Source organism: Phoca vitulina, unplaced genomic scaffold (genome assembly GCF_004348235.1).
Source record: "Phoca vitulina isolate PV1807 unplaced genomic scaffold, GSC_HSeal_1.0 scaffold6, whole genome shotgun sequence".
In the NCBI taxonomy this organism is placed as follows: Eukaryota; Metazoa; Chordata; class Mammalia; order Carnivora; family Phocidae; genus Phoca; species Phoca vitulina.
The window spans coordinates 73,111,328-73,255,506 of NW_022589709.1; the positions used below are offsets into that span (position 1 = coordinate 73,111,328).

General features: G+C 46.4%; 1 protein-coding gene and 1 long non-coding RNA gene across 3 annotated transcripts; one reads left to right on the forward strand and one right to left on the reverse strand.

Annotated features, from left to right (window-relative positions):
- Positions 1-51,826: 51,826 nt before the first annotated feature.
- Positions 51,827-97,568, reverse strand: LOC116632458. The gene is made up of 4 exons (XR_004299417.1): positions 97,402-97,568; positions 76,929-77,012; positions 55,119-55,293; positions 51,827-51,855 (listed from the first exon to the last, which is right to left on the reverse strand). It is a non-coding gene; the product is annotated as an uncharacterized LOC116632458 (long non-coding RNA).
- A 126-nt stretch (positions 97,569-97,694) lies between these two features.
- SPRY4 (sprouty RTK signaling antagonist 4) lies at positions 97,695-108,341 on the forward strand. Of its 2 annotated transcripts, XM_032404474.1 has the most exons (3): positions 97,862-97,919; positions 99,795-99,896; positions 107,028-108,334. In XM_032404474.1, exon 3 carries the CDS (start codon positions 107,075-107,077, stop codon positions 107,972-107,974), a length of 900 nt encoding a protein of 299 aa, XP_032260365.1. In that variant the 5' UTR covers positions 97,862-97,919; positions 99,795-99,896; positions 107,028-107,074; the 3' UTR covers positions 107,975-108,334. The 2 variants fall into 2 exon arrangements, with proteins under 2 accessions (XP_032260364.1, XP_032260365.1); XM_032404473.1 differs by lacking the exon at positions 99,795-99,896 and having other exon boundaries at positions 97,695-97,919; positions 107,028-108,341.
- The last annotated feature ends 35,838 nt before the right edge of the window (positions 108,342-144,179 follow it).

Consider the following 144,179-nt stretch of genomic DNA (forward strand, 5'->3'; position numbering starts at 1 on the left):
ATGTCAGGTGATTTTAATCTGGGACTTTTGCTTCCAGGCCATTTCACCTTAGAAGATAAAAGCCTTCTCGTTTGCACACATCTTGACCTGAGACAGTCAAATACTAGCACTTTCCACCTGCCCCCACCCCATGCTCTATGAATTATAACTCTATTAATAGTGGAGGAGCAAGATGGCAGAGGAGTAGGAAACCTAAATTTTGTCTGGTCCCAGGAATTCAGCTAGATAGGGATCAAACCATTCTGAACACCTACGAACTCAACAGGAGATTGAAGAAAAGAATAACAGCAACTCTCTGAACAGAAAAGCGGCCACTTTCTGGAAGGTAAGACGTGTGGAGAAGTGAATCCGAGGCGATATTCAGGAAGATAGATGGCGGGGAGGGGGCCTCTGTCAGCTGCTACCAGCAAGTGATAGAGCAGTGGAGCACAAAATCAGAACTTTTTAGAAGTCTGCTCCTCTGAGGAACGTCGCTCCAGTGGCTAAGCAGGGGGTGGAACCCTCGCTGGGACAGTGTGGTCTCAGGACCCTCAGGGTCACAGAAAGACCGGGTGTGCCTGAGTGTGGCAGAGCTCCCAGGTATTGGAGCAGGAAAGCCGACTGCGAAGACAGAGCCGGGGAGCGGACTCTCAGCTCAGGGTTGCCATAAACCGTGATCTGCGGCACAGTTGGGCCACTGCTCTTCCAGCAGTGACCCAACAAGCGGCAGATCCAGAGGGACTCCCCTTCCTCCCCCGGGAGAAGCAGCGTGGGAGCGCGCTGCAGGAATCTGCTGGGTTTGGAGACTCCACAAGGGGTCGTGTGCCAGAGATAGAAATGCTGGGTCCCAGGCCGGATGAGGCAGAAGAGAGAATTAGTGATCTAGAACACCAAATGATGGAGAATAAAGAAGCTGAGAAAAAGAGAGATAAACAACTACTGGATCACAAGGGCAGAATTCGAGAGATAAGTGATACCAAAAGATGAAATAATATTAGAATAATTGGGATCCCAGAAGAAGAAGAAAGAGACAGAGGGGCAGAAGGTACATTGGAGCAAATTATAGCAGAAACTTCCCTAATTTGGGGAAGGAAACAGGCATCAAAATCCAGGAGGCACAGAGAACGCCCCTCAAAATCAATAAAAATAGGTCACCACCCTAACATCTAATAGTAAAACTTACAAGTCTCAGAGACAAAGAAAAAATCCTGAAAGCAGCTCGGGAGAAGAGGTCTGCAACCTACAATGGTAGAAGCATTAGACTGGCAACAGACCTATCCACAGAGACCTGGCAGGCCAGAAAGGACTGGCATGATATATTAGAGCACAAAATGAGAAAAATATGCAGCCAAGAATACTATATCCAGCTAGGCTGTCATTGAAAATAGAAGGAGAGATAAAAAGCTTCCAGGACAAACAAAAACTAAAAGAATTTGCAAACACGAAACCAGCCCTATAAGAAATATAGCAAGGGGTCCTCTAAGCGAAGAGAGAGCCTAAAAGTAACATAGACAGAAAGGAACACAGACAATATACATTAACAGTCACCTTATAGGCAATACAATGGCACTAAATTCATATCTTTCAATAGTTACCCTGAATGTAAATGGGCTAAATGCCCCAATCAAAAGACACAGGCTATCAGAATCGATAAAAAAAACAAGACCCATCGATATGCTGTCTGCAAGAGACTCATTTTAGACCAAAAGACACCTCCAGATTGAAAGTGAGGGGGTGGAAAACCATTTACCATGCTAATGGACACCAAAAGAAAGCTGGGGTGGCAATCCTTATATCAGACAAATTAGATTTTAAACCAAAGACTGTAATAAGAGATGAGGAAGGACACTAGATCCTACTTAAAGGGTCTATGCAACAAGAAGATCTAACAATTATAAATATCTATGCCCCTAACATGGGAGCAGCCAAGTATATAAGCCAATTAATAACAAAATCAAAGGAACACATCGACAACGATATAATAATAGTGGGGGACTTTAACACCCCCCTCACTGAAATGGACAGATCATCTAAGCAAAAGATCAACAAGGAAATAAAGACTTTAAATGACACACTGGACCAAATGGACTTCACAGATATATTCAGAACATTCCATCCCAAAGCAACAGAATACACATTCTTCTCTAGTGCCCATGGAACATTCTCCAGAATAGATCACATCCTAGGTCACAAATCAGGTCTCAACCGGTACCAAAAGACTGGGATCATTCCATGTGTATTTTCGGACCACAGTGCTTTGAAACTAGAATTCAATCACAAGTGGAAAGTCGGAAAGAACTCAAATACATGGAGGCTAAAGAGCATCCTACTAAAGAATGAATGGGTCAACCAGGAAATTAAAGAAGAGTTAAAAAAATTCATGGAAACCAATGAAAATGAAAACACAACTGTTCAAAATCTTTGGGATGCAGCGAAGGCGGTCCTAAGAGGAAAGTATATAGCAATACAAGCCTTTCTCAAGAAACAAGAAAGGTCTCAAATACACAACCTAACCCTACACCTAAAGGAGCTGGAGAAAGAACAGCAAATAAAGCCTAAACCCAGCAGGAGAAGAGAAATAATCAAGATCAGAGCAGAAATCAATGAAATAGAAACCAAAAGAACAGGAGAACACATCAACAAAACTAGGAGCTGGTTCTTTGAAAGAATTAACAAGATTGATAAACCCCTGGCCAGACTTATCAAAAAGAAAAGAGAAAGGACCCAAATAAATAAAATCATGAATGAAAGAGGAGAGATCACAACCAACACCAAAGAAATACAAACAATTATAATAACATATTATGAGCAACTATATGCCAGCAAATTAGATAATCTGGAAGAAATGGATGCATTCCTAGAGATGTATCAACTACCAAAACTGAACCAGGAAGAAATAGAAGACCTGAACAGACCTATAACCACTAAGGAAATTAAAACAGTAATCAAAAATCTCCCAACACACAAGAGCCCAGGGCCAGATGGCTTCCCAGGGGAATTCTACCAAACATTTAAAGAAGAATTTATACCTATTCTTCTGAAACTGTTCCAAAAAATAGAAATGGAAGGAAAACTTCCAAACTCATTTTATGAGGCCAGCATTACCTTGATCAGAAAAAGACCCCATCAAAAAGGAGAATTACAGACCAATATCCCTGATGAACATGGATGCAAAAATTCTCACCAAAATACTAGCCAATAGGATCCAACAGTACATTAAAAGGATTATTCACCACGACCAAGTGGGATTTATTCCTGGGCTGCAAGGTTGGCTCAACATTCGCAAATCAATCAATGTGATACAATACATTAATAAAAGAAAGAACAAGAACCATATGATCCTCTCAATAGATGCAGAAAAAGCATTTGACAAAGTACAGCATCCTTTCTTGATTAAAACTCTTCAGAGTGTAGGCATAGAGGGTACATACCTCAATATCATAAAAGCCATCTATGAAAAACCCACAGTGAATATCATTCTCAATGGGGAGAAACTGAAAGCTTTCCCCATAACGTCAGGAACACGGCAGGGATGTCCACTATCACCACTGCTATTCAACACAGTACTAGAAGTCCTAGGCACAGCAGTCAGACAACAAAAAGAAATAAAAGGCATCCGAATCGGCAAAGAAGAAGTCAAACTCTCACTCTTTGCAGATGATATGATACTTTATGTGGAAAACCCATAAGACTCCACCCCAAAACTGCTAGAACTCATACAGGAATTCAGTAAAGTGGCAGGATATAAAATCAATGCACAGAAATCAGTGGCATTTCTATACACCAACAACAAGACAGAAGAAAGAGAAATTAAGGAGTTGATCCCATTTACAATTGCACCCAAAACCATAAGATACCTAGGAATGAATCTAACCAAAGAGGCAAAGAATCTGTACTCAGAAAACTATCGAATACTCATGAAAGAAACTGAGGAAGACACAAAGAAATGGAAAAACGTTCCATGCTCATGGATTGGAAGAACAAATATTGTGAAAATGACTATGCTATCTAGAGCAATCTACACATTTAATGCAATCCCTATCAAAATACCATCCACTTTTTTCAAAGAAATGGAACAAAGAATCCTAAAATTTGTATGGAACCATAAAAGACCCCGAATAGCCAGAAGAATATTGAAAAAGAAAAGCAAAGCTGGTGGCATCACAATTCCGGATTTCAAACTCTATTACAAAGCTGTAATCATCAAGACAGTATGGTACTGGCACAAAAACAGACACATAGATCAATGGAACAGAATGGAGAGCCCAGAAATGGACCCTCAACTCCACGGTCAACTAATCTTTGACAAAGCAGGAAAGAATGTCCAAAGGAAAAAAGTCTCTTCAACAAATGGTGTTGGGAAATTGGACAGCCACATGCAGAAGAATGAAACTGGACCATTTCCTTACACCACACACAAAAATAAACTCAAAATGGATGAAAGACCTAAATGTGAGACAGGAGTCCATCAAAATCCTAAAGGAGAACCAGCAACCTCTTCGACCTCAGCCACAGCAACTTCTTCCTAGAAACATCGCCAAAAGCAAGGGAAGCAAGGGCAAAAATGAACTATTGGGACTTCATCAAGATAAAAAGCTTTTGCACAGCAAAGGAAATAGTTAACAAAACCAAAAGACAACCGACAGAATGGGAGAAGATTTTTGCAAATGACATATCAGATAAAGGGCTAGTATCCAAAATCTATAAAGAACTTATCAAACTCAACACCCAAAGAGCAAATAATCCAATCAAGAAATGGGCAGAAGACATGAACAGACATTTTTCCAAAGAAGACATCCAAATGGCCAACAGACACATGAAAAAGTGCTCAACATCGCTCGGCATCAGGGAAATCCAAATCAAAACCTCAATGAGATACCATTTCACACCAGTCAGAATGGCTAAAATTAATAAGTCAAGAAACAACAGATGTTGGCGAGGATGCGGAGAATGGAGAACCCTCCTACACTGTTGGTAGGAATGCAAGCTGGTGCAGCCACTCTGGAAAACAGTATGGAGCTTCCTCAAAAAGTTGAAAATAGAGCTACCATATGATCCAGCAATTGCACTACTGGGTATTTACCCCAAAGATACAAATGTAGTGATCCAAAGGGGCAGCTGCACCCCAATGTTTATAGCAACAATGTCCACAAGTGCCAAACTATGGAAAGAGCCCAGATGTCCATTGATAGATGAATGGATAAAGAAGATGTGGTATAGATATACACAATGGAATATTATGCAGCCATCAAAAAATGAAATCTTGCCATTTGCAACAACGTGGATGGAACTAGAGGGGATTATGCTAAGCGAAATAAGTCAATCAGAAAAGACATGTATCATATGATCTCACTGATATGAGGAATTCTTAATCTCAGGAAACAAACTGAGGGTTGCTGGAGTGGTGGGGGGTGGGAGGGATGGGCTGGCTGTGTGATAGACATTGGGGAGGGTATGTGCTATGATTAGCGCTGTGAATTGTGTAAGACTGATGAATCACAGACCTGTACCTATGAAACAAATAATACATTATATGTTAAAAAAAAGAAAGACAGTAGGAAGGGAAAAATGAAGGGGGGGAATCAAAGGGGGAGACGAACCATGAGAGACTATGGACTCTGAGAAACAAACTGAGGCTTCTAGAGGGGAGGGGAGTGGGGGGATGGGTTAGCCTGGTGATGGGTATTAAAGAGGGCATGTATTGAATGGAGCACTGTGTGTTATACAGAAACAATGAATCATGGAACACTACATCAAAAACTAATGATGTAATGTATGGTGATTAACATAATAAAATAAAATTTAAAAAAGAAAAAAAGAAAAAAAAATAGTGACCTAGAGAATTGGGGGGAGGGAGAAGGGAGTCTAGCACTAAAGTTTTAATTTTCTATTTCTATTAAAATTCTTAAGCTTAAATTCCATGTTTTTTTTAACCTAGGCATTTGGAGCCTGTGAGTGGTCCAACTCCTATTCATCCTTCAAGTCCCAGCCTAGATGCCTCTTCCTCCAGGAAGCCTTCCCTGACTTTTCCAGGACAGTTTAAGAGCATTTCACCTAGGCTCCCACAACCCCTCTCCATTCTCTAGGAAAAAATTAAAACTCATCACACTAATTTTTATTGCCTGCTTGCTTATCCTATTTCATCACTGGATCATATCCTTCACAAGGGCAGGAGTTGGGATGTCAGTGCTGAGCCTGTGCCCAGCCCATACAGAACACACGAGAATCCACTGAGCTGAACTTTACTACAACAGCTGGTCCAATCCCACCACTGACCAGATCTTAGATGACTTGTGGAGGGCAGGCTGAGGCCGGTTCTCCCAGAATAGCTCTAGTAAAGCTCTCCTTTTGCCTGTTGTTTCAGGTGTCCTGTATCGTACATCCCCTTTGGGACAGGAAGTGTCCTGTGTCACTGTTTTCTCCTCTTGTTCTGATATCAAAGGCTGGACCAGGGAGTTCCTGAGTGAAGATCAGGGGGCTTGGGTCCAGTTACCCACCACCTGCTAGAACAGCAACTTGGCCGCATTGCCAAGTAGGGAACAACACACGCTTTATTAAATAATAACGACACAATACACACCACTCACTCTATCCAGTCATTTCAGCTCACGGGTCATATTTGGAGTCTCACCAGGGTGGGACCAACAGAAGGCTTCATGGGCAGAGGTGGGGGCAGAAGATTTGCAGGATGCAAATTATTTGGATTTCATGGATTTGACTGAGGAGTAGTTTTTCACTTGCCTATCCCTTCACACAAGGACTCCAAACAGAAACTGTCCTCTACTGGTCATCGTACACAGAGTAAGGGCAGATGCTGTGTATCTTTTCCTCATCCCCCTCTTCCCTCCTGGGCCCCAGGTTTTCACAAGCCCAGCAGCTGACAAGGTGACGCTCTTCCCCCAACAGTTCCCACCAGAGTTGAAAAGACTGAATTTCTGTACATCACTGTCATTTTATAAACATACACACAAGCACACATTAGCAACCCAGAATCTAGCCCCCAAATCCATATGTTTCTGTTTAAGGAAATGTTTCCTCACATGGGGATCTCCTGGTCCCTGAACCAAATTCAGAACTCAGGACACATGGGGGAGGGGGGTAGAGTCAATGCCAAGGTTATTGAATAGTACCTTTGTCCCCAGTGTCCCACCATCCCTGAAAGCCCACCTCCCATGGGATCTGTCCCCCATGAGCCTTCTCTCACCCACCCCCTCCTCTCCACACCAACCACTACGGCCCTACTGTTTGCCCTCATTATCTCTCACCTAAATGGAAGCAACAGCCTCCTCCTGACAGTCTTCCTCTCTGTGGCATGCCACTAACCCACCCACCCCAAATCAGACCACCGAACTCCCTTCCTGAGATCCCTCAGTGACCCCATGACCCAGAGGCTCCAGCCCACACTCTCCAGGAAGGCAAACCAGCCCTGTCTCATTCTGCAGCTTCAGCCCCCACACGGTACACTCCTCCCTTGTCTGATCAAACTGCTTGTGGTCCCCCCTCTCGCTCCACACTGGTTCCCCCACTCCAGGCCTTTACTAAGTCTTCCAACCTCCTGGAAAGCCCTTCCCATCCTTGGTTAATTCTTATTATCTTCATGAGTCAGTCAGGCATCACTGCCTCTAGGATGTTCTCGCTGAAGGCCCAGTTTGGGCTAAGGACCCTTCCTCTGGTCCCACAGTCTCCAGTTTAACTCTTTTAAAGTAGAGTTGTGTGTACCTGAGCCTGACTCCCCAACTAGATGGTTCCTTCCCGGGGGGAATGAGGGGGCTGATCCTGTAGAGCTCCCTCACACCTAGCACAGTGCCTGAACTCTAGATGACCAATAAATATGTGCTGAATGAAAATGAACTTCAAAACCCCCAAACAGAACTGCAATGGGCTGTTCAACTGAGAGCCCACTCCATCTGTGGAAAGAAAAAGTTTCCAGGTTGTTGGAGCCCACACTTGGCCCTGGGTTTCCCTGGGCCTAGATGCTCAGAGCACCAGGACGACACCCAAGCATGACCTGAGGACAGAACCAGTGTTAGTCCTGAACCTGTCCCAAGCCTGGTCAGCAGCCCCAGCCACTCCAGTCTCGGGACTATCCCTCTCAAAATGCGATTTGCACAATCAATTTAATATCACTAAAACTTCTTTTAAATAGCTAACGTTTATTGAGTATTTACTATATCCCAGGCTTCTGGGTATGTGCTTAAAATCACTTTATAGAAAAAGAGTATGGAGTTGCATACTTTACACTTTACATAAAAAGTACGGAGGTGTACATTTTGTATGCTTTTTTGAAAATACAAGACTTCAACACTGGAACCTTACTTACCTCTCCAAGCTCATTTCTCCACCTCCCTCTCTACTCCACTCTGGCTTCCTCTCAGTTTCTGGAAAGTGCCAAGCTCATTTCTGCCAAGGAACCCCCACACATACTGACCCCTCTGCTGACAATGTTCTACAGATATTTCTGCCTCTCCACTCAGCTGCTCCTTACCCTTCCCACCTGGGCTTGCTCTTCACCATCTCTGGTGGGCCTGGCCTGGCAACCCTCTCCAGGGCTCCCTTGGCTTCTCCAGCCCAGCAACCCCACCATTCAATCCACGTTAGGATTCTCAGTGGTCGGGCACATGGTTGCTTTCCGCATCTTGACTGTCCATCTCCCTGACGGCACCATAAGCGTCCTAAAGGCAGGAACTGTTCTGTTTTGTTCACCCAGCACTGGGCAATGAAGTGTTCAAGAAATACTTATTAAATAAAGAAACAAGTGGATGAATGAGAGAATAAACTAATTAACCAAAGGAAGGAAGGGCCAAAGGAAGGGAGGAATTGCCACCTTAGGCTTTTCAACTCTGGGAGAGATACATCCACTAAAATGGTGGAATTTTGGTAGAACAATTTAAGACAAAAATTCAGAATTAGGAATCCGTGTTTTTGGAAGAAGTGACATAGGGAAAACTCTAACCAGTTCATCTGTTCTGGTGGTTTGTGCAAACATGAACTTTGCCTTCTTCAGAGACAGTCCTTGGAGAGGACCATGGAGCTGCCCGGGCCTCCAAAGATGACCTTGCGTGGCCTCAGGCAAGGCTCAACAGGCAAGCACCCCACTGCTGCTTGAAACATTTAATTCAACTCCACATGGCTGGAAGGGTCTAGAATCCCTAGAGCAACTCCCATGAGAATGAGTTCACAGAATCACTGTTACCCTCAAACCTAAGAGCCAAACTTCTGGGCATGTACTATCCAAACCCAAGGTTACAGTTCACCGTTCCAAAAAGGAGGTCACCGTGCAGAAATCTGGATGCTGCTGCCCCGGGGAAGGGGGTGGGTAGCTCAAGCCTCAAACACAGCTAACCTTTCCAAGAAATAATGGGCACACCTGAAGCTTTTCCACCCAGCCTTAGGAAAATGTTTATGAAGAGCAGCAGAGGGGAAGAGGGTGGGATGCCGATTGTTATTAAAAAGACAACTAGAGCCACAGGAGAGGAAATGTCTCTGCTATTGCTCGCAGCAGGTCACTATTGTGGAAGAGAAGTAATACCATTTTAAAAGTGCCAAACAGGAAGGAAGAGCCTGGGGGGTGGGGGGACGCAGGGGGTGGAGATAAATGAGATCAGAGCAGGTCAAAAAAAATTAAAGAAACGAACTCCCTCTGGGAGCAAAAATTGTTCTGTAGGGAGACACACCCCTCGGCAAGTTAGTCTCCCTCTGTCTTAGAGAATTTTTCCCCCCTGGTGTACTTATTTTGTCTGTATTTGTAATTTTTTTTTTCTTTTTTTTTGCAGGGAAGGATGGGTCTTCCTCTGCCTTTCTCCCCGTTTCTTTTTCCTCTTTTCTTTTTGGCTCCCTGAGCAGGCCTCCTACACCTTCTGGGTTCCAAGAGCATCCTGAGGATATTTACTAACAGGAAGTCAGACAAGAAGGGAACTGACACAGTCATTAGGTGACATAAGCCTGCTGACAAGCTGCCAACTCAGCCCATTGAAGATAGAACTGAAAAGCCAGCATTTCATTCAAACTAGGTCACCTCCAAGTGCTGTGAATGTCAGCTGGGAATTCGCACAGACCAAGAACCGAGAGGCCAAGAGGTTAGTGGTTTCCCCTGGGGACAAGCGGAGGTCAAGGGGACAAGGGGAAGATGAAGACTAAGAAGGGAATTTGTGACAACGGATAAAGTGGAAGAATGGGAGGGAGACGTTCACTGGCAAGTGGATTTCCAAAAGCAAGCTCTAGAGATTCAGCTGTCAGGGTCTGAGCAGGCCACTGGTGTGGCATCTGGCATTCTATTTTCATGCATTCACTCCTATTTGCCTATTCTGTTCATTAAACTACAAAACCGGGGCGCCTGGGTGGCTCAGTTGGTTAAGCGGCTGCCTTCAGCTCAAGTCCTGATCCCAGGTCTTGGGATAGAGCCCTGCATCAGCCTCCCTGCTCAGCGGGGAGCCTGCTTCTCCCTCTCCCTCTGCCTCTTCCTCGTGCCCTCTCTCTCTCTGTCTCAAATAAATAAATAAAATCTTTGAAAAAAATTTTTTAAAAAATAAACTACAAAACCTCCCCCAAATAAAGTGCCGGTCCCTTAAGGGAATGGTCTGTGTCTTCAATTTCACCAAATACCATGTCATAACAAAGTCAACATTTAATCGACTACATGATTATGAAAAAACAATATAGTGAATGGTTGAGCACATGGGCTCTCTGAGGCCAGTCAAACGTGGGTTTGATGGCCATCTGCATCTCTCGTTTGTTGTCTCCACTTGAGTAACGCTTCCAGGCTCTTGATGTTTTAGACCCCTCATTCATAAAATAAGGACAACAGTATTGCCCAACTCATACATGGTTCCCATGAGGGAAAAGTGAGGTATTACATAAGAAGCAGTCAGCTTTGTGTGTTATTATTACTATTCTTTTCAGTCACTATTATTGTGAATGACGACAGGCTACCTTCCCCCTGACTTTGGGTTTCCCTGAGTACCTCCAAGTACATCTGGATTCTGCTTTTACCAAAACCGAAATACCCATCCAAGGCACCCAGGCTTCACCTGGCAGATTTAGGATGAGAACAGCCCCAGGGAAACAGTGTTCAGTTGCGAAAAGCCTCCCTTCTGAATGGGTGATAGACTGGCAAGATCAACTGGTTTTCAGCAAGGCATTTACAGCGTCTCTCATTTTACCCTTATGGTCAACAATGGAAGAAGCTGGGCCAGATGATAAAACAAATAACTGGTCATTGGAACATCTACCTGAACATTTGTCAGACTAGGCTCTCTAGAATATATGTTGACGGATTATTACTAGGAGTTACATAGCAAAGCAGGGGAGGAGAATTTCTTGGTCATGTACAGTTGGAAAACTATTTCTAACAATTTTTTTTCATCAGAACTTTTAATATACTCCTAAGCATTGTGGGTCTTTGAGAAAGGGTTATGGTATATAGCATATCCAAATACGTTTGATTATTATAGGGGTACATTTTTGAGGACCATATTATGGACTAGCATCCTCCAGAATGCACTCTGAGATATGTCATCCACGTTCAAAGGTATGTAGCATCAACCCTGGCAGGAGTATCTTGGGGGCATGCTGTGGCTCTGGCCTTGACCTTGTCTGGTTCATCATCACTAATTTGGTGGCACACTGATGAGATTTGAAGATGACCCTAAGCTGGCCTGGGAGACTGAGGGAGGGATGGGACAATTAGGACTACGATCTTTTTTTTTTTTTTTTAAGATTGATTATTTATTTATTTATTTGACAGAGAGAAAGAAGAGAGAGAGCACAAGCAGGGGGAGTGGCAGAGGGAGAGGGAGAAGCAGGCTCCCCACGGCGGAGGGAGCCTGATGCAGGGCTCCATCCCAGGACCCCGGGACCATGACCTGAGCCAAAGGCAGACGCTTAACCAACTGAGCCACCCAGGTGCCCCTCAGGACTATGGTCTAACAAGATACTTCATAGGAATAAATCTCAGGTCCTGCATACACAATCCAAAAGCCAATACAAAGACTTCAGGATGGTGGAAGATGGGGCTCACTGTGGTACATGTGAAAAAGACTTGGGACTCCTGACTATGCAAAGAGAATGAGAAGTTGGGTCCTTTGTCAAAGTGTCTGAGCCTCTGGATCAAGCCTCACCCGTAGGCAGTACCACCCCCAGGCCTGGGCCTTGTTACATATGCCAACAAATTCCCTTTCAATGTTAATGTTTCTTCTTTTTTCTTAATCCGCAACATAACATTCCAAAATGATAGTACTGTCAAGAACACTATGGTTTCTAAAGAAGACACTGCACTTTTAGGAAGAACTGAAAGAAGTCTCAAGTCAAATCAAGGAGAGATGTCCCACACTTCCTGGTTTGATGACTCCTGGAGTTCAGCTTATACATGGTTTGGGGTGGGAGGGCAATCTTAGAGGGACCCTGACAAACTAGGAAAAATTGGCAGGACAAACAGGGTGCCTGAAACCATGCTACACAAAGAATTAAGTAAAACAAATTTAAAAGAGACAAAAGATACAAAGGTTAAGGAGGGGGTGCCTGGGTGGCTCAGTCATTAATGTCTGCCTTCGGCTCAGGTCATGATCCCGTGGGTCCTGGGATCAAGCACGGCATCGCAATCCCTGCTCAGCAGGGGAGCCTGCTTCTCCCTCTCCCTCTGCTGCTCCCCCTACTTGTGCTCTCTCTCTCTCTCTCTCACTGTCAAACAAACAAATAAAATCTTAAAAAAAAAAAAGACTAAGGAGGGTCTAGCCTTCCAAATAGATCTATGAGGGATACAACATTCTATGAAAAAGAATCCAATGATTCTTAATCTTTTAAAGAGAACAGATACTCTTGAAAAACTACTGAAAGCTATAGAAACTCTACCCAGGAAAATGTACATGCAAACAAAATTCTACAGACATTTTCAAGGGGTTGTTGCCCTGGTCTCCCATCATAACCATGGGAGCTCATCCATGGATGTCCCCCACAGAAGATCAAAACCAGGTTAAAAGCCTCCTCAGAATTAGGCATTATCTGTGTCATGTCCCCACCCCCACTGCTGTCAAAGTAATGAACTAGGATCAATGGATAGCTCTATCAGCTCAGTAAAAGACACACATTCTCATCACGCCTGCCATCTGGTTACAGAAAGAGCTTGTCATCTTTAGAAGTATTCAAGCAAGAATTGGATGAGCATTCTCACCAAAATGCTGTAGAGGTTTCAACTATGCTACAGGACCCAAGGACTCAGGCCTTTGTAACTTAAAATGTGGTCTGAGGATCAGCAGCATCATCTGGGAGCTTATTAGAAATGCAGAATCTCAGGTGACTCATATGCATGTCAGTGTTTAAGAAACATTGCTCTAAGATTTCTAATATTCTCCAAGGGGCAAGAAATAAAATATTCTGGTCCCTCAGCAGCCGTTTCCACCCATGCCTTCAGAGAGTTGACATTTGATAGTTTTAAGTAAGTTTGGGTTTTGAGGGCATAAAAGCCAGGGCCTTTCTCTAAATCCTCATCCTACCCCCTACGAGTTGCATGAGTCATTTATCTTCTCAAAGACAAAGATGGAGGGGCACCTGGGTGGCTCAGTCATTAAGCGTCTGCCTTCGGCTCAGGTCATGATCCCAGGGTCCTGGGATCGAGCCCCGCATTGGGCTCCCTGCTCAGTGGGAAGCCTGCTTCTCCCTCACCCACTCCCCCTGCTTGTGTTCCTGCTCTCACTATCTCTCTCTCTGTGTCAAATAAATAAATAAAATCTTTAAAAAAAAAAAAAAAAAAAAAAGGACGGAGATGGAGAACTAAGGGAGAAGAATGGAATAATTCCCACTTTGTCTCTAATCCAGGTCCGGAACTTAGAGAAGGAAAAAGCCATTTAAAATATTTATCTTCATGATCCTCTCCTTTAATAATATAAGATTTGATTTATTGTGCACTCACATGTGCCATATACACTAAGTGGTTTCTTATTCTCTATCTTAGTCTTCACAATAACCCTATAGGTACTATCATCATTCTTCTTCCCATTTTATGGCTGATTTCTGAGGCTCAGAAAGGGTGAGTGACTTGCTCAAGGCCACACAGCTAGTCGGTGGGGGAGCCAGGTCTTGACACCGAAGTTCAAGTCCTCAACCACTAAAGCCACACACCTATCTCCTTCAGAGAAGATCTCTTGCCTTCTACTCTTTTCAGGAAGCTGTAAAGGTGGCCTGAAGGCTGTCAGGTTCCCACAGAGCTTATTCAAGTTATGCAAAGATGCAGCCAGGCTGGGGAGCCACAGACACAGGTGTGCCCAGGTCTCAGATCTCAGCCCTCCATTATACTCTGTTCATTACACAGGAAGACTGAGAGGTCACGCTTTCAAACCCTGGCCCTTCCTCATTATCGGTTCCAGCATCAGAGTTCTCCCGGTCCTGTATTGACTTGCTCTATCTCCTGGCTGCTGTCCCATCTCCATTAGATCCCAGGCATTCGAGCCAAGTACACAGCTATCCAGTTCTGGCTGAACGGAACTAACTTGCCATTCCTTCTCTATAATTTTGGGCATAGTCTGAGAGGATTTAGAAGGTGTCATTGACTTGGAATTACAGTTCTTTGTTACAGAATGAATTTCCGGACCTCGCTGAAGAGACGAGCACTCCCCCTCGCGCTTACACAAGCAGCTTTGTTCCCCCTCCAAGTGACCCTCTAACTGCACGGCACACACTGCTTGTGGGCTCTGCCACTGCTCAAGGAGGGACCTTACCAGAGAGAACTCAGACCTCCAGCACTCTGCGCCGACAGCCTTCCTTCAGAAATGAATCATGGCTGCATGCTCTCTCTTCTACTTACCATTACTACCTTTTATTTTACTTTCTGGGGCTGTCATACGTTTTTTTTTTTTTTTTTAAGATTTTATTTATTTGTTTGACAGAGAGAGACACAGCAAGAGAGGGAACACAAGCAGGGGGGAGTGGGAGAGGGAGAAGCAGGCTTCCCACCAAGCAGGGAGCCCGATGCGGGGCTCGATCCCAGGACTCTGGGATCATGACCTGAGCCGAAGGCAGATGCCCAACTGACTGAGCCACCCAGGCGCCCCAAGGCTGTCCTACTTTTTGTATGCTTTTGTCTGACCTATCCAGCCAGGTCCCCCAAGGTAGGACCACATTTTGATTACCTTTCTTTCTGCTGCAAACTCTCGCACAATGCCTGGCCTGTATGAGATGCTCAATGACCATATAACTGATTGATAACCAACCGATTGCATTTTACATATTATCACGCACATCTGTTGCTACATCCAAAGTGAATTCACTCTTCCAGATACTGGACTTATTTGGAGAGAGGGACTCGGGGGTGGCGCGGGGGGACTCTAAGTAAGCATGTTGAGATCCTGAAGCAGATGGTGCTGTGTAAAAAACCATGGCATTATGGTTTCAGCCTTAGAAGAGGTAACAATAAAACTTGCTCCCATGAGGTGGGACTAAGCCACTAATCCCCAGGTACAGCTGGAAACACAAAAGCTTCTTAAAGTTCAAGGAGCTCAGCCCACCTGGTTAGACAATAACCAGGCCAAAACCTCATTTCTCAGCTGTGCTTGCTATCACTAGGCTCCAAATCTCAAACCACTTAAAGAGAATTCTGGGAACTTTAAAATAAACTTTCTTGAGAAATGGGCCAGGATTTTTGTTGTTGTTGTTTTTGTTTTTGTTTTTATTGTTTCATTTTCTTACCAAAAAAAATTCCTCGGTGATACCTGGCTAGAAAAAGGCCATTTTGTCCAATAATAAAGGGGGGGGGGGGGAAGGTTCAGTAAATTAAAAAATTTTAAACATATACTAGATGCCAATTCATTTTTTGAAACGTTCTCAGATTTCTCTCTTCAAGAATAACTCTTTCTGGGGCACCGGGCTGGCTCAGTCAGTACAGCACGGGACTGCTGATCTTGGGGTTTTGAGTTCAAGCCCCACTCTGGGCATACAGCTTACTTCAAACAAACAAACAAACAAACTTTCTGATCTACTCTCCACTCAACAAATAGGTCCAGAGAAATGATTATGTTCTGTAGCTGTTTACTCTGTGTACAGACAAAAACAGACATGGGCTGTTAGGCTGACTTTTTCATACTTAGTTCTTCTGCAATTTCTTCTGCTCTAATTATCAACTTTACCACAGAATCTCTAACAAGGTGGGACCCTAAGGGGAGGAGGAATACAGTCACCAAAGCACAGACCCCGGGCGAGGCAAAGCTCAAACCCTGTCTGCATTACTTCACCTGAGTATTCGCCCTCTCCACGCCGCAAAGACCTCACACAGAAAATGGCGATGAAAACAGTCCCTACCTCGGAGGGAAAGAGCCTGACATTTTTATAAATACCCCTATCTGTGACTCTATACGACCTTAAGCTGGGGGTTGAAAATGAAAGTGTCTGCAGGTACAAATAAGTATGGGAGCTGGGCCAAGAGAATAGGACTCAGAGTTGGGCCTGAGATGGGTGGGTGGGGATAGGGGTAATGTAGACAATTGTTACTGGTCACCAGTCAATTGTTACCACAAGGGGACACAGCCCCGTGTCCTCAGTTCTTCTGATATGTCAACAGAAGCCAGCCCTCCAGATTTTCCCAGTTTTGAAATACGGGTTCAAACAAATTGAGATGCAATAGAGTATTAACAGGAGCTTGGGGTCTGGAACCAGAGCAGCTGTGTTTTGAGTCCCAGTTCTGCCGTTTACCTGCATATGACCTTGGACAACTTACTAAACCACTTCATGCCTCATGTTCCCCATCTGAAAAACCGCTACCATAAGAGGTAATACTAGTGCCGATTTCATAGGGCTACTGTGAGGAATAAAAGATATATATAAATTTTAACATACAATTTGTTATGTAATATATATTTATATAGCAATTCTATGTATAAATATGTAAAATATATATGCAATTGTAACAGTGCCCGGTAAACATTATGTAAATTTTAGCTATTACCGTCATCACTTTTGCAAACATGACATAGAACAAACGAAACACTTCTCTTAAGAGGGGTCTATATTAGCCAACACTTTGCTGGCCCCTCCCACATTCATGGAGCCACACATCTCAGCCTCACACAGTTATGAAGGTTGGGGGAGAAGGCCCTCTACCTGCACCTGCCAGCCATCCCAAGAGACCCAGGGATACCAGGCAGCAAGACCCAAGGAGCACTGGGGGCACCGCCACATGAATGGCATGTCAACTGCCTCTCCTTATTCATCTCCTCTGTCCCCAAGGTGACAGCAGGCTGGGATGGCTCTGCCAGGCAGACAGAGCAGCTCAGGACCATTTCTCAGAAGCACTTTGAGTCACAGAGATGTTCTAGGTACCGGGAGCCCACTGGAAAGCTTGACTGTGCCTGGGAATTCACGGAGCTTTTAGCCCCAGGGCTAGTGCACTGGTCCCACCACTACATTTGGCTAACCAGTCGCCCCACTGGGTGCACAGGAGCGGGCCTGGCTTCCTGGGTCACTGCAGCACTGCAGAGACGGCTTCCAAGCCTCTTGGCCTATATGCTTTTCACCAGTCCACGCAATTCTCTCCACCTTGCTCACACTGCAAAGTATTTGCTCCGGGCCTTCCTACAATTCCTACTGAGCTAGCAGTGATGCATCTGCTGGCACTCAGCAAAGGCTTAATTTTTACTTAGTTTTTTTTTTTTTTTTTTTACTATTGTTTATTTATTTGAGAGAGAGTGAGAGAGAACACAGAGGGAGAGGGAGAAGCTGACTCCCCACTGGGCAGAGAGCCTGATGTGGGGCCTCATCCCAGGACCCCGAGATCATGACCTAAACGGAGGCAAATGCTTAAATGACTGAGCCTTCAAGGTACCCCACAAAGGCTTAATTTTTAAAAAGAAGGCAGGGAAGAGTAACTGGGAAATCGAGTTATATCTTCAACCTATATTAAAAATTGTCCTTTTCAGGGCACCTGTCTGGTTCAGTTGGTTAAGGAGCAGACTCTTGATTTAGGCGCAGGTCATGATCTCAGGGTCCTGGGATTGGGTCCTGCATCGGGCTCCATTCTCCTTCTCCATCCCCATCTGTCCCTCACCCTGCTAGTACTCACACACACACTCTCTCTCTCAAATAAATACGTTTAAAAATTGTCCTTTTCGTCATTTGCTTTCCTTTGATCTAGCCGCATTTCTCTCAGGCGCTGGATTTTTCCTTCACCACAGTAACAGAGTAACAAAAGCAAACCTCTGTTAAGTACTACTTTTGTTTGCAACACTTCACACCCAAGCCTCACCACCACCCTAGAACACATATACCACCGGATCCTAATGCTGCAGAGGAGGAAACCTAACTCAAAGCTAGTAAGACCCTTGGCCAAGGTCACACAGCTAATAGGCAGCAAAACCAGAAGTCAAAAAAGTTCTGTGACTGCAAAGCCTGTGCACTTACCCAACTGAAGGAGTTAGATCATTCTACTTCATTCAGGTGGTAGCTGAGCTTTCCGAAAGAGCACACTGGGCTAGGAATAGGAGGAAACCGCGGGCCACACTCCAACTGGATATGGCATCCACCCTTCCTGCCCTGGAGTTCCCTCCTCATTCCACCTCCCCAAAAAGATATCTGAAGGTGAAAATAAGATCACAGGGTAATACAGCTTGCAATTTAGGAAGATGCTATATAAATCTAAAATGTTAAAATTATCCTAAGAATTGAGGTGCCTGGGTGGCTCAGTCGGTTAAGTGTCTGCCTTCGGCTCTGGTCATGATCCCAGGGTCCTGGGAGCGAGTCCTGCATCAGGCTCCCTGCTCAGCGGGGAGCCTGCTTCTCCCTCTCCCTCTGCCCCTCCCCTAGCTCATGCTCTGTCAAATAAATAAATAAAACCTTAAAAAAAATTATCCTAAGAATTAAAGTTTGGAGGTATATGAAATAAATTCATAACAGTAAGTCTTACTGGTCATGTATATATTTTTAATCTGTGTGGGTTTTTTAATTATTAAAACAATCCATGCTCATAACAAATTCAAATAATACCGAAGCATATAAAGTTAAAAGGAAAAAAAAAAAAAAAATTTCCCATCATGTCCCAACTTCCTCAGTGAATATCTTTCCAGATTTTCCTAAGTACAAACTAGCATAGTATATATACAGATCTATATGCATATACAGCTTTCTTTCTCAAAATCAGGATCCTATTCTATAGTTTTGAAACTTTTTATTCAAAATTGTATTTATTTACATATCTCCACATTCGTTTGAAAAGACCGGAGTTTTTTTAACCAACACAAAGAACTGCATTATATGAACATTTGGGTTGTTACTATTTTTGGTGCTGCAATAGTTATATACATTATAAGAATCTCTGGTATGTGTCCTAGTGACTATGAGATGATTAGGGTTACAACTTTTGGTAATGGTGCTGAAATGGAGCTTCTCTTCAGTTAAATGAAAGATCCCACTCACATTTAAAACCATCCCAGCTGCTAAGACTACTATTTTCAATAGTAAAACACAGAACTGAACACCAATTCATTCTTTCACTCATTTATTCATCCAAGTACCTGTGGTCTACCAAGCTCTATACTAAGTGCAAAGGATTAAAAAACGAAAAGACCTAGTCTCATTTCCTGCCCTTGAGGAAATGACAATTTGGTGGGCAGACATACTCATAAATGAATTCTACATCCTATTTAGGAGTTCTGCTAGGTTTAAGTCAAGGAGCCTCTAACTCTGGAGGATATGGACGTGCCTTCAGTAGGAGTTTGACAGGATAAGAAAGCCAAAATAGGGGCGCCTGGATGACTCAGTCAGTGGAGCATGAGACTCTTGATCTGAGGGTCATGAGTTGAAGCCCTCATTGGGCGTAGAGATCAGATAGATAGATAGATCATCTGAAACAAACACAAACAAACCTAAAATAAAGGACAGGTAACCAAGACTTAATAACTACAGTTGTAAAGCTTCACCTTTAAAGCCATGCAGAGTATTCAGGGAACTTAGAGGACTCAATGTAGAGGGTATCTAGCGGGGAAACGTCAGGAGAGAAAGTGGAATGAAAATTGCTTTTGAAAGGCCTTGAACATGAAGTTCAGAAATTTGGACTTTAGGTTGTCAGAGGGGAAATACCTCTCCAGGGGAATTTTGGATGTATTACAATTTATCCCTTCAACTGTAAATGAACATTTGTGTCGTTTCTGGGTTTTACTACAATTTTGACTACAGTTGACCATTGAATAATGCAGGGGTTGGGGGTGCCAATCCCCTCACAGTCACAAATCTGCATATAACTTGTGACTCCCCAAGAGCTTAATTACAAATAATTGACCATAGCCTTACTGATAACATGAACAGTTGACAAGTAAGTATTTTGTATGTTATATGTATTATATGCTATAATTCTTATAATAACGTAAGCTAGAGAAAAAAGGTTAAGAAGATCTTAGGGGAAGACACATTTACCGTACTATACTGTATTTTATCTTAATACAGTATCTTTAAAAATCCATATTTAATTAATCCATGTTAATTTAATTTTAAAAATCCATGTTTAATACAATATCTTAAAAAAAATCCACATCTAGTTAGACCCATGAAGTTCAAGCCCATGATGTTCAAGGGTCAACTATATTACAAATAATCATGCTATGAATATCTGTATACGAGTCTTGCTTGCTTTCTTTTCTCTTGGGTGAACACCTAGGAGAGCAATGGCTAGATCACATAGGAGATATATGCCTAACTTTGTAGGAAACTGCCAAACTGGGGCACCTGGGTGGCTTAATCAGTTAAGCGACTGCCTCTGGCTCAAGTCATGATCCTGGAGTCCCAGAATCAAGCCCCATATCTGGCTCCCTGCTCAATGGGGAGTTTGCTTCTCCCTCTGCCCCTCCCCCCACTCATGCTCTCTCCCTCTCTCTCTCTCACTCTCTCTCTCTCAAATAAATAAATTAAATATTTTCCAAAGTGGCAGCCTTTTTACCTTCTCACTAACAGTTTGTCAGAATTCTGGAACCCACATCTTCACCAACTCTTAGTATGCGGTCAGTCTTTCCAACGGCAGCCATTCCAACAGGTGCTGATGGTATCTCATTGCCGTTTTAATTTCCATTTCCCTAATGACGAATGCTGTTGAACATCTTCTCATGTGCTTATTTCCTACCCATACATCTTTGATGAAGTGTCTTTTCACGTCATTTCATTGTTTTTTAAAATTCGGTTGTTCTCTTATTACTCGGTTTTAAGAGTTCTTTATATATTCTAGATACAAGTCCTTCATCAGAAGTATGCTTTGCAAATATTTTCTCCTACTCTGTGGCTTATCCTTTCATTCTCTTGCCAGTGCCTTTTGAAAAGCAAAAGTTTTTAGTTTTGGTGAAGTCCAATTTATCCATTTCTGGTTTTATGGCTCATAGTGTTTATGGCTCATAGTGTTGCATCTGAGATTTTTTTGCCTAAACAAAGGTCATAAATATTTTTCTCCTATGTTTTCTTCTAGAAATGTTATGGTTTTAGGCTTTAGATTTAGGTCTGTGATCCATCTCCAGGAGGCATTCTGGACACCTGTGGGGGCCCTTTTGTCTGTCACAGTTGGGAATAGGGCAGGAACACTAGAGGTCCCACAATGCACAGGAAACACACATACCATGCTCCGTAGAACTGTCAAATGTCTTGCCAAACATTTGCATGGGAAAACAGTTTGTCACATAGTATCTGTTTAGCTCTTACTTGAAAATACCAAAAGCTTTACAGAAAGTTTGCACAACAGTACTTAAATCTTTCCTTCTCTTAAATCCAAAGTTTTTCCTTAAAAGCACGTATTTCATTATGTCTTCTGGTATATCTGTGCCTGTGCATTTATATATCAAATTACATCTTTTATTATACACTAATTTCCTTTCATTTCTCCTTTTTAATTCAATTATGGCATTAAATTAATTTTTTATCTCATGTGTGTAGCTGGTTGTATTATCATACATTAACAAAAAGAAATTAAAAACATTGAGCTGAGTGAAAAATGAATCAGAATGACATAACAATACCACTTATATATTAAAATATATTATAATTATAGAATTAAAAGTTTGAGAAACTTGCACATAAATTAACTACACACATTTTCTAAGAACGCATGGAAGAGAATAGACATTATACACATTAGAACAGTGTATAAGGGAATGAGGAAATGGGTCACTGTAAAGACTTTGGCTTTTATTCTAGTGACATGGTACAGCTTTTGAAGGGTTTTAAGCTGAGAGTGGCATGACCTGACTTTACTGGAGAAGGACCATGTGGGCTGCCATGCTGAGAACAGCACGGCCAGTAGCAGAAGCACAGTTAGGAGTTGACCACATGGTCTGGGCAAGAGACAGTGGTGGTTTAGACCAAGAGTAGCAATGGAGGTGGTGAGAAGTGCAAAGATCACAGATATACACTGAAGGGTGAGCAGACAGGATTCGCTAAAGCACTGAATGGGAGTGGATCGGAGAAGAGAGGTCAAGGATGATTCCAAGGTTTATGGCTTGAATAACTATTTAGAGGGGTGGAGGAAGACTGGGAAGAACAAATTTGGGGGGCAGGGACAATTAATATGGGCCTTATTAATTTTAAGATGTCTAATGAATATTTGAAGGGGGGAGTGCCAAGCGGGTAAATGGATACATGAGTCTGACAGGCAACAGGCCAGAGCTGGGGAGGATAAACTTAGAGGTGGTATTTACAGCTAGTGTGAGGAAAGAGAGAAGAGATCCAAAGACAAAAGCCTGGGACACTGCGACAGGGAAGTTCAGAGAAGGAGTTGATAGGCAGGAAGGAAGACCATCAGGAAAGCACGGTGTCCAGGGAGTCAAGCAATAAACAAAAAAACCTTTTCAAGGAGAAGGGTATGATTAATTGTGCCAAATGCTGCTGACGGGTCAAATAAGACGAGGTTTGAGAATGATTGTTGAATTTGACCACAGAGGCTAGAAGTGGGGGAAGCAGCCAGGCTATGTGGGGAGCCATAAGGCATGCAGACAGGGATCTCCCATGCTCCCAAGAGGATTTCACCCCTTTTTTTCCCCTTGCCTTTGCATACGCTGCTTCTCTGCCCCTCTTTACTGAGTTGAGGTCTACTTAGCATCTTGACCTCGGTTCTCCCAGGAACCCCTCCCCAGCGAGGCCAGCTCCCCTCACCATAGACTCTCAAGGTACCAAGCACCTGTCTCCTTCCCAGCATAGGTCCTGAGGGCATTTTCCTTTGTTGTGATTGACGCAGTAAATGGAGTCTTAGTCTACTTGCCTGCACTCCAGGGGCGGGGACTGCGTCCTTTCACCCATGGACTTATTCCATGCACCAAGCACAGGACCTGGCAAAGAGCAAGCATTCAACTCCTACTCAAGTAGATCAGGGAAAAGAGAGACTCACAGGCACTAGCGTGATCAGGTATAGCTAGAAAGATGGTCAAGTGAGATGTGTGTGCAACTCAAAAGGCAGTATGGAATCGGATTCCAAGGGAAGATAGGATGGGAATGTCATGAAAGGAAAAGATGTCCTTTCTCCAAAGCAGAGAGCTGGGTTGACTCAAGCATCAGAGACCACTCTAGGAGAGAGCTGATTTCAGGGCCTGGAGGAGTACTGGAGGGCTCTGAAATCCTATCTGCTCAGTTCAGAACCTTGTTTTGGGCAGAGAAGACAGCATAGGTGGACTCTGTGATGAGAGGTTGGGAAGCCCATGGACCATCACTGTGGTAAGACATATGTTAGGCTGCCGCACACACACCAAGGAAAGAGACATTTTGTTTGAGGACAGAAATCCATCATGTACTGCTGCAAATTAAAAACCGGGAGGTAGCAGATAAAATGTTTACTGTTGTAGGAAGAATAATAACTTTATCAAGTGCCTTTCATGTGCTGTCCAAGAGTTATCGCCCGTGATCCTCAACTCCCTGACTGCCCTATGTACCGTCACTCTCTCCTATCACCCCATTTATTCCCTGCAAAGCATTTTATCACCATGGGTAGTTACCCTGTTTGTATGTTTCTTTACTGCTTATCATCCACTCTCCCCATGGGATTTAAGCTCCTTAGGGCAGGAAGCTTATCTGACCTTACACTACACCCCTCTGCTAGCAGAGCCCCAGGTACATGGTATACAGCAAAAATTTATCAAGAGAATGAAAAAGTTCTGTAGCCCATAGCCTATACCTCACTTAGCAGACTTATCACACTGTACTGAAATTATTTCTTATTGAATTCTCTCCTACTCTAACAGGGATGACAAAGAGATTTCATCACAGGTGCCAACTCAAATATGTAGTTAGTGGAACAATTATTTGATCAACGAGTGATGTATGTTACAGGTGGAGGAATCAGGAGGGGCAGAACATGCGGACTCGAACGGGCATGTGAAGCACCAGGGGACCTGGAGACAATATAGACCTGTGACAATGTCGACTCTGCTTCAGTAAGCTGGGATGAGCCCTGGGATTCTGCCTTTCTAACAGGTTCCCTTAAGACAGAGACTGTCTTATTCACATTTGTATTATACTTTGCATGCTACAAAGTTGGAAGAATGAATGAATATTAAAATGCTGGAATCTGGGGTGCCTGGGTGGCTCAGTTCGTTAAGCGTCTGCCTTTGGCTCAGGTCAGGATCCCAGGGTCCTGGGATCGAGCCCCGAGTCAGGCTCCCTGCTCAGCAGGAAGCCTGCTTCTCCCTCTCCCACTCCCCCTCCCTCTGCCACTCACCCTGCCTGTGCTCTCCTGCTCTCTGTCAAATAAATAAAATCTCAAAAAAAAAAAAATGCTGGAATCTACTTCCAAAACCAGGGCAAGTGAAATACCATTGTTTTCTATCACTTAGTTACCCTTCACAAAGACCTTCCCTGGCAGGCACCTGTTGGCTAGGAATGTTCTCTCAGTAGCCCACCCCTGAATACCCGAGGTCTCAACCGCATACTGAGCTTTGGGCAGGTCCAAGGGTGAGGCAAGGTAATCTCCTCTTCCTTCCCTCCTCTCAGGCTGGAGGGGCTTCCGGTGAGGAAATACGGTCTGTGTGGCTGTGAGGATAGCAGCCGACAGGCCCCAGCATGTAATGATGTGAGGAGGGTGATGCCACTCAGCAAGCCCCGCTTCACTTGAAGACCAGCTCTTGCAGCAGTTTCAGGCAGCACTCCGCTGAGTGCATCACCTTCCATCCTGGCCCCTCCCAGGTACAGCCCAGGGCCCAGGAGCATTTCTCCACCGGAAGTGGCTAAAAGCTTCAGCAATGAGGGCTTGGTCCCAACTGCTCGCGAGATCCATGTGGGCCCCCAGATGCTCTCTCATGCCTACACAGGTTCATGTCATGCATGCACACGTGCACATGCACACACACACACACACACACACATCAAGTCAACGAGAATGGAAGGCACACCAGGGACTTCTGAAGTGGGGTGGGTGGAAAGTCTGGAATAATCCTATCTGCATTCCCATGGTTCTATCCATAAAATTCAATAAAAGTTTGGGCAGAGTTACTGCAGGGGTCAACTAGACAAGTCCTTGATTTCTTTAACAGGAATGATAAAGTTCACACATAGTCTTCACTTGAGTGACAGGCCACGGCTGTGGCTGGGAAGGCAAGGGGGTGGGCTTTGTCTGCTTTCTGGGTTACAGAAGTGGATTGCACTGGCAGCTCAAGTTCTGAGCGAAGGTAGGAAAGAAGGCAGTAAAGTAAGAGGGGGACTGACTGGGATGGGGGTAAAAATCTCTTCCCATGGACAGGACTTTACAGAAATCTTATTTCCTGCATCTTTCCTACACAAATGGCTTTTGCTCTTCATTGGAGTCCCAGGCACGGGCTGAGAGGCACTGGGCAGGCAGGTGGGAGAAGAGGGGCAGGGTGGACAAGTTCAGGAAGCGAAGCACAGCCCACCACTGCTCAGGCTCCCCAAGCACCTCCAGGAAGGAACAGAGCAAGCTGACAGCCAGGTGGCTGTAAGTCAGCAAATGTGGAAATGAGCAACTGGAGGAGAGTCTCAAAGGAGACCAACAAAATGACTGGGTTTATGGAAGAAGGTGGCCTGTAGTCCCGGGGTGTGGGCCAACTCGAGACACAGCACATGGGCCCCTGCGCTGGTGCAACTGCTCTCTATTAAATGAGGCGTTAGGCTAAATGCCCTACTCAAGGTCCTCTTCAGCTCTGGCATTCTCTAGTCTCGGAGAAGGAGCTCTGGAGAGTGGGGAAAAATCTACACATGCATGGATTCATGTAAATACACCTACTTATATTCAGAGTCTTGCCCCAAAAAGCCAGCAAATCAGAAGAGATGCTGGGAAGTGCGGGGGCTCAAGAGTGGATCTTAGAATCAGAGGGGTTAAGTCCCAGCTCTGAAGCTCACTACAGCTGTGTGACTTCATGCAAGTGACTTACCCTCTCTGACCCCCATCCCTTACCTGTTGAATGGAGCTAATAACACTATTCACCTCTGTGAGGCAGGAGAGAGGCCCCAGACTCCACCACTTAGAGACTCCTATATATTTAACAACAAAGAACTACCAAACTAGATTATCAATTGTCGTGTATTTTGTGTTTATTTTTTATAAAACAATTTAACTTTAATAACAAACGGAGAACCTGAGTTAATAGGAAATGCTAACATCAGTTTCCTGGTTCTAACAGTGTACTACAGTTATGGAAGATATTATCATTGGGGGAAGCAGGGTGAAGAATACACAGAAATTCTCTGTACTATTTTTGCAACTTCCTCTGAGTCAAACTATTTCAAAATAACAAGTTGTTTTTAAAATTAACACACAAAAATAATATTACTGTATATATAACCTTATTTGAAGATAAAGTCAAAAATCTAAATTTGAGGGGTACCTGGCTGACTCAGTCAGTAGAGTATGTGACTCTTGATCTCAGGGTCTTGAGTTCAAGCCCCATTTTGGGCATGGAGACTAGTTAAAAAAAAAAAAAAACAAAAACCTAATTTGAAGCTTAATGGAAATGAGATACAACCTGGAAAATCTACACCTGATCCTAACTTGTTCCCCCGCAAGAAGCCCTAGTTATATGAGGCTTAAAATAGATAATACACACACAGCTCTTAGCACAGCATGAGGCACGGAGCCTTGACGTCAGCTTATTTATTTATTTTACAGATTTATTTATTTTAGAGAGGGAGAAAGAGAGAGAGAGCGCACGTGCCCGAGCAGAGGGGAGGGGCAAAGAGAAAGGGAGAGATACAGAATCTGAAGCAAGCTCCATGCCCTGCACAGAGCCAGGGCTCGATCTCACAACCCTGAGATCATGACCAGAGCCAAAATCAAGAGTTAGACGCTTAACTGACTGAGCCACGCAGGCGCCCCTGATGTCTGCTATGTTTAAATACAATAATTATTATTACCTAGAATGGCCACATAAGAAAATAGCATTCCATTTTTGCACTGCTTACGCCACAGCTTGCCCATTTTGAAAGATGCTCTGAATGTAGCTATTGACATCAAAAGGGATTCATAACATATTAAATGTAAAAAAGCAAGTTAAAATTTGTTATGAATAGTTTTATCCTGTTCTTTTTTTTTTTTAAGATTTTATTTTTAAGTAATCTCTACACCCAGCGTGGGGCTTCAACTTACAACCCCAGGATCAAGAGTCACATGCTGTACTGACAAAGCCAGCCAGGCGCCCCTATCCTTTTCTTTTGCAAATCAGTATAGCGTGTACCTAAGAGCACAGGCTATGGAACCACATTGCCAGGGTTCAGATCCCAGCTTGGCTACTTACCCATGTGATCTTAAGGTACCTAATCATTCTGGGCCTCGGCTTTCTCATCCATACAACGGGTTTAATAATAAAAACCAAATGGATTCTTGAGGATTAAATTAGTCTATACATGTAAAGTGCTGGCAAATAGTAACGTTCAAATGTAAGCCATCATCACTTATTAGATTTTATTTTATATTAAGATATGCTCATCAGGAGAGAGTCTCGAAGAACATAAACACCAATAAGCAGCAGCAACTACCCCGAATGCCAGGAATGCAAAGGACTTGGGTCTCCTTATTTTTGCTATGTTCTAATTTTTCCATAATTAATACAGGTTGAAGAACAAACCTGAAATTCTTAGGATAAAAGATCTTTAAAAAATTTTTAAGATATGAGGCTTCTAGAGGGGAGGGGGGTGGGGGATGGGTTAGCCTGGTGATGGGTATTAAAGAGGGCACGTACTGCATGGAGCACTGGGTGTCATACGCAAACGAATCATGGAACACTACATCAAAAACTAATGAGGTACTGTATGGTGACTAACATAACATAATAAAATAAAATTTCAAAAAAAATTTTTTTAAGATACCTATCTGGTTTCCATATAATCACCTAAAAGAAAACAGGGAGAAGGCGTCTATAACAAGAACATCAAACAGCAGATCGTACCCTCACCTCAGAGACGGTTCCTGAGCGTCCCAGTATGTCAGAGCAGCTAGCTGGGTGTCTCCCCTTGTCCGTGGCTCTCAAAACACATGCCCGTGCAGGTCGCCAATGTCACAGATACATATTTTTAACCATGCAGGGAATCCAATGTCCAAATTTATCTCACACGCACACATATGGACTTACTACCAAAGAGAAGAGATTATAAATGCAGGTTAAAGCTAGTCATGGAAAGTGCCCTGGCAAGCGGCAACCCAAGGCACAAAGAGCGTTCTGTGGGTGCCCTGTGCTATGGGCCCCCTGCAGTCCCCAAGCAGCAACCCTTGACAGTGTAGATCCGCGCCTTCTTCCCCAGAGTGGCTGCCTTCCCAGCCCGCCTGCCGCCTCCTTCTTCCGCAGCGGCCATGGAGGACCTGCGGCTGAAGGACGGTGACCAGGCGACCTCGAGCGTCCAGAGGAGGCCGGGGCGGGGGCTCAGCCGGCAGGCAGGAGGTCGCAGAGCTGCACCCAGCACTCCGGCCTCGCCCCACCGGCGGAGCCCCGGGCGAGCCACTGCTGGGGAGCTGCCCCTGGTCCACTCGGCTTCGTTACAGGAAAACAAAACACCGGCCTGTTCAGGGTCTGCCCGGCACATTGCGGGGAGGAAGCTATAAAAGCTGCCAACATGGGTTACCGCAGGCGTTTTCCTTCTCAAATACGCCGGGAGCGAGGCACTGCCTTTCTTCCTCTCCCCCGCTTTCCACCTTTTCGGAAAAGACTTTCTGGGCCCCGACTGTGTGTGCTGACGCCCTGGCCTCTTGGCCGTTCCAGCGCAAGAGCGATTCGCCCTCCCCGCCATCCCAGGTGGCCCCTGTTCCGGCCCGCTGCCCGCAACCTGCGCTTCCAGACCACACGGCCCACTGGCTTCTCGAAGTCTGGCTCCGAAACCAAATAAAAAGCTTTTCATTTACACTCCCAGTTTATGTGCAGCAGCTCAAAAGCCTTATTTCCATGTCTTACACAGCTCCCACCTGAATAAATTCCTTTTAAGTGCCACTTTTCCATTTGTGGATTAGGAAGCCGAGAGGAGGTCTGAGGGCTACCCCACAGGCCCCTCGGGATGCTCCAAGCAGGCAGGGGTCAGCGTGTCCCCTCAGGGACCGAGGAGACGGAGCGCTGCCAGGCCCCGGAGCCGCGCACGCACACCACGTCCCCCGGCAGCGCGCTCGCGGGCGCCCCCTCACCTCGGCCCCCCGCCTGCAGCCAGCGCTCAGGCGTCCTCGTGGTTGAACGCACCGCGCCTCCACCCCTGACTTCTGTCCCAGCGCTGGAGGTGCTCGGCGTGGATCCTCTGGGGATGAACCCGGGACAATACCTGGGGAGGGGGCTACTGACCGAACGGGGGGACGAAGCATCAAGTGCTTACCGCAGCGACGGGCACAGAGAAACCCCGTCTGACAGCACCGTCATCACCCGAATTCATCGTTCAACGTGCGAAGCCCGTGTTCCACACGAGGTGTTGGGTATAAGCACGACAGACACGGTCCCTGGCCTGAGGAGCTCACGGTCTGGGGACACAACAGACCAACAGTCCTACCCTGTGTGCGGACTGCCACGAGAGCCGTGTGCACCCGTGGTGCAGACGGGGAAGGGGGCGGCTAACTCCTCCCTGAGATCTGGAAATAGTGATTGCCGCAAATGGTGAGAAGGCCAGTGGCATCTGGTAGCTTCCAGCCTGACCTCATTTCCCACCTCTGCTTGCCCCCACTCCCGTGGGCCTTCTTGCTGTACCCGGGTCAGTTCCACCCCGGGGGGGCCTCTGCCTGGAATGCCCCCCACAACATTCTCATGATTGGCACCCTTACTCCACCAGGGTCTCTGCTTATGTATCCCCTTCCTGGTCACCCCAAAACACTCCTCTGTCCCATTCCACTGCTTTATTGTTCTTCATTCCCCAAGACTGCATTCAAATCTATGTGCTTACATGTTTCCTGTCTGTCCTCCCCACTAGAATATGACCCCTGTGAGTGTGTGGATTTTTTTGTTTGTTTGTGTGTCACTGTGACCTCTGAACCTAAAACGGTGCCAGAATCAACAAATTATTAATGAGCCACAGATAGAAGGTCGGGACATTGAGAGTCCCTCCTGCTCCAGCAGGAACTCTGGACCCTGCCCACGTCTGCCAGGCTGGGTTCCCTCAGGAGGTCCCACTAGGCCCAAATGGGCCCCTATTCTGGTCTCTCCTTTTGGCCCATCACTAGGAAGAGCGGAATTGGAACCACTCTGGGAACGCCCTACCCAGCCAGTCTTCTCCCTGTCCTGCCAATCTTCAGTGGTTACGTTTCTGATAAACAGCTCCCAGCAACACATGCCAGGACTAACAAGCAACACCAAAGGTCACTCCTATGTCTGACTGACTTGCCCTCTAGAGTCCGCCCTTCCCAAGGACCAACAAGGAGATCAAGTGAATGAGAAAGGGCCCAGCAACCCCCATATAAACGACAGCTGCCACCACTGACTGAATGCTCATCGCCCCCAGGGCCTGTGCCAAGGTTCTGCAGTCCTTCTCTCATGACATCCTCACACGCTCCCTTGGAATAGTTACAGCTCCCTCATTTTACAGAGGAAGAACCAAAGATCACAGAGGTTAAGTCACTTCCCATGCTCATACAGCTAAGTCCTATCATTGTCAGGATTTGAACCCCAGTCTGTCTGATTCCAAAGGCCATGCCATTACCCACTATATCCCTGTGCCTCAGCACTGCCCAAAACATTCTCCCCTACTGTGGCTCTGCCTCCCTGGTCACCAACAGTGCCCGACAGGGCAGAGGGCCTGGGCTCTGGGCCAGACTGGCCTGGGCTCAAATCCCTGCCTTGACACTTCCTGTGTGTTAGAGCAGGTAGATACCTTCTCGAAGCTTTAATTCCATCTGCACAGTAGGGTGAAGGATACCTACCTGAGATGGGAAGCGTGACCAAAACACCCATCAGGTGCACAGCAAACACTGCACAGCCAGTGAGAAGTATCTCGGGGGGGGGGGCGCCTGGGTGGCTCAGTCGGTTAAGCATCTCCCTCCAGCTCAGGTCATGATCCCAGGGTCCTGTATCGAGCCCCACATCGGGCTCCCTCCCTCTGCCTGCCGCTCTGCCTACTTGTGCTCTCTCCCTCTCTGTGTCAAAATAAATAAATAAAAATCTTTATTAAAAAAAAGAGAGAGAGAAAGAGAGAGAAGCATCTCAGGACCAAGTCTCTATTGGCCACAGCAAGCCTCGCACTTCTCCCAGCTGGGTCCTGCCTAGTGGCCACTGAGGTCTGGGTCAGAGGCTCCCTCTCTGCCTCACAGGAGAGCCCTGCCCCGCCAAGAGAGCACAGTGCACATGGTCCACCAGCACCGACTAAGTGCCAGACCCATTTAAGTACGTGAGCTCTCATCTCTAGTTGCATGTCAGTATCACCCGTGGACAAATTACAGGATTTATTAAACCAATGTGCTCCACATCTCACAGCTGGGGCAGGGATTTAAACCCAGGCCTGCCTGACACCAGGCTACCTTCCATGCTGACGCTTCAACATACCCACTCAGGGACCAGTGCTAGACACTGTAGAAATTTTACCTTTCCATAGGAAACTAAGGCACAGTCCTGTGGGTATCAACTTCTGGTCTGGTTCACTGTCCTTGAGCTATTTATCACCTCTTAGTAAAATGACTTTTTACTTTGTTACCTACCTGTCAACTGGACTACATCCTGCCATCTTGCACATTTTCTCACTCCTCAGCAAGTTCTCAATTGTTGTTTCCCATTTTTCTCCCATTCTCCTGACCTGGCTTCACTGAGAACTACAACCTGACTACTGACTTCCTCATGGAACTCCAGGGGGGTCGTAGCCCACCCTCCCTGCCAAGATCTAAAGAAGCCCGGCAGGCTGAAGCTGGACGACCTGATAAAAACTTCAAAGGACTCCTCGCCACTGCAGACCCTGAGTCCCCCTCGGTTCAACAGTTTGCACCATCCAGCAAATGTCCTCTATCACAAGGCCCAACAGATGGCTCTGCTGATACTCAATGAACAAAAGGCAACGGAACAAGAAATGAACTTAGATCATTCTAAGGAAAGAATGGGGTCTCTTTCTGTCCTTGAACACAGGAGGGACAGGCCAAAATCTCTTCTTGATCAAACTTGAGTCAGACTTCTCTGACCCCTCTTCACCACCAGGCCTCGACCTGCCCCTCATCCCTCCGGGCCTGCACAGCCCAGTCTTGGCCAGAATCTGCTCCACTGGTTTAGAGAGGATCCCCTACTTCGATGTGTTAAGTCCTCCCTACCCTTGAGATCTCCTCTTAGCCATTCTGCATCCACTGAGCCTCTCATTCTGTTCTTTGGCGAGCAATCCCCACTTGTCCTTGTTGTATTCAGAGCTGAGCCCCAGCTCTCTTTCCTCCTGCAATACCCTTTTTGTGAGAGCCCTGAATAAAATCTGCCTTATTGTAACCAGTGTCAGAATAATTTTCTTCAACAATATACTAAGGCTTGCATCAAGGGAGAAGGTTTCCCCTTCGTGAAAATTCTCCATTCACATCCCAGTCAAATAGCACCCCCAGATCTCCTCCAAGAGCCTCCTCTCTCTCTTCCTGACCGCGAGCAAACCTATAGCAACAACTGCATTGGTTTCCCCGTCACCAGCCTGGGGATCTTTGTCTCTCACGGGCTGGCTGCCAGCCCCTGGCTTCACGACAGTCCATTCACGCAGAGAGCACAGCTATGAAAATACAGAAATGCATTTCCCATCTGGAAACGCCTCAGAGCTAAGTAGTATGTGGGATGTGATGGTGTTCGTCTACCAGCACAAGAGTGAGGGTAAGAGCAACACTACTGACACGAGGAGACTGCTAGGAGACAGCCAGTGCGTCAGCAAGAGCTAAATTTAGCAACTGAAGCCTCGAACTTCACTCTTTCAGGAAAAAGAGCAGCAGGAGAATATATGAACATATTTATATGAAAGAACCTTTGAGAGGTGGAGAGAATCCACATCCTAAGTGACCTGCTGCTACTTCTCGCAGAATGAGGGTGGAGAAGGAGCTCTCCTGGGGAGCCTGGCCCCAGGTCAGGGGAAGGGCTCCACCGCCCTTGCCCAAGGAACTAAATCCCCCCCAGCGGAACATCCCTTTGGACCCCACAGTACATAGTACTAGGGAAGTACAAAGGAAGCTGTAGACTGGGAAATTCAAATGTTAATTGCTGGGGGCAAAGGGAACAGGTGCATTTTGAAAAACTGGAACTTCTGGAAAAACCTGTAACCGCTTTCAAATAGATTTTGCTTTCTAGTAGAGTGGCTTCTATAAAAACACTCATCTAGGCACCAAATGCCTACAGGGAGGCTTTGGAAGCCTGGGAGAAAAGACACAGAAGCCCAGGCAATTCAAAGTGGTGCTGGAGCTCAGGCCCCAGCTCTGCAGGTAGCCAGCTCTGTGGGGTTGAGCCTGGTACCCCCTCCAGGCTAAACACCACTGTCTGTGAACCCAAGGCTGTGCTCTAGGACATTTTCACATCCTCAGATACTATATAGTTCTGGATGTATACTGCATAGAAAAGGGGGTGGGCAGCATCGGATCCCTCCCCCAACCCCGCTGCCCGCTCCAATCAAGCATTCTACCTTGACCTCAATAAAAGATCTATTATTAAAACATTTCATTCACCACACTCTTAAAAATATATTGGTGCCCACAAAGGGCTAATATTTTTACTATAAACAGAGTCCTTATAAATCAGTAAAAAAAATATAAGCACTCCAACAGGAAAATGAATAAAGGGTGTGAAGAGCAATTCACACACACACAACCAAACACACAAATAGCTATTAATTCTATGAAAAAAAAAAAAGTTCAGCCTTACTGTAACCAGAAAAAGGGCATATTAAAATAAAATTGAAAGAGCTTTTCTCACATATCAATTAGCAAGTTCCTAAAAATCCAGTAATACCCAGCAAGGGCCAGATTCTGAGAATTCTGAAGCCCTATGCACCACCTAATTTTTCACGGGTAACCTGACCAGATAAAGACAAAAATTCTTAAGTGGATATCCCATTTGACCTTCCCTACCATTCTAAAGCTCTGTCCCACAAAACTATTTAAGGATGGACATAAAGAGGGGCGCCTGGGTGGCTCAGTGGGTTAAGCATCTGCCTTCGGCTCAGGTCATGATCCCAGGATCCTGGGATCGAGCCCTGCATTGGGCTCCCCACTGAGTGGGGAGTCTGCTTCTCCCTCTGCCTGTCGCTCCCCCTGCTTGTGCTCTCTCTCTGACAAATAAATAAATAAAATCTTAAAAAAAAAAAAAAGATATCCTTAAGATACCTGTAAGGATTTAACCACAATATTGTTTTATAATCCTAAAAATTTAGAAACAGTCTTCTACCTAATAAAAGGAATACATCTAAATGGTGGAATGTAACAATTTAAAAAATCAAGCTGTAAAAAAGTTCTAAAAATATATAGGAAAATGTTTCTATCATACATTAAGTGAAAAAACACAGATTCTAAATCTATATATACAGTAGAGTCAAATTTTATTTATAGTCTCTCTCTCTATTTAAAAATACACATAGGCACACTGAAATCAATACTGGAAAGAAATAGACAAAAATGCTGCCCGTGTTATCTCTGGCGATATCATGATCATGGGTGGTACTTCCTTGTATGTACTATGCTCTTTTTAAAAAATTCTTAAACAGATAAGTCATTACTTTGTATTCAGAAAAACTCTACATTATTTTGAAAAAGAAACAGATTTTTGAAAAGTGGGTCTTTCCTTCTTTCCAATACGTGAAAGGCACTGAACAACTCCAGCCAGAAGCCTGCCCCAGCCCCCTTGCTCAGGCTAGCATTCAGAAATCTCCTTTCACATCCTTATCTCTGACCCCTAAGGAACTCTCAGTCCCTAGGCCCTACTTTTATGCTTCCCCTCACCCTCTTTTACTCAAAATGATCTGTCATCTGCCATTCATGCAAAGGTCAGATCAAAGCCCAAGTCCACAACAGACACTGAGGGATTCTCCAGTCCTTGTCTATCCTAGCCTTTTACCTTCAAGCAAATGAAGCTATAGAGTGCTGATGGTTTTCATGAGAGTGTCACCAAAGGAGGCTGTTCCCTCCGCTGAGCCTCTCACAACCCCTGAAGTGAGCAGCCATCAGCACTGAGGTTTACCAAGTTGAAGGCAAGAGCCTGGAACTAGCTTATAGTCCAGGGCTTCCCCAATCCCTCTGCCTGCTGACTCCAGGCCCTCCTCAGCCAGCCAGGGAACCCCTGCTGGGAGGAGATGCCACCCTAGTGTCCCCAGCCCCATTTGGCCAGGGGCATGCCTGTCTGCCCACCCTTCAGTCTCCCTCATTCATCCCCATCTCAACCCTCTGTCCCCTCTCCTGCTTCCGTAATAAAAAGGTTCAGGGAAATTAGAACTTCCTCTCACAACTCATTAGTTTAATTAAAATGGTCTAATCTTCTGCTGTCCTATTTCTCATTTTCAACCAGAATACTGTAAGTCAGAACTTGCTCAGCTGTGATTGATAGAAGCCACCAAAGTCAGCCTGGCTTAAGTGGGGGAAAAATGGAATTCATTAGCTCGTGTCATTGGGGAGTCCAGGGTGCACACCTAGCTTCAGGCATGGCTAGATCCAGGGGCTCAAATACCAGCGCTCTATCTGTCCTGCTTTCTCCATTTGGTGAGCAAGATATCCACTAAAAGCCTCACACTCACGTCCTACCAATTTCAGCAAAAATAGACCACCATCTTCCTCATAGAGCTCTGGCAGCAAAGTGCTGGAGAGAACTCATCTGGCTCAGATCACATGACCACTCCGAGGGACACAGGGCAGAGGTCAGCCCCACCCAACACAGGAAAAGGTGTTCTCTTCCTAAAAGGGAGTGGGAGATCCTGAGAACGACATCAACAACAGATTTCCACCTAAACAAATCTCTCTCACTTTAAGAACAAGTCCGTTTCTTGGCACAAGCATTCACTGGCAGCAGTAAGCCTGAGTGACACCATAGGGCTGCGGTCACGTTGCCACCAGGCAGAGTGAATTATTAGCTAACTCTCACAAGAAGTGCTCCAATACTATAACAGAAGTCCAGATGAGAACAGGGCATGTTTTAGTTAAGTTTACTGAGGTGTGATTTACGTACAGAATTCACCCCTTTTACTGAAGAGCTCTATCAATTTTCATAAAAGCACAGAGTTGTGTAACCACCACCACAGTCCAGACAGAGAACATTTCCATCACCCCAAACAGTTGCTTTGTGCCAACCAACCCCTGCCCCCATTCCCAGCCCCGGCAACCTCTGATTTGTTTGACGTCCTTATAACGGTGCCTTTTCTAGAATATCATGAAATTATTCAGTGTGTAGCCTTTTGAGTCTGGCTTCTTTCACTTATCACAATGCTTTTGAGATTTATCTATGTTGGTGTACATATCATTAGTTCATTCCTTTCATCGTTGAGCATTACAGATATATATATACACACACACACCCCAAAATTTTTAAAAATTCACCTATTAAAAAGCTTGATCTAAAATACTGATAAGATGGGGGCGCCTGGGTGGCTCAGATGGTTAAGCATCTCCCTTCGGCTCGGGTCATGATCCCAGGGTCCTGGGATGGAGCCCCATGTCCAGCTCCTGGCTCAGCAGGGAGCCTGCTTTTCCCTCTGCCTCTCCCCCTGCTCGTGCTCTCTCTCTCTGTATCTCTGTGTCTCGAATGAATAAATAAAATCTTTAAAAAATAAAATAAAATAAAATACTGATAAGATGTATAATTTTATGTATCACTTCAACAGATGTTTAAGTTTCCTCTGTGTGCCTAGGAACGGGGGTTACATCAGTAAGCGAGATAAGGTACCCCCGTGGTGCTTTCATTTTAAAGCAAAGAGACAAAATAAATGTTTATCAGGTGGTGAGAAATGACAGGAGGCAACACAGAACAGTACAAAAGATGGAGGGGGTGGCAGTGTTGTAAAAAGGTGGTCAGGGGAGCACCTGGGTGGCTCAGATGGTTAAGAGTCTGCCTTTAGCTCAGGTCATGATCCCAGGGTCCTGGGATTGAGTCCCACATCGGGCTCCCTGCTCAGTGGGGAGCCTGCTTCTCCCTCTCCCTCTGCCGTTTCCTCCACTTTTGCTCTCTGGCTCTTTCTGTCAAATAGATAAATAAAATCTTTTAAAAATTTAAAAAAAAATTTTTTTAATAAAATTTTTTTTAAAAGGTGGTCAGGGAACACCTCTGAGGGATCCAGAGGGAACAAAGAACCAGAAGCCCTGAAGTGACTTACACCAAGAACATTCCAGGCAGAAGGAACCAGCAGAGCAGAGGCTTGGGGCTCACCGAGCTGGGAGTGTTTGAGGAGCAGCAAGCTGACCAGAGGCTGCAGTACGCACAGCAAGGGAGGGAGCTGAAATGGGAGGGAAGGCAGAGCCTCACAAACCTAGGTAAGGCCTTTGGGTTTCACCCAAGTGAGGCGGGAAATGATTGAATCCAGATGCCCCATACCATTTGCCTTCTCCACACAGACGTTCAGGTGGCTGGGACCTCGGGAGATGGTTGCACAGCCTCTAAGTAACAGCAACAACAAACCCAGTCTGCACACCCACCACCACTTCATAGAGGAGACCTCCTGGGACCTGGGACACCACCTCACTATCATCCTCGGCCTCCCAGCAGGACCAGCCAAATAATTTCCCAGCTCCACATAAGGTCACCAGATAAAATACAGTGGAATCTGAATTTCAGATGCACAATGAATAATTTTTAATATAAGTGTGTCCCAAATATTACAAGGGATATATTTATACAAAAAAAAATGAAAACGAGGGGCTCTTCATTCAATAAGTAAGAATTCCAAGACAGTGGCAGCAGAGCATTGAAGGAGGAAACCCTTCTAAGTACAGGGACATGCATGGCTATGCTGGATGAAGCTGCACAGTGGAGCTGCTCCCCCTCTCCCCAGACAGCCCTCTTGTCTCCATGGGAGACAATTCAGAGCTGAGCCTTCCTAAACATCTGACCTACCGCCTCCTCTTTCCGCTGCCTTACAGAGCAAACCATCTAAATGGAAACTCAAATTCTTGGTCCCACACACGCTCCCACATGTGCATCCTCCTTGCCTTTTCCCCACCTGCTCCAATGGGAGCCACATCCTTCCCTCAGACAGAGTACCCTCCCCATCTGAGCCCTAGATCCCACCCCCTCCTGCTCCCACAGGTGCTTGCACTATTTGTTACCCACCTCTTCTCTGTCTCTGCAACTTCTGGTCTACCAGAAATCTACTTCTCACCAGCAATTCAACAGGCCCAAGTCTTCCCTGTGTTTTTGTTTTGTTTTGTTTTGTGTGTTTTTTTTAAACCTTCCTTGGATCCTCCCATAGCTCTATAGCTACCACCCCTTCTATCCAAACCCCCCTACTCTCCCACATCCCAGTGTCCTGTCAACTTCCTGCTACCAAGTTGTGGCACTCTATGGCACAGCCCTCGCTACAATCTGTCAATTACCACGGTACCCATTTCTCAGGGCTTACCTTTCCCTCATTAAAGCCATCTTTCCTTGGCTTTAGTAACACCAAATTCTCCTGAATTCTTCTATTTGAGGCAGCAACTTCCCAGTTTCCTCTGTGGGCCCCCTTTTCTTATACACTGGGATTCTGAGGCTTGTCCTACACTCCCTATTCACATGTTGCACATTCACCCACAGTGGAATCCAAAGGTTGTACATGAAGAAGCCCCACATCTCTCTAGCATAGACTTCTATCCTGAGTTGCAGACTCTAAAGTCTACAGGACAGCTCTACTATACGTCCTTGAACTTGACATGTGGGACATCAGACTTAAAAAAAAAAAAAAAATTGGACTCATTCTCCTCTCCCCTCTCCCCTGGCACCACCTCCTGTTTTCTGTATCTGAATGGCAGGTCCACCAACCCATGTCTAAGCCACAAATTCAGGTGTTATCCTTGATTCTTCCTTCTCCTTCACCTTTATATCACCAAATCTTATCAATTCTGCTTTCTAAATACCTTTTGATAGCACACATACCCTTCTCCCTGCCCCCCTGTTTCAGTTACCACTATGTCAGCCGCACTAGAGTCTTCCAACAACCTCCTAGCCCATGCCTCTTTCTAATCTTGGCACCTCCGGTCTCCACCCAGCAGCCCTAGCTCCATCTGTTCTCCAGCCTCATCCCCTCGTGCTCCCCTTCACACAGTATGGCTCAAGGTTCCCATGATATCTTTCACTTCTCAGCTAGACCATGCCATCTCTTGCCTCCCTCTGGGCTTTTTGCACCTGCTGTTTCCTCTGCCTGGAATGCTCCTTCCAGCCCTCTTTACTGCCTCACTCCCTCAACAAGGCTAACTCCTGCTCAACAGCCAGGGGAAGCAGTAAGGACAGTGGTCAAGACATATTCGAAGTAAAAAAAAAAAAAAAAAAAAAAAAAAAGACATTCCAAGTCAGGCTTCCTGAGTTCAACCACAGTTCCACCTCTTTCCAGGTGTGTGACTTTAACCTTTCCAAGCTTCAATTTCCCTTTCAGAAAAATGAGAATAATAATTGAGGACACATCATTGGTTGAGTACCCAGCTATCTCTCTTCTTCCTCACTAACAGAACCCCAGTTTCTTTCAGAGGCCGCATGCTCATTCTAGGGAATCCATCATGATTGGTTTAAGTAAATTATAGAAACCCACCTTCCTTTTGCCAGTGATTAATCCTGACCAATACAACTTAAAAAGAAGTTGGCTGAGGACTTCTAGAAACACAGTACTACCCTTAGAACCAGGCAAGAGAGGTCCCTTCCCTGAGCCCCATGCTTTAGAGGGTCTCATCTATCACAAACACACACGTAAAAGCTAAAGAACACACGGGCACCTCTGTCCCTGAGGGTCACACAGCATGACTTATAACCCTCAGCATCTGCTGTGATGACCAACACTGTTCAGATGCCAGACCAACACTTCCCATCTCTTGCCCTACATCCTCAAAAAAAGGTAGCTGCCTCCAAATGAGAAGGTTGTGGATTGTGCTTTGGCCACCACCAGAGACCAACACTGCTATGACTGTAAGGAAGACCTGAGTGGCAGGAGCCTTCACAGAAGAGAGAAGACAAACGAGCCTGTTGGGTCCTTCCTCTCAGCACAAAGGCAGCACATTCTTGCAAAACAAAGTATAGGAACTCACGAGTCCTGAATATCCATTTTCTTGCTTCTGTTCCTATTCATGGTTCCAGAGGTACTCACACTTCAGAGCTATAGTAACGCCAGCTGCAAACAGCGGTTGAGGAACACTTTGCAAAATTACATCCTATTGCATATATGCGTGTCATACATGCACATACTCCTCCTCCCACACTCATGTGAAACAGAGCATGCATGAAGCATAATACTAATTCTTTATTTTGCAAATGAAATGGACATTGAGCACTACAACTGCAGATACTAAATTCTTAAAAAAAACTCATTTAACTTTCAAAAATTTGAAATGGCTTCTTAGCTTTAAAATAATTTTGATTACAATTTTAACACTAATTATAAATTTTATTTTGCTTTTTACGTTTCATCGATAAATGTGAACATTTTAGAAGAAAAACAGCTTGCTAAAAAAGATAATTTACATATTATCTCATTTGAATATAATGGCATAATTTTGCATACAAGTTAAATTCTCTTATGCTTGCATTTAAAACCAGCATTTCACAATATAAACGGTAAAAGTTGTGGTCACAATTTAATATTGTAATTGCTTTTCTTAGAACATTAAGTAGCAAATAAATTGCCATAGTCAAAAGAAAGATTACAAAGAAAGTAAAAAAGCTTTACATTTTAGTACCTTAAACGGCACTTCTTCCCCCGCTTTCTAAACCAGGAATCCTGCATTTTCATTTGCACTGGACCCCATAAATTATGTAGCCACCCCTGATGGTGGAGTAGAAAGAGAACAAGCATCTGAGTCCTTGATGTCATTGGTGAGCCCCTGTCAACCTGTGGACCACCAACCCCATATTTCTTGTTTTGTCCACAATAAATGCCATCGTGACTAAAGCCACTGTTACAAAAGGTTTCTCTTACTTGCAACCAAAAGCACTCCTAACCACTAAACTGCTACCCAGCCCAGGGTTGTTCTGAGGATGAAATGAGGTAAGTCCAGTGACCAGCCAACAGGTCATTTTCGAGCACGGAGTATGAGCGGGCACTACTCTAGCGGTGGAGGTGCCGCAGCCACGCTGGGCACATCACGGGTTTCCATAGGACTCAACACCCCCACACAGTACTTTTCAGAGTAAAAGAGGGAACAAATAAAAGTGATGTCAGGACTAGGGGCGCCTGGGTGGCTCAGTCGTTAAGTGTCTGCCTTCGGCTCAGGTCATGATCCCAGGGCCCTGGGATCAAGTCCCGCATCGGGCTCCCTGCTCCGCGGGAAGCCTGCTTCTCCCTCTCCCACTCCCCCTGCTTGTGTTCCCTCTCTCGTTGTCTCTCTCTCTGTCAAAAAATAAATAAAAATATATATATAAAAAAAAAAGTGATGTCAGGACTAAAGGACAGTACCAGGCCAACTAATAAGAGTAAACACTCGACAGATGTTGGCTCTTCTTATTCATGGATTAACTTAAACATCACTTCTCCAGGGAGGCATTCCCAGTTCCCCAAGTCTGCATGACAGACCCACAGCACCCTTTGTGTCCTCTAACACAGCAACTCCCACAGACCGTAGCTCCAGAGCCTTTGACGAGGCCATCCACCGCACCGGACTATAGTTCCAACAAGGTGGGTACTCTGCCTGTCCCATCCTCTGCTGTATCCCCAGGGTCTCACAAATAGCAGGCACTCAATTAATACTTGCTAACTGAAATTATTTGGTCTCCTTCTGTATATGCTTGCCTAACCCTGGTGATTCCACCGTGAATTAAATGCTCTTATATGGGCATTTGGGTTCTGGGGAAACAAGACCTGTATTTTATTCACTGATGTGTCCTCTGAAGTCCTAACTGCAGTGCCCAGTAGGTAATGGTACTCAAGCACTATGTGCTGCTCTTCCAGAATCCTCTCCAATGGCCAGACCACGTCTGTGGGGAAGTGAACAACAGGCAGGGAGGCAGGACCTACTGCTCTCATTGCATATCATCTACCACATTATCTAGTTCTAGAAGTTGAGAATGAAGACTCAAGATGGGAGATCCCATTCTAGGCACATGGGCCATATTTCTCTCCTGTCAACTAATTTTTAAATTAGGTCTTTTTTAAAAAAAAAAAAGATTTTATTTATTTATTTGACAGAGAGAGAGACTGAGCACACAAGCAGGGGGGAGCAGCAGAGGGAGATAGCTTCCCACTCCAGGCTTTCCACTGAGCAGGGAGCCCAATTTGGGACTCAATCCCAGGACCCTGGGATCGTGACCTGAGACAAAGGCAGATGCTTAACTGACTGAGCCATCCAGGCGCCCCTAAATTAGGTCTTTCTTGCCATAGCAAGATGTATCATACAGGCGGGGAGGAGAGCCCAACATAGTAGCTCTCCCTATCCACCGGGAACCTGAGCTTACAACCATTAGCACCTCCCTCTTCCCCTTCCCGAATCAGCTTGCTGGGGCTGTTGACTCAGTAAACCAACTCTCCAGAACATCGTTCAGAAACAGCATGCTAGAGGCAAGCAGTGGACCAGAGCTGGGCACTCACCATCCCCTCCCAAGAATTAAGAGACAGCCCCAACACAGGCTCCAAGGAGTCAGAAAGGAAGGACAATAACGGAAAACACAGAGAACGGAAAACACAGAGGCTGCGTGCTCTTCCCTTTTCACATGCAATCACCCCATACTCCCTTTGGGGAACAGATAAAACCACAGCAGGCAGTTTGGCTGGCCCACCCCGGCTAATTACTGCCACCAGACTCCACTGGCAGAGCCCCCTTCAGGGTTCAGGGGAAGGGGAACTGTGCTCTGAACATTCTTCAGCAAAAAGGACCAGCTGTGGTTTGGGGACTAATATCACACCAGGCATCTAGCTGCCCACAGCCATGCCAGGGACCCCGCTCTACCAGGGACCCTGCTGCAGCCAATCAAGTCCACCAGAGCCCACTTTACATCACCACACTCACTATCTTCTCTAAAGCAATCACTCCAACAGAAGGGGGCTAAAAACCATTCAGACATCTGAGCTACTCCCACAAAACACTATCAATTTTGTTTTTCCCATATTGTGTACCCACGATCTCAGAAACACTCCTTACCTTTCACTACTCAGAAAGCCTCTTTCTCCACCTGGTAAGGGATCCTTCATCTTGCTCCCCTCATTAATGTATAAGTCACTGGAACAGCGATTAAACCTAAAATGAAATTTTGAGTTAATTATCTATCTTTAGACTTGGAATTAGCTTCTGTGATCAAAAGTGGATTTTTTTTCTAGAACCCTGTGGATTTTCTCCCCAGCCCCTGATATCTTACTTTCCTACTCTCTCTTTAAAAAAAAAAAAAAAAAAAAAAAAAAACCATTTAACTTCACTAGGAAAAAAATAAATGAACCATTTCTGGTTGTGGGAGGGGGTAGGGGGAAACAAGCAAATACAGTGAGGTCCCCCTGGCCCCCATCTGTTCCAAATCTTCTCCTCACAGGATGTAATGTCTGAAAAGCAAGAAAAATATTCCTTCCTCTTCCAACATTCAGCAGGATCTTGCATGCAAAGAGAAGAATGTCTGGTTACTCTGTGGGTTTTCATCTGCTTTTTAACTCACATGTTGCCGAATTACACTGGCCCCTCCATCCCATTTCCCCCACTTCCCAAAGAAAAGCAGTGGGATGGCTGGGAGGCAGCAGGGTTCACCACTAGCAAGGAACATCCTGGTTCTGGCAAAGCTCCCTCCCCTACACCAACCCCTTTGGCACAAAGGATTAGTTCTAAGTCTGGCCAATGACTTCTGCAGAGTTCTTTGCTGAAGACTTGCCAGAGGGATGCCTGGGCCCCCAGAGGAAGTGGGGCCGGCCCCAAGAGTAAAAGGAGCGGGCTCAGAATCCCGAACTTCTTGTTCTGCGCGCTCACCCCCTGCTTCCAGGCACTTTGCGCGGATGTCCACACGCAGCCAACTCCTGGACATCTGAACAGGAAGGATGTTCCCCAGTAGCTTGCAACAGCCGTCACTGATGCCTTTCCAGGACCGGGAGGGCGATATTTATAGGAATGGCAGCCAGCCAAACCAGGGCAGCTCCAACTTTATTTCAACCAACCCTCCTTGCGTCTTCTGTAGTTCTCCTTCGAGTTAAATGGGGAGGCATTCCTCCCTTTATTGCTTGATTTTTACTCAGGGAAGGAGACTCTCATTAAAATGACTGAAAAGCTGGAACAGGACCCACATGGTCCGCCCCTCCCCCTGGCTCTCAGTCTTCCTCCCCTGTGCCCCCCAGCCACGTCCACCTCCACCTTCTTGACCTCCCCAGACACTCTCCTTGGTACATGCTCCTTTTTTATGCCTGGGCAACACAGAACCCCTTGCAGCCCTCCAGGTGAGCAAAACTCCCTCTTAACCTGGGCCCAGATTATCCTTCCGGCCACTCCCTCATCCTTTCTTATCACATCCTACAAGAAAGACCCTGCAGGGTCTCACCCACCCCCACACACCCCTTCTCTGACCTTCTTTCCTTCCACTTTTCCTCTGCAGACCTCTTCCTCCTCACGGTTGCTCAGACACACCAACCCACCCCTCACAGCCTTCCCACTTGCTGTTTCCTCTTCCTGGGACACTTTCTTCTGGGGTGTTTGAAAATCTGGCTCCTTGACACCGTTTACATTTCTGCTGGGAAATTACCTTCCTCAAGAGGCCTTGCTAACACTGTCTGATAAAAAGCAGCCCCCATCTCTCTCTAGCTGCTCTCTCCCACACGTCCTTTATTTTAATTCGCAGCACCTTTCACCACCACCAAACACTCCCTTTGACCAAACTTCTGTAAGGCTCCTCTGAGCCCTTGTCAACTAGGCCTCCACCTTGGCCAGGCTTCAACAATGAGTCTTGCTAATGAGCTCGTACTCTTGATATCTGACCAAATTCCTCCACCCCCCACCTCTGATGTTTAACTGCTTGGCCTGCCTTCTGCAAGAATCCTGAGGATTTAACAAGAATTTCCCCACCCTTGATGTCTCCTCCATCCACGGACCCACTTCCACTCATTACAGATGTCCAGCTATCTTTGTTATATTCAGCATTGAGCTCACTCTCTTTTCCCTACAGAAACAGTCCTGATCAAGCCTTCCTTACCGTTTTAACCTGTGCCACAGTAATTTTTCTTCACCACCACCTAACATGTGATCTCTTCGTTCATCTGTGTCTCCCACTGTATTGGCAGGGTCTGCACGTGTTCTGCCCTCCAGCAGCCTCCTAGCTCCTAGAGCATGTCTGACATCCCGCCGACGCTCAACAACTCTTTGTTGAATGAACAAACCTAGCTACTTCCACTTGTCTCTCACTGTCCGTTTACCTGCCGCCTCCTCTGGGAAGTCATTCCTGAATCTTCCAAGGCTTGACCCTGTACCTCACCTAGCAGTGATCCTACTGATCACAAGGGATTCAGTCTCTGGTTTAATAAGTATATTAACATGTACATGAATATGTATGTATAATTTGCTACCTATATAATATACTGATATACAGTACAAAGCAGAGAAATCTATCTTGACCATCCACCCTCCTTCCCTTCCATGCCACCCACTTCCAGTGTTTTCTCCATCTATACAGTCCGACACATGTCTGTTTGTGTGTGTCTCCTCCTCCCAGCACATAGACACTGCCTGACCCCTAGCAGGGGCTTAATTAAAAAGGGGAGAGGAGGGGCGCCTGGGAGGCTCAGTTGGTTAAGCGACTGCCTTCCGCTCAGGTCATGATCCTGGAATCCCAGGATCAAGTCCAGCATCCGGCTCCCTGCTCAGCAGGAAAGCTGCTTCTCCCTCTGACCCTCCCCCCTCTCGTGCTCTCTCTCTCTCTCTCTAATAAATAAAATCTTTAAAAAAAATTGAAAATAAAAATAAAAGGGGGAGGGAGTGCTTGATATCTGAGTGGTGAGTTCAGGTCCCACATTGGGCGTAGAGTTTACTAAAATAAAAAGGGGGAGGAAGAGGAGCAGTGTGGGGCTGAGAGCCAGGTCTCTGCTCTCCAAAACCAAGCCCAGCTTGGCCCCCATCTTCGGGCTTTGTCCACCCACAGAAGGAGAGATGCCACACTGCAGGCTGCCCTGCAAGAGGGAGGTTAGTCTACCACAGAGTGGGGCTCCTGGAGAGCCTGAGGGTTCATTAGGCCCGGAAAGCCAGGGGAGCCAGGGCCCTGTGGTTGGTGAATTCCAGCCTGCTTGGAATCTGGGGGGGGGGGGGGGGGGGGGGGGGGGGGGGGGGGGAGAGTTGATTGTAGAAACCGCCCAAGTAGGTTTCCACATAAAGGAAAAGCAAACAGAGGAAGGCTCTTCCTCAGCCCTGTGAGCCTCTCAGAGGAGGGCAAACCTTCAAGTGTTTGTTGAAAACCTAATCGGATTAAAAATGCTTTGAAAGGGCTGGAAGAGGAAATAGACTCTGACCCCCTCCACTAGCCTGCAGCCTAAGCTCTGTCACTTTCCCTTCCCGCGGACTCTGTCTCCGGGTACTATACCTATGTATGTACGTAGACAGACCCAGGTCTAGGAAGGTACCTGGGGCAGAAGTGGGAACCAACCGTCGTCGTCGTCGTCCACTGAGAGCTACCAACTCCCCTAACTGCCAAGAAAGAGAGCTTCTGGAGAGCAGCTCAACCAGCCAGGATTGGAAAAAGGGTGAGCGCTACACATAGCCTTCACTTCACTCACCCCAGAGTCTGGAAGATACTTCAAGTGCCGGGCCCCTGCTTCCTGGGAGGCTCTTAATTATCAGCCACCCCACCCCCACCCCAGGTGGGTGGATCTCCTTTCTCACAGCCAATTCATCCCAAGAAGTTCCAGGTGAAGTGAGTGTCCCAAGTGGGTTTGTCAAACAATAACTAAAGGAAAAGACAATCCTTACCAAATACTCCAGATTTTGGTTCTCTCTCTGTTGGACAACTTTACCAGATCCTGTCACCCAGTACCATCATGCTAGGATGACCGAGCACCCCAGGTTGCCAGGGACTGTCCTGGTTTGAGCCCTTAGAGTATCCCATCCCAGGATGGTTGGGTCCATCACTGCGGCTTTCCCAACCTCCTTCCCTCCCTCCCCACGGTTTCAGATAGGCACATATTTGGGGAAGGTGGGCTTCCTGATATTGTTCCCTAATGCTCATGCCCTTGCTGGGTTTTAGAAGGAAGGAAAGTGATGAATCTATAGGTTGAATTACTTTCTTTCAACCAAATATTTTAATTTAAAAAGAAGGAGATAGATAAGAACACTGCCAAACACTCAGCGCTTTCTCTGCTGAATATACAAGGCCTTCTTGAATCCTATGAGGTAGATACCATTTTCCCGATTGGGAAAGTGTGGCCCCAAATCACAGATACTGAGTGGCAGGGTTGGGACCCCAATCCAGACAGTGACACCAGAGCTCCCAAACTTACTGTCTTATATTGTGATCCCTAAAGATGAAGAGTCCTTGTCATTTTGATCATGGAGGACAGAAACAACCTGAAGTGACTTATGCCAGATGGACAAAGCACACATAAGTGGAGCAACTCACCAAGAAAACGGGATCGTGAGACTGTGACCATAAGCTCTCCTACGGATGGTACCCGTAGCTGCTACAGGGAGATGGCCAGTCTCGTGGACAGTTATGGCACCGAGGCCCTGCAGAGCAAGGCAGAGCTTCACCCCGGAAGCCCCTAACACGGGCCCCGCCCCCGTCCACCCTCCCAAGGGCTGCCAGATGAATCCACTCAAACCCCAGATCTGAGAGTGTTCCTCCAGCCCTGTCTGGCATGTCAGCAGCTACACTGCATAATAAAATCCAGGTCCCTCAGCCCGAGTCTCTTGTCTGTTGCCCTGAAAATAGAAGTGAGGGCCGACTCTACAGGAACCAATTTGGCAGCATAGGTCATAAACTTTGATACAAGTGCATGCCCTCTGACTTTATAATCTCTCTTCTAGGACTTTCCCCCAAGGAAATGGTTGTTAACTGGCAGTGACTGACAGAAAAAGGGTGACATTTTACACATAAAGGTGTTCATACATAGGGTTATCTGGAATGAGGAACTTGGAATAATTCCTATGACTAACGATAAAGAAATGGTTAACTAAACTATGATGCATCTGATATATCCATTCAATTGGATATTATGGAACCACTGAAATGTATGTTTATGAGTTGAAAATAGCATGGAAAATGCTTCGGCTACCATGTTAAGCATAACAAGCAGGAAATAAAATTATAAAGACAATGTGATCACAACTATGTGAAAATAAAAATACTACTTGCAGGGAAAGGACCAAAAGGAAACGAACACCATGAAGAAGAACTTGCACTTACTAAGTAAGCATCCTGCTAACAAACTGCTTTATATTCTTATCTCACCTAAACTTCATGACAAGTTAGAAACTACTTTGATCTTCCCTTTACCAAGGAGAAAATCCAAGCTCCAAGAAGATAATTAAGCTGCCTAAAGGGTGCCCCCAGCTAATAGTGGGGAAAGAAGGGATCTGAATTCAGATTTGGCCGATTTGAGGCCCGTGCCCTCATCCTCCACACTGTTCCACACCCAGGTGTAGACAGTAGCTTAATTTGGCATGTGAACTGCAGGCAAGGGTTTCCCTCGACTTTCCACTTTATTTTCCACATTGTCTATATTAACCACTATGACACTGTTGAAACATTTTTTTTTCATTTCAAAGGAATAATCCAGGTTTATAACACTTGGTATGTTGTATTCCTTTTTTAATGTAGGAAACAATACACTCAGGACCAAACCACATTTAACAACAACAAACCTTCATCTTCCATTCTCCACAGTTTGGCTCTCTGCTGTCCTGCTGGCCACATTTCCCACACTCCTTTCTCATCGTCGTTAAATCACTAAGCTATTAGGTGACATGGTCAGGTCTACAGTTCGGAAAGAACACCTCTGGTGGGGAGAGGCAGGTGGAGAGGCAGCTGGAGGTGGTGGGGGCAGGTGAAGGGGTCCCTCTGGAGATAAGCCAGCAAATGGCCAGGGCATAACACACTCGTGGAAGGGACATGCTCACAGTGTCCGAGAGAGACAAACCATCCATGGAAAAGCATCAGCAGTAAACAAAAGAAACAGCAGGAGGACTGGGAGCCAGGACCTGAGGGGATGCCACCCCCCACCCACACCCCCCGCACTCCCCGCATGCACCCCACCCACCCCCAACCCCATTCGCCACTGCCGCTGTCTCAGGGCCCCCTGGCTGTGGCTCCAAGGAAGCCAGGAGACACGAAGGCCTTGAGCCAGGATAGAAGTGGCGAGGGCAGTAGGACCACCACCAGCCACACGGCCATTCTGGACCCGGCCTCCCTTGGGGTGCTTTTTTTCTAGTTTGAGGGAGAAAGCAGGCTTTTTTACAAGACAGCTTGGCTGCAACAGAGCAGTAGCAACACAAAGTGTGAAAAGTTGCAACAAAGATGCTCATATTTCACTCACTCTTCCCAATCTTAGCACATTGGAGGGCTTTCCAAGTAAGGAAGCCATAATATCACTGGGGAAAATAAAATGCAAAGGAGGAAACTTTCAACAGTGTTTCTTAGCCTTTGGGGGGTCTGAGAACGGCCTCCGGAGAGGCTGTTTAAATGCTGATTTTTCAGGCTCACCCGTGAACATTCTGATTTCATAGATCCCGCTCAAGCTCAAGAGTCTGCCTTTTATTGAGCATCTCCCCAAGTTGCTATTGGATCCTACCTGCTAAGAAACCCTGACTTACGGTGTCTTACGGATGTAAGGATTGACATCTGGGGAACATTTCTAATTACTTCATCTTAAAAAAAAAAAGCATATTGCAAAGGGTATACAGGGAATTTTTTGTATTATTTTTGCAACTTTTCTGTAAGACAAATTATTTCAAAATAAAAACTTTTAAAAAAAATACATATTACAAAAGTAATATGTGCCTATAATAAAATATTTTTAGGGGCACCTGGGTGGCTCAGTCGGTTAAGCGTCTGCCTTCGGCTCAGGTCATGATCCCGGAGTCCCAGGATTGAGCCCACATTGGGCTCTCTGCTCAGCAGGGGGTGGGGGGTCTGCTTCTCCCTCTGCCCCTCACCCCGCTCTTGTGCGCTCTCTCAAATAAATAAAATCTTAAAAAAAAAAAACCTTTTTTTTAACAGTACTGCATTAGGTAAAGTAGAAAACAGACATACAGGGTGTCTGGGTAGCTCAGTAGGTTAAGCATCTGATTTTTGGTTTTGGCTCTTGTCATGATCTCAGGGTTGTGAGATCAAGCTCGCCTTGGGCTCTGTGCTGAGAGTAGAGTCTGCTTGGGATTCCTTCTCTCCCTCTCCTTCTGCCCCTCTCCCCAACTCACGCACATGCTCCCTCTCTCTCTCTCTCTCTCCCTCTAAAATAAACAAATCAATTAAAAAAAAGAAAGAAAGAAAGAAAAGAAAACAGACATCCCCCTTCACTGTCTCTCCTCCTCCACTACCAGGCTAATCCTACTCTTCAAACTAACCAGTGTGAATAGTCTGGTACATATTAGCAAACAAGTCAGACTTTTTCTCTGTGTCTTTTCATTTTTTAACAATAATTTATGCCTACAAGAATGTGGTGAAAATGACCCTCAAAATTACTGGTCGAAATGCAAATTAATATAGCCCTTTTGAAAAGCAATTTAGCAATGTATATCAAAAATCATAAAACATTTATATTCTAAGACCTACCAATTCCATGTGTAAGAATCCCTCCCAAGGATAGCACTCTCCTGGAATAGTATGCATTTTTTTTAAAAAAGATTTTATTTATTTATTTGAGAGAGAGAGAGCACGAGCTCGAATGAGGGGAGGGGCAGAGGAGGAAGAAGAGGGAGAGAGAGAATCTCAGGCAGACTCCCAGCTGAGAGTGGAGCTCGAAGCAGGGCTCAGTTTCAGGAATGCTGAGATCATGACCTAAGCTGAAATCAGGAGTCAGACACTTAACTGACTTAGCCACCCAGGCATCCCCCTTGTTTTTTCAATTGTGGTAAGAATACTTAACATCAGATCTACCCTATAAACCAATTTTTGAGTGTATAATACATCACTGTTGACTATAGGGACAATGTTGTATAGCAGATCTCTAGAACTTACTCATCTTGCTTAACTAAAACGTTATGCCCACTGATTAGTAATTCCCATTTCTCCCTCCCTCCTTCCAGCCCCTAACACCACCATTCCACTGTTTCTATGAAGACTACTCTACATACCTCATAAAGGGAATCATGTAGTATTTGTCTTTCTGTGATCAGCTTATTTCATTTAGCATGATGTCCTTAAGGTTCATCCATGTAGTCACATATTGTAGAACGTCCTTCATTTTTAAGGCTGAATAGTACTCCATTATATGTATATACCAGTTTCTTTATCCATTCATCTGTCGATGGACACTTAGATTGCTTCCACATCTTGGCTGTTGTGAATAGTGCTACAATGAACATAGGAGTGCTAATATCTCTTTGACATCCTGATTTCAATATTTTTGGGTAAATATCCAGAAGTGAGATTGTTAGATCATAGGGTATTTCTATTTTTAATTTTTTTTTAAGAACCTCCATACTGTTTTCCAAAGCAGCTGCACCATTTTGCATTCCTCCCAAATGTGTGCAAGGGTTCAAAAGTCTCCACATCCTTGCCAACACTTTTTTTTCTTTTATAAAAGCCATCTTGACAGGTGTGAGATGCTATCTCATTGTGGTTTGATTTGCATTCCCCTGATAATTAGTAACAGTGATCATTTTTTCATTTACCTGTCAGCCTCTTTGTCCTCTTTAGAGAAATGTCCTCTCAAGCCCTAGCCCACTTGAATCAGGAAATCAGGTTTTTTAAACTATTGAGTTTTAAGAAGTATGCAATTATTTAAAATAACATCATGAAGTAACAAAGAAGATAGTTCTGATGATGTTAGTGAAAAAGAAAAACAGCATAAACATTTTACATATCCTACAATTATCAAGTTTTTATTTTTCTAATTTAGTTTTTTAAAATAGGTTAAACTAAGGAAATAAAACTAAATTGCTAAACAGTATGTTACGGAGGTGTTATTTGAGTGAAACTTCTCTCTCTCTTTTTTTAAACTTGCAGGTTTGGTTTTTTTTAAAGTTTATTTCTTTATTTTAGAGAAAGAGAGAAAGTGCATGTGCACGAGCCCAGGGGAGGGGTAGAGGGAGAGATACAGACTCCCTGCTGAGAGCGGAGCCCTAAGTGGGGCTCCATCCCAGGACCCTGAGATCCTGACCTGAGCAAAATCAAGAGTTGGAAGCTCAACCGAATGAGCCACCCACGCGCCCCTTGAGTGAAACATTTCTATTATTTCTCTGTTGAGTGCTCAGCACTTGGATTTTGCAGAAAGACTGACAGACCTGGGTGAGAAATCCATCTCCCACTTTCCACATGTACAACTTTTTCTTTTTAAAGTAGGCTCCACTCCCAGCATGAAGCCCAACCCGGGGCTTGAGCTCATAACCCTGAGATCAAGATCTGAGAGGAGATCAAGGGTCGGATGCTTAACAGACTGAGCCACCCAGGCGCCCCTCCACATGTATAACTTTGAGGACTTCATGTAACTTCCCTGAGCCTCAGTTCCTTATGGACATAATAGGAGATAAAAATTATCACCTAAACTTAATTCAAGAATTAAAATAAGGGGCACCTGGGTGGCTCAGTCGTTAAGCGTCTGCCTTCAGCTCAGGTCATGATCCCAGGGTTATTTGTCTGTATTCTCTGTGATGGGTCACATTTCACAAATCAATACTTAAACACTGGGATTTAAAAATGGGGGTCAAAATTTTGATAGCTCTCATTTTTCTCACAGGACCCTCTCTTAAGCCCGTTCTTTACCTCTGAAAGGGACATTGTATGAAATGCATTACAGTGACAAGGCACTATGCCCGGTTAATTGAAATAATGAAATGGGAATAAGATTTGCAAATTGCAAAGTACCTAAAAGTGTAATGCATCATGAATGCATTTGGATGGGATGACCCCGAAGGGACGGCGAGGGGATAAAGGCCCAAATACCTAGAGTATTTATGTGAGGTGCAATAATGCATTACATGAACACATTAAATACAGGGGACAGGCAAGTGAAGATGGAATGTGGAGGGGCCGTGTGTCAAAAAAAAAAATCACCAGACTCTTCCAGTGTCTGGGCAAATGCTTCCAGGAGGAGGCAAGACTTTGAAGGGTAATGAGAGTAAGAATAATTATCTCGGGATGCCTTTCAGCCAATCAGAAGAACAATTTCTGGGACTACTTTCATCTAATTTATCACTAGTCCTGTCTATTAGGCTTGGCTCCACATCTTTTACTTTGGAGTTAATCACAAGGGTTACTCTGAGCCCATGATTATAGGAAGTCTCTCCTTTCTAAGGACCATTTAGAAATAGAAACTAAAGTATGACTATTTTATTATCATTACCCTGATAGTGTGGTCAGTCTTACTCTTCCTAAAATTCCAAAAGCACTTGTTCCAGAAAATATACAACTGTATCTAGTTAATAGTAAAAAAAAAAAAAAAAAGGAGGGGGTGCCTCAGTTGGTTGAGCATCTGACTTTGGCTCAGGTCATGGTTTCCAGGTCCTAGGATTGAGCTGTGCATCGGGCTCCTTGCTCAGCAGGGAGTCTGCTTCTCCCTCTGCCACCTCCCCCCACTCCCCACTTATGTTCGCTCTCTCAGATAAATAAAGAAAATCTTTTAAAAAATAGTAAAAAAAAAAAAAATCCTCTTTATTCACCCCATCTCCTATCCTTCCCTGGAGGGAACTGCTGCTTGGATATGTATTCTTCCACACCTTGAATTTTACATACACATGTGATATATTCACATGTGCACGCATGTGTGTGCACACACACGCACAGAATTATTTTTACACAAATAAGATCACACTCCCTGCTACTTGAATTTTTCACTTGAGAATAACTCAATGACATCTTTCTTTATCTGGAGTTACAGGCATGTGTGTGGTGGTTCTAGACCTTGGGGCCTGCCAGCTTGAAGTCCAGCTTCCCCACTTACTAGTTATGTGATCTTAGGCAAATTACTTAATACCTCTTTCCCCATCTATAAAAATATTCTTTTTCTTTCCTTTTTTTAAGATTTTATTTATTTATTTGAGAGAGAGAGAGAGACAGAGCGTGAATGGGGGGAGGAGGCAGAAGGAGAGGGAGAAGCAGACTCCCAGCTGAGCAGAGAGCCCAACGTGGGGCTCGATCCCAGGACCCGGAGATCATGACCTGAGCCGAAGACAGACGCTTAACCGAATGAGCCACCCAGGCGTCCCCTATAAAAATATTCTAATAGTAACCAAAGGACTGTTGTGAAGATGGAATGGGTTAATATTGTAAATATGTAAATATTATAAAATACGTAAAGCACTTAGGATAGCGTGTAGAGTAAGTACTGTATGTGTTGGCCATTGTCATTGTAGTAGACCCCCTTATCCATAGGCAGTACATTCCAAAACCCCCAGTGGATGCCAGAAACCATGGATCGTTTCAAGCCCTATATATACTATGTATTTTCCTATACATACATACCTATGATAAATTTAAATTTAAGAATCTGGCACAGTAAAAGATTACAATAGTAACCAATAATAAAATAGAACAATTGTAACAATACACTGTAATAAAAGTTAGGTGAATGTGGTCTCTCCCTTTCTAGCAAAATACCCTATTTACTGTACTGACCTTTCTTTCTGTGATCAAGGGAGATGATGAAATGCCTCCATGATGAGATGAAGTGAGGTGAACGACACAGGCACCATGACAGAGGGCTAGGCTACGTTCGACCTTCTGCAGATTCTTCAGAAGGGTCATCTGCTTCTGAACTTCAAACTTCAGTTGACCATGGGTAACCGGAACTCTGAAAAGCAAAACTTTGAATGGTGGGGGAGAAGGGAACTCCTATATTTGCTTTGTTCTCTTCTTTAATGCTCATGTAGTGTTACATCATGTGGATGAACTGTAATTTACGAAGCCCATCCCCTGCTGAGACACACATTGGCGCTTTCCTACTTTTTGCATTTCTGAACATAGATCTTTGTATATGTGGGCAAACATCCCTCTAGGATAGTTTCCAAGGAATGGAATTGCTGCATCGAAGGTCATATTCCTTTTTTATGAAAGATGTTGCCAAATTTCTCTCCAAGAGGCTGCACTAATTGACATCATGGCCAACGGTTTACGCGTGCCTGTCTCCAGGCATCTCCACAACCCTGGCACCCTGGATCTTTGGCGTCCTCATTTCTGCATTCGCCTTCCCTCCGTGAAACCTCAATCAAAACCACCAACAATGCATTTGTTGAAGTCCCCGGGACACCTAATCCCTTTGTCTTTTCTAAAAAGGAATGAGGCGTTTTTGGCCCTGACAGGCCTTCAGTTGCCTGGACACAGCCCTGGGTTGACTTTGAAAAATACAAATAAAACGCACTTGCTGTTCCCTAACACCCTCAGAGAAGCTCAAGGGGGCCCACGTGAGGCCCACTGCTCTGCTCTCTATCACGTGCAAAAAGATTTTCAATAGCAGCTGGTGTTTTCCTGGGTGGAGATCAGAGCCAGCGTTTGTATATAAATATTATCCGACGGCTGGAGGGAGAATCAGGCTAGAAGCAGAGGCTGCAACATCCCAGTTGTCTTGTTAATGGGGGGCGGGGGGATGCAAGAGCAGTGAGCACCCTCATCCTTCTCCTGAGCTCCCTGTAGAAAGGCGAAGCGTCCCAGGCCCACGCCACCAGGGCGGCTTGTAATAAACCCGAGGTGGGAGCGGGTGCAGAGCGTGGCTGGAAATCCACAGCCGGCAGAGAGGGAGGGCAGAGAGGTACATCTACAGGGCCCAGACTGCGGTTCTGTCGCCTGTCTGGCAGAGTGAGCCCCTGCAGCCACCTGGCTCCTTAGACCACAGCTCCCGTCCCGTAAGGACATGATGACCACTGACTGACGAGGCCCCTCTGGCTTCCTCTCCAGTGTTGCACGTCACAGGGTGACTTGTGGCTTTGCTTGAGGACCTCTCCGAACAGAGGCAAGCTGTGCAGAGACGGGCTCTGGCCCAGGCAGGAATGTCAACAATTCTGAGGGTTGCCCCTGCTAAGCTCTGCAAGCCCAAAGCCATTCATCTTCCAAACTTGTTTTTCAGGCTTACTATTTTATGGCTCAAAACCCATTCACCTTTGTTCTTTCAACTGTCTGCTTGCCTCCCACCATTCCCAGGGACCCAGGTCAGGTCAGGGAGGCGGGAGAAGGCAGGCGAGCCTCTACAACAGGGGGTTCTATGGATCAGAGCGAATTCCAGGGAGGAGACCCAGGGACCCTGGCTCGTGTCCGTAGCAGAGGGAATAACTCAGATGACTATCTCAGGCACTCGACGTGAGTTAGGCTTCCCCTTCCTATACAGCGCATGTGGGAGGGTCAGTGGGAAGAAAGGAGGCCCACAGATTCAGGGTCTCCCTTGGGTCTAACCAGCGGCAGTGTACAGCACAGGAAAGCTCACCATGCCTCAGCTTCCTTTTCTCTGAGAGCCTGGACCTAAACACCCAACACCCTGCATTTCATGAAATGCACAAAATACGTATTTGTTAAGTGTGGGCTATGTGTTCTAGACACTGTGGACACAGCAATAAACAATCAGACCAGTGCCTACCCTCATGTTGACGTTCCCAGTGAAGTAAATAGTAGTAATAGTATCATGCTTACTACTGAGGGACCCAGGTTTATGAAGAGACAAGGTCACACAGCTCCCACAGGGGCTGCATGGCTCTCTCTACCCACAAATACAAACAACAGCTTAACCAGGTCACTGTGAAGCTCACAGGGCTAAAGCTTCAGAGCCCTCGCCCACAGCAGCCCCTTCCAAGGCCCTGGAAAGAAACATATGCACATGGTCTTGGGTTTCTCTAAGCTCTGCCAAAGTCAAGTCTCAGCCACAAGTGGAAAGAGCGCTGTCTCCCCCCACCCCGGTTTCCCTGCTGTTACGCCCGCCCTCCTGTTGTGTGCTGTTACAGTGGCCTCGGCGTTCAGGGAACACCCAAGCAGGAGTCAAACTGGTGAACTGGTGGGACACTGAGTTTATAGCAGGATGTATTTATGTGGTTCGCAGTCACCCCCGCGTACAAGGAGTGACTGCAAACGCTCCAGGGCAGACACAGCTCCCAAGAATATTCCTGCACCCAAGCGCCCACCAGCCCCGGTTCCTGACACCAGCCACACCAGCGGGTGAGACAGCACATGAACCTGTCCTACAGTGCCCGATGCGGAAGTATGTGGTGGAGAGGAAAGAGAAAGGTTTAAAATGTATGGAGTCAGATGCCAACCTGGGAGAAATGCTTCCAGTTAGGAGACCTGTATAATTATAAGTGGAGGATTCAGCTCCTGTGGTCAAAGGGGAGATTCTCTCCAATCAAGAAATGGGCAGAAGACATGAACAGACATTTTTCCAAAGAAGACATCCAAACGGCCAACAGACACATGAAAAAGTGTTCAATATCGCTCGGCATCAGGGAAATCCAAATCAAAACCTCAATGAGATACCACCTCACACCAGTCAGAATGGCTAAAATTAACAAGTCAGGAAATGACAGATGTTGGCGGGGATGCGGAAAAAGGGGAACCCTCCTACACTGTTGGTGGGAGTGCAAGCTGGTGCAGCCACTCTGGAAAACAGTATGGAGGTTCCTCAAAAAGTTGAAAATAGAGCTACCATATGATCCAGCAATTGCACTCCTGGGTATTTACCCCAAAGATACAAAAGTAGGGACCCGAAAGGCTACGTGCACCCCGATGTTTATAGCAGCAATGTCCACAATAGCCAAACTGTGGAAAGAGCCAAGATGTCCATCAACAGATGAATGGATAAAGAAGATGTGGTATATATATACAATGGAATATTATGCAGCCATCAAAAGGAATGAGATCTTGCCATTTGCAACGACGTGGATGGAACTGGAGGGTATTATGCTGAGCGAAATAAGTCAAACAGAGAAAGACATGTATCATATGACCTCACTGATATGAGGAATTCTTAATCTCAGGAAACAAACTGAGGGTTGCTGGAGTGGGGGGTGGGGTGGGAGGGATGGGGTGACTGGGTGATGGACACTGGGGAGGGTATGTGTTCTGGTAAGCGCTGTGAATTGTGCAAGACTGTTGAATCTCAGATCTGTACCTCTGAAACAAATAATGCAATAGATGTTAAGAAAGAAAAAAAGAAGAAGAATGTAGCAGGAGGGGAAGAATGAAGGGGGGGAAATCGGAGGGGGAGACGAACCATGAGAGACAATGGACTCTGAAAAACAAACTGAGGGTTCTAGAGGGGAGGGGGTTGGGAGGATGGGTTAGCCTGGTGATGGGTATTGAGGAGGGCACGTTCTGCATGGAGCACTGGGTGTTATGCACAAACAATGAATCATGGAACACTATATCTAAAACTAATGATGTAATGTATGGGGATTAACATAACAATAAAAAAATTTTAAAAAAAAAGGGGAGATTCTCTTCTGTCAGAAATATACTTGATGCGTGCACTTACAATGAACCCTAGTTTCTTTTTTTTTTTTTTAAGATTTATTCATTTATTTTTGAGAGAGAGAGAGAGCACGAGCAGGAGGTTGCAGAGGGAGAAGGAGAGAAAATCTCAAGCAGACTCCTCACTGAGCACGGAGCCTGATGTGGGGCTCGATCTCATGACCCTGAGATCACAACCCAAGCTGAAACCAAGAGTCAGACGCTCAACCAACTGCACCACCCAGGCACCCCAGCTTTTTCATTTTAATGGAACCACACAACACAGAATTTACCAAAATTCCTCTGTTTATGGGACATGAACATGTAGTAATACTACAAACAGTGCGTGTGTCTATGTGAATTTGCTCACTTTCTGTGTCTAAACTGTTAATAATGAAGGACAAATTTCGGCAGCCATCTCTTACTCGGCATCCTGGCCATCCTCAGACCTCTGGTGAAGCCCAAGATTGTTAAAAAGAGGACCAAGAAGTTCATCCGGCACCAGTCAGACCGATGTGTCAAAATTAAGCACTAGTGGCGGAAACCCAAAAGCAGTGACAACAGGGTGCAAAGAAGATTCAAGGGCCAGATCTTGATGCCCAACCCTAGTTATGGGAGCAACAAGAAAGCAAAGCACATGCTGCCCAGTGGCTTCCCGAAGTTCCTAGTCCACAAGGTCAAGGAGCTTGAAGTGCTGCTGATGTGCAATGAGCCCTACTGTGCAGAGATTGCTCTCAATGTCTCCTCCAAGAACCGCAAAGCCACTGTGGGAAGAGCAGCCCAGCTGGCCCTCAGAGTCGCCAATCCCCACGCCACGCTGTGCAGCGAAGAATATGGATAGACAGCTGATGTGCACGTCATATTTGTGTTAATAAAGCCATAAAACTACAAAAAAAAAAAAAGACACATTTTGATCAACCATGCTAGAGAAAAGGCTGAATTGTCTTTTATTCTCTCCACAGAAAATTATTTTGGAAAATCATTATCATAGGAAGAAATGATCAAAAACTATGAAGCTAGAAAATGTAGGAATAAAAAGTATGATGGAGGTGTGTCAGGCAGTTAATTAAGAAAAATGTTATTCTTTTGGATTTTATAGTGTTTGAGGTATCTGTCAGTTTTTAAAATATGCAAATTGTTGCAGCTCTTTTCTCTATTTTTTTCTTTACTTTTTTAAATTGTAAGCATAGCTGACATACAATACTATATTTTTTTTTCTCTAAATAGTTACTTACATTCTTAATATTGGATTCCTAATTGTTATTCTTTCTCTTAAAGACAGCTCTCCAATCGTACAACCTTTGACCCCCATAAAACCTTGACCCTCCCGGGCAGCCGCCATCTCCTGAGCATCAGGATGCGCCAGGAACTCTGAGAGATCCTTCTCTGTGGATTATTTAAACTTAATCTTCAATCAGCCCACAGAGGTAAACTGAGGCTTAGAGCATTTATTCCAAATAACACAGCTCATTCTGCAGAGTAATAGCAAGGATTCAAAATCACCTGGCGTCTGGAGCAGTGCCCCACACGCAAAGTAAGAACTTTTATGACAATCTATGTTTTTCTCCCTGAGCTCAAGATTCCTCATATTTAAAGATGAAGGGGTCAAAAGAGATTTAAATACCTGTACGTGCACAGAGGACAAGATACACATTACTGGTGATGGTGGCCGCCTCTCTGGGATAAACACTGGGCGCGTCTTCCGATTTGTAAGCAACTTATCTATGAAAGTCCTTAGCACAGTGCCTGGCACGTGACAAGCACCCAATAAATATTAGCTATTGCTATTTGTTAGTGCTATTGCCAATTACTTAAATAAATTAATTTTTAAAAATTAAAAGGTGGGCGCTGATGTTTAAAATCTCTTCCAGCTGGATTTGGTGTTTGTTTCAGTAACAATTCCTAGCACATTCCAGTGCCAGGGGCTCTAGGGCACTATTGTGTTTAATACTCCCTGCATCTCTGTGCGGTAAGTACTGTTCTCATTCCATTCTGCAAATATGGAAACCGAGGCACAGAGGGGTTAAGTAACATACCCTAGGTCACACAACCAATGAAGCAGAGGATAGGATGAACACCCAGGCTGGTGACTCTAAAGGCCAAATAAGAGAATGGCCTCACTGGCTCCACTCCTAGTATGATTCGTGGGTGTCCTAGCATCTTTTTCACTCTTAACGTGCGCATCGCAATGAAATCCATGTAAAGCAGGACAGTCATCAAGGAGCCTAGTGTGGGACATTTGCTGTCACTGCAGATGTGAAGGTGGCAGAAAAGCCCTACAGGGCTTATTAACAGCTAGAAATTCAGAAGGAAGGGAGTCAAGGTTGGATAAGGAAGGAAGGAAACGCGTGAAGCATCTACCCTGAGTCTGACAGTGGACTTGACTGTTCCTCAGCTACCCTCCCATCACTGCAAAGGGGAGTCCCTCTCATCCTCATGCCCATTTCTGAGCTGAGCAAGCAAGCTGAGAGTTCAAGAAGTCCCTAGGTGGTGGGGCCTTGGAAAACCCAGGCCTGGGGGGGAGGGGGTGGCTCACTGCTCTCTGACAGCAAAGGGCATCTCCCAGCAGGCCCTCCTTCCCCTGCTCCTCCAGCCTCTCCTCGGCCTGCACAGCCTAAAGCAAGTATTTCTGTACAGCACAGCTCAACTCAGCAGGCCTGGGGGGCCTCTGTCCTACTGGAAAACCTTTGGGGACAGGAGGTCTCCTGAGTCTGTTTGCCAAAACAGGGACTCTGTCACAGGGAGAGAGGTGGGTGAGCCCATGAGTTCTGTTGCACAGAAGGCAATGGACCCAGGAGCCTACAGCTATCTTGCAGGGATAAAGCTCTTTTGGAATCTCTACTCCGTTCAGGAGCATTGAGCACATACCCTCCAAGCACTTGCCACCTTGGCCTCTGTCTGATCTTTAAGTGCAGCTCTGACCTTTGCCTGCCTTGCATGTAGGAATGTGATGGTCTACATAAGGGGCTTGGACTACTGTGGACTTCTGGCAACAACCACCTAATAAAAGTCTTGTTATATCAAAGCTATGTGACCTTGGGCATGTCACTTGACCTCCTCGATTTGGTTTCCTTATCTGTAAAATGAAGATTACAAATTAATAATTGTTTCTATACAATGAAGGATGACCCTCCAATCCACCCTAGATTGCAGGTGCCTTGAAAAGAGTGAACATTCTGACTCACCTTAGCATTTCCTTCAAGGTGCCATCCTAACAAGGCGACTTACTCCACAGAAGGGGCTCAGCACAGTTTGCTAATTTAAGGCAAACGGGGTAGTGCAAAACAGTATGTGTTATGGGTCATCCAAAGCTGGATTCAAATCCTGCCTCTGCCACTAACTTCCCATGAGGAGGCTTTCAGCGTTTGGTCATCACTCATAACTACGGCTCTAGGGCCCTTACGTTGGAAAACTTTAGTTTCTCATAGTGTTTTCATAAAGTGAGGCACACAGGAACCCTGGCTATTTCCAAGGCAGGTGGGGGTGGCATTCAAGGCCACAGTGAGTGCAAAGTAGGCTAGCACAGGTCTAGGAAAAGCATAAATCAAAAGAGGATGCCTGGGTGGCTCAGTGGGTTGAGCGTCTGCCTTCGGCTCAGGTCCTGGGATCGAGCTCGAACACCGCTGGGATTGAACCCAAGCACCACGGGGCGGTGAGCTCCCCGCTCAGCGGGGAGCCTGCTGCTCCCTCTGTCTTCCTCCCCACTCTGCTCTCTCTCTAGCTCTGCTCTCTCTCTCAAATACATAAAATCTTCAGAAAAACACGTACACAAAAGAGGATGTTAAACTAATGTAACAGCAGACTAGATCCACAACATGCTATTCGAAAGCTAGAATTTTGCTAATATGCAAAGATAATACCACAAGTTTGTGTTTTCAGGGACTCCTTTTCTGATTATTCCAGGAAAGGTTTTATGAGCCTTGTTTTTCTTTCCCCCCCCACATTGTGAATGTGGAAATGGTTCCATTAGCAAAGATATATGAATTTTTAACAACCCCCCCACCAAAAAAAAAACGGTCTATTGACATAAACGAATCTTCATCTTCATTTCATATTGATAAGCTGCAGCGCTGACATAAACAATGGGTTTTGTTTTTCCCTTAAAACTGTCTTGTCATTCTAAGAACACAGTGCTGTTTGCCAACGCTCTTTTAAAGGACTCAGGGCGTTTCTACTGTGAAAAAAAAAATGTGTAGTGATCATTGCTTGGACTCGAAAAAGGTGTTTCTAGCAGCACCGCACTTCTCTGAACAGAGGCTGAGTGGCTGCATTAAATCCTAAAGATTTACAGAAGGAACTTGAGCCAACATCTCCATCCCGGGCCAAGGAGACAAAAAGAAAAAAACAAAACAAAACAAAATAACCCCCACCTTGTACCTGGGAAGTTTTTGTTTGTTTGCTTTTTAAAGATTTATTTATTTTAGAGAGAGAGAGAGGCAGAGCATGAACAGGAGGGGCAGAGGGAGAGGGAGAATCTCAAGCAGGCTCCCTGCTGAGTGCAGAGCCCAACGCCAACGTGGGGCTCCATCTCAAGACCCTAAGGTCATGACCTGAGCAGAAAACCAAGAGTCAGATGCCCAACCGACCGCACCACCCCGGGCCCCCCCGGGCCTGGGAAGTTCTTAAGAAACAATTTCCTGGTTTTCCCTGCCAGCTCCGCTGCCCTTCTTTAGAACCCGATGTCTCCATGGGGCTAGCCCTGCTGCACCAGCTGTAACCAGCCTGGATGTGCACACGTGCGTTTGCTCGGGGAGCACCCCCCCGTATCAGGAAGAAAAGCCGTCCAGAGGAGATGGCCAGAGGAGGGGAAAACAAAGGTCAAGCTGACAGAGGAGAAGGGCAGAGGAGTCAGAATGCCCACACCCTGTTCTTCCTCTTGCTCCTTCAGAGCTGTGCTCTGGCCAGTCTTTTGACCTCCCCTGAGACTCAGATTCCTTTTCTGTAAAATGGGGATAGAAACTCCTCTTCCATGGACCTCGAGAGGATTGCTCCTTCCCCTCCACCCTCACCTGAGCAGACAGACAGCTGCTGCCCCCGGACCCAGCCCCCACACGCATTCACACAGCTGAAATCGAGAGCAAGGAATGCAGGGACCGCCCACCCGAGTGTCGCGCGTGGAAGTGAGTGGAGGTCTGCGTGCTCCCCTCCGCCAGCTGCGGTGTGCTTCTGGTTCCAACAGCCCAGTCCTCCGCCCTCCACACTGTGCCCTTTCCTACCACCACTGCTCAGCAGCCCTCAGCCAACGCTCTTGTCCACGAGTGCCCAAAAGGAGAAAATGGCTACACAGAGCTGGTGCAGGGCATCTTCGGTTCCTATTTTCAACAGTCATTAGGAAGCCTATAGAGGAACTCGGGGAAATGTCTATAATATAATGGTGAGTGGAAAACACGGTCACAAAAGTCATATACGTCCATAAATTTGCAGACTTTGGATGGAATCGGGCCTGGGTCTGAATCTCAGTTCTGCTGAAGCACCTCTCAGAGCCTCAGTCTCTTCATTAAAGTAACGGGGATAATAATTCCTTCCTTCTAGACTTATTGCAAGAATTTGGTGGAAAATATGTAAGCATTGAGCACAATCCTGGCCCCGGGAGAGCCAGTTCACAGTATGTGCATATGCGCATATGGGCAAGGATAGGGAAGAGAATGCATAGCGGGCCAAAGGGCAGGGCCCTTCTAGAGATAAGACCCGCGGTGGTGGTGGTGTTGTTTCCACTTAAGACTGCGATATTATCTTAACAAAACATACAAACATAAATGGGGCTTTGGACTAGAATAATACAATTAAATAAGATTCCTCTAATCAACAACCCTGCCCTTCTCACTCTTGCTGGGCAGTGTTGCTCCTGTGACAGCTGCTCTTGGAACCATTTACATAAAAATCAGAAAAATCCGAAGCCTCGGGAGCTTCCCCACCCCAAGCCCAGGCAACTCTTCAGCCCCCTCTGTTATCTGTTTTCTAGAGATCACCTACATCCAGTGGCGCCGGGGGTGGCAAGGAAGCTAGGCTGGAGGATGAAGGGCAGATGCGCAGTTGGAGAACACAATAATTAGGGCCTCGGATAAATGCTTAGAGGTGTTCTCAGAGCTTTTGCACCTTGGTCCCAGAACGCCTAGACACCCTTCAGCAAACCATGAGGCTGCCCAGTAGGGTGTCAGCCACCCTGGAAAGTACATCTAGCACTGCAGCCTGGGTTTAAGGCCCGAGGTCCTGCGAGCTCAAGCAGGACCGTTTGCAGCAGGTGGGGTGTGTTCAGTCGGAGGCGGATGACTGGGGCGGGCTTGATTTGTTCCTAGACAGTCATCGGTGGAGACAGGCTCAATTATTTTCATTACATGGAGTCAACAGCAATAGGACGAATAATGGGTCTGAGCCAGAGAAGCAAAGGTTAAAGGGAGGGGGAGAGAGTGAACCAAGGGGGGCCCCTCTCAGGCCCGCCGTGCCCAGTGAACCATGATGCCAGGATGGGTGAGCAACGGCAGGAAGACATCGGATACTTGTCTGGTCCTGCTCTGCTGGCCCCAGCATAAACTCCTAGAAGGCCACGATGGCACCTGCTGGGTGACTGACTCCAGAAGCCTTGGGTGGAAAGAACTTCAAGACCTCAGCTAAGTGGTGCAGTGTTGAGAGGGCTGCACAGCCTGGGGGCCCTGTCACCCCCTCTCCCTCACCCAGCTGCTCCCTTTTCCACTGCAGGAATGACAGCTCACCTTCCTAAGGGCCTCCTACAGCCAGGCACTTGTCTAAACACTTGGCGCGCACCATCTTAGTTCACTTTCCTAACAGCCTGTGAGTTATGGACTGTTGCAATCGAGGAAACTAAGGGTCCTAGAGGGTCATATGACTTGCCCAAGCTGGTTAAGTGGCAGAACTACCAAATTCAAATCTGTCTGACCCCAGGGCCCAAGCTCTCAACCCCGACACTCTTTCTTCTCCTTTTTTCTCCTCTGCTTATGTCAAAGGCTTTCTACCCTCTCCTTCACCCCCCATCAGACACCGTATCTTCTGGAGGCTTGGGGGCTCATCAGTAGGCTGACCTCAGAAGAATAAAGCCCCTCAGGTGGAGGAGTTACTGTTTCTGAGATTTCTCAAGAACAGGAAACTTCCCGGGCTGCCTGCAATAAATCCAAGCCTTCCTTCCTTTGTGATTTCACCCCGGGAACAACACTCCAGGATGACTCATCTCGAGGCCGGCAGGAGATCTCCTCTGGAGACTGGAGGTGACCTTGGCCAGGCGCTCACATCCTGTGCCTGTTTTCCCGTTTGTCAAGTGGGCAGCCCCAGCCCCCCTGCCAAGCCTGTTGTGGAGTATCAGGGTGAACACCAAGCATGTGGAAAATAATTTTTTAGACAGAATGCAAAAATCGACAATCCTCAAACTCCCACCTACAGCCCACATACCAAACCCTGACCTAAACCCTCTGCAGTCCTAATTCTGCTGCAAGAGCTCACCTGCACTCTTGCATTCCTGGTGGATGGGCAAACCGTGATTACTGGAAGGGGGGAGGGTGACATGGATCATAACCCTTTTCTTTCACTGTTCCTTCTGCTCCTCGTCACCTTATGATAAGCACATAATGCTGAAAAGAGCAAGTACTCACAGAGCCCTAATTAGGCGTGCGTTTTATATATTTTTTATTATTTATTATGTTATTTATCATTTATTTATTTATTATCTATTATTTATATTTGTATATTTTTGCTTCACTGAATCCCTTTATGAGTGTCTACGACTCGCCCTACTGTATGGATGAGAAAAGCAAGCTTCAGACCAGTTGGCTGTAGAAACAGAGGTCACACAGCAGGTGTGGAAGGCCAGACTCCCCGTCAGATCTGTCAGTCTTCACCAGGACACGCCGCGTTCTCCCTCTTCGTCTCTAAAAGGACCAGCCCCAGCACTCTCCTTCCCCACTCAATTTTTCTTCATGGTTCTTCTGCTCTTCAGGAATGAAGTCACTGCCGTGCCAATCCCCCACCCCGAGAGCTGGGAAACTCAGACAGGAATTTTGGGGGGCGTTCTGCCACTACTGTGGCCCATAACCACCTAGAACAATGCCTGATACACACTAGCTATTCCAATAAATACTTATTAAACGTATGAATTTGGCCAAAAATTCTCATCAGCTATTTTCAACTCTTCTTCCTACTGGATGGTAAATTTGGACACAGCCATTTGTTCATCTCAGTCCCTCCTACCCCTTACCCCCACCAGAGTCTATGATGATGCTTTGAAGAGAGTAAAATATTCAATAAAAACCTGGGAACATGATTTTACTCTATTTGTTTGGAAATGGAATATGTTGGGGGTGGTCTGCCGTTTGGGGAATGGGCTTTTTCGGTTCCCCACGAGGAAAAGGGTGCTTCATGGAAAGCTGAGCAGGACTGGAAGGAGTGTGGTGCTTCCTCTCGGTGGCCCTGGGTCCCACCCTCCCAGTCCTGCGCCAGGATGCTGACAGACAGGTGGGCTCCACAGGCTGAAGCCAAGGTACGCTCCTTGGCTTGGATTTGCCTCGCGCCTGACTCATCTTCCCTGGGCTGTGGCAAAGGGTTCAGGATACAGCTTCCTCAACTCGCTGCTGAGCAGCAGGCTGAGCGGGTGTTGGAAATGAGACAGAAAAAAAAAGAATCTAATTAAGCAGAGTAGGTGATAGTGTCAGGAAGAAAAAGCAAGCAAGTGGCAATTTGGATATCTGCCTGCAAATAAAAGACATGACTGTCGTTTCTCCTCTGGCTCCTGTTTGCCCTATAAATCTCAGCTCACTAATCCAAGTGTTTTAATTATCGCTGTATAATACAACATGCTGTGTTGAGCCCATCATGGGGAAATTAAAACGAAGGAGGGGGGTGGAGGGATTCAGGCTACCCCATTCTCCCATTTCTCTTGTTTATACTAATCTGAAGGTGTTTCTCCCCCTTCTGCCATAAACACAACATGGGGTTTTCCAGCATCATATGTATTACCTTCTTCCACCCACAAGAAGGAACTTCAGGCCCTCAGCTCTTTCCCCAACACCAGGCAACTTAGGGGCCAGGAGTCATGGCCACTTTTGACACTTAATCCCCAAGAAATCACAGGAACTAGGTCCAAAATTAAACACCAGCTCCAAAAGAAGAGTCCCTGAGTGGGAAGCGGCATGAAGGTTAAGACTAGCATTAGAATCTCACCTCCACCCCCTACTAGCTGTGCGACCTTGGGCAAGTCACTAAACCTCTCTGAGTCTCAGCTTCCTCCAAACACAGCACTAAGAGGAGTAAATAACATCCTGCCTTTATCACAGTGTGAGTGCTATACCACACACTCCCATCTCCTGGTCCTTATCTCTGCCATTCCAACTACCTAGAGCAAACCTCACAAGGCAGGCGGGCTCACTCTCCCTCCCTTCTCAAATGTCACCTTATCAGTGGGCCTTCCCTTACGACCCTAAATAAAACACTACCCCTCCTCCTGTACTCACACACGGCATTCCCCGCCCCCCCCCACCCCCCGCCGCCCAGGATCTTCATTTTATCTTCCAGAGCACGAAGGACTACCTGACATTTCATATATCCATGTGTTTAATTTTTTTTGGTCTCCACCTAAGAGGTACACCCTGAGAAGACAGAGCTTTTGTTTTGTCCTCTGCTGTCTCTCCCCACCTACAGCAGAGGTGCCCGTCATAGAGCAGATGTTTAATAAATATTAACCGAATGAGTAAACAGAAGCTACTCTTTGGATGATGATGACTGGAAGAGCCATCAGAGACCACACAGGCCACAGTCTGTCACAGCCCAGGAAACTGAGGCCAAGAGACATCAGATGACCTACCCTCCGGGCCCTGCTTCCCCAGAACGGAGCAGCCGCAGAGGCTGAGGCCCTGACTCCCTCCGTCTTGCTCTGCATCAAGCCGGCCAGCCCAGACCAACGACTCGGCATGTTGGTGCCCTGGGTTCCTCATCTGCGGAATGGAAAGAATTAAGCAGCTGGCTCTCCCTCCCAAGTGCTCAGGACCCAGATGCCCCAGTGACTGGCAATCTATAAAAGCAAAAAGGACAGGTGGAGATACTGCAGCAACGCTGGAAATCCCTCGACAAACGCGCTCAGAGGTGACGAACTACAGACAGCTGCAGCACAGGGGAGCCAGAGGCCAGCGCGTTTCTCTCTCAGAATCCGCCAGCATAAAGGACCCTCTTGGCCTGCTCCATGACTGAAGGCAAGCACGGCAGTCCCATTTCGGGGACGCCAGATAGCGGGCACTTCCTCTTGCACACACACACAAGGGGGCTGCAAACCCCAGCTGCCCACCATTCCTAGGTGGACAGCCTCTCTGGGTACTACTGACTTTTCATTCATTAGGACCTTCTTAGGATCGAATGAGAAAGCACATAGATAGCCCCTGGCCCAATCCACGGGCACAGAGCGGGCACACGGGAACAGTAAGTTATATGGCATTGATGATATCTGGAGTCAAACACAAGCTTCTAGCACCCCACCCCCATCCACCCAGCACCCTGTAGGGCTGAGAATTAAGGGTCTCACAAATGAAGCCTTAGGAATACAGCACGAGACAATTTTTTTTTTTTTTTTTAAGTTTCCATGTTCCTGTTCAGGTAGAATGGAAAGAACTCAGAGCCCACACCAGTCCCCCTCTTGGTCCAAGCCACTCAGGCCCTCACCAGGCCCCAAAGGGAGGATTCTAGTCTGAGGGTGTGAGTCACTCAGGTGCTCTTTTTGCAGAAAGTAAGATTTGGCTTAGAGTTCCCCAGAAGTTAAGGTGACGAAGGACCCAGCAAAAGTATCCTGTGCTCCTGTCCTTACCCGTTCTCCTAACCAAATAATCAGTTTTAAAGTACTAAAGAAAGATACCACCAGTAATCAGCACGTGGTAACCAAATGAGTCCTGGTGCTTCCACTTACATAGTGTGAGCTGGTCCAACTCCTCAACCTCTCTGAACCTCAGTATCCTCATCTGTATTAAGGGAACAGCAAGGTCTAAGGGGGCTACTGTAAGGATTAAAGGAGAGAATGCACAGCGCCTGGGGCATTAACTATATTCAAGCCAAGAACCCCAGTGCAGCCAATGCCGGAATCATAAGCATTAATTGCTCAGAAAGAACACTCTGTACAGCAAAAGGAGCCTTTCCCTGCACCACAGACCAGACCTGACCACTCTACCACGGACTGCAAGTTGGGAGCAAACATTAACTCCACCAGAGGCTTTCAAAAATCATTCAAAACAATGGGGAAGGGGCCAGAAGATGTGAAGGTGCATGAAGGCACATAAAGGCACAGGTGGAACAGAGACCCAAACAGCTCCTGAAAGACAGGTGCCCAGCTGGACATGGTGGGGGATGCTCCTCATGAAATAATCTGGTCTGAAGTCATTGTTGCTTTGACCTTCTTTAATGAGTGGGAATTTCTAGAAGGTTCCCATGGCAGTATGGCTGACTGGTTACAAACATATGCTCTGGGATGAACCAAATCTAGACTGGGCGTTCCAAGAGCCCTCAAGAGGTTTCAGGAGCTGGTGACTTTCGGCTACTCAGGGAACGCTCCTGGGCCTCAGCACCCCCCGCCCCCCCCCCCCCGCACTGGAACTAATGATTACTGCCTCTGCAGGGCGGTTGTAAGGCTAAACAGGATGGGCGCACGCTAAGGTGCTTCCAGGGCATGGCCCTTTCTCTGCTGCAGCTGTTGAAAAAAAAAAAAAAAAAAAATCCGAAGAAAGCAACTGAAACGCGAGCGGGAGCGCGGCGGGGGCGGGGGGCTCCTCCCGCAGGCGCCCCGGAGCCGACCCGGGCCTGTGGCCTGGCCGGGGAGGCCGGGGAGCGGGCGCCCCGCGGGAGCGCCGAGGCCCCGCTGCGCCGGGCCAGGCGGGGGCGGCGGAGGAGGAAGCGGGGGCGGCCGGAGCGCGGTGGGGATGTTTAAAGGAAATTTACAATCATTTCCTCTCTGTGGTTTGGTGACAAATCAACAACATCCTGTTCTTTTGTGAGGCTCCGGGCGCCTGCGAGGCGGGGGCAGCGCTCCGGCTCTTAAAGGGACACACACAGGGCCCCCTCCCCGCCTCCCACCACTCCCCTGAGGCTCAAAAAAAAGACGAAAAAAAAAAAATACAGCCGCCCCAAGGCGCCACCTCCGGGGGCTCGCGCGGCCGGAATGCGGGGGCTGCTGCCCGAGCCGCTCCCCGGCCGCGACCCGGATCGCGTCCCCTCCCCCACGGCGTCCCCTCCCGGAGGACGTGAGGAGACCGCTGCGGCGCACCCCTCTGATGGATGTTGCGGCCCGGGGCCATCTCCCGCGCAGGGGGCAGGCAGGGGGCGGAGGCGCGCCCGCCCCACGGTCCCCCCCGCCTCCCCGGCAACCCCTGGGCCGGCTTCGGACCTCCGGGTAGTTTTAACCCCCCTCCCCCAAACCCTTCGCCTCGAATTTTCCAGCCCCCAAACTCTGGATTTATGGTTAAAATGTCAACGTACGCACACGAGGTTTATAAAACGCCAAAGCGGAGAGAGGCTTCCCGAGCTGTAGGAGTAATGAGAATCAGATGGCTAGGACCAGAAAAATAAATATTCAACTACCCTCCTGGGATTTCCTTCATTCAGTCATCTAATGGGTATTTTTTTTTTTTAACAAGCGCTGGTCACCATCCTAGGCCCTGTACAACACGAACAGGACAGACATTGTCCCTGCCCCCAGGGGGCTTAGATTCTCATCTAAACTAATGATTACTGCCTCTGCAGGGCCGTTGTAAGGCTAAACAGGGACATGGTGTTTAGCCTTACAACCTAAGGATGTGGTGGCTGGATGGTGGATGGATGGATGGATGGATGGGAGGGAGGGATTATTTCACATGCTGTAATAAAGGACGGTGGTATTCTAGAATTGCAGCTTCCTATAGGAGGACCTCCTTGAGTTGGTGACCAAAGAATGGGTTGAGGGGTCCAGCAGTATTACCTGGAAAGAGACTAGAAGCAGGGGCAGCACCCCTAATCATAGCCAAGACCACCTAAAGGGCATTCCAGGGATGGATTTCCCTCCCAAGGACAAGCTTTGGAGGTTGGCGTCCAGGATGAGAGAGACCTGGGTCCTTCTGGTCTGGCTGTCTAACCCACGTAAGTGCCTTCCCAGCTCCAGGCCTCACACTTGCTTCACTTAGAAACAGAACACTGAACTAAATTCAGTAGTCTCAATCCTGGGTGCAAAATAGAATTCTCCAGGGTGATTTTCAAAAGCAGTGATCCCGGGTGCCTGGGTTGCTCAGTCCTTAAGCGTCTGCCTTTGGCTTAGGTCATGATCCCAGGGTCCTGGGATCGAGCCCCCCATTGGCATCAGGCTCCCTGCTCTGCAGGAACCCTGCTTCTCCCTTTCCCACTCCCTCTGCTTGTGTTCCCCCTCTCATTGTCTCTTTCTGTCAAATAAATAAATAAAATCTTAAAAAAAAAAAAGCAATGATCCCCCTGATCCCGCCTCAGACCAATGTTATCAGAATCTCTGACAATGAAGCCTAGACACTGGCATTTTCTTTAAGGCTCCCTGGCTGACTTCAGTGTGCAGCCAGAGTCAAGAGCCAGTGACCTAGATGATCTCTAAAATCTAGGTTTAAAGTGCAGTGAGAGCTATTTGGACTTAGTGTATAATCATTCACATCATTGAGTACTTGCCATCTACCATATAATGTACCAAATATGTCATGCATGTATTTTATTTAAGTTCCAGAGGAAAACCCTACCAAATTAGATAGGTACTACTATTATCCTCATTTTACAGATGAGGAAACTGAGGTACAGAGAGCAAATTTGGTCAAGAGCTTGAAACCTCTAAGCTGGAGTGCCTTTCCAGTGACAAGAAGCAAATTTCTACCTAATGGAGTTGTTACTCACACAGAAGAGCTACCAAGAGAAGAGCATGGGGTACTTCGAGTGAACACATCTTGGATGCAGGCACGGGACTGGCCTGGTCATTCTGATAGCCCCACAGTGTGCACGCCCAGAGTGCACGTCCCAAATGATAAGAGTGTAACTCTAAGAAAACAGCCTTTCATGTTTCTCCGCATTGATCTTGGTCATTTTCAAAGATGATTCCCATAAAATGTGGGGTTTTACCTTAGGCAGACAGAGGAACCATTTGGCTGGGTGAGGAGAAAGAACTTCCTGTGTACCCCAGTATGGCCAGGACAGAATACACTCACCCGCCCCCACTCCCTCCCATATGGGGCCCACCACCGCCTTTCCCACCTTTTGACCGCCTTCCCATTTGTGCAGTTCTCTGAGGCAGGACCCAGAGGACGGCATGTTAAGTGGGAGCTGAGAGAGGTTCCCAAGGACGTGAAAGATCAGTTAAAGCAGAGATTAGGAAAAAGGGAAGATGGTCTATTCTTAAAGTGGAATACTGTGCTGCCGTTAAAAAGGGGAGAGCTGTACGGATAGATTCAAAAGGTGCTCGTGATACACAAGGTACAGAACAGGATCTTCTCACTGATATTTATATAAACACCACACACACTGGGCGCCTGGGTGGCTCAGTTGTTAAGCGTCTGCCTTCGGCTCGGGTCATGATCCCAGGGTCCTGGGATTGAGCCCCACATCGGGCTCCCTGCTCGGCGGGAAGCCTGCTTCTCCCTCTCCCACTCCCCCTGCTTGGGTTCCCTCTCTCGTTGTGTCTCTCCCTCTGTCAAATAAATAAATAAATAAATCTGAAAAAAACAAACAAAAAAACACCACACACACACACACACACACACACACACACTAGCAGAACCATCTGGAAGGACAGATTCCAAACTGTTACTAGTGATGACTGGGCAGATGCACGGGGGTGGAGGTACACGGTAGGGCAGTGTGTTGTATTAATGGCATACTTTTACTTTCTCCATTAATCACCCTATTATTTAAATTGTTGACAGCAACTATATATTAATTTTTTTAGATAAAGGGACATCAATTTATAAATCAAAAGAAATACTAAAAAGGGGAGCATAAAAGCCCATGCCAGGCCCCAGGAATTCTGTCCAGGATAGGCCCCCAGCAAGGTCATCTTTGCCAAGCCTTCCAGCCAGTGTTAGTGGCCCCATTGCTCTCCCCTGCTTGCTCTCTTCTCAGCATGCCATTCCAGTGGCAGCCTCTTACCTGGTCAGCTGCTTCCCCTCCAGTCAGGGAGTGGCCCAGGGAATTTTTGGGTTACAGAAGATGGATCTGAGAGCTAGTGGCCCCAGTTGATGTAAGAGATGACAAAGCTTATTTGGGAGGGAAAAATTGCCCAAGATGCTACTTGCCAGCAGAGGTGGGTAAAGGGCGTGGCGTTCATGTTAAGGACTCTGACTTCCCTGTGCTTCTGTGTGTTGCTTTGGAAGCTGAGAAATGGAAACTGACACACCAAGACCTGAAGAAAAGAATAGTGCTTTGTGGTCAGAACCTTTTCCCCAAAATCCAAAAGGCTAGGGGCAAGGGTCCGCTTATAACATTATATGCAGGACAGTCCCCCTCTAATGAGGACCTGATAACTTGGCAACTTCATGGCCTGCATGAACAGCAGGAGGTGGACTTTCCTTCCCTAGGGAGGAATAGTCTAGCCACTCTCTGCTTCCTCTTTATGTTTTCTTACATCTTTGTCATTTATAAACAGCATAATGTTGTGGTTAAGAGCAGGAGCTAAGAAGACAGAGAACCCAGGTGGGATTCTGCACCACTTCCCTAAGCCTCCATTTCCTCTAAAATGGGGATAATAATAGTACTTACCTCATGGAGTTGTCTGCTAAGAATTAAATGAGATAATGCAGGAAAAGTCCTGAGCCCTGTACCTGGCACATGCAGTGAATAGTAACTGTTGGTTTTATAACTAACAATAACAAGATCCACAGCAGTTATGAACTGTACCTTATGAACTGTACCTTTAAAATGACAATAAGGAAGGTGACTGACGTTCACACACTTACTCGTTTACACATCTCTTTTTTTTTTTAAGATTTTTTTAAATTTATTCATTCGAGACATAGAGATACAGAGAGAGAGCGAGAGCACGAGCAGGGGGAGAGGCAGAGGGAGAAGCAGGCTCCCCGCTGAGTCAGGGGCCGGACATGGGGCTCGATCCTACATCCCTAGGATCATGACCCGAGCCCAAAGGCAGATACTTAACCATCTGAGCCACCCAGGCGCCCCTCGTTTACACATCTCTAACATAAGTCCGAATCTAAGCTTCTAGAATTAGAAGTCTTTTTTTTTTTAGGATTATTTATTTATTTATTTATTTGCAGAGAGAGACACAGCGAGAGAGGGAACACAAGCGGGGGAGGGGAGTGGGAGAGGGAGAAGCAGGCTGCCCGCTGAGCAGGGAGCCCGATGCAGGGCTCGATCCCAGGACCCTGGGACCATGACCTGAGCCAAAGGCAGATGCTTAACGACTGAGCCACCCAGGCGCCCCTAGAATTAGAAGTCTTCCACAAGACCTGTGTCCACCAAAATCCTACATAGCTGAGCCTCCAGTGCATCCAAAAATTATCACGTTCCTCTGAAGTCATTCAGTAAGACGCTAATTTACTTGGCTTTTACATTTGCTAGCTGCCGTACAGACGGATCAGGACAAATAAATTCCTTCCTTCCAATCAGGCCTGGCCATCTTGGAATCTTCCCAAAGCCCTTAGAAATAGGAATCCTTCCTTTCATTTTTTTTTTTTTTTTTTTTTAATCTCTATTCCCTCTTCAGTCTAGTTAGGAGAAAGAAAGTTTCTGGGGGTAGGAGGTTTAAACTGATGGGCCATTAACAGGATAACAAAGCAAAAGGAATTTTCCAGGTCACCAGCCAACAACTTTAGAGTGGTATTTAAAATTCACTTGCTTAGGGGGAGGGAAAGAGGATGGTCAGGAGAGGGTGGGGAAGGATTTCTCCCAGCTGATGGGGAACTGGGGAACGCCCTTTTTTATGGTTAGCAAAACCAGTAAACACCTTAACAAGCTGCTTGGTTTCTGGGCTGATCTTTTATCACAGTACTTAAGATGCAGATACTGAAAAGAAAACAAACGTCAGTCTGCTGAATCCATGAAGAAAATGGTCTCCTTGGTTTCAGATTTAGGGAACATCTGGATCCCTGCTACAATACAACATATCCATAAATTTCTTCTGAGCCCACTGAATAGACAAAGACACAGACACACACAAACTACACTCTCTCATCCATAACTTGCCTTATTCCAGCTGTGACAAAGTTCAGTAGAAGAGTCATGGTCATGCTGTGTTCCCCCACCCCAAGTTTGTATTTTGGAAAATTTATTTGTTGGCAGTCTGGAAGTCATTGGGGAAGGCAGCTTCAGCACTTAATTGGTAAAAAGAAATACTCTTCTAGGGATCACCTTTGCTGCTGAAGGAAGAATGACCAGCAAAGAGTCCTGCTGAAATTTGGCAGCTGAGCCTTTCCACCTCCCTATTCCACTCTCTCCTCTCTCACAGTGCACTGCTTCAGGAACCTGCGCAGCCCTGGCAGCTTCTGGAAGCCCCACCAAGTTACACAAGGCTGCTTAAGTAGTAGTTGTACACAGTTTTAGGTTTTTCTAGTACAATGATTTCCAAACTCTTTAAAACTCAGCAGAATCCTTTCCAAAGGAACACAAAGGAAAAATAGATTGATTAAAACTATTGCTTCTGGGGCGCCCGGGTGGCTCCGTTGTTAAGCGTCTGCCTTCGGCTCAGGTCATGATCCCAGGGTGCTGGGATAGAGCCCCGCATTAGGCTCCCTGCTCAGAAGGAAGCCTGCTTCTCTCTCTCCCACTCCCCCTGCTTGTGTTCCCTCTCTCGCTGTGTCTCTCTCTGTCAAATAAATAAATAAAATCTTAAAAAAAAAAAACAAACAAAAAACACAACTATTGCTTCTGGTAGGAGCCAATCACAAGGTTGCTCAAACGGGTCCTTGGGATTAAAAAAAAAAATCACTATTTTCGAATATCACTCCACTATTACTTTAGGTAATTTTGTCATTACAATCAAGTCCAAACTCCTATTAGGTCTTTAGAACCCTATTTGATCCAGCCCCTGCCTACCTGAGCTTCATTCGGTTATTCCCATGTTGTCGGCTCTCTTGATTTACTCCTTGATTTTGGTGGTGCAGGTCCTCCACTAGCTTCCTGGGAAGAGATACATGGGAGGTAAATTTTTTTGAAAGCTTGTATTTCAGCATATATCTTGCCTTTTGTTCTCTCTTCATATTTTGACTGGTAGTTTTTCCAGGTATAAAAATCTAGGTTGTAAATCATTCCCAGCAAGCCTAGGCCTCTCCAGCATCTAGGTGTTTGAACTGGAAGTTCCTCTTGCATAGAACACACATGCCTCATGCTCACCCCCTGCCCTTGTGTAGATAATACTTCATTGTTCTTTTTCTTTTTTAAGATTTTGTTTTTTTTAAGTAATCTCTATACCCAAAGTGGGGCACGAACATACAATCCTGAGATCAAGAGTCATATGCTCCGTCAACTGAGCCAGCCAGGTGCCCCACACCTCATTATTCTTGTCAGGGAAACTTACCTGCCCAACCACATATCCCTCTTAGTTGCTCCCACAACTTGGTGGTTACCCCTCGTTACACTTCTTACACCATATTATCACTACCTATTTACTTATCTGTGCCCTGCTCTAGTTTGTGAGCATGAGGGCTAAAAACACAGAGCCACAGTGCCACTCGATAAATATTTGTAGAACAACAAAATAAATGAATGGTTGTGATATTTTTTTAAAGATTTATTTATTTATTTGAGAGAGAGAGAGAGAATGAGCCCAAGCACGAGCGGGACGGGCAGAGGGAGAGAGAGAATCTCAAGCTGACTCCATGCGAAGCCCGGAGCCCAACACGGGGCTCGATCCCAGGACCCTGGTATCACAACCTGAGCCAAAACCAAGAGTCAGACACTCAACTGACTGCACCACCCAGGCGCCCCAGATGATATTTTTTATTATAAGACACAATGTACAGTAAAATGTTTGACAAATGCCCTTACCAGCTGGTACATGCTGGGGGAGTAGAAAGCAGGACTAGTCTCAGGGAAGATATGCCACCTTGAGACTAAGAGCATAGTTAAGAACACTTATAATTTCTTGCTCAATATGTGCCTTTCATGAGGACAGGGACCACATCTGGTCCCAACAATCAGACCATAATGACAGCTTAATAAAGAACTGTTGAGTGAATGAACTGGTCCAGACAAAGGGAGTCCTATGCATTACACGACCAAGAAAGCAGAGAGAAAAAGTCCCTACACTGTCTTACAGTCATAGGAAAAAGGGAGGTTTGGAATGAAAACACAATTCCTCATCGGCTCCCACCCCACCTCCAGTAGAAAACCCTCTCCCAATTCCCTGTTCCAGATATAGGCATTCCCTTCTTTGGACACATGGATTTGAAGCCCCTCAACTATCTGGCTTGAATCCTTGTTTTTGTAGTCTGTTTATTTTCAACCCGCAGGTCCTGTTGCCTCCTCTCCCTCTCTCCCTTTACAGCAGCTTTCACCGCGACCCTCCTGCTTCATTCCTCTAGTATGGAGGAGTGAGGCCTCCATCACCCCACACCTACATTTTCCCATGGCTCTGTCCTTCACTCCAAGTCATTTTGACACCTCTGTCAGATTAATCTCTCTGAAGCATCACTTTGCAGTGTCTCCTCACTGCCCCAAAATATCTTCAGAGGCTTTTGACTTCCTCTCGTGTTAAGTCACAACTCTTCTGCCAGTTTTCAACCTTCAGAATGACTTCTGAATGCTCTGTTTTCCCTCCTCACACACACCATCTCACTTATCACACATACACAACTCCCAAAGATTAGGCAAGATGCCTCACTGTCTCAGAAACAACAGAGCAGACTTCTGCACAACTTGTGCATTCTCTTCTCTGGAATGTTCTCCCCACCCCTCTCTTAATCCAATCCATCCTTCCAGACCTGATTGAAATCTTTCCTCCTCCAAGATGCCTTTATTTACAACTTCAGGCCTTGCACATCTTTCCAAATTTAAAATCCAAATAGCACTTATCATCTTTGCAGCCCAGTTACATCTGGATGTGTGCCTTATATAAAACCCTATATAGCCCACAGGCATTGGTGCAGTCTCCCCCAACTAGCCTGGCTGCTCCTTGATGGTAAGGATGTCCTGTTCTTGGACCTGAGGGCCCTAGAGTTCAACACAGAGTAGTATTCAGGAGGTGGTAAGAGAGCTGCCTTCAGAAACAGACAAACTAGGGTTAATCCCAGCCCTACCAATTCTAATTGTGTGTATTTGGACTCTCTGAGCTTCAGTATTCTCATCTGTAAAACTGGGATAATAATAGTGCTATCTCATAGGTTTGATGTGAAAATTTAAATGAGATAATGCTAAGTAAAGCAATTTGCGCATTGTTTTAATACAGGATAAGTACTCAGTACGTGTTAACTATTGTTATTAGAGACTCCAATCCCTGTTCTTGGAGTTGAACTTTGGCCTTGATTTTGCTTGAGACTTTCTGTCACTGAGCCAGCCTTGCAAATAGTGATTTCCTGCCAATCCCTGCCTCTGTGTCCACCCTTGGCTGGTCAAAGCATTCTCTGTAAGCGGTGGCTAAGAGAAAGTTCCATCATGCAAAGTCATCTCAGGCCCCACCTGTGGTTCCTCCTGCCCTCAGCACTACTGGATTCAGTGCTGAATTGTTTAGTACCTTTGGTTTGTGAACCTTAAGCTTTTCTTTTTTCCACTTCTTCTTTATCACTATCATTGTATTATAAAAACAATATATGCTCATTTTTTTTTAAGTACATAAAAATATAAAGAGCAAAAGTCTCACTCCTCACCCAAACCTCCATTCCTACTCTTTAGAAGAAACCAGTTAGCAGTTTCTCATGTGTATTTCCAGAAAACACGGCTATAGAAACATACACACACATACACTTTTCTGTGGCTTTATTCACTTAATAATCAGTCTTGAACATCTTTCTCTACCTATACCTGATAGGGTCACCACACACTGTTCAATGGCAACTTAGATTTTTTTTTTTTTTAAGATTGTATTTATTTATTTGAGAGAGAGAGTGTGTGAGTGGGGAGGGGCAGAGGGGGAGGGAGAAAGAATCTGAAGCAGACTTGGCACTAAGTGCAGAGCCCGACATGGAGCTCAATCCCACAACTACCAGATTACAAACAGCTGAAACCACAAATCGGATGCCCAACCAACTGCACCACCCAAGTGCCCCTTAGATTTCTTTTGTAAAAAGCAACCAAAGTTGATTTCATCAATCCCCTACAGATGGGCATGTAGGTTGCTACTACTAAAACAATGGGATGAACATCCTTGTATATATATTTCTGTGTACTCCTTAAGTCTTCAGGGTTCTGATTGCCAAATTAGACTAGATTGGGGGTGATTCATCAAATTTGGTTCTACCTCCCAAGTCTCCACCCAAATATAGCATTCAGTTCCTATACCCACTGACTCACTGCTCAGTGGTGTGACTACCTTCCTCTTCACTTTAAAATAGAAGAAAGAGGTCACTGGACTGTTTCCTCATGATCCCACTCAAAAAGAGTTAACAGAAGCCATGTTTCTCCCTTTATCTGGAACCAGAGGGGAAATCCCAGGCATTGGGGAATACGATTTCAGAATCAGGCTGTGTTCTCAGGTAGCCCTGAGGTAGCCCCAGAGAAGGAAGGAAACACGTTTTTGGTTCATAAGACACAATCCCAGCTGTTTTCAGTGGGGCTGAGGGGGATGTGAGTGTGACAATAAGGACAGTAGCTGAGACAGGCTTCAGGTAGTAGCTGGGGGATGGTGAACACATAGGGCTTTCATCAGCAGTGACTCGGCATTATTATCCTAGCCCACATCCGTCCCTTTACACCATGTCCTTGCTCAGGCCAAGGACAGGATGGAACAGCAGGAACTTTGCTTATCCCCAGCTCAGCCTGACTCATGCAGGACCCCAAGCCAGCCCCTTACTGTACCCTGGGGGAAGCTCCAGGGGCCTGGGTGAAACTAGGGCTGGAAAAAGTTGTCCCTGGGATGTATCTAAGTTGTTTACATATAACTCTATGACCCACAGCGAGCTACCAAACCATTTTAAGCTTTGGTTAGCCCATTCCCCTATCTATAAAAAAAAGTAAATGCAACACCAATAGTCCATGTGTTACACTGTCCTTGAAGGCAGGAGGTATACTTAACAAGAACATGGCATTGCATAAGCAGTCAATAAATCTCTGATACTTGCTTCACTGATATCTCCCTCTTGCCTAGCACAGTGCCCGATTCAGAGTAGGTGCTTAATTAAAAATTTTTTCAATGAATGAATGAACAACCTCTTCATTTCTGAAGGGCAGACAGGAAAATTGCAAAATAACCCCCAAGGCCTTTCCAACCTCATGTCACCCTATTCTCTTCCTTACAGTGTGGAAGTTTACTGATAATGGAGTTTGGTTGGGTTCATTCAATTCATTTTCTCTCTCTCCCTCTCTCTCGCTCTCCTTTTCTTCCTCCCTCTCTTCCTCCCTCCCTCCGAGAAAAGATGTTCTATTCCCCCTGGTTTGTCCTCAAGACCCAGCCACATCAAAGAATAAGCTCAAGGCCAAGGTCCTGGAATGCAGCCTCACCTTAGAGTTTCTAAAGAGAAACCAAGTCCTAGGACCATGGAAAATCAGAGGAGGGAGGAAAGAAAATTCATTTATTCATTTAATAAATATATATGTGGAATATCTATTGTGTCTAGAAGTGAAACCAAAAGCTTGCTGCTTGGCCTTCCTCTACTCTCTTGCCATGCTGTCATCTTCCTCAAACCCTCAAAGCCTGATCTCCAAATGCCTACTGAAAAGCCTTCCTTGTAGGTAGTCCTCAGGTACTCCCACTGTTAATGCAGATGCCCTTGCCCCTTCTTGTTCCTCACTACCTCTCTCCCAGCACCTTTCTCATCCTTTGGTTTCCCTCCTCTGCCCCTGATTCTTGCCTTCTGTTGTGAGCCTAACTGCATCCCTCCAAAATCCATGTTATAGTCCTAACCCCCTGCACCTCAGAATGTGACTGCACTTGGAGATAGGGTCTTATAAACATTTTATTTATTTATTTATTTGAGGGGGAGAGAGAGAAAGTGAGTGAGCATGAGCGAGGGAAGGGGCAGAGGGGGAGGCAGAGGATCTCAAGCAGACTCTGCACTGAATGCAGAGCCTTATGGAGAGCTCGATCTCATGACCCTGAGATCGTGACCTGAGCTGAAATCAAGAGTCAGATGCTGGGGCGCCTGGGTGGCTCAGTCATTGGGCGTCTGCCTTCGGCTCAGGTCATGATCCCAGGGTCCTGGAATCAAGCGCCGCATCAGGCTCCCTGCTACTCCCTCTCCCTCTCCCACTCCCCCTGCTTTTGTTCCCTCTCTCAGTCTCTCTCTCTCTGTCAAATAGATGGATGAAATCTTTAAAAAAAAGAGTCAGATGCTCAACCAACTGAGTCACCCAGGCGCCCCTGGAGATAGCGTATTTATTTATTTATTTATTTATTTTTAAAGATTTCATTTATTTATTTGAGAGAGAGACAGACAAGAGAGAGAGTGAGAGAGAGCATGAGAGCGGGGTGAGGGTCAGACAGAGAAGAAGACTCCCTGCTGAGCATGGAGCCTGATGCAGGGCTCGATCCCAGGACTCCAGGATCATGACCTGAGAGGAAAGCAGACACTTAACCAACTGAGCCACCCAGGCGCCCCTGAGAGAGGGTCTTTAAAAAGTAATTAATAAAGTCATTAGGGTGGGCCCTAATTCAATATGACTGGTGGATTTATCAGGATACAGGCAGAGGGCAGACCATGTGAAGACAAGGAGAAGATGGACATCTACAAGCGAAGGAGGGAGGCCTAAGAAGAAACCAACCCTGTTGGTATTTTGATCTCAGACTTCTAGCCTACAGAATTGTGGGAAAATAACTTTCTATTGTTTAAGGCACCCAGTCTGTGGTACTTTGTTACAGCAGCCCTAGCAAACTATTACACCCCTGTATTGTAAGTCACAGTCATCACCCCCAAAGATCCCATCCTCTTCTATTAACCCACCTCCATGGCCTAAACTATCATCCCTCCCCTTCCCAGTGGCCTACTCAGGTTAACACATCCATACACTGAAACCTGAACTCTCATTCAGATCCCAGCTCCAAATTCCAGCTGCCTACCAGACTCTTATGCCTGAATTGTTTTGCCAATCCTGAAACCTCAAGAGGTCTAAAACCACAAAATCCCTGTAGGTCAGCCCAACCACCCTTGCTTTACCCATAAGGAAACTGAGGCACAAAACAAAAACAAACTTGGCTCTCTTCCCAACTTCCCTATTCCTAAAAGCACCATCTATCTGGTCACTCAAAAATGTGGAATCATCTTTTACTCTGCCCTTTTTCCTCCCTCAGAGCCAATCAAGGAACTTCCAATGGATTCCAAAACAAGATAGAGCTAGGGACACCTCAGGAATGGTCCAAGCAAATATAAATTCTCTCTAAAGGACTACAATTTTAACCAATGCATTCAGGAATGCCCATAAAGTCCTAAGAAACTGGGCCTAAGCTAAAAACCACAAAACACACAAGGAAACAAGGCACCATAAGTGAGAATCGCAGGAACAACAGACCTACATAATCATATCCATAAAAGTATGACATAGAAATTATCAAGTACAGGGGCGCCTGGGTGGCTCAGTCGTTAAGCGTCTGCCTTGTGTTCCCTCTCTTGCTGTAAAAAAAAAAAAAAAAAAAAGAAATTATCAAGTACAGAAAGTGAATATATCTTTCCTTCCTTCTTTCTTTCTTTTCTTCTTTTTTTTTTTTTTTTGAGAGAAAGAGGGGGGGCACAAGAGGGGGGAGGAGCAGAGGGAGAGGGAGAGAGAGAATTTTTTTTTTTTTTAGTAAAGTGACATAAATTTACTAAGTTAAGATACAGAAAAAGCTCTCAAGAATGAAAAGGGTCCTGATAGTGTTGCCCAGGAGAGAGAGAATCTTAAGCAGCCCCCATATTTCAGCGCAGCACCTGATTCTGGGCTCAATCTCATGACCCTGAGACCATGACCTGAGCCAAAATCAAGAGTTGGATGCCTCACCGACTGAGCCACCCAGGCGCCCGTATTTCAAGAAATAAATGTGAGCCTTAAATATATGACCCAGGGGTAAAAGACTAAAAAAGTAACCAAGCCAATTTTGAAAAAAATTGAAACTAAGATGAATCCAGTAGCAGATTAGATACTGTTAAAGGCAGAATTAATTTACTAGAAAATGGATCTGAAGAAATCTAAAAAGTGACCCAAAAATACAGAGAGATGAAGAATACAAAGAACTATATATGTGACATTGGAGGATAGAATAAGATGGTCTAATATATATTTAATTGTATTTACCAAAGAAAATGAAGGAAAGAATAAGAAAGAGGAGTGTTTGTAGAGTTAGGACCAGGACTAGAGTGAAGTGAGTGAGGTACCTAGGGCATAAAATTTATTTTAGACACTCATTCTCAGGGCCAATTCTGCATTTACACAAGCTCAAGAATGAGTGTCTCCTAAAATTTGGTGCCCCAGGCACCTCACTGGCTTCACACTGGTGCTGGCCATGCTGAGAATTTTTCCAAATTGTTGTAAGACAGCAAACTCCAGATTCAGACGTCCCAAGAAGGATGAAGAAAAATATATTCACAACTACTTACATCATAGTGAAACTGCAAGGGCCTGGGACAAATATAGATTAATAACAAAGAAACTGAAGTTAGACTGACAGTAGACTTCCCAGCAGCCACAATGGGAACCAGAAGGGTATCTTCAATGTGCTGAGACAGAGTAACTGTTGTTCGAGAATTTTATTCAAGAATTTAAATATGAGGGTGAAAGAAAGTAAATTTCAAACCAATGAAAACTGAGAGAATTTACTACCAACAGACACTGAAGGAAATTCTAAAGGATGAATTTCAGGCAGAAGGAAAGTAATCTCAGACACTCTTATAAGAAGGAACAGGGAACAAAGAGATTAGTGGTTCTGTAAGCCACCAATGAACAATATTTGACCATAAAAGAAATGATAATGTCTCATCTCTCCTGAAAAAATGAAAAAAATTAAAAATTAAAAAAGAATGAAAACACTGAACTATAGCAGAATATAAAGGGGGGTAGGTAGAGACTTAAGGATTTAAGTTAATTTAAGGTCTTTGTATTAAATTGTTTAAGAGGGTAAAAATTGTGATTAATTTTTAAATATCTAGGGGATCCACTAAAAGAATAGAGAGACTGTAACTTCCATGGCAATCAATAGGAAAGAATGGGATAACTAAAAAACAAAACAAAAAACAAACAAAGCAAAACAACTCAGTCCACAGGACGAGAAAGTAGAAGGAAAAGCAGAAATAAAAACCAGCACCTAGGGGAGGCTATGCACGTATTGGGGTAGGGAGTATATGGGAAATCTCTGTACTTTCTTCTCATTTTTGTTATAAATCTTTTTTTCAAAAAGATTTTATTTATTTATTTGAGACAAAGAGAGACAGAGATAGTACCAGTAGGAAGGAGAGGGAGAAGCAGGCTCCACGCTGAGCAGGGAGCCCAACTCAGGGCTCGATCCCAGGACTCTGGGATCATGACCTGAGCGGAAGGCTGATGCTTAACCGACGGAGCCCCCCAGGCACCCCTCATTTTTGTTATAAATCTAAAACTGCTCGGGGTGCCTGGGTGGCTCCATCAATTAAACATCTGCCTTCAGCTCAGGTAATGATCCCAGGGTCTTGGTATCGAGTCCCAGTGGCTCCCTGCTCAGCGGGGAGTCTGCTTCTCCCTCTCCCTCTGCCCCTCTCCCTGCTCATGCTCTCTTGCTCTCACACTCTTGCTCTCTCTCAAATAAATAAATAAAATCTTTTTAAAAAAAATCTAAAACTGCTCTAAAAAGTCATCTTAACACATACATACACATGACAAATAGCACAAAATAAGACAGAAAGAAATCTAACTAATTCAATCATTTTCAGTTCTCATATAAATACATGCAAATTGAAATGTACTGCTCTGCATTGAAAAGACAAAGCTTGGGGGTGCCTGGGTGGCTCAGATGGTTAAGCGTCTGCCTTCGGCTCAGGTCATGATCCCGGGGTCCTGGGATCGAGCCCCACATCGGGCTCCTGGCTCGGCGGGGAGCCTGCTTCTCCCTCTCCCTCTGCCTCTCTCCCTGCTCATGCTCTCTCTCTATCTCTCTCAAATGAATAAATAAAAAATCTTTAAAAAAAAAAAAAAAAAAAGACAAAGCTTGTCAGGGTGGCTAGAAACCAAAATCCAGTAATATGTGCTTGTTACAAGTAAGACAAAGGAGTTTAAGTAACTGCTAAAGTTTCCTCCCGCTTCATCCATCCAATGTGATTGCCCCAGAAAGTCAAACAGAATAAATTTGGTCATCTGAGGAGAGTTTGATAAAGGAACTATTTGCAAACATTTGGCCGGACCATAAGGAAACCGCACGAATAGTGCGACACCCTGGAACTGGGAAAAACTGGCCTCCAATATCACCTCTAGGACAGACAGAATGACATAGTCCCTAACACACACACTCACACACATACATCCCACAGCTTCAAGACTTTTAATAGTATCCCATGGTCCTTAAGAAGGATCAAACTGCACATCCTTACAGAGCCTCCAAAGCCTTCTATGATCTGACCCCTCTCCCCTATCTCTAGCTGTTTCTGGGCCCAGAGTCCACTGGATTTTCAATCCTTTAGTCACAGTGGCTTTCTCTTACAACCTTGGGTTCACCATGCCTGCTCCCTCCCATCTGAGGACCTTTGCGTGTGCTGTTCTCGGCCTGGACTACTTCTCGCTCCACCCTCCAAACCCACTTATCACCAGCCATCCTTTTGGGCTGAGCTCAGGTATCACTAGATACTAGAGGAACTTTCCCAAAGCCCCGGCCTTCATTATATACCCTCAGGGCATTGATACCTCTCCTGCAGAGCACTGATCACTGGTGTCACTTTGTATTTATACTTGTGCAGTTGTTTGATAAATGTTTGTCTCACTAGACTGGAAGCTCCATAAGGGTAAGAATGGCACTCTTTATACTCACATCTGTGCAGTGCCTGGCACCTGGCGCCTAGCAGAAGCTCAATCAATACTGATGAATAAAGGAATGAAAACATCCCTACTAAGAGAAGGGCACTTTGCCCAGAAACAAGTGTTCCATACCCTAAGAAGCTTTCCCCAGCTTCATCACACAATTTGCATTCATTCATTCACAGATTACTTACTTGCTCTTTCTCTGTGTCAGAGAAAATTAAACACAGCCACCTTCAAAGGCCTTTCCTGAACGTAAAAACACTCCCTAGGTTGTTTATATGGCAAGAACATGGTAGGAAAGCCTCCAAGCCAAGGCAGTGGACGGCATCTCAGTAAACCTGGTGGACACTCAAGGTGGAGGACAGGGAACGCCTCCCCATTCTTGACCCATCAGACCCAGAGCAAAGGCAGATGGATTAACAATCAACCATGAGCCTTTCCAAGGGCCCTAAATGGTGGATGGGGCCACAGCCAAGGGTACCCAAGTGACTGAACTCTGGGCATTTTGGCAAAATGGGGCTAAAGGAGTTGAGTTTGGTTGGCTTCAGACAATTGCTGACCACAGAGAAAATCTTCTGCCTTAAAATTCCCGTTTGGGAAAGGGACAACGGAAAGCAGTTCCTTTGATTAATAAAATTTACAATCCTGTTCCCTGATTTGGTTGACTTTACACATGGATGGTAATGGCTTCCTGATCCTCAATGAGGATGAAAATTTTTAGATTCTTTAAAAGTATCAATAATAGGGGCACCTGGGTGGCTCAGTCGGTTAAGCGGCTGCCTTCGGCTCAGGTCATGATCCCAGGGTCCTGGGATCGAGCCCCCTGTCGGGCTCCCTGCTCCACGGAGAGCCTGCTTCTCCCTCTCCCTCTGCTTGCCGCTCTGTCTGTGCTCTCTCTATGTCTCTGTCAAATAGATAAATAAAATCTTAAAAAAAAAAAAAGAGTATCAATAATAATAATAGCAGTAGCAGCTACTAATATTTACCAAATATCACTCTATGCCAGACTCAGTGCTAAGTTTATATATATATATATATAAACTTGAGGATATACATATATGAGGATATACATATATATATATAAAATCTCTTTTAATCTTTGTGTAAATTAGCTCATGGTGGTCTCCTGCTTAAGACTCTTCAATGATTTCCACTGATATTAGAATAAAATGCGGAGTGCCTGTGACTCAGTCAGTGGAGTGTGCAACTCTTGATCTTGGGATTGTGAGTTTGAGCCCCATGTTGGGTGTAGAGATTACTTAAAAATGAAAAAACTTAAAAAAAAAATAAGGTGCACCTAGGGTGGCTCAGTCGATTAAGTGTCCAACTCTTGATTTCGGCTCAATCATGACCTTAGAATAGTGAGATCAAGCCCCGCATTGGGCTCTGCACTCAGCAGAGACTCTGCTTGGGATCCTCCCTCCCTCTCTCTCTGTCCCTACCCCTCACTGACCGCTCTCTCTCTCTCTCTGTCTCTCAAATAAATCTTTAAAAAAATAATTTAAAAATTAAAAAATAAATAAATAAAACGCAAACTCCTTACCACAGCCTTCAAGTCCCTGCATGACCTGGCCCCTGCCTATTTCTGCTGCTGTATCCCAAACTGCCCACCCGTGAGTCAGTTAGCTACAGCAGGATCAACCTTCTTTCTGCAACTCACATACACCAAACTTGTTCCTACCTCATGGCCTTGGCACCAGCTGGCCCTTCTGCACGGAGTGCTCTTCCCTCAGAGCCACCCACAGCTGCCTTCTTCTGATCATCTGGGTCCCAGCTCAATCACTACCATCCCGACTGCCCTACGACCCTCCCCCCATCGCTTGGTCAGAGCACCCTGTTTTACTGCCTCCATAGCATGTATCGCTATCTGAAATTATCTTAATTATTTGCTTCATTATTATCTGCCTCCTCTAACTAGAACATACATTCCATGAGGGCAAAGCCTCATCTGTCTTGTTCACCCCTGAATTCTCAGTGTCCAGAACAAAGCACACACAGGAGGCATTCCACAAATGTTTTTCGAGTAAAGGAATGGGTAAAAGACCCTGCGAGATAAGAACTACTGTGCTTAACCAATTTTACAGATGAAGAACTTAAGGCCTAGTGATGTTGGGTGACTTGCCCAAGGTCACAGAGATGGCAGGTAAATAGAGGCACTGAGTAACAACTGAACCCACTTGTGCTCTTAATCACTACACAGATTGAGACTCATCCCATGAATCATGTCATGATTATCTCCCCTCTATTCATTCTTTTTTTTTTAAGATTTATTTATTTTAGGGAGAGAGAGAGCGTGCACGAGAGAGCATGAGTGGGAGGGGAAGGGGGAAAGAGAATCTCAAGCAGACTCCATGCTGAGCACAAAGCCCCATGTGGGGCTCAATCTCACAACCCTGAGATCACGACGACCTGAGCAGAAACCAAGAGCCGGACTCTTAAACAGCTGTGCCACCCAGGGGCCCCTCCCCTATATTCATTCTTTTCGTAGAACCTGGCCCAAGAGCTAGGCAACAAGGAAACATATTAAAGCAGTACAGAGAGTGTGAATTACTCTAACCACTTGGGATAACTGGAAGTACTCACTAAAACTAAACCAGTCCTCAGTGTATATTCACAGATACATAAATATGTGTTCAACAAAAGTCATGTACAGAACTATTAACAGAAGCAACTTTTTTTTTTAAGATTTTATTTTTAAGTAATCTCTACACACAACATGGGGCTTGAACTCACAACCCCAAGATCATGAGTCGCATGCTCCACAAACTGAACCAGCAGTATTCTTTTTTTTTTTTAATTTTTATTTATTTATTCTGTTTGAGTAGGCTTCATGCCCAATGTGGGCTTCGAACTCAGGACCGAGAGGTCAAGGGTCACATGCTCTACCCCCTGAGCCAGCCAGGGGTCCCCAAGAAGCAGTATTCTTAAAAGTAAACACTGGAGGGGTGTCTGGGTGGTTCAGTCAGTTAAGCATCTGACTTCGGCTTAGGTCATGATCTCAGGGTCCTGGGATCTAGCCCCGGGATCAAGCCCCACATCATGGCCTACGCTCAGTGGGGGGTCTGCTTGTCCCTCTCCCTCTGCCCCTTCCCCCAGCTTGTGCTCTCTCTCTCTCTCTCAAAAAATAATATAAAATCTTAAAAAAAAGTAAACACTGGAAACAATATATATATATATATATATATCCATCAAAAATAGTTTGAATAAATATACTGCAATACAATTATATAGCAGAATAGTATACAGCAATAAAAAAGAAACTACAACTACATGCAACCACATGGGAGAATCTCACACACAAAAAAGTATCTACTATATAATTCCATTTATAGAAAGATCAAAAAATAGACATTAATCTGTGGTGCTAAAAGTCAAGACAGTGATTACTGTTGTGGGTAGAGGTGGGGTATGGTGGTGGTTAGGGATGGGAACAGCATGAATGTGGCTTCCAGAACACTGATAGTGTTTTCTTTCTTGACCTGTCCACTAATTCCACAGTTGTGTTCATTTTGGGAAAATTCACTGAGTTGTACACTTGATTTATGCAGTTTTCTGAATGTTGAATCACATGAAATTTATGTTGAATTGCACAAAATTGCCATCATTGTACATGAAAAGAAGCTGAATATCGGCAATTTCATGTGGTTCAACTAATATGTTATACTTTTTTTTTTTAAAGATTTTATTTGTGGGGTGCCTGGGTGGCTCAGTCATTAAGCGTCTGCCTTCGGCTCAGATCATGATCTCAGGGTCCTGGGATCGAGCCCCGCATCTTTATTTATTTTTTCTTTTTTTTAAAGATTTTTATTTATTTAACAGAGAGAGACACAGTGAGAGAGGGAATACCAGCAGGGGGAGTGGGAGAGGGAGAAGCAGGCTTCCTGCTGAGCAGGGAGCTCCATGCGGGGCTCATTCCCAGGACCCTGGGATCATGCCTGAGCCCAAGGCAGATGCTTAACGACTGAGCCACCCAGGTGCCCCTAATATGTTGTACTTAAAAAAAAAAGATTACTTAAGAAAAAAATATCCTATCCGGTTGAATTGGTTTGTACACAGATCTGTAAAAACTGGTTTTGAGAAAGAGCCTGTGCCTTCCAAGGGTTCCTTGGCAGGTGGTAAACAGGCTCAGGATGGTTGTAAATTCTTCCCCAGGGCCTGAGGCTGGTGCACTTGGCTGTGTACTCCAGAGTCCAGAGCCTGGGCCAAGCCCCGGTGTGATGCAAGTCAGCTGGAGGAAGCCAGAATGTCCTAGAGCAGAGATGAGCAACTCCAGCCCCAGGCCCAAGGCGTCAGTATTCCTGAAACACACCAGTTCTCGCCTGCCCTGCTCCCTGCACTCACAGTGCCCTCCTTCCTGAGCATTTCCATGGTTCTTGCTCTTCAGCCTTCAGACGGCCCAGAGACGCTTTCCCTGACCTCCCTAAAGGGGCCAGCTCCATCCCCCAGTCGCTGTCACATCCCTTTGTTATTCCCTTTGTAGATTTTACTTTATTTTATTTATTTTTTTTAAAGATTTTATTTATTTGACAGAGAGAGACGCAGCGAGAGAGGGAACACAAGCAGGGGGAGAGGGAGAGGGAGAAGCAGGCTTCCTGCTGAGCAGGGAGCCCCCGATACGGGGCTCGATCCCAGGACCCTGGGATCATGACCTGAGCCGAAGGCAGAAGCTTAAGGACTGAGCCACCCAGACACCCTTCCCTTTGTAGATTTTACCAACATCTAAAATTGTTATTATTTGGGTGTTTACTTTTGATAATCTGCCACCACCATTAGACTAAGCTGTATTAGAACAGGGGATTCCTAGAACTTCTTTACTGTTGTATCCTCAGGGCCTGGCATGGCACCTGCGACCTAGAAAGTGTTGAATGAATGAGTGAGTGAACGAATAAATGACCAAAAGAAGTGGCATCAGTGGAAGTCAGGGGAGAAAAGGTGGCCCGAAGCACAACTGTCAAGTCAGAAAGAAGGACACAGCCCCCATCACCCTCATGATGAAAGATGGGCCTCCAGAAAGTTGCCGACACCCCAAGTCTAGACATCCATTCTTTATCCTTGTGTTTTCCCAGGGTCCCCATTCTGTTGTATGAAGGACAGAGGCATTTATGAGGTATTTACTGGACCATTCTACAGAGTAGGAATGAATCATCATGCCCATTATATAGATACGATTGAGGGTGTAAAGGATCAGTAACTCACCTGAGATCCATCAACAGTTAAGTGTCCAATTACTTTGGATAAAGTCTAAGTCTGTTTATTCCTAAAGCCAGACTTTGCCAACCACTATATCACCTGATTTTTCAATGTTACTAGGGAATTTCTGTGATTTGCAAGCAAGGACCAAGAGGGCTACTCTTGGCCATTTTTTTTTTCCCTTCTCTTTCTGTTCACTGCTCTCAATGGTTGCTTTCGATTTAGCTCCCACACCTGAAATGAACAGTGTGCTTGCATTTTATGTGAATTTGAACTAAGGCAAATCTGAACTGTGCCACAGAAATATATTCACAAAAATCTTGACTTGGTAGCCAAAACTGATAGCATGCAAATCTGACTTCACAGTCACACCCTATGAGGAAATTGTTCTTGAATTACGTGAGGTCTTCTGGAATGCTTCTTTTTTGTACCATTCTACTGCCCTGCTCAGCAAACAGTGAAAACCCAGGGTCTTGGAGGAAAAATGGGGCAAAGGAAGCTAGAGAGCTGTATTATCACAACCAAGTTAAAATCTTTAAAATATTCCTGTTACACAGATTAATTTGAGGACCACAAAAATGTGCACTTGGTTCTCAGCTAAGTTACTTGAAAAACATCATGTTTAGTGCTCACAACTCTCTGAAGCAGATACTATAACTATCATCCCCTTTTTTACAAGAGAGGCTTGAAGAGATTAAGAAATGCAAAGTCACCAAGTGCTTGATACAACAGAATCATCATTTAGCATACATTCAGCATTATATCACACGTGCACTACTGCCGAAATTCAAGCATCTGTATTGGCCATGGTTAAAATCAACTCTTGGGTCAACTGTCTAAAATACCCAGCCACACAGCTGAAAATACCATAACTTTCGTCCTGCAAAATTGTACTAGTTAAAGCAGTGATGACAGCCACAGTATTATTGTTTTAACTGTTTATTAACAATGAAAACTTTGTTTACAGTTTAGGTTATTTTTCTCTTTCTCAGGTTTTGATACACCCACATAAATGGACTCCTCTTAAAATTCTAACTCATTCCTTGCATCAAAATGGCCGGGTATTTTGAATAATCACCTAAATGCATATTTGGCATTTACAATTTGCCAGATGCTGTTCTAAGTGCTTTATGTACATTTTTTCCATTCAATTGCCACTCAACCCTCTGCGGTAAGTACTACTATTAGTTTTCATATTGCAGAGGAGGAAACTGAGGCACATAAAGTTTGGATCACTTGTCCAAGGCTATGGAGCTTGTAAGGGTAGGACTGAACTCAGCAGTCTGTGGTCAGTGTCTGCACATCTGTCTTTCATGGTCTCCAGCCTTCAAAGCTGAAACAAATGAACACACTGAGCCAGAAAGCCCAGGAGCTAGGGCCAGAACAGAGCTTTAACTCAGGCCTGACATACCCTCCCTTCCTCAAAGGACTAGGGAAACTGTAGCTATCTTCAGTTGCTCTAATAGTCCTTGAGACTTCTTTCCGCTTCTGAGCCTTCTGTCACTGAGCCCAGCTTGGCAGAGACTGCATTCTGCAGATCTGAGCTGCAGGGAAGCTTCTCCAGAGCCCCTAGGCTGTGTCCCCCTACTTTGCTCTCTGCACTCTCTATCGCATCACTGATGTTAACTATAATTAAATCAGTCTTCGATCAATGGTTTGTTTAATGTCTTATGTTCCCTACTTGACTACGGGGGAGGCAGGTGATCTGTTTGGGTTGAAGGGCTTGGCTTCCAGTGCGTAGTATGTGCAATAAAGTTGAGAAATGTCAAGTGAACAAAGAAATGAATGAGGGCGCTGATGAAGATTACGGGGGAAAGCACACCCTGCCCCGGCCCTCTTACCACTGACTGAGAGCTCTCTAAAGGCAAAAATTGTGTCTATCTCTTTTATCACTATAACCCCGACACCTGGCACTGTCCTGACTCACAGGAAGTGCATAATAATTTTTGGTGGAATTTAATAATTAAAACATAGCCTCTGACTTCTTATTTGACAAAGAGGGAGAGTAAGACCCAGAACACAGCTTTTTAAAGCAACAGTCCGTATGAAAACATGCTGAGCCCAGGCACGGCACACGGTAAGTGTTCCAGGAATGTCTGTCATTCAGTTGGAATTCCTGCCTCTCCTAACACTCACTAACTCAGCTTCCAGGTCCTGGCAGGGCCAGGGGCTTAACAAGAGGGCCAAGCCCAGAAGTGAACCCCCTCGCCTCCCCTGGCCATGATCTGGTAGGGGTGAAGATGTTTACATTGAAATTGGGGTGAGAGGACTGTAATTAGCACAAGCAGGAACACAGGGCCGTTAGCATCTGCCTCTAGCATAAAAGTTATACCTGGGCAGGAGACAGCCTCTTAGGAGTAAACAAAGTCAGATGAAGTAGAAGAGAAAAAAAAGCACAGGCCTACAGGCCACCCAATCCGAAATAACAAATATGGCACCGTCAGCCTGTCAGGAGCAAACATCCTGCATTCCCCTGTCACTCTGTCCCCTCACCCCCAGCCACCAGCCTCTGGGCTGCTACAGAGGTTTAGAACACAAACCAGAATATGTCATGACGCTGCTTGAAACCCTTGAGGGGATAATAACTGAACTCCTCACCAGGCCAACTTCCACCTTGTTTGCCAAGCTGTGGCCGCAGAGGCCTACCATCAGCACTTCCACGTCAGGCCTTTCCCACACAGGGCTTCCACCCAGGCTCCCTCAGCCCCACCTGTCTCCTCAACCTCCCTCAGGCTCACGGCTTCTCAGATTTCAGGTCTCGACTCAGACCCCCTCCCAGCACTTAGCACAGCCTCAAATTCTGAGGTCTGTCTGTCTCCTCAAAAGATGGTGAGCTTCACAAGGGCAGGGAACACGGTCTGTCTCTCACCACTGAGTCCCCAGAGTCAGGGCAGGCTCCTAACAGAATAATATGTGAATGCATGCATGCATGAATGAACACATGCACACACTTCTCATAACACTTGCTCCAAACCTCTCTTTAGGTTCCAAGTAGAGGCAGAATATAATCCTCACTTATCTCCCAGACACTCTGAATCACACTCTGCTTACAAATCAGGGGCTCTGCCCAGCCCAGGCCTGGGGGCTCCTCCATTCTCTCCACTATATCACCAGGGCTGTGGTGTCTTCATCTCATCCTTCAGTAAAGCTGAGAAAAGACCAGGAATGGAACCCCATCTATCTCTTGGCTAATTCCTCTAAATAAAGGAAACAGAACAGCAAACACACACTACCACCACCATCTTGCTTTCCTTTGATAGTTTAGGAAGGATGTATTTACTGCCATCCTTTTAATTGTTCAAGCAAGTCCCAGAGTGAGCACTGGCTGCAAAATTACTACTCCAACTTCCCTTGTTTAATGTGCTTAAATGACTTAACAAAAGAACAGGTTTTGGGTTTGTGATGCCAAGAAGGGGTGGTAGCAAAGTAGAGAGAGTTAGGTTGCAAAGATCTGGAAAATCAGCTCTACATTTACTAGATCTTCCATTGAGCAGGTATAGGACTCTTGCCCTCAATTTCTTTCTACCTCTGACAAATGGGAATAATGATACTGAATTCAAGACCAGCAAAGGTCATCCTAAACAACTGTACTAGTAAAGAGTTTTTCTTTTGGCTTTAAGTAAGGTCTTAGCCTTGAAAGACTGTGGTCCTCTAGGGGAGGGGGGCGTTCTGCCCCCAAGAGCTAAGTAAGTAAATCACATTGCAAAAGTACCTCTGAGTAGCAAGAAGACATTTTATTTTATTTTATTTTTTTTTTTTTTTTAAAGATTTTATTTATTTATTTGACAGAGAGAGACACAGCGAGAGAGAGCGCACAAGCAGGGGGAGTGGGAGAGGGAGAAGCAGGCTTCCCGCCGAGCAGGGAGCCCGATGCGGGGCTCGATCCCAGGACCCTGGGATCATGACCTGAGCTGAAGGCAGACGCTTAACGACTGAGCCACCCAGGCGCCCCAAGAAGACATTTTAGACTGAGACTCTGTGACCCCGAGTCCTGGTCTGGGTTTGCAAAATGTCCCTTCACGGCCCATCTCCAGAGCCCCAGACCCAGCTCCAGCCCAAGGCCAGACCTCTGACCTGGACTGGAAGCCTTTCATTGGCTCCTCGGCAGCCAAGCGCAGTCCTTCGGTGGTGTAGAAAAAGACAGCTCACAACCTCGCGGTCAAGCCAGAACACCAGCAAGACAAACTTACGGGGGATTCAGGCCCTGGCCTAGCTCTTATTCAGGCATCAAAGCCATCCACATCCCCTCCGCCCCCCCCCCCAACTCTCCTCCCCTCCCAGGCTACAGTCTCCTCGGTTCCTGGGCGGAGCTGGGCCTGCTGCTGTTGTGAGGGCTCCCAGCCTTCCCGGAGTCAGGCCTAATGGCGGGGGCTTTTCTTTTCAACAGCCTGGGCTGATGCGATACCCCCCACCCCACGCAGCATCATTAACTGCAAAGAAAGGATCCCTGGCCCTTTCCATTTCCTCTGCGGCTCCAGTACCCTGTTGTTATTTAATCCCAAGGCCACTCCCGCAGCATCCTCTGCTAGGCCGACTCCACCCATCCACCTGGCTAATTCTGGGCTGTTCCCGCTTCCCCGGAGGGTAGCTGATGGGGGTGAGTGGGGATAGGCTCCCACCGCAGCAAAGGGCCGTGGCCTTCGGTGGACAGAGGCTCCTCAGGCCCGCGTCCCGTGAGAGTTGGGAAACGCAAAGGGGTGCGGAGGGGAGCAGCTAGTCTGGGCAGCCTAGGGCGGGCAGGAGCCAAGGCACTGAGGACATTACACTGGGGTATGGCGGGGGGTAAGTGGCGCTGTGAGGCTAGAGCCCGGCCTCTAGCTGAGCTGCCAGCGTCGGCCCGGGGACAGGGGGTACTGGAGATGGAAGAGGCCTAGGCCCTGTCGCTGTCCACACCCAAGAAATGGTGGAGTGGGGGTGGGGTGGTCTGTACTCCCTCAAGGAAGAATCAGTCTTAGGAATGGAACCAGATTCATTCAAGCAACCCCCACAATGCCCTTCCTTGCTATGGACATTTGACATTTTCTTAATTTTTGGTAAGCGCAGCTTCAAGACCCCTCCCCCCGACGCCCCTAGGCTAGAGAAAGATAAGGACCCCCGTAGGGGTCTTCCCGTATCCCGCCCCGCCCCCCACCCCTGCGGCGGGTCGAGATCCCTAGATCTAGCTGAGTCCTCCCCACCCAGCACTCGACCCAGGATTCAGAGGCTGCAGTGCCCCCCGCCCCCCAACGACACTGACGGTTCCTGCCCAGGCCCGCAGTGGCGTGAAGGTGGCCTTTACCTCCTCTCGCAGGCTGGGAGGGGGTACAGCCCGCGCAGCTGAGCCAGCTGCAGCAGTCGCCGCCGCCCTCCATTCATTAAAAAAAAAAAAAAAAAAAAGACAACAACAACCTCCACCCCTTTTTGTAAAAGAACGACGGCCTCTGGAGGAGCTAGAGTCAGCCCCAGCAATCAGGGGTTAAGTTCTTTTCCGGCCCCCCATTCATAAAAAAAGGACCGCGGCGCATGCGCGCGCGGGGTCTCTTGTGCCCACCCATTCATAGAATCGTGAACGGAGCGCGTGCGCACTGGAGCTCCCTTCCCTCCCATTCATAAAAAAGCCATTTTCCCAGGCAGTGGTTGCAACACCGCCGCGGAGGCAGCGAGAGGAGCTGACAGCGCGGAGCTGGCCCTGCGGTGCGCAAGGAGTCCTATCGGTTTCTCCCGCCGACGTCTGCGTGAACAGCGGTGTCTGACCCGCCCGGGTTCGGGGATTTACACAGGCGTGGAGCAATGCTTGTGGTTCTGCGGCTCCTCAAAGTAAGTCCCTGGCCGGTTTCGGGATCCGAAAGTACCCCCTCTGAGTCGCGACACGACTCCCCCTCCGGCTGGGGCAAATGGTGCGCTATTTCTAAGCGCGCCTCAGTGTTCCTTCCCTCTCCCTGCGCCTCTTCGAGCTGCTGCGGTGTGCCGCAGCTCCCTGACGCCCTCGGCTGGGCCGGCACGGCGCCGGGGGTGTTCACAGCCTGGCACCGGAGTTTCCGACCCCGGGGCACTGCCAAGCCCGACTTCCCCACTCTGCGACTCAGAAAGCCCCGTGCGTGTCCCGGGAGTTTGCTTCTGGCCTGGTTTCTTTTCTCCTGCCACCACCCGCCTCGAGCGTTGGAATGGGAGGCTCTGGGCTCGGTCAGGAGCCACCTCTTGGGTCCGGCGGGCGCTCTTGCCCTGGGCGGCTTGCCCACCCCGGGCTCCGTGCCCACGGTGCCAGCTCTGCCCAGATCTCCCCAGCCCACTGGAGCGGCCTATGCTCGACGTAGGTTTTTCTTTTCCCTTCGGAGCCGTGACGGACTGGGTTTTCTACCCTTCTGCCTCCTCCTCGATGGTCAGCACCGAGATGGCTCGGGACTGGGCATTTCTGCTCCCTCTCTTTGGCGAGGCGGTTCCTCGCCGTCTGACCTTTGATCTGCTGCTGCATTTTATGCTGTGCATGCCTTGCAGTTGTCTTTCCCTTCCCCGGCCTCTGCAGGGCCAGAGGCCCCTCGGCCTCCTCGTGCCTCCCTTCTCCGGGCACCGAGCCGTGCCGGGCCCCGGGGCCGGGCCGCGCTGGGGCTGTGGTGGGGGCTGAAGGTGCGTTTACATAACGCCGGGCGTGTGGGAGCTGGAGAAAGAGGTTGCATGCGTAGGAGAGATAAGGTTCCCGCTTTCCCTCCTTCTTGGTGGTACCAGGTTGACATCACCGAGAAGAGAGAAATAGAGAGACGGTACGTTCTGAAAATTCTGACTCTCCAAGGCCAAAGGGGCAAAGAAGGGGGGCAAAGGCAGGTTTGGGCATCCAGGGCAGCTGGAGGTTGGCTTCATCACTGGGGCCAGGGCTGTGCCCAGTTCCCCCTCTATGCAGACGATCAAAAAGCATTTAGACAGTAGCTGCTCTTGTGCAAGAAGACGATTTCTCAATTCTCTTTGATTGGGGCTGGGGGTTGTGGGCAGAGAAGGCAAGAGAGACGAAAATGGTTGCATGACTTGACGGCTGAGTGACGGCCAGAGAAGCAAACTGAGCCGGTGGGGCTGGATGGTGGTGATTAGAGGGGAGAGCTACTGGCTGCCTCATTCACCAGCTGCTGGATGGGCGTCCATGTTGCCAAGGCTGGGTGAGGGCAGGAGGCTGCGTTCTGGCGCACTGAGTCTCCGGGAACCCCCAAGCATGGTTAGCGTTGAAAGGAAAGGTGTGGGTTCAGTGGGGTGCCCAGATCCAGTGGGAACCCCCACTTTACTGCCTCCAAATCAGTGGTGTGTTTCTCCCGTTTGGGGAGGGGCAGGAGCAAGTGCATGCCTGTCTGGTTAGCTGACCGAGGCTCTCCAATCTTTCTGATGAGCCTCTCGGGCATACAAAGCTGGAAGGTGAAGGCCTAGAGCATTTAGGAAATACGGCCTTATCAATCTCTTAATAAGCTCAGTCTGGCCTGCGGCCCTACCCAATATTGCACTGGTGATTTCACAATGTTTAGAGTTCTCTGGATCTTCACATGAATGGAGCATAAACATCTGAATTGTTCAGTTTTTTTTCCTTTAGTCTGTGGGTGTGGGGTGGACTAGGAAAGGGAAGGCTGCAGTAGACTCCTTTAGCTCTGTTTCAGCAGAAGGGTGGGAAAGATGTAGACTTGTCCAGTGTGAAATCTAGTTTCCTCTCTTTGCCAGACCTTGGGAGCAACCTCACTTGCCAGCAGGCTTCAGACAAATCCATTAATGTGAGCAGTGCACACAATGACCAACTGAGATGCTACGTTTGGCCAGTACCTGGTAGGAGGCATTTTGATGGCATATTTCTGAAATATCCATGATGGACAAATGTTGGTCAGTTAGGGTGAGGAAGACTTTCATAAGACATCTCTTATTTTCCTTTTTTAGATTCTGAACCCAGGAGTCATTCCTCTTTTTGTGGAGTGGAAATCCTCCTCATTCCCACGACCTTTTCCAGATTACCATCATTTTGAAATGACAACATTTCCTTAAAGCTTTGGTTAGGCTTGGTGGGAGGAGACAGAACACATAGACTAGAATGATTCCTGGCTAAGCAGGACAGAAACTGGTGATCATTTGGAGCTTACAGATGCCATTTTTGTTTTAATCCTTCCAGAATAGGTATTCCACCCTCTGTCCAGCATATTTACTCACTCCTCCATCTCCATCCCCACCCCCTGACTCCCACTCTGGTAAACCTGACTGACTTAGTCTTTACCCACAGGTGTGGCTGACTTGAATAACAAATGAAGGCAGCCTTTCAAAGCAAAATTTGAAAGTGAGTGATTCAAAAATAAAGGGAGGAAAAAACACTCATTAACACCTTCAGAAGTGCCCCTTGAAGGGGTACTGCTCTGCGGTTTGATACTTTGGGATAACACATGGGGACTTCCGCATCCAGTTCCTGATGCTAGCCCCTTGGTGTGACATCTTCTAGCCCCAAGTGTGGGGCCCCCACAAGCATTTTTCTTTCCTCAGGCCATCCTCTTGGGTAGGACCTAGATGTTTGTACCAAGGAGGTTTGGAAAGGAGCCCCCTTTCTTTAGTCAGAGAAGTTCAGTGTTCTTAGAGCGTTAAGGCATTTAATCTGGTTCTGACTCCAGAGTGCCTGTCACGTTGCCGCTTCGGAGTTGGAAGTTCCCCTGTGAGGAAAACTTCAAGGAGTCTTGCACAAAGCTGGATTTAGGGACACGGTTGAAAAATTTGGATTTGGGATGTAGATATGAAAGTGTTCTTAAGGAAAGGGCGAATGGCAAGAGTGGAAAGGTCCCATCTCAGGGCAAAGCTGGATCTCCCTGATAGAAGGGAAAGCAGTGACCTGTTGGAATGTATTTTTGGTCTTTCAAAAGAGCCAGAGGAAAAAGGTGATGAAGAGCGACATACAGAAAACTATTACTCCTTTCAGACCAAGCTAGGGGCCAGATGAGTAGCTAGGAAACCTGCTAAGTTTGGGCCTTAGTCTCTCCATCTGCAGAGTTGGGGAGGGGCGAAGGAAAGAAACTTCCCAAGGGGGCTGGGCTGGGCTGGGCACCTCAATGAGGACCTGGTTCTAAGGGAGCCACTTCCTACACAGGAGTTGCATGAGGTTAGAATATGGGGTATTCTTGGCTCTCGGGGGTCTGGGGCCACCCTGCGGATCGGACAGCTGACAAGGCTGGGAATGTATCCGGGACATGTGGCTGGATTTAAGAGGCTCCACCATTCAGCTGTAATCGTGATTGTTCTTTCCAAGGACAGTCACTGGAGGAAGCAAGGGCACTGGGGAGGGAGCACAGATGTGCTGGATCTAGTGGAGAAGGGAAGAGGCCCTTCTGGGGCAGGTGGCCATTTACAGAAGAGTGGCTTCCCTTGTCCGGTAGTCTTTCTTTTTCTGGTTGAGAGAAGGGGGCAGTCATCTGCTGCCCCATCCCAGGAGTAAACTAAAATCTATTATTAGGAATCTATTATTGGAATCTCTTAGAAATCTCTGGTGGAGGGTGGTGAGACAAATTATCTTGGTGTCAGTGAGCGGGGCCCCTCCAAACTTTGATGTGGGCCAGGAGTTCCCAAACTGTGATTTCTAGTATCTCTTTAAGGGGATCTGAGCAGATAAACAATGAAACCAACATTTAAAGCCAGGTAGAACAGCCCAGAGCCAAGTACAGCAAGACCCTTCCCGCTAGTCCTTATGCTGGGGCTTTGGCGCTCAGCTGACTGGTTGTGGATGAGGAAGAGGAGAGGGTTGGGAACTGCTAGCTGGTAATGGGACAAAGGGATGAGAAGCAGCTGCTTTCTTTTGTGATCTCTAACGGATTATGGCCAGAGGTGAGCTCCTTAGTGCTGGTGCTGGAGAGGGGTGGGATTCTCTGACAAATCCAGCTGCATCAATGCTTTGTTCTCTGCAGAGATGCAGAGATGGTCTTCCTCAGTGGGGTGTAGGGAAGGCAGGTCCCTGGCTTTCCTCACCACCACCGCCCCCCCCCCGCCAAAACACCTTTTAAAGTCTTTTTGAAGCAATAAGTCATTATTTGGTTGGAGTTTAATTAACTAAACTGGGCTGTTGTCACAAAGAACCAAGTGGTAGTGGGGGGCGGGATCCCTGGCAGCCTAGCGACCTTGTCTTCTGAACTGATAAAAGGGTTAAACAACCCTTTTCCTGGGAGGACCTGCCGAGACTGAATGGAGCAGTGCAGAAATGGCCCATTCATTCAGAGCCTCTTGCCAGTCTGTCATGTGCTGACCTCTAGGTTTGAAAGCACAGCTGTCAGGTTTTCCAAGTATTTCCCAACTTCTCTTCCCAGGGTAAGTCAAGGGGAAGAGGTGGGTGGGTGGCGTGGACCTTTAACACACCCCTTGATTCTTTTCAGCCTGCCCACCTTGTGAGGTCTGCATCCTGACGCTCAGCCCCTCCCACAGGTACACAGGCCACAGACCACAGACCGCCAAGTGGCAAAGACACGAGTGTATGTGCTCTGGGCTTTGCGATATCCTGCTGATTCAGTATTCTAGGACTGGCTTCTGGCTCCCTCTTACTCAAGCCCCTCCCTCCCTTCCCCACAGACCTGGAACAGAAAGCCCCATCTGAGAATGTGCCCTAGGGACCCTTAAGTTCAGCTTTGTAGGAGAGAGGAGAGGGAATTCCCTCCCATGTCAGGACTTACTTTAAGAGACTGCTTTGTGGTGAGATCCTACAAGTGAGACTTTAAAAAAAAAAAAAAAAAAAACCTAAAAATGAACACACTTAGTAAAGCAGCGGTGTATGAGGTGACAGAAGGGATGGTAAAGAAAACTGAATTGGAAGCCAAGGTAACTTGAGCTCTGGGCCTTCCTGTAATGACAGATTTCAACACCCCCCCCCCTCCGCCGCCAGCCTCCACTCTGCACGGTGAGAATTCCCTCAACGGGGGCGGTGGGGGGCGCAATCTGATGTAACCCCTGTCTGGCTTCATTTCCCTGCTGGTTTGGTTAAGAGCCCCGTGAATGGCCTGATGAGGCTCCCTGAGGGCTGGTGGCAGACTGGGAAGACTAGTAGAGTTCTTGGCGGTGAAAGTGATCGGGGCTTTCCTGCCTTCACGTGAATACCCAGACGTTACTGTAAGTCAGGACTGTGGGGTTGAGGTGGCAGGCTCTGGAGCCTTTGCTGTCTGGGTTCGAATCGTGACCTAATCACTTAGCCGCATTATGACCCTTTGTTCTTCATTTCTTCCTTGCAAAATGGGTGTTACTCTCCAAGGTGATGGTGTGAGGATTAAATGAGAAAATCGCTGAGGGCTTAGCACAGACAGCCTGACACGAAGATATGTTTCATAAATATTAGCTGCTTCCACAATTATTATTATTTATTATGAGAAGTTGGGAGTGGAGGTAAAAGTTTCCTTTCCTTGTGCTAATCCATAATAATGCCACCTAAAACTCGATAGTGGTGCTTCTCTGACTAAGTGGAGTGCTGGCTTTGTTTCTCTGTCCACAGTCTTCCAAATTGGCCATCAGTCTTCCAAAGAGCCTAAATGAGGCAAAGCCTCCTCTCCCCTATTTATATTATAAATCTCTTCCTTCCTTGCAGGGGAAGCAGAGTACATATTAAACTGCACTTAAGTTCCTCAGCATTGCTTAGGCTGGAGGCAGGGTGTGTCCCAGTGAGTAGAGATTGATCTTCTAAACCAACTGAGGGTTGGGGTTTTTTTTGAGACCTCATTTAGCTATGCTGAGGGGTTATCAAACAGGCTGCTCAGGAAGTAGTTTTTCTCGGTCAGCCAAATGAATTCTACCCTCCTGTGGAAGTCCCCGCTAATGGGGCGGTAAGGCAGTGAGGCTGGCGGAGGGTTTTGAGCACAGCAGCTCTGAGCCAGCCACTGGTTTTTGCTGAGCTGGTGGCCGGAAGGAATCCGACATCAGGGTTATGATAGGGAAGATGCATTTTGGAATATGCCTGCTGGAGCCCTCTTGGATGGAGTATGTCCCAGGAGAGCTGAGTCATCATGGACCAAGCTCCCACCCCCATGTCTGGCCCCAACTCTAAGTCCAGATGTTGACAGCTACCTCTGGAGGGTGATGGGAGCCTGCTAAGGCCAACATCCCATTGCCTGCAGGCTCTGCGCCCACCCTGGCATCCTGGTGGGAATTTTCCATGAATGTGCCTTCTGATTCCAGGGTCTGTTAAAGTCCTTGAGCATTGCCCATGCCTTTTGTTTTACCCCCCCAAAAATGTGGCTGTTTTGAAGAATCCCAGGAATAGAACTGGAGGAAGAAGAGTGGATAATTTTCTTCTTTCCCCTTACTTTTTCCAACAGCATGGCAAGTCGCTATCCTAGTCCTAAGAGACAAAAGCCCAACTACATGGGATAAGACCCTGAGCAGTCATGACCCAGGCTTCTGGAATAAGGGAATCACGTTGTCTTTGTCTGGGGTAGGGGTTCAGGCTGAGACACCTCTTGGCTGGTGCCAGAGAGTCTCATCCTATGCCTCCGTCAGCATTTTCCCTTCTTGTGCCCAGTCACACCTTTTCCTCCAGGCAAAGTTCCTAATCTTCATCTGTTGACCCTAAACCCATTTCTTTTGGAGCTTTGGAGCCCCTGCAAAGAATAAGTGGGCTAAGATAGCATTCCCTAAAGTTCTGCGCCACGGTTGGCTGGATCCTTGGAAAAACTCCTCTCCGTAGATGCATATTTGACATCACCCCCATCCAGCCCTGACCACAGGGTCCCTAGAAGAGGCTGCCTTGGTAAATGACCATTCTTGGTGGCGGAAGTGCCAGACACTTAAGGCTAATTCTGCTACAAGGAAGTCTGCCATTTGAAGAAGATGCTCTCCTTTCCTCTGGAGGGAGTGTGGAGACGGGAGGCAGGTGTTGCCATTAGGCAGACTTTGTCCCACATGAGAAAAACCGCACAGAAGTCCCGGCATCTTTTAAGTAGGTAGAGCATGGGAGCAAAGCCCCATGGGCATACGTGCCCTGTGCAAATGGGAAATATCAGTTGACTGAGCACTGAGCCTTATGGAAAAGACTTGATGCTTTTTTTGCATTTGCAGTATAGATGAAATACAGATGAGAACCCTGTCGTAAAAGTGGGTAAAGTTCCCTTTTATCCCCTTCATGAACTCTGCATCTAGAGCTAGCTCTTTCTTTTAGACAGGTCAGAAAGCATTTATAGAAGCCCTTCCCCCAACAATTTCACCATGTCTGATCAAATATTGTTTCCAAGTAGGGGAGTATAAATGAGTTACCCTGAATGCCTGCCCCCCCCCCCTCCATTCCTCAGTGTAGACATTGATAAGTATGGATGAGTTACCTGGGGCAAGGTGTCATTCCCGTGATTGGAGTACTGGGATAGACCAACTGTGTACCCAGTCTGGAGGGGCAGGGGGTTAACTGGAAATGGAAACCTATCAACCTCCGCCTTCTTCTTAGCCTTACCTCTTAGGCCAGATGAACCTCACAGCAGAGGCACAGGGACTGCTCTCCTAATGAGAACATCATTAGCATCATGAAAAGGCATTTACCAAACTCTACCCCATAACACATTTATTCAGTGGTCTGTTCTTTTTTTTTTTAAGACCATTATCTTTCCCTTCTATCCGCACCTTGTTCTGTCTCACACCCCCACCCCCTAGTGGACTCTTCCCAGAGTCTAATCTTTCTCTTGGATTCCAAATTGTGTCCCCTTGGGCAGAGGTCTTGGCCTTCTGCTGCTATTTCTTTAAATTGATCTCCAGCTGAATTCCGAATGTAAAGGTCAGCAGGCGAGGAAATGGCACTTCTAATAGAAAACAATGTGCACTTTCTAAATTTGAACCAAGTCGTTTCCGCTCTTTGATTTAAGTGACTTCCTGGGGTTCCGTGTCAGGCACTGCAGTTGAATCTCTGGCGGGATTCCAACTTAAAATTGCACTCTCTTGGTGAAATTAGAAACTGATCCAGAGTTGGCTTAGCTATTCTAGTAAATAGCATTTAGGCTGAATGTTCAGCTCAGCATTTGGAAATGGGTGATGTGAGTGCCCCTCGAGAGGATTTCCCATCCAAGTTGTCAGAAGTGCTCCTAGCCAGGGGTTATTAGCCACTGGAGGTTGCTGCTCTTAGAAGTGGTGGTACTAAGTTAATATCCTGGATGTGCAGGCATCCCGTACAGCCCTTCCTTCTCTTGTGACTGTGTGAAATAAAGACTTGTTTATCCAGCTGATACACTCCATGGGAGCTTACAGGGGCTATCTGTCATGGTCACTACATCCTCAGCACAATGCCTGGCACACAGTCCTTTGGGTGTTCAGGAAATCTAAGCTGATGCTCTCTGGAATAGTGACAAGATTACTGGCAGGCAAGATGCTAGGTACTGGATAGCATTTTCTCATTTAATCCTCACAAGAACCCATTTTAGAGATGACAAAACTAAGGCATAAAGGTTACAGAACCTTATTTATGGCAACATTGCTAGGCAGGGGGTGAGAATTCAAACTTGGATCTGATTCCAGAGCCTGTGTTTATAACCACTGAGCTATCTATCTTAAAAATAGAGCATATTTCACAGCTGTTGCAAGAATGAGTTTGGTCGGGCTAGGTTTGAACTCCTGCTGAGTTCTGTTGATAGTTTTGTGTGCCTTTGGACAAGTTACTTTGAACCTTCGTTTTCTATAACTACAGAAGGGATAATCATAGTAGTTACGTTTTAGAGTGAAGCGTCAATGACGTAATATATATGGTGCTTAGCAGAGTGTGTCGCTCGTTAAGTGCTGAATAAGTGTTGTTTCTGCCACTCATTATTAATTGTTATTATTAATCATCTAAGCCTCCATGCTGGAGAGTCCACTCAGAGAATCCAGTTTCCATTTCATTTGTACTCCCGACTACCTGTTGGGGGGGGGTGGGGGTGTTAACAGGCCAAGTACTGATGCCTGGAATCCACTCTTTCTTCCTTTTCCCCACCTCCCCCCACCCAGGGCCCCTAGAAGCCTGTTCCTCTGCACAGTCCAGGACCTCCAGCCCCATGGAGCCCCCGATCCCACAGAGCGCCCCCTTGACTCCCAGCTCAGTCATGGTCCAGCCCCTACTTGACAGCCGTATGCCCCACAGCCGCCTCCAGCACCCACTCACCATCCTCCCCATCGACCAGATGAAGACCAGCCACGTGGAGAACGACTACATAGACAACCCTGGCCTGGTGCCCCCTGTTGGCCCCAAGCGGACCCGGGGCGGGGCCCCAGAGTTGGCCCCGCCACCTGCCCGCTGTGACCAGGACGTCACCCACCACTGGATCTCCTTCAGCGGGCGCCCCAGCTCTGTCAGCAGCAGCAGCAGCACGTCCTCTGACCAGCGGCTCTTAGACCACATGGCACCGCCGCCCGTGGCTGATCAGGCCTCCCCGAGGGCTGTGCGCATCCAGCCCAAGGTGGTCCACTGCAAGCCCCTGGACCTCAAGGGCCCGGCGGTGCCCCCTGAGCTGGACAAGCACTTCTTGCTGTGCGAGGCCTGCGGGAAGTGTAAGTGCAAGGAGTGCGCATCCCCCCGGACACTGCCCTCCTGCTGGGTCTGCAACCAGGAATGCCTGTGCTCGGCCCAGACCCTGGTCAACTACGGCACCTGCATGTGCCTGGTGCAAGGCGTCTTCTACCACTGCACCAACGAGGACGACGAGGGCTCGTGCGCCGACCACCCGTGCTCCTGCTCGCGCTCAAACTGCTGCGCCCGCTGGTCCTTCATGGGCGCCCTGTCCCTGGTGCTGCCGTGCCTGCTCTGCTACCTGCCGGCCACCGGCTGCGTGAAGCTGGCCCAGCACGCCTACGACCGCCTGCGCCGCCCTGGGTGCCGCTGCAAGCACACGAACAGCGTCATCTGCAAGGCGGCCGCCGGGGACGCCAAGGCCAGCAGACCCGACAAGCCCTTCTGACACTTGGGGTCGAAGCCCCCGCGCTCCCCCTGAAAACCTGGTTCCCTTCTGACACCTGAGAAGACCACAGCGAGGCCGGAGGTTTTAGTGTCCCGAGGCTGACCTTGCCGGGCTGCCCACTCCCCACCCTCCGCTTCGGAAGCCGTGGGGACCACCAGTGCCCGCCCTCTCGCCCTCTCTTCCCCGAAGGGATGAAGAAGCACTTCGAGTTGTGTTTCGGTTTTCTTTTTCCGGGCCCTGGAACTCTGTGGCAGGGGCGTGGTGTGGCGGGGGATGGGGGGCGTTCTTTTTCAGAAGACCCAACACAGATGCGGGCACATATCCGGAAGTTGCAGCTGCTTGAACCGCCTTCCCGGTCCCTCCTCCCCACCCCACCCCACCCCCGCCCGCCCTTCCGTTCTCTTTGGCTGCCGGGAAGGAATCATTAACTGCGGGACCAGGGGACCTTTGAAGAAGACCCTTGGAACCCTGACGTTCATACTGCTCCTCCCCCCCCAACCCCAGGTTGCCCCAACACCCTGGGGAAGGCGAAGACCCTGGCAATCCCTGTTGTATATACTTGGGACCCCCCTCCGAGCAGGGGCTCATTCCCCACTCTGCCTCCCTGGAGCTGCAAATGGATTTAGGAGCCACTACACCGTGCAGTTCTCCCTTCCAGCTTCATCACTAACTCTCGGGGGTGTTCCGCCCATAACACCGTCCTTCGGTTCTTACCGAGTCACAGACTCACCTGCCACTACGTGCCCCGAGTTCTCTCTACCCAGATCCTTTCCAGAAATTTTATGGGTAGAGAAGCCGGGGCGGCACACGCGAGACCAAATATCATTTTGCCAATGAGTCTGAGGCTGTGGTCTCTGGATCCAGTCATTATGTTTTTATAGAACAATTAAACCAGATGCTATAACGGTGTTTAAAAAAAAAAAAAAAAATAATGAAACACTTGCTTCCTTTTGGGCCACCCCCCAGGAAGGGCTCATTTCAAAATCTGGGGGGCGAGCAACCTCAAGGAACACAATCCCCCTTCCCACCAAGAAGAGGATTTTAACAGCAAAGAAGAGAGGCAACACACCTGTTGGCAGAGTGACAGAGCCAAGCTGGGTGTGGGTTCCTTCTCTTCTGAGTCTGCTGCTTGCTGTCATAGCCTTTTGTGTACAGTGATGTGTCTGTATCTTTAATGTAAATAGACAGATGATGAAAAAAGAGTCTATTTTAGTGTTAGGAAGCCCTGGCGGGGAGTAAGAGCAAGGGGGGTGGGAATTCTCCAGGGGCTTCTTGGGATTGAGCCCTGCTTCTGTGTGTGGCCACACCGCCCGCCCCCTCCCAGCAGCCCCCAAAGACGTAGCAACTCTTTCTCTCAAGGTGCTAAAGGACTCAAAGTGCAGCACGTCCAGTGGGTAGGTACTTGTTGCATGCAAAAGCTATATTGTCTGGTCCTTCCTCCCCAGCTGTTGTGCAGGGGTTTTTGCCTCATGTGATATTCTGTGTGTCGTCCCACCCCCATGAGAGGAGGTGGCCTGGGTCAGAAAAGCTACCCCAGGTGAAACTGGAAGTGTATTAGGCAGACCTTGCGTAGCATTTCCAGTTTGTTCTGTAGGAACAGAACTGCCTCCAGGGCGGAGGCAAAGAGGCAGGTAGCTGTGATTGGCATGCACCCAATGCTCAAGGACTTTTTTTTTTTTTCCTTCTTGAAGACTAGTAACATCTTATGATTTAGAATAAGTTAATCGTAACCGTAGGTATTTATTGATTGGAGGAAAGGAGGGGAGGGTCTTATTATTTTAGGCTTTATTTATATAACATTTGCTAGCTTGTAAAAAGTATGAAATATTGCATCTGCATTTTTCTAAGGCTGATTCATGTAGCTACCCTTGCCATAGTCGTGATGGATGTATGGATGTTCTTGCACAAATAGGAGGGAATGGTAGGAAAAACACATTCAGCCAACCACTTATTCTAATTGAATGTATCAGATGTGTACTGAAGGGGCTGGAGATGTTTTCCTCAGAATAGGCGTGCAGAAGTTACCCCCAAAATGAAGGGCACGCGTCCACTCTTGGCAAGGCTTCAGAACTTTTCCCAGGGCCCCTCTCAAATGTCTCCATGGGAAACTTGACCCAGTGGCAAGTTGCACTTTGGTGATCTTGGTGTTCTACACACCCGTTCTGTGGAGAATTGATTTACATAAGCTGTGTACACACACACACACACACACACACACTACACACCTACCCCACCGACCCTCTATCTACACAGAACCTGTTTCCTGACAAACAGCCTCCTGACCCCTGATGAACCCTGACTTTGTGTACATAGTTGTAAACACGGATTTTTCTGGTTTGGGTTTTCTTTTTTCTTTTTTTCTTCCCCCTGTTTTGCCTTGTTCTTTTTGGTTTGCATTTAACCTGCTAGATGGATGTGTGCCGAGCTCCCGGTGTCCCCTGTGCTCAGTGGTAAAGGGAAGCAGTGAAGCAGCTCTGGTTCTCCCAGCTCTGTTGCAGGGCAAGCCCTCAGCATGTTTTTCTCAGCTTCTTGGCAAAACAACAAAACTGGCTTGCCCGTGGGTCCTGGGGGCCAGTCAAGGGCCACTGAGGGACTGAACTCTCAGAAACACGACACATTTCTCTGGGTGCTCTGGCTGATTGTGTTTCCATCGGCAATAGCTTGCTTGGCTGGATTATGCCTCATTTTAACCTTTTTTTTTTTTTTTCTTTTTAAAGAGCCAGCTGGTTCCCACTTCTGTTCAGCCTGGGGTGGGTGGTGGTTCTGCCTGGAACTGGGGGTAGGGTCCACAAGCCTGGGTCCAGGACACATGTCCCAGGAGGCCGTGGCTGCTCCCACCCTGAGGGTGGGTTTGTGAAGGCCCAACACTCCAAGAAGCACCCTGAGAACTGGCTCTAGGATAGCCCAAGATCTTCCGGATGGATGTCGGGGTGCAACCAAGGCTTCTCACAGTCCCTCGCTGGAAGGAGGTGAAGACCAATCCCCGCTGCTGGTATGGGCCCCTTCACAGCCAACAGAAGTGAAAGACCTTCATGTGACACGTCTAGTTCTTCAGCGCTGTGGAGTCTGCGTGGGTCCCCAATGTACATTGAGTGGGGCCCAGTTAGATAATGACTGGCCCAAGTTTGCACAACATGGAAGGTATTGGGAGCAAACACCCCGTTTCCATCACCTCGAAGCTTCATAGTCTCCCCCGCTGCCCCAGGAAATGGCTGATGGGGTCGGGGCAGCATGACTTTGCACTGTACAATTCACTAGGGCATCTCCCAAGCTTCACCGGCCTTCTGGTTCATGCCTTCGGTAAGCATTTCCATGCCCTCTGCTTACTGTGACAGTTGATGACAAATCTTGCGCTGCCATGTTTGCTATGGGTAACTCCGTGTGGTGTCTGTCCTACCTTGCTTTCTCTTCTCACTGCCCCACAGTTTGGTTTTGTGTTACAAACAGAAAAAGCTGTTCCGAGGTTCCCACCCCACCACATTCCTCCTTCCTGTTCCCTCTTCACTGTAGCCCCTTCTCACCCCACATCAAAAGTTACCACAGAAGGTTTCCTTTGTATAGAATATTTATTTTGAAGCTCTATTTTAATAGTATTTATTTTAGAAAGTCTACTATTGTAAGAGTTCTTCTGTTTGTGAAGAAAAAAACAAGTTAAAAACTGAATGTACTGATCTAGAAAATATATATAAATATATATTGTTAAATATACACAGGACTGCCGTTTCTCGTGTGTTTGTGTTCACACCCCAACACCCTCAGCCAACAAGACTCTGAATTTGTCAGAGTTTGTCATCAAGTGGGAATGCGTACCCCAGCTCTGGCAGGACAAAGGGGCAGAGAGGGGGCTCTTTGTGCCAGAACAGTCCCTCGTTCTGCCTCTAGGACACACTGATAACCACTGGAGGTGAGCTTCACTTTCTTATCTAGCTGAATTCTGCCAGGTGCCGCCACCTCTTCCCTACACAGGTGTGTATTTGTAACAGATGACAAACCTCAGGGAGGCAGAGGAGGTGGCCAAGGGTCATCTGACCTGTCCAGTTTAGAAAAATTGTGCAATTCTCTCCTTTTGGTAAGCCCTGGTGCCCCCAAAGCAGATCTCAATGCACACAGACACATACAATGCTTTGAGAAGGCAAACAGAAAACCTTTGGTGGTTTTCTTATTTTCACCAGATTGGTGGATATTGTACAAAAGCAATTCCTTTGACTAAGAAGTCTCCCATTTAATGCCTTGCCTTTGCCCTTCTAATGTACCTTCTATGTGTTTCCTCTGTCCCCACCCCATCCCCTCAAAAAAAAAAAAAAAAACAACTGGTAGAGACCTGGCCACTTATCACTTTATGTACCTGGGGGAACTTTTTTTATTTTGAACATGTGAACACCTGCCTCTTGTTTTCTGAAAGAAAAGGAGTTGAGTGATTTTTTTTTTTTTTCTGTTGCCATTAAGCACGGGCACACAGGCAACAATGATGGGCGAGGGGGCCTGGAGGGGAGGAAGAGAAGGAGCTCGGAGTCCAGTTCTGGTTTTCTCTGGAGTCATCAATTTCTGGCATCTTCCAATTCTTGGTTAAAGTCTCAGGTTCCTCTTGAGATAGCTAAGCCCATTCCAAGGACCCTCTGGTCAATGCCAAAGAAGGCACAAAGGATGTTTGTCCTCAGCGTGGTCCTGTCTGCTCTAGAATTTTAAGAATAAAGATAGGCTCCCATTCCCAAATGGATGGATGAAGAGTAATTTGTACTCTGAAGTCTTCCTGTGCTGACAAGGTAAGTGTCACACTGCTGATGCTTTTCTTTCTAATCCCCTCAGTCCCAGTTGCTGTATATCAGGCTTTGATTCAGCCTTGGATTTCCTGATGCTTGGCCTGACCCTGGTTTTGCTTGGTCTCTCATATTCAGAGATGAAAAATAACAAAAACCTATGCAGGGTGCTGGGTGCTTAGAATCTCACTAATCCAAGTGCTGTTTAAACAAACATGCACTGGTTTTTTAAAAACTCGATGTCCAGAGAAAACGTTCCACATCTGCCGCCCTTGTCTTTCCTTCCCTGACCGGCCCTTCCTCCCCTTGCTTCCCAGTTACAAAATGGCTTTGGGTAATAATAATGGTTAGCATTTGCTGAATAGGATGTTTTCTTTCTGCCCGGAATTGACCGATACACGGCAGAGAGTACTTTTAGCTACCTCTTACAGGTGCAGACACAGGCTCGTAGACCAGGGCGCATGCCCAAGACATGGTTGGGAGTGGATGGGGAAAACAGGGAGTTGAAGGCTTAGCAGCTCAATTTGTGTTAGAAGCAGAGAATAGAGTAAAAAGGCTCCCCAGTGATTGAATTTTAAAATAAGGGGGAAGAAGCAGAATTTCCGCCCTCTCTATGCTGATAACCACATATTCCTAAGAGGTACTACAGGCCTGGTGCTCATTCCACAAAGAAAGGGGGGTCTTGGTTTCCCTGCTCTGAGGGCAAAAAACAAGATTTCCCCCTGGACAAGTCTGTGGTATGGCCAGGAAGCCCCAAGCCACGCCCGCAGCCCCCCAGCCGTCCCCTCCAGCCTGCTGAACCCACAACTTGGAATGAGCTCCACTTTCTGAAGTACGTGGGTGAGGTAATCAGATGAACCCAGGCAGACCGACAGCTCCATGCCAGAGGTGTGTGCCAGATGAAAGCCAAGAGGACATTTTTAAGAGTCTGAAGTTTATTCATCGGAACTTTAATAAAACAATATGTCCATGGCCTGGGGCAGGTATAATTTTCATAATTTATGGGTCTCCGAGACAGGAAGAGAGCTCAGGGTTTTATTGTGTTTTGCACGATAAATGGCATTCCAATTGTCTACATGATGTACCTTAAGGACTCTCATCTGGCAGGAACACGGGCCTTCTGGAGCCCACCTGGGCCTCAAGGCCCAAGGCGAAGGATAATTATGAATACATCTGTATCTGTTAAGCAGGAGATGATAAACTCCCTCGTTTCCTTCTGTCCTTAGAAGACACTTCCTATGCCGACACCCACATTAACATTTAACTGTTGCAGGGTTTGGAACCCTCCCTGTTCTCTTCCTCTCCACCTTCTCCTCCCTTGGGTCTGGCCTCTTTCCTTCCTGCCTTCCTGTACGTGAAGAGACTCAGGTCAACTTATGACTGGCTCCCCTCCCAGGGAATGGTGAGGGAGGGAGCGGCCTTGGACTCTGAACAGAAAAATTTACCATCCACGGAGCAGGATAATGGAGCTCCAGATGACACGCTAATTGAGATCAGTAGTCAGAATACCTACCGTCTTCTGGCAAGCCTTCAACAGGGGAACAAGAATCAAGTGGCCAAAAAAGAAAAAAAAAAAGAATTAAGTGGCCTTATGAAATCATTACAAAAGCTACTGCTTCTGAGCAAAGATGCTGTGTTATCATCTACAGTCTTGAAAACATTCAAGTTAGGGTGACATAATCAGTCTCATAGATGAGAAAACTGAGGCTCAGAGAGGTTAAGTCATTTGCCCAAGGCTACACAGCTGATAAGTGGTGGGCCTTTCCCCGGAGCCTGTGTCTTATTTCAATTTCCAAACCCAACCCAAGTAACACCTCCCCTTGGATACTTTCCTGTGTTCCCAGAAAGGTTTCCTTCCACTTGTGCTTTTGTACAAGTTGGCAGAGTAGGTGATCTTTAACCAAGATTTCATAGACTAATTGACAAGAGATTTGAATTCTGGTCTAACCACCTCACCACAGCACGGCATTTGAATTTTGAGGCCACATCTCCAAACCGATCTCAGGAGGGATCCTCCATGACCACATGACATTACAAGAACCCTCCCAACATTGCCCCGGGCCAGGCTTCCTGATGCCTTGTGCCATCAAAAGAGGAACTGTTTCCCCAGATTATGGAATTAATTTGGGCTGTGGTGGCCAGGGACGAGAATCCTACAGGGAAGTGAGGGAGATGTAAGTTGCCCCTTATAATTCACAAATGTGTTCTGCTGGCCTCATGGGTGAGTGGGGCAGCAGCTACGAGAGGAGAGATGCCTACCCAGGGTGAAGGGCATAGGCCACTCCTCTGCACGTCCAGGGGCCAAGTCACATTCTTTGCACCAGTCCTGGGGCAGGTGGATGGGGCACAGATCAGGGAGCCAGAGCAGTCAGGGTGGAGATGAGGGTGGCAAGGGTAGGGGGCCCCTAGTTAGAAGCAGTGCTCCTCCCAACCCCCCAGGCTACTGCTTGATTGATTTCCAGGCAATCCTCCAGCCAGCCCTGGATTACTAAAGCTCTTGGAGATGCCAGGCCTAATCTGATTAGAGAACTAGTATCTATCCAGGCAGGGCTAGTCCCCAGGGTGGGCAAAGCCTCCGGGCTCTCTGAGTAGTGACTGCCACTTCCACAGGCCACCCCTCGTAGGGCAATGTGGTGAGAAGAGCACTGAGCCTTAGGGTCCCTAGTGCTCAGGTCCCTGTTCTGTCATCTTCACTAGTGTGACCTTGGGAGAACGCTTGCCCTAATAACAGTTGGAGGATGAGATAGTGGCTGTGCACAACCCCGATAAATGCTGTTCCTACTATCAGAGATGAAAATGGGGCTCATGTAGGAGGGCAGGGAATAGAGGAATTTAGGTATCTATTCTTGAGCCTCAGTTTCTCCATCTTATGCTGGCATCCTGGACCATGGAGGCAGGAAATCACAGAATGCTGGTCCACAGTGTTTTCAAAAACTGATTTGAAAAATAGGTTTCCAAACCCCATATACAACTTCTCTTGGAAAATAAAAACAGCTGGTGCCTCTGAGCCCCCATTCCCCATGGTAGGAATTGGCTGGAACTGAAAGGCAACTGCCCTTTCCAGACTGGGCAGGGTCCCCTTGCCTTCCCATAGCATCCCCTCTCCTTGCACTGCCCAGTTCCCCTGGGTTGAATGCCCACCAGCATTGATGACGTTTGTACCATGATGTCCCTTAGTCCAGCCTGCTTCTCTTTTTTTTTTATATTACCTGCCTGGCTCTCCACTCCTAATGCTGGCTGGTGTTAAGTCTGATTGGCCTCGCTGGGCACTTGAACCCAAATCATGATATCCCAAACCCCATCTAGAGGCTTCCTAAGGCTGTCCACCCTGCAGGCTTGTCACTCAGATACACGTACCAGAGTCATAATTCCAGAAAGGACATCTAAGCTCATGGAGGCCAGTGGTTCTTAGCCCAGAATTTGGGGAGGTTTAAAGGGAGCCATTTGACATTGTTAGACAAATTTCTGTATGTTTGTGCTTTTTGTCTGAGAGACACTTATCAGTCTCTCAGAGGGCCATATGACCCTCCCAAAATGTTAAGAATCCCTGGTCCAATCCACCCACCTCCAATAAATGGACGGGGATGTGAGACCAAGTGGCTTTTCCAAGGTCACATAACAGGTTAGCTGTAAAGCGAAGAATAGGAGCCAGGTTTTCTCTCTAGGGAACAGTTTATGGTTTTCAAACATTTATGAGCCAATCTATAGTGTCTCCTCCAAAAAATTCCCCCAAAATGGCCTCAACCATAATGATACCATCAGTAATCACCCGACTGTCTTGCCCCGACTCTCTCTGATCTTTATTTGGCTCTTCCTGTCACTTCTGCAATATGCAGCGATTTGACGACCTGTCTACTTGTTCGCAACATGTCTCGTCCTCACTAGAGGATGCGTTCTGTGATGGTGGGAAACTTGGCCTCTTTTGCTCGTGACTTCAGTGCTGCCTGGCCTTTGTCACAGCACACAGAGAAACTGCCCCCTCAGGTAAACCGGTAAGGTCTCCTGCCAGTGATGGGCAGCAACACCCCAGAGTCCAGGGGCTCCATCCTCCCCAAGCTACACCCACTGCCCTGAGCATCCAGGGGATCAGTGTTTCAATACACCCCATATCCACTGGGAAGCTTCCAGCACAGCATCTGGCACATGAGGGGCAGTCAATAAATATTTGTCAAATGTAGTAATCAATTAATGATACACTGAGAGGAGAGTTAAGAAGGAAAGAACAAGGGGTGCCGGGGTGGCTCCGTCAGTTAAGCACCCGACTCTTGATCTCAGCTCAAGTCTTAATCTCAGGGGCATGAGTTCAAGCACCATGCTGGGCTCCACCCGCGTGGAGCCTACTTTAAGAAAAAGAAAAGGGGGGGGGGGGATGAACAAGTGGTCTCAGGCTTTATTTCAGTCCTAAAGCTAGCCATGTGAGAGAATGTAGCATTTCATAATCATAATGTTATGAATAAGATCAGCTTCCACCTTAATAAGGTCGAATATAAATACCTGAGTATTTACCACATGCCTAGCACCATACCAATCAACTGCTTTTTATCCATTTTTCCTTTAATCCTCACTCTGTCTTAGTACTTTTCCCCCATTTTACAGATGAAGAAACTGAGGGTCTAGAAGGTGAAGTCATGTGCTCAAGGTCACACAGGCCTGACTCCTGAACCCCTGCTTTCCTACCCGAGTGCCCACCCACGGACACTGGGAAGAGGCATGAGCATGGTATCTGGGCAGCCAACTGGGGGTGGTTGAGGAGGAGGAGGGAGGAGGCCTGAGCCCTAGCTGCCAAGTAAGAAGGCCTAGCTGCATTGCTCTAGAATCACTCATGGACTGTGAAGGTATTAGGGCCAGGAGTTTGCAAAAATGAATCTGGCGAATTTCCAGCCCTGAGCTCCCTTCACCATTTGCCTGTGACAAAATATCCTCAAAGAGAAAATGAGGAGGCCAGTTTAGGAACCTATGCCATTTGGTTCTTCTGACCTTTCTAGAACATGTATGGTTACCAGAAGTGCTTGTTAATGGTCAATAGTGAACATTCACTACTTAGACCAGGCCAGCATAAGAAGAATGATTATTGATCAGCTTCAGGAAAAATAATCAAGGTGGCACTTAGTTTTTTTTTATATATATTTTAAGGAATGAATATATATTTTTTAAAAAACAACATGACTTTTGCAAAAAGGAAAACAACAGAAAAAAATAAAATTCCCCACCAAATTCCCAGCTTCAATCTGACATTTTGGAGTATACCATTCATTCATTTAACAAACAGTGAGTGTGCAGAAACTGTCTTTCCATCTTTCAAACCATACGGGGGATCACACTGCAGAAAACTCTTCCACACAACACACATGGATGGACTTCCTTCCGTATCTGGACAGCTCCACTCTCGTTTTTAGAAAGTGGTGTTGCATGGCATTTCATTTTACAGCCTTCCCACTCCTGTTTCCACCTCCGCTTGTGATAGCTCAGCTCTCCATACCCAGCCACAAACCTCACGTGGACCACAGGACACACACCCTCTGCTTGCCCTGCGCAAGGAGGCCAGTGATCAAAACTAGGAGCCCTGTTGGCCCATGTGAGCGTGGGTGGGCACAAGGGGTGGGGCTTCACACGGGGCAGCGTGTTGGAGCCATTACTGGGGGGTACCGGAAATTCCTCTCCTTCCAGAAGACCTGCCACGTGGCCCATCTCTGAGTTAGGACAAAATTTAGATGGTATGACAGTCTCCTTAAAAGATGACCACGAAAATCAACAGGAAAGAACATGAAAGACTGTGGTCTTTAAGATACACAGCTTTCACCGGGCCATCATTTCCAGGTCTGTACTACTTAGAGAAGTGTATTCCAAAGTAACCATCATTTATTTATCCAATCCCTTCTTGTCACTGCCCTTCTTAAAACCTTCCAGTTTCTCCCTCCCCTTGAGTGTGGGCTGGACCGGGTGACTTGCCTCTAAAGAACAGAGCATGGAACAGGGACAACGGTAACTTCACAGTAGAGAAATCTGGCAGACGTCACCTTGACCAAGTGATCAAAGTTAAACATCACCAGTAATAAGTCACACTGACGTCATATACTCCCTGAAATCATGTGACAGGAAGGGCACATCACCTCTCTTATTCTTCCCCCAAATTCATAGCCTTAGTGGAATCATGAGATAACAGCAGACATACCCACATTGAGAGATACTCTTCAAAATACCTGATTAGTGCTCTTTAAAAGTGTCAAGGCAATGAAAAGCAAGACTGAAAAAATGTCACATACTAGGGAGGACTGAGGAGACATTAGCACTAAATACAACATGGTGGGAAAAAATGACAAAATCTAAATAGAATTCGTATAGTATTGTACCTGGGTTAATTTCCTGGTTTTGAGCAATATACTATGGTTATGAAAGATGTTAACATTAGGGGAAGCTGGGTGAAGAATATAGGGAATTTCCTGTGCTATCTTTGCAACTCTTCTGTAGATCTAGAATTATGTCAAGATAAAAAGTTTTTTAATAAGTAATTTTTTAAAAAAAATCTTCAGTTTCGGGCGCCTTGGTGCCTCAGTTGTTAAGCGTCTGCCTTCGGCTCAGGTCATGATCCCAGGGTCCTGGGATCGAGCCCCGCATCAGGCTCCCTGCTCTGCGGGAAGCCTGCTTCTCCCTCTCCCACTCCCCCTGCTTGTGTTCCCTCTCTCGCTGTGTCTCTCTCTGCCAAATAAATAAATAAAATCTTAAAAAAAAAAAAATCTTCAGTTTCTTCCCATTGAACTTAGAATGAAAGTCCAACTCCTCACCAAAGACTACAAGACCTTGCCTAACCTACCCCAAGTTTCTTCCAGAATTCATCCCTTCACTGTGTGATTAAGGGAAATGTAATTCTAGTCATAGATAAACTCTAAGGAGTGTAATCAAAGCATGTTGGCCCCAGTCCCCTTGCCAGTGACTGGTTCTGCACGGACATGTGGTAGAGTAACAACTAACTGGATGCAGGGGGAGAATCTGCTGAGGGCTTCTGGGAAGTTTCTTCATTCATAAAATGAGACACAAGGAAGAAAGGAACACACTGTAGTGTCTTTGTGACATGGGAACTGCAATCTTCTTAATACCATGAAGGGAGCTGATCTGAGGATAAGGGCCAGAAGCTGGATGGCAGAGAGAAGACAGGGAGAGACCCTGGCACCTTTGTGATATCACTGGGCTGCCTAATTAGCCAATCCTGAAGTCACTATATCTGGAGACTTCTTTTATAGAAGTGAACACATCTTTCTTATAATTAAAGCCAGTTTGAGCTGGGTAATTTTCATGACTTGTAATTGAAGGCATCCTAGCTGATGGAGTTGGTACATTCTCTGCTTCTTGAGAAGGTTGGCATTTAGAAAGATCCTAGGTTTGGGAGGGGCCTTAAGTCATCTTAACTATAAATGCGCTGAACAACTGTGTAAGTACAAGAAGTCATTGTTTTCAACCCTGTCTGAGATTTTCCTTGGAACTAATGTTACCATGTCTTGTCTCTCTTTTTTTTTTTTTTTTAACATTTTATATATATATATATATATATATATATATATATATATATACACTTAAAGATTTTATTTATTTATTGAGAGAGAGCATGCACGCATACACAGAGGGAGGGGCAGAGGAAGAGGGAGAGAGAATCTCAAGTGGACTCCGTGGTGAGTGTAGAGCCTGATGCGGGGCTCGATTTCATGACCCTGAGACCATGACCCAAGCCAAAATCAAGAGTAGGATGTTTAACTGACTGAGGCACCCAGGTGCCCCTAGATTTTTTTTTATTTTTAAATAATCTCTACACCCAGCGTGGGGCTTGAACCCACAGCCCTGAGATCAAGGGTCACACACTCCACCAACTGAGCCAGCCAGGTGGCCCTACCACGTTATGTCTTAAATGGGCCAGTAACTTTTGTAGAGGGCTATGTCCAGTTCTAGAGAGTCATCTGCAGCATCAGAGTCTGGCTACCAGACTACCCATAGGTAGTAGCTGTTTCCACCCCCAAGTAAACAAATTAATGTAGAAGGAGTGCTACAGTGTTTCAAAGTGTATCCTATTAGTTAATTTAACATTCCCTCTTTTCAAGGTGGGCTACCCCCAGAGCTACAACTCCTAAAACCTTCCAAAGTAGATTACATAGAATGTTGTCTCTGAAATCAAAATAATGTTTTCCTTGTAATTCCAGGAAGGAAAGGGGAAGTCAGATCTTAAATAAATCCCAAATTAGAAACAGTCTTTTCTTCCCCCCTCTGCTGAAGCTACACGGCCCCACAAGTCTTTCTTGTGGACTTTCAGACTGGATCACTGCCAAAAATGTGAGCAAGAATTTGGCCCATTGTTACTTTAAATATCCTGTGTTGCAGGCCATCTAGGAATGTCTAAGTATGGGAATTTTCCTTCTGAGGTCTGGGATGGAGATATAAATAACTCGTTTGTTAGAAGCTGTCTCCATCCTGCCTCTCCTGGCTTCGGTGGTGTGAATAAGCCAGCCTTGTAAATAATGATGACCAGTCCACTCAGGGCGAGGCCAGCAGCGCAAAGCATCAGGTGAATGTTTCTCACCTGCTCTCCAACAGTACCTTCTCCCTGCGAGGTCAGGCCAGCAGGTGCACAACTACGTCCAAGGCTGCCCCAAATTTGTCTTGAGAACGTTGCCTGGAAGACTGCAGTGTAGGTTGACCCATCATCATCTTTCTAGCCCCTTGTTGAAGTGTGAAGAGCTTGTGCTTCTGGCAGGGTCAGAAGGAGCGAGTTTTATTCCGTCCTTCTTGCCACTTCTTTCCGCAAAAGGGTCTGCTGGAGTCAGATTTCCAGTCATATTGTCACAGATGAACTGGTAGATGCAGTTTGTAGGTGCTTCTCTCCTCCCACGTCTAACTTCCCCAAGTTTCTCTGGCCTTCAGGTTGCAACTAAACCAAGCAGGCCTGCAGACAGCACCTGGACGGAGAGCAAAGGGACCCCCCACTTCTCTCAGGAGCAGAGTGCACATGAGGGGTGACTGCAAGGTGTGACCTCACAAGCCCACCCATCCAGGCCCCTCTTGGCCTTCCCAGCCTCATCTTCACCTGTTGGAGCAGCAGAGTGGAGATCACCATGGCCTCAGAAAAGAGTATTTGTTTTCTGTCAGAACCACGGCCTGACATACAGCATAAGCATCAGAAGATCTGGGTTCAAATCCCAGCTGGACCATACACTGGCTGTGTGAACAGACAAGTCACAAAGTCTGCCTAAGCATCCATTGCCCCATCTGAAAAATGGGGACAGTAATGACCTATCTCACGTAGACTCCTGTCAGGGGTCAACACGTGTGTGTGTACATATAGCAGTTACCATGAGGTAAAAACACAATAAAGAAGTCAGAACAGGGCGCCTGGGTGACTCAGTCAGGTAAGCGCCTGCCTTTGGTTCAGGTCGTGACCCCAGGGCTCCCTGCTCAGTGGGGAGCCTGCTTTTCCCTCTCCCTCTCCTGCCACTCCCCCTGCTTGTGCTCTCTCTCTCTCTGTCAAATGAATAAATAAAATCTTGAAGAAGAAAAAAAAAAAAGAAGTCAGAGCAAGGAGAGGGAGGATGAGTGGGAGACCAGGAAGAAGAGAGAGGGAGACAGAAATAGAGAAACAGAGGGACAGAGAGGAAGAGAAAGAATCACAGAGACAGGGGCATGGGGAGAGACAAAGAAAGCTCAGATCCAGAGAGGGACACGGGGAGGTGGGGTCTGAGGTGACTGGGAAGTCCTAAGGGGAAAAGAGGGACAGACAGAGCAGCTTCCTCTCCTGGTGGAAGGTCAGTGAATCTCTACTACTTCAGCGAGTGAAAAGTGCTACATGGAAATCAGGTGACCTGGTGGAGAATGACCCACATAGTGGTCAGAGAAGGCTGTTCTGAGGTGTGAGCCCTGGGATAAAGATAGGGTCTTCCGTGGGAGGCCCTCCCAGAACCTGGTCCCTACAACACGCACACACCCCATAAAACAAAGTCAAAGAGAAATCTGCAAGAACTGCCCAAATAAAAGATGGCTGAGATGAATTGGGCTGGCAGGTTTTTAGAACTCAGTCACCCCCCCCCCCTCACGTGGCAAGAGCAGGAAGAGGCTGTGAGCCCCCAGGGTGGCAGGGGATGGCAGACAAATGGTTCAGATAAAGATCTCCCTGCTGTGTGCTATTTTCCTTCCTAAGGGATAGCACCTCAGCTCACTGAATCGCCAGGCCTTCCTCTGGCTGGGGAGAGAGACTTCACACTTCCCAGCGCAGGCCCCCAACCCACCTCTACCTTTCCTGGGGCCAACGGGGACTATAATCTACATTCAAAAAAGTGCTTCTGGGTTGGGGGGAGCCGTGTGGGGAGGGAGGCAGGGAGAGAGTTCAAGGCAGGATGCCTCCCCTTGACCCCAGTACAAGTTGAGGTGAAACTGCTCTCTTCAGGTCAAAGCTGCCAAAACAAAGTTAAAGGTGTAAAAACAGTGTGAGAAGGTCACACAGGGATAGCCTCTCTCTGGAACCCTGGGTGGAGTGGGGGGAGGGGGAGGACTTGACTGAGAAGCACCTTTTAACTATTTTAACCACAGATGTCCCTCAACTACAGTAAAAGCATGGGAAGGATGGCCAGTTTCATCCATTCAGCAAACACGCATTTTTACGTGTTTTAAACAAGCCAAAGTTGTGACTTTCTCTCCTAACCTGCTCTTGCTGCAGCTTTCCCCTATCTTAGCAAATATTTAATTTACCCAGTAGCTCAGCCCCCAAATCTTGGGCTCATTCTTGGCTCCTTTCTTTACTTCCAACCCCACGTCTGAGCCAGCAGCAAATTGCATTGGTTTGCATTCAGGTAAATCCAGGATCTGATCTGTTGTCACCACCTCTGCCACCATCCAAGCCACCCATCATCCTCTCTCATCTCCATTATTGTACCCGCTTCCTACCACAGCTCCCTGCTGTCTCTTGCAACCCCTACAGTTAGCTGATTCTCTGCACAGTGGCCAGAGAGAATTTACTGAGAACACTGAGCAGTTGGGTGACCTTAGGCAGGTTTCTTTCATTTCTTTGTGCTTCAGTGTCTGCATCTAAACAAGAGGGAGAATAATAGTACCTGCCTCACGAGACTACTGTGAAGATTAAATTAGGTAAGAGTGCCTGGCACATAGTAAGTCCTAGTATTATGATTTGTCTGTCATTTCACTTACCATGCTGTGTCATAATTAGTTTTTTAAGAGTCCTTTCTTCCCACTAGATTGGGTGTTACTAGAAGGCATGGACCATACTAACTCCTAACACAAAATCAGAAGTCATTCCTCTGCTCACACACTCCCTACTGGCTTCTCATTTCATTTAAAACAGTATCTAAAGGCTGATTTAAAACAGTAACTGAGGCCAATAGGGTTCCCTATGATCTGTCCCTGACTATACCTTCCCTGACTCTCCTTCCTTTTACTCACTTCCTTCCTGCCACGTGGGCTTCCTTGAGGTTCTTCCATCTCCCCAAGCATGTTCTGCCTCAGGGCATTTGCATTTGCTGGTTCCTTGGTCTAGAAAGCTCTTCGCCCAGATACTTGCATATCTCATTCACTTACTTCACTCAGGATTTTCCTTAATTGTCACCTCTTCAGAAAGGCCTATCTCACCTCCCTGTCCCCAAACAATCTCCATTTCAACCTCCCACCTCCCATCATCCTATTTTACATTTCGCCACTACGGGCTCTTATATTACATATACATTTTTTATTACTTTTTTATTGTCTGTCTTACCCACTAGAATGTAAACTCTATGAGAAGGCAAGGAGGTTGTCTTTTTATTTCTATTTTTTTAAAGGTTTTATTTATTTATTCATGAGAGGCAGAGAGAGACAGAGAGAGAGAGGCAGAGGGAGATGCGGGACTTGACCCCAGGACCCTGGGATCATGACCTGAGCTGAAGGCAGACGCTTAACCGACTGAGCCACCCAGGCGCCCCAAGTATGCATATTCCTTCTATCTTCATGGAATCTACTGATATTTTTCTAAGCATTTCTTTCTCTATCATTAATCAAATCACTAATCAAAATATTCATTTGAGGAGGACAAAGGAAAGAAAGAAGAAAGATGTACCTCCCTCCAGATTTTGGAAATCATCATTTATCAAGGACCTTGTTGTATTTCACTCAACCTACATTTTTCAGTTGTATTCAAAAGAATTCATGAGACTTTCACAAAGGCCTTGAACTGGCTCATACTTTTCTGATAGTAATTTTATCAAAGAAGTCGTCCAATGAATTTGCTCTTTGTGAATCTGTGCTGGTTTCTGGTGACCATAGCTTTCTTTTCTAGGTGCTCATAAGTCACTAGTTTACCAATATAATCAAGAATTTTGCCCAGGACCAATGATGCATTCATAGGCTTCAGTTTGATAAGTATAAATATTTAATTCTTTTTTAATATTAAAAAAGAAAAAATATGAGTCCCACTTAGTAGTATGATAATTTTGAGGACTGAACAAAAGGATGTGTAGTTTGTAAAATGCCTTCTACAGTGCCAGGGTGCATAAGTGTTCAGTAAATTCATTCATTCATTCATTCATTCATTCATCCATCCAACACATTTTTATTAAGCACCTACCATGAGCCAGGCACTGTCCTGGACATTAGGAATATAGTGGTTAAAAAGACAACCTCCTTGGGTGCCTGGGCTCTCTGCTCTGTGGGGAGCCTGCTTCTCTGCTCTGTGGGGAGCCTGCTTCTCCCTCTCCTCCCCACTTGTGCTCTCTATCTCACTATCTCTGTCTCTCTCTCTCAAATAAATAAAATCTAAAAAAAAAAATTTAAAAAAAAAGAAGGAATATGCATACTTGGCTATCACAATAAGATGGTTTTTTTTGTTTTCTTTTTAAGATTTTATTTATTTATTCAAGAGAGTGAGTGAGAGAGAGGGAGAGCAGGAGTGGGGAGAGAGAAGCAGACTCCCGGCTGAGCAGGAAGGCCAACGTGGGGCTCGATCCCAGGACCCTGAGATCATGACCTGAGCTGAAGGCAGAAGCTTAACTGTCTGAGCCACCCAGGTGCCCCCACAATAAGGTTTGAATAAATTTTTTTTTTTTTTGCTAAAAACGTAATTTTTTTTTTTTTAATTTCAGGTGGGATTCTTATTTTAAAGATTACAAAGGAAACCAAGTCAAGTGGTGAACCTTACAGAGCTAGGCAAGAGCAAACCCCAAGTAGAAGGGACCCCACATGCTGTTCCCTCCCCTGCTCACTCCTGCTTGGCCTTCTTAGCCTACTGGACCTTCAAGATCAACTCAGACATCTTTTCTTCCATGCAGCCACTCCAGCCCTAGGCTGGCCGGACACCCCTCTGACATCCTGTACGGTCTGCCTGGCTTCCCATCCCACTTCCAACAGCTGGGTGGACTTGGACAGGTTACTTCACTCCTCTGTGCTGTAGTTCCCACATCTGAAAAGTGGAGAAAATACTAGTATCTGCCTCATGAGACTGTTGTGAAGATTAAATGAAATAAGATGAGTAATGAGCTTCACAGAGTGCCTGGCATATCCTAAGTCCTAATATTGTGTTCCATTTGTCATTTCATCTACCATGCTGTGTTGCAGCTGGGTGTTTCACGGGCCATTTCTTCCTACCAGCGGGGTGTCACTGGAAAGCGTGGACTATATCCAACACCCAGCACAACGCATGGCACAAGGTACATTAACAGTCACTGTTGGCCAAGTCAACAACAGCAACGGTGAAAGCTTACATTTATTATGTCCTTTTCAGGTGCCAGCTTCCATGCCAAACACTTAAAAATGCATTCACTCATCTGAGCCTCACAACAAACTATGAGGTGCTACATTTTTGGCTATTTTACAGATAAGGAAACTGAGGCTTTCAAAATTTAAGCAAATTGCCACCCAAACAGTGAAGCCAGCATTCAGGCTAGAAGGAAGGGTAGGAGCAAGGGAGGAAGTCAACTTGACCTTTCTATTGGCTCAGCGAACCCATAGCTCAAGGGGATTAGCGTACATTTGTGTGAAAAAGGGAAGGACAGAGCTAATACATTTGCAAATCTCCCACCCAAGTCCCTAACCTCACTCTGGCTCCAGCCTAAATAACACAACATCAACTAATTGTTTCCTGGTGCTCAGACTCTATCTCTTTAGCACTGAAGCACCCCGCTTGGGGTCCAGGTGCAGAGCTGGAGAACTGTCCTTGTTCACCTCTGGGTGAGGGTTGAGGGGCAGCGGGGGACTGGAGCCCCAGGAGTCTCCTTGTGTCTCCACTTCCCTCTACAACAAATTCCTCCAGAGGAGTGTATGTACCAAAGCCACCTGACAAATAAATCACCAAACCCGGAGGAGCCCAGCCCAGACTGCAGCCCCAATCCTCCAGTTTCAAAACTGGGAGAGAAAAAAATTCCATCTCTGAGCACGACACTGGGGGAAGTTTCCACTTGCCCTGAGCTTCAACCCCCTTCGGGGACTGTCGGAAGCACGCAGCCCAGTGCTGCCAGCGCCCAGCACACAGAGCAGTTTGGGCTTGTCCATGGCTGAGAACACACTCTGATGAGCTGGTCTAGTCTTTCAAAGTGGTCCTGCTAGCGTGGGAAATGGGTGCCAAGAAAAGAACGATAGATGTACAGTTTGAAAAGCCACAGTGGGCTAACCTGGCCAATGCAGGAAGTGTGGGGTAATTCAAAGACCAAGGATTCCAGGGCTGGCCTCAGGTTCAGATCATGGCTCCACTGCCCACTGATTGGGGAACCTGGATGGGTTACTTGTCCTTTCTTCGCCTTAATTTCTCATATGTAAAATAGGGATCCTAATTCTCCCCTTATACGGCTGGTGTTGGGATTGAAAGGAACAGTGGCTATAAAATGTCAATGAAGAGGACTTGGTAGGCGCCCTGTAACACGAGAATGCACTCCCCCAGAGGGAGAGGGACCTCTGAGCCAGGAGGCTCAGAGCAGAACTAAGGAGAGCTGCTCACACAAGGAATCCCCTTCCTTATTGCAGACATGCTCTTTCATCATTGCTATCCAGGTCCCATGGCCGTGACTTACCTGCTGATTCTGATTCATTATCATATTCCTAGGAGCATGAATTTACTTTCTGAGGCCTTTGAGATTCAAAGCATGTGTTTCAAACATGCCTCCTGGACACTGAACACGGTGCTCAAGGCTTCTCTTCAATAATTAATTCATCCAATAAATATTTATTGACCGCTGATGACTTGTCAGGCCAGGATCTGGGACGACCAACACAGACCTGGAGCCTACCCAGGAGAAGCCTGGCCATCTGGGTGGGGAAACCAGACACAGGCATGATGGGAAAGCTGAAGGCAAGGCCACAGCGTAAGTTCTGCTGGTGAGCCCGTGTATTATGAATTTTTAGCAGAGCCCCTTTCATAAATATGGCGTGAAATGAATATATTATTGAAATGAAGACAAGGGAACACATTGAAGGAGCACCCACAGTGTTCCAGAAGGCAAAGCATGTGGTGTCAGCCTCTCAGAGCAGCCGGTAGAAGAGAAGGACCACCCCCCTCCTCCATACAGGCAAGGCTGCTGAGACTCTGGGAGGTTCGTTTCCCCAGCATACGGGACTATATTGGAAGAGCCGGGATTTCAACACTGGCTTTTCTTGACTCCCAATTTGATGTTCTTTCCACTGTCACAGGCCATGAATACAGTGTGTCCCCATTCTCTGAGGATTTCAGACCATCTGAAGATGGTCTGACTGTGGGGGATTTTAGGATCAGACCTTAGCGGCCCTTGAGTACTAACATGTTCAGTCTTGATTTTTTGAGCAGGGCGAATGACAAGTTAGGAGCTGTACTCGAGAACGAGAAGCACTGACTGGGGGCAACAATCACAGAAAGAATATACCATCAGCTACCATGGTTGCATTCACCCCGGTCCTGCTGTTATCAAGCTCATGTTAGAGAAGGAGGATAAGAGAGGTTAAGTCATCTGTTCAAAGTCCCAGGGCTGGTGAGAGGGGTTTGAATTCATAGCCCATGATCCTGACCACTTCCTCACCCATCAGAATATTCTGAGAGGAGACGAACTAGAGAAAAGGCTGTGGAAAAGGTGAGGCTGGTGGTCTGTGGAAAAGACCTGCAGAGAGATATCACGAGTCTTGGGCCTCCACAAGCCTGGTCCGGCCCAGTGTCAGTGTCCCATGACAGACTCTGCCTTTTCTACTGCATCCCCTCTTCCAATCCTTCCTCCTTCTTGAAAGCTGACCCACCTATCCCAAAGGCCACTCTTTTCCCTGACCCCCCACTGCTCTTGGTGCCTCTGACCCCCAACCCAACATTTGAAGCCAAGATCAGAATCTGGACCTGTCACCTCTTAGCTGAGCGACGTGGGCTAGTCTCTGCCTCAATTTCATCGTCTGTCATAAAGATGTCATAAGACCTACTGGAGTTCAGTAATTAAAGGCAATAAAGATGTGCTCTAAAAGAAACAGTGATGTTTTTATGTGACGAGCAAAATTTCCCATTTTTGCCACATTACCGCACTAGATTATGAGATTATGAACCAAGGTTTTTGTCCGTCCGTCTGCGGCAGAGCGCACAGCTGACCAGTCACGCGAAGGCCTTCACTCTTGGGATCTTGCTGGGGAAAGGCCCTGGGAACCAAAGGAGCCAGCCACGGCCAAGAGGCCAGGCTGCCTGGGCCTCCCCAGAGCCTGCCAGTTCTTTCCTGAGTCTGCTGGGCCTCTGGCTTCCGAGGCAGCTGCAGCCATGCACAATTCACCTCCTTCCCGTGGAACCCATTTCAGGATTAGCTGCCAGGAGGTCATAAAATGCAAAGAGGAAGTGGGAGCATCCCACAATTGTAGGAACCTGGCTCCAAGGGAAGTAACCTGTCTGTTGGTCTGTCTGCCTCTGGGGAAGTGGGCCATAAATCGCGGTCTTAAGGGCTGGTGAAAGGCCAGAGCTATTTATAAAAAGTCTGGGCTTTTGAACTCTTTAAAGAGGCAATAGCCTTCTCTCAGATAATTGGGGTTTGGCATCAAGGGCTCAACTGCTTCGGCAAACAAAGCCGTCAGTGCCCAGCTGGGAGAATGAGGGGGAGAATGTTTGCTGGGAAGCACAGGAGCACCCCCCACCCCCGCCACACACACACCAGAGACAGGCCTGCCCAGTCCCTCTTGCATCCCTGACCTGGGCTGACCACCAAGCACGCACAGATGAACCCAAGCAGGACTGTCCACTTCCTTACAAGAGTAGGAGAGGTAGCGGGAAGCAGAACTGCTCCCCCAGGTTTGCATCAAGGCTGTGTGACTGCGCACTTGCTCTTTCTTCCACCTTGAATACTCTCCCCCCTAGTCCCTTCTTGAATGTCACCTCTTCCAAGGGCCCTTCCCAGACTACACTGGCTTCTTGCAGCACCTTGGTTGGTTTTATTTTCTTCAAAGAACTTTCAACCATCTGAGAGCTGGGCTTCATAACCGTATGTCCCCACCAGACCCTTAGCACCAGCACCCTGAATAGCAGGTGGAAGATGCTCCCTAAAAGTCTGTTGCATGAGTGTATAAACTACCATAAGGTCCACATAGAGGAGGGGACCATGACTCTGTTGGGGGAGTGTACATTGGACCGGGAAACGCTGCAGAGAGAAGGTGACAGCTAACGGTATCCTGCAGGAGGGGCAGTCCCCGAAGTGCAGGCCAGGTGGGGACTGCGCACTATGTTTCAGAGAGCAGGAACCATGTGGTGTGGCCAGAGTACAGGGTGCAGGAGACAGGGCTATAAAGGAGGAGTGCAAGTAGGTTATAAAGGCTCTGAAGGGGCACAGAATTTGCTGCCCTAAAATATGCCGCTTTGGCATGAGGATTACTTCAAGCTGGTTATTTTTAAGAAACTGCAGATAGAGGAGAAGCTCTAAAAACTGAGCAGAAGTTACCCTTTTGTAAGAGACATTTACATGGATAAGAGAAACCTCCATTTGTAAGGCTGTCTTCCTCACTCTATCAGGAAGGGGGAGATGACCAAGTCTCTAGAGATTCTTATCAACGAAGAAGGCAATGACTTAAATCTTCATTAACAACCATATGCTTGTTTTCTGTGCTTTTCTGGTGACCTCCCATAACTGGCCTCCCCCTGCCTGGCTCTCCAACAACATCCTCCTTTTGTCTTTAGCTAAAGATGGTATTTAAGGTGATGTCCTGGGCCATTTTGGAGAGTTACTTGATTTTCCTGGGTCTCTCCCATGTAGACAGGAGGGCTACATGTTATTTAACTTTGTGTTTGTTTTTCTCCTGCTAATCTGTCTTTTTATTACAAAGGTATCTCAGCCAAGAAACAAGAAGAGTAGAAAGAAAATTATTTTTCATCCCCCTCCCCCAGTTTTGGTGCCCCAGATGGGACTTTCTGAGACACCATACTCATTTTGTAGTCTATAGACAGAATCCTCGAAAACTGGCAGAATCCTTGAAGAGTAGGAATCCTTATCAAAGCCAGCTCTCCTGGATCTCACTCTGTACTGCCTGGTCAAGGGAAAGATAAAAAATGTTTGCCTCTTCCTTTCCAAACTTAGATCAGCAAGAGAAAATATTTGTGTGAACTAGGTCCTTATGGACAGCCACTTTGGTAAAAATCTGCTATGAGCACTCTTGTTTGCTATTGATCCTCTTCCTCCTAGAGATGGTCATTATTTTCTTTTGTCTCTGTCTTCTGTGCTGTTTAGACAAAGAGGAGAACCATAGGTCTGATGAGGTTTTTCCTTTCGTCTTGTTCTATGCTTGAGATCTTGGCTCTGCAACCAGTAAGACTATTCTCCCGGTCTCGACTAGCCAGAGGATACATATACCAGCACGTATCTAGCAGACAGCAGAACAGGCTGTGGATCCAAGCAGCAGCGTTTTCTTTGTCCAACTGTGACAGCACTCAGGGGAGTTTGTCATAAGCGGTGCCAATCCATAAGGAGCCTTTGTCATGTCAACCTTCATTGTGTTGTTATTGCTGGAAAAGTCCCATTCCAGCAGTGCCTGTCCAGTGTCACTGACTAGTGGGTCTGTGGGTCTGAAGGCATCTCGCATTCTCATGGGAAATGAGCAGGCTCCCTGCTGAGCTTGGGGCCTGACACAGGGCTCAATCTCATGACCCTGAGATCATGACCTGAGCCAAAATCAAAAGTCCAACACTTAACCGATTGAGTCCACCGAGGCGCCCCTAGGAATGAAATTTCTGGATCTTGTGGGGGCTGCATTTGTTACATTCCCTTTTGGGATGTCTCTTGCATCCATGGTTAAGCCATAAAAAGGCTTACTGGTTTGAAATGCTATTGAGATTATGGCCAGATGATGGATCCTTTGAATTAAACAAACTTCTACATTTGAAAAAATATAGAGAGCTCTCATTCTAAACAATTATCTTATTGGTGCCTATGGAAAACTCAAATTGAGAAGAGGACACACAAACATACACACACACACACACACACACACACACACACAAATGAGTATGGTGGCTAGCCTTAAGGCATTATTTAACCAGATGAAACTAGAAAGCCCTTTTTGCCTTTACTTTGAGATGATCCTACCAAATTTAGAGAAGAGTTAGAAAGAGCAGTAGATATTCACAATCCCACTCAGAGGGACCTCAACTGACTACAAGACTATTCTTGCCACTCCTGATTTATACTGTAGTTATCAGACAAGCCAGACAGCTCCCTGGGGAACCACTCCCATCACAAAGAAAACAGATGACAAGAATTTTTCCCAGGCCTTACTATGAATCATCAGGAAATCAGTTACCTGGAAGCCAATATTCAGGGACTAATAGGAGCAGTAGTAGAGGTTTTTCCTTCTAGGTAAATTGGTCCAAGGTTGAACTGTGCACTCAGAAATGAGGTCTTTGTTAAACGCTTTAGATAGACTTCTTAAAAGAACCCTGAATTTCTAGAATATAGAAATGTTTTGACTTCCATCTTAGTTGGAAACCTCCCTGATGAAAGAAGCAAGGTTTAGTTGGATGGGTGCATCCTTCTATTGATGTTTAGGCTACAACTAGATTCTCTGAGGAATTAGAAACAACTGTCTTTGACGTGCAGGTCTATAAAACCAGAAAAATGGCTCTAGACACAATTCAAAGTCCACCTATCCTTACCAATCCCAAAACCTCCCTTATTCATCTCAAAATGCTACAGATGTTGGGACACCGGAAATACAATTGTCCTGCACTTAAAAAAAGAAGGAAAAATTTAAGTAGTAATTATACTCTAAACCTCTGATAAGAGGCAATATACACCAAAACTTGGATACTTTCTCTATGCCTTTGTGATAGAGATTTTCTACCTCTATCTTCTCTAGGACCTAAGAGCCATTCTCCAAAATGCAAAGTTTTGTGTCAGAAGGAGAAAAAAAGGAATGATTTGGAAACTGGGCTAATGAAAAATTTAAATGTCCTCTCCACAAATATTAGCAAAAAGCTTTAGCCATCTGAATAGTTATGAGGCATAGTGAGAAGTTTTTGTTGAGGGAAATGAAACAAAGTGATTTTGTCCTTAAGTAAAATTGGCTATTTCAGAATGAGAAAGAGAAGAATAAAGGACAAAGTGGTACAGAAAGTTGAGAAAAGAGAGAGGGAAGAGAATTTTACTTTGTGTAATCAAACTAACATTGCATTAAGTTTTTTTTAAAAATAAGATTTAATATTAATAGTGTACTTAAGTAAAACTGGAACTTCACTTTCTTTCATTTGCTAAAAGGACAAAGTTTTCTTGGACTACTGGTCTGTTTCTGGTAAGAGATTGTGAAAGGTTTTTCTTTATCTTTTAAGTAATCTGCCTAGAAAGCAAAGATTTTTGTGTTTTACCAAAATAATTTCCTGTGCTTCATGTTTTCTTAATTAGTTCTTTAATTACTTAAGAAAACTGGGTCTTCTCAACATTAAAAGAGATAAGTTTTGCTTACAACTATGTAACCTCGGGCGCCTGGGTGGCTCAGTTGGTTAAGCAACTGCCTTCGGCTCAGGTCGTGATTCTGGAGTCCCAGGATAGAGTCCCACATTGGGCTCCCTGCTCAGCGGGGAGTCTGCTTCTCCCTCTGACTCTCCCCCCTCTCATGCTCTCTCTCTCTCCCATTCTCTCTCTCAGATAAGTAAATAAAATCTTTAAAAAAAAAACAACCAACTATGTAACCTCCTGTATTTGCTTTAAAATTTTTTGTCACTTTGGACAAATAGATAATTACTGTTTTATAATGATCTGTAATTCTATTTAGTCAGGTGTCCAAACCTTTTGATATATTTTTTTAAATATATATATATATTTTTAATTTTATTTATTTATTTAAGGGAGAGAGCGCACGAGAGAGAAAGAGAGCGAGCGCACAAGCAGGGAGGAGGGGCAGAGGGAGAAGCAGACTCCCTGCTGAGTAGGGAGTCTGAGGCAGGGCTCGATTCCAGGACCCTGGGATCATGACCTGAGCCAAAGACAGTCGCTTAACCGAATGAGCGACTCTAGTGGCCCACCTTTTGATATTTTTGATAAACTTCACAAAATCAAATTCTAAATGAAGTCTTCTCGACCTCTGACTAACTTTGGGGTTTTTCAGAAGGTCCTTGGAAGATCTCTAAAGATTTGTTCTCTTTGTTAAAAAAGGTGGAAGAGATGTTAAAATTAATTATGCTTATTTAATATGTTAAATTACAGAGAAAGCTTTGACAATTAAGAGATTAATACTAAGGATTCTTTAGGTTGTCTCTGCATAGATATGTAAGACTTCCAGAAATTGTATGAAATTTCTAAAATTCTGGTATGTCCTAGTATAATGTTATCAGTCATAATTCTAGTTATTATCTTGAAATAATCAGTACATTTCCTTGTCAAATGAATTATAATGAACTCTCATCAGATCTTTAAGCATGGACATTTTAAAGTCTTGTCATTTACAATTATTGTTTTACTCTGATACTTTTGCAAAAGTGTTCCTGCAAAAGTACTTCATCTGCAAGGAGATTCATGGAAAGGGCTCTAACGACCATGGGCTTTAGATAACTTTTAAGATCATAAAAGCAAACTAGGTACGAATTTCTAGAACTAAGGGAAAAACTACACCCAAACAGAACAATAATTAATAACATGGGACTGAATGTACTAATGAGGATGATTATAATTTTTATAACTTTTTGTGGGAAATATTGCTGGTTCTTTATTGTTTTGTTTTTCCAGATTTAAGGACACTGTTTTCTCTTAAGCTAACTATGACTTATAGCAATTTGGTAAAATATACCTTTGTAAACAAGAATGAAACAATGTCTTTTTCTCCCTACCTGATCCCTCCAGAATGGAAACTCTTAGTATTCTTATTTTCATGACAATACATATATTTGTATAAGTTCAATAAGAATCGGTTCTCCTTATAACAGGACACAGTTGGAAACACTGGTTATATTATCAAGGCTTTGACTGCAGTGTCAGATTTGAGAATGTGCATACAATCAGATATGCCAGACAGCTTTAAGGAACTAAGGTTGATTTCATGGAGCCAATAAAGCCCCTTGGAAAAATAGCCTGGAACCTTATAGGGTCACTTGTGGGCAGATGCAGGAACCTCAGGACATTTGGGGGACCTTAAGAAGAGAAAAATTCACCCAAATCTACAGGTACCATAGGCAAAGTCTGATGGTGAGTCCTTGACTTGGTTTCTTAGCATGGAGAGGCTTTTAAAAATTCCACCTGAGATTCCTTATGAAAAGTTCCAGTAAAGCAGACTGAAAGAAGCCTATACGGTTGATTACTATGCTTGCTGCCCTTATGTAAATAATCAGGCCAAAGTTTACTGAGACCAGACTTATTCTGGAAACAAATCTGTCTTAATTTGGCCATTTTTGGTAGAAATGATGGTACTTTTAGAGAGAAAATTTGTATTTCAGTAGAAACCATAACACACACTTGTGGTCATCACATTCCAGTTCAATTAATTGTCTTTGAGGTTTCTGTTTTCTACCTGTAAAATGGACCAGATCCCAAATTCTAGTTTCTTCAAATATCTGGCTACAAATCTCCAAACTAACATTTTGAACTTTCTCTCACTTTTTTTTTTTTTTAAAGATTTTATTTATTTATTTGACAGAAAGAGAGAGAGAGCATGAGCAGGGGGAGAGGGAGGGGGGAAGCAGACTCTCCACTAAGCAGGGAGCCAAACTCAGGGCCCGATCCCAGGACCCTGGGATCATGACCTGAGCAAAAGGCAGACACTTAACCAACTGAGCCACCCAGGCACCCCTCTCTCACTGTTTTGACTTAGAATCACTGAGAACACAAACTGCCCTTTTCCCCAAAGCCCTGCAACCTGAAGGTGAATGACCTGATGTACCCTTCTGAGAGAATGCTGCACTAGCGCATGTTTAGACAACCTTCATGCCCGCTGCTGTGAGGGCCATACAGAAAGTTTACCTGAACACCCAGTAACCATCGCAGACATTCAAACTGTGAGACGTATTCTGAGCCTAACATCTAGAAATCTTGACTGACTGCCCTCAGGACTCAGATTAGGTTTCTAATTTGCTCCAATCATTAACATTTTTTTTCTTCTGGGTCCATAGAAACGTCTTATTATTATTATTATTATTTTTAAGATTTTATTTATTTATTTGAGAGAGAGAGAGAGCACAAGAGGGGGGAGCGGGAGAGGGAGAAGCAGACTCCCTGCTGAGCAGGGAGCCAGATGCGGGACTCGATCCCGGGACTCCAGGATCATGACCTGAGCCGAAGGCAGTTGCTTAACCAACTGAGCCACCCAGGTGCCCAGAAACATCTTATTAAATCCCTGATTTCTCACGCGTGCCTCAATGGCTCAGTTGGTTAAGCGTCTGCCTTCGGCTCAGGTCATGATCCTGGAGTCCAGGGATCGAGGCCTGCATTGGGCTCCCTGCTCAGCGGGGAGTCTGCTTCTCCCTCTGACCCTCCCCCCTCTCATGCTCTCTCTCTCTCTCTCAAATACATAAATAAAATCTTAAAAAAAAATCTTAAAAAAAAAAGAAATAAATAAAATCTTTAAAAAAATAAAATAAAATAAAATCTTTAAAAAAAAAATACCCAAAAAAATGAGGTATTTTTTGGGATCCTAGCTACATTATCACTTCCTGAAATGAGACACAACTGTTTGATTCAACTGACCTAATCTCAGGATGGAGTGACTGGTTCAGTGAGATATGGAGCAATCTATCAATTTACCTTCTGCACTGTGAAACTTCTTGTTTAAAGTTTCAAAGGCAGGACTGAGGGGGAGCAGAATTTGTCACCTCAAAATATGCCTTTCTGGCATAGGATTATTCTAAGCCTGTTATTTTTAAGAAACTGCAGATAGAGGAGAAGCTCTAAAAACTGAGAAGTTACCCTTTTGTAAGAGACATTTACATGGATAAGAGAAACCTCCATTTGTAAGGCTGTCTTCCTCGCTCTATCAGGAAGAGGGAGATGACCAAATCTCTAGAGATTCTTATCAACGGAGAACGCAATGACTTAAATCTTCATTAACAACCATATGCTTGTTTTCTGTGCTTTCCTGGTGACCTCCCATAACTGGCCTCCCCCTGCCTGGCCCCCCAACAACATCTTCCTTTTGTCTTTAACTAAAGATGGTATTTAAGGTGATGGTCTAAGCCATTTTGGAGAGGTAGAGCACAGAGGATTTTTAGGGCTGTGAAACTATTCCGCAATAGTGGACATATGTCATTATGCATAATAATGTACAACACAGGCTGAACCCTAATGTAAACTACAGACTTTAGTTAATAATAATGTATGAATACTGGCTCATCAATTTTAACAAAAGTAACACACTAATTCTAGATGTTAATAACAGGGGAAACTGGGGTTGGAAGAGATAATGTGAGAACTCTGTACTTTCTGCTCATTTTTCCATAAACCGAAGACTGCTTTAAAGAATAGAGTGTATTATTGGGAAAAAATACTAACAAACAATGTGTCCACCAATAGGATATTATTGGTTATATAAATTTTGAGAGAACCACACAGTGGAGTACTATGCAGCTATAAAGCTTATGTACCCAACACAGAACAATCATCAAGAAAAAAGTAAGTGCTAGCCAGTGAGGATGGCATGACCCCACTGATGTAATTACTCATGAGTTTGCTTGACGATAGCTAGACTGTCTCTGGGATGATACCCAAGACAATATGGCATCACTCATCTCTGAGAGGAGATGCATGGACACTTTTCACTATATATCCTTTCATATTTTTTAGATTTTATACCACACATAAGTAACACTTATTAAAAAATGACATAAAGCTTAAAATTTATCTGTAAATTTAAAAACTTCCATTCTTCAGGTCTAGCTTATACAAGTACAGCAGAAAGGAAAGAAAAATCCAGTGCACAGTCCCTGTCTCCCAGGAGTTGATGGTCCCCCAGCACCTCTATCTGGCACTGATCACACTCATGCTGATCAATTATTCTTAAGTAGTTGTTATTATTTTCTTCCAGGTTAAAGCATAAATACCTTGAAGGTGAGGGTAGCGTCGGTCATATGTATTACTATTTCTCTGGTGCCTGCTAAAAAAGATGTTTTAATGACTATGTTGATACACTGATAGCTTAAATCCAGCCTCTTTGAAGACTTGCCTGATTGCTCCCTGGAAATATCTCCTAAATTTTACTGTCTGCCTGATTTTCTTTATTTGATTCAATCAAAAAATGTTTATTGAGTGCCTATTGTGTCCAGACACTTCACCATTCTGTTTTGCAGTACAGTCTTTTGGTCATTTTTCCCTTCCCTTCCATTTGATCACTGCTTACGTGCAGAGATTGTATATTATCATATACATACAACCTAGAATGTTAGCATGCATATAGTACATCCCCAATATGTATTTGTTGCATGAGTGAATGCATTAGCTCAATTCATGTCCTAACCAAATGAGTTAATATAAATAACATGGGAACCAAAAGTGACTTCCCATTTAATCCTCACAGCAAGCCTTTGAGATCCGTACCATTTTGCAGATGAGGAAACTGAGGCGGGAAACATTCGGTGACTTGCTCAGGGTTACAGAACCACTAAAATGTGGAACCTGATTTCTAGCCTAGACCGGCCTACTGGGAACTAGCATAATGTAGGGGGAGAGCCAGGTTACCTTTTCATTTAGGCATCAGGCAACGTTTCTGAGACAGAATAAGAAATGGCTCTGCTGGTCTCACAGGCAATATTCTGGGACCTTCCCCTGAATGCAGGCAGTGGCAGGGGGATACATTTTAAAGGTGTCACTTTTGGGGCACCTGGGTGGCTCAGTTGGTTGGGTATCTGCCTTCGGCTCAGTTCATGATCCCAGGGGATCAAGCGCCACATCGCTTCGGGCTCCCTGCTCAGTGGGGAGTCTGCTTCTGCTTCTCCTTCTCCCTCTGCCCCTCCCCCCACTCATGCTCTCTCTCTCTCTCTCTCTCTCTCTCTCTCTCAAATAAATAAAATCTTTAAAAGATAAAAATAAAAAAAAAATAAATGTGTCACTTTAATGACAATGGTTCAGTTAAATCACCCGGGAAGGACACCTTCAGTTACACCACACTGGTAGGTACCACAGGTGATCAAAGGTGGGCTGCAAGCACCTGGGAGGCAGCTTCTCCACTGGAGGGACCGCAGGGTGGGGAACAGGGACTAAGGGGAGAGTGAGAGCCATCAATGACCAGGCCAAGGCCCCTGTCATTCCAATCATAATACTGCCGAATAATCATGGTATTAACCCATACTGGCATGGTCAGAGAAGGGGCAGGGGTGGACAGTGCCACAGTCAGACGGGGCATGGAACCCCTCACATTCTGGTCGGGAGCAGCAACACAGAGGGTTGTGGAACTGAATGTCACAGAGGAAGAAGTGAGGGCTTGGCAGTTAGGACCATGGCCCAGAGCTAAATCCCTCACCTCAATGTTAGACCAAAATGAACCGTCAAAAAAAAAAAAAAAAAAGCCAATAAACATAATACTTTAGCAGTAACCCCCAGAAATCCTGTCGTACGTGGGCAGGTGTGCTGGCTGGCTAACGCAGGTTAAGTGCTGCAAGTGTGAGTCTGACTCTACGTGCCGGGGCTGCAGGAAGCACCTTTTATCCCAGGCTACCCAAAAGATGCACTCACCAGTCATAGATGGGGACCCAGGCTCTGGCCCAGATCTCACAGCTGCCGAGTGACAGAGCAGGTGTTCAAGCAGATCCATCTCACCCCAACCACAGGCCTTGGACCCCTAGACTCTATGAGGCACTCCCTTGCCAGACGCCATGCTAAACACTCAACATGCATTATCTCATTTGATCCCTGTGGCACCCAATGCCTAGTGTTATTATCAGGGCCAGGACCAGGGTCAGCCTTGATCGGAACTAAAAACAGAATCATGATTACTGATTTTTCCTTTTTCCTTAGGGTGCTATATGGTTTCATATGGCTCTTCTTTATTAAAATTTTTGATATTTTGGGGGCGACTGGGTGGCTCAGTTGGTTAAGCGCTTGACTCTTGATTTCGGCTCAGGTCATGATCGCAGGGTTGTGAGATCAAGCCCTGTTAGGCTCTGAGCTCAGCAGGGAGTCTGCTCTGAATTCACTCTCTTCCTCTGCCCCCTCCCTGACCCCACACTCTCTCTCAAATAAATAAAACTTAAAAAAATTTTTAAAATATATTTTGTTCATCATGGATTATTTGCACTGATCTTGACACTCTAAAAATATTGCATTAAATTCCTATTTATCTTGATCACCAAGGTTTTTTGGGGGGATACCTCTCTACATGGCTTGCCAGCATCATACTCAAGGCAAATGCCTCACCCACCTTATCCTGGTCCTTGCCCGGAATTATACCCACTTTTCAGATGAGGAAACCAGTACATTGGGAAGGGTTTATGCCATTTGTCTTGATTACAGAGCTGGTTAAGTGCTAGTAAAGAAATTAGAATTCATGCAGTCCAGAGCCCATTGTCTTAAACTACCGGGTTCAGTTCTCAGGGGTTTGTGTCTTGTGGTCAGATGCTTTTACCTCGTCTCTGATTCTCTCATTCTTTGTTCTGCAGTCTTGTGGCATCAGACGCACTCTCTTTGCTCCACTCTGGTCCCTCCTCACGCCCTAGGATATTGCCGCACACCGATCTGTCCTTCCAAACCATCCCCCACCCAACAGCCTCCCTAGAGCTCTTCCTGACTTCCTGAGTCTCCCAAACGGATGTGGCTTCTCCGTCCTCTGTACCAAAGGCCCTCTTTGTATCTTCTCCGTGGCACGTACTCTGCTCTCTCCAGCAGTAGGTCATGTCTGGACTTGTCTTACTCATCTTCCCAGGCGGCCCTTGCTATCATTAACTCCCTGAGTTAGGAAATGAGAGGGAAACAGATTTCATCTACTCCTGTTTAAATGCCCTCCGTGCCTACCCTAGGGCTTTCTTCATAATAAACATTTAGGAAAAATATTTTAAAATTCCGCATTAGTGACGGTTAGGAATTCAGGCTCTGCATCCAGCTAACTGTGTTCAAATCCTGGCTCTGCAATTTACTACCCATTTGACTTTGGGCAAATCTCTCACCTTGTCTGTTTCTTCAACTGCAAAGTGGCAGTAACACTGAAAGAGGACTTTGGTTGCCTCCATTCTGACCTCAAACTTTTTAGTTGGGTTCTTTCCAGCTTGTCTCTTGGCTCGGGCAGAAGACCCTGAGAGCAAAGCATCCCCTGATGGAAACCCAAACTACCTCAAGCAACAAGGACTGTCCTGGGCTAGCAAGATCCCGCCCAGTGATTGACCCCAAGACAGTGATCATTTAACCTTTACTACCCACCTGCACGGACCCACCCACCTTTGCCCCACATTTTCCTCATGTAAACCAAGAAGTATTTTCAGCATTTTGGAGACAGTCTTTGAGACACTAGTCTGTTGTCCTCCCGGTGTTGGCCTCCCAGAAATAAATTCCTTTCTGGGTTTCCCCACCCCTCGTCTCTCTGCCTTTGGATTTTGTCAGCTGCAAGGGGCTGAACCTGGTCTGTCTGGGACCCCTGGGGCCGGGTGCTCCTGCACCTCTGTGCCCTAGCTACAATGGGGGACAGTTTCATGTAAGTTTGTGGTACACTTCTTAACAGACGGGGCCCTGTCACTAAATGTTAGCTGGAATTATTAAGTACTCAATATAGGTTGCAACTGTTTTTAGGTCAATGAATGTGCTAGCCATTTATAGGATGGATTCGAGAAGCAGGGACAGGTCTGAGATTAGCCAAGTAGGCAGGCACCAAGCTAGAGTGTGGTAAAGAGGACGCAAAAAGGAGGGAGGGATACGAGGCACATGGCAGGGAGTGAATGGACGGAAAGACAGTAGGAAGTCAGGGTGAGCTAAGGGCACTGTAGGAGGAAGTGTGTGTGTGTGTGTGTGTGTGTGTGTATGTGTGTGTGTAGGGCCCAGTGGCTCCTGGCACCTGCTGACACGACTTCTGCATTACGGAAACCTCAGGCCAACTTTCCTCACAGAATGATGGCGGAGCTTAAAACATATACCACGGGGAAGCTGTGACCCTATGTAACCAAACAGCAAAGAGAAAGGCACTGCGAACATCTCCTTAGGGCCGGGGAAGAAGGAAATCTTCCTGTCCCTTCAGACAAAAGAGGCGGTGGGAATTCGAGCACATCCTCCTCTTCAGCCCCGGAGGTGCTAGTTTCTTCATGGGTGAGGCTGGGGGCAGGGGTCCTTGGGCAAACCACCAGGAGAGCTACGGGGCTGCCCCTCCCCCACAGGCAGGGGCATTTGCTCAAGTGGCCGGAAGGAAGGTCCATTAGAAAGCCATAAAGGGGGCAAGCCTCCTGACCCAAGGGCCTCTGGTCATGTTGTGGCTGAAGGGCCAGGCTCTGGGTGAACAAAGGGACCTTCCTTGGCAGGAAGGGGACAACAGGCTTCATTGCCTCATTTTCTTCCCTCCTCTCACTCGTCCAATGGCCCCTCTGCCTCACTGAGCTGTAAGCTTCTTCCTCGCCACAAAACATGGGGAGGGGGTGTTTAATGACAGATGAAAAGAAATCTCCCTCCTATAGAAGAGAGTTGTCTCCGTGAAGTGACAGGGAGACTTGAGGGGGGCCAAAAGGCCACCTCCATTTGGTGCCTGAAATTGCCACCCTTAACTGCCACTGGGGTCCCAGGCCCTGGGAGGTGTCATTATCACCCATTAGCATCGTCAGTAAGTTTTAATGTTCTGGGAGGGGCACTGGAGGCAGGCTGGGAACCATGAGGAGGCCCAAGGAAGGGGCTCCAGATCTAGTCTCCCCAGGGGGCACTGAGAAAGGAAGGAGGTCTTAGACTGAAGGGGGCTCAGAGGAGTTGAGAAGACAAATGCTGCCTATTTCAGATTCCCGAGCACATCCTGTCTCCACCAGACTTCCTCAGGCTTCTTGGCCAACACCATCCCAGCTAACCTCCTCAAGACTGTACTGCTCACCAAAAAAACCACCGCCTCCTTTTCTTGGTACAACAGCCTCAGACTTCTGACAAACAAAACACAGAGAGTTTCTCTTGAGCTCTGCCGAGCCTGGGAATGGACGCGGCCGGCTGTGGGATCTAGTGCTTGGAAGACAAGGCAGTGTAAACACCCAGCTGTTACGTCAGAACTGCTGACATCTTCACTCCCACCAAACCTGTTTGGTGCTTCCCAGGAGGCCCCGGGCTGGCCCTCCCCAGAGAAAAGTCTCACTTTCAGGGCCCTTTCCAAAGAGCATGTGAGAAGGACGGAGCTGGTAGGTCCCGGCAGTGCTCGGTGCTGTTCTCAGTCACTCGGTGGGTGGCTGCTGAACACGGAGAGGGCCTGGCCAGGGTGGGCAATATTGGCACTCTGGCTGTGCTGCCAACCAGCTGTGTGACCCTGGGCAAGTTACTTAATCACTCTGGGCCTGTGTTTCCTCTGTTGAAAATGGGGCTGAGAATAGCAACTACCTTCTAAGATTTCTGAGAGGATGAAGTGCTTCCCACCTTTTGCATTTTGGATAGAGACCAAAATACCCAACCTGGCCTCGGAAGCCCAGGAGGCCCTGGGCTACCTGCCTGCCCATCAGTGAGAGCTGCTCTGTCCCTCCTGGTAGGACGTCCAGCGGTTCCATCTTACGTCCTCAGCGCTCTGAACCATTGTACTCAGCACCTCATGAGCCAGCTTCCTAGAAACTCTCTCCCCTTGAGTAACTCCTTCCGGTTTTAACTTAAATGCTCCCACCTTGACCTTTGCCCCTATCCGAATCAGGCTCCCATTTTATTCTCCTGTCAGAGCCTCTCCTTTCCCTCCCCAGCACTTGTCACCCTCCACCACTGTACCGTGATGTGGGTGATCACGTGTTTCAGGGCAGCTCCCCTCAGTGCCCTGCAAGCTCTCGAAAGACAGAGGCTCTTGTCTCATTCACCATGTAACCCCAGTGCCTCGCACGCAGTTGGTGCTCAAAGCGACACTGGTCGAATGGAGAGATTAAAATGGAAGGATGCAGGTACCATAGCAGGCGCAGTCCCAGGTCGTTAACA

Bases quoted from the DNA above. Each gene is read 5' to 3' on its own strand.
- SPRY4 (XM_032404473.1), top strand. From the start codon at position 107,075: ATGGAGCCCCCGATCCCACAGAGCGCCCCCTTGACTCCCAGCTCAGTC.